This window comes from Gymnodraco acuticeps, unplaced genomic scaffold (genome assembly GCF_902827175.1).
Source record: "Gymnodraco acuticeps unplaced genomic scaffold, fGymAcu1.1, whole genome shotgun sequence".
In the NCBI taxonomy this organism is placed as follows: Eukaryota; Metazoa; Chordata; class Actinopteri; order Perciformes; family Bathydraconidae; genus Gymnodraco; species Gymnodraco acuticeps.
The window spans coordinates 596,436-705,172 of record NW_022990502.1 but is presented as its reverse complement, the minus strand read 5'-3'; the positions used below and the strand labels follow the sequence as shown (position 1 = coordinate 705,172).

General features: G+C 43.2%; 4 protein-coding genes across 4 annotated transcripts; all 4 read right to left on the bottom strand.

Annotated features, from left to right (window-relative positions):
• Nucleotides 1–9,010: 9,010 nt before the first annotated feature.
• LOC117553040 (collagenase 3-like) lies at nucleotides 9,011–13,478 on the bottom strand. Its single transcript, XM_034226793.1, has 10 exons — nucleotides 13,361–13,478; nucleotides 12,908–13,152; nucleotides 12,676–12,824; nucleotides 11,167–11,295; nucleotides 10,900–11,061; nucleotides 10,426–10,555; nucleotides 10,179–10,312; nucleotides 9,931–10,090; nucleotides 9,727–9,830; nucleotides 9,011–9,645 (listed from the first exon to the last, which is right to left on the bottom strand). The coding sequence occupies exons 1-10, from the start codon at nucleotides 13,457–13,459 to the stop codon at nucleotides 9,536–9,538; spliced, it is 1,422 nt and encodes a 473-aa protein (XP_034082684.1). The 5' UTR covers nucleotides 13,460–13,478; the 3' UTR covers nucleotides 9,011–9,535.
• A 36,618-nt stretch (nucleotides 13,479–50,096) lies between these two features.
• On the bottom strand, nucleotides 50,097–54,119 carry LOC117553038 (collagenase 3-like). The gene is made up of 10 exons (XM_034226792.1): nucleotides 53,894–54,119; nucleotides 53,459–53,697; nucleotides 53,227–53,375; nucleotides 52,859–52,987; nucleotides 52,592–52,753; nucleotides 52,110–52,239; nucleotides 51,863–51,996; nucleotides 51,615–51,774; nucleotides 51,411–51,514; nucleotides 50,097–51,333 (listed from the first exon to the last, which is right to left on the bottom strand). Exons 1-10 carry the CDS (start codon nucleotides 53,990–53,992, stop codon nucleotides 51,224–51,226), a joined length of 1,416 nt encoding a protein of 471 aa, XP_034082683.1. The 5' UTR covers nucleotides 53,993–54,119; the 3' UTR covers nucleotides 50,097–51,223.
• Nucleotides 54,120–59,011: 4,892 nt separating this feature from the next.
• Nucleotides 59,012–64,800, bottom strand: LOC117553082 (collagenase 3). Its single transcript, XM_034226862.1, has 9 exons — nucleotides 64,658–64,800; nucleotides 63,619–63,767; nucleotides 63,423–63,548; nucleotides 63,121–63,282; nucleotides 61,330–61,459; nucleotides 61,101–61,237; nucleotides 60,818–60,977; nucleotides 59,981–60,081; nucleotides 59,012–59,279 (listed from the first exon to the last, which is right to left on the bottom strand). Exons 1-9 carry the CDS (start codon nucleotides 64,798–64,800, stop codon nucleotides 59,143–59,145), a joined length of 1,245 nt encoding a protein of 414 aa, XP_034082753.1. The 3' UTR covers nucleotides 59,012–59,142.
• Nucleotides 64,801–78,181: 13,381 nt separating this feature from the next.
• acer3 (alkaline ceramidase 3) lies at nucleotides 78,182–90,734 on the bottom strand. Its single transcript, XM_034226849.1, has 11 exons — nucleotides 90,511–90,734; nucleotides 85,120–85,230; nucleotides 84,886–84,938; nucleotides 84,634–84,686; nucleotides 83,699–83,780; nucleotides 83,566–83,601; nucleotides 81,395–81,453; nucleotides 81,170–81,271; nucleotides 80,720–80,824; nucleotides 80,596–80,641; nucleotides 78,182–80,474 (listed from the first exon to the last, which is right to left on the bottom strand). The coding sequence occupies exons 1-11, from the start codon at nucleotides 90,611–90,613 to the stop codon at nucleotides 80,421–80,423; spliced, it is 804 nt and encodes a 267-aa protein (XP_034082740.1). The 5' UTR covers nucleotides 90,614–90,734; the 3' UTR covers nucleotides 78,182–80,420.
• Nucleotides 90,735–108,737: the final 18,003 nt, after the last annotated feature.

The following is a 108,737-nucleotide window of genomic DNA, read 5'->3' as shown; positions in this document are numbered from 1 at the left end:
TTAATATGGTGTTGTTTTACCGTCCTGCACAACACTCTGAACCAAGCCTGTCTGTGTAAAACATGTTATGATCAAACACAGCCAGCAGCTAACAATTTCATTTCATTTCATTTCATTTTTATTTGTCCCGCTCATGGTACGCAAAACCAAATGTACAATAATTTTCACAAAACATGACCATTGAGCAAAAAGGAGCAGGGAGAAGAATACAATCTTATGTGACCTGCCCCTTTCTAAAAAAACCGAATAAATACAAATAGATGGTCTGCCCTTCATAATAATAATTTTCACAGCCAAACATAACAGTATCTTAGGATACTAAGAGAAACACACAAAAAAAAAAAACGTATTTCCCACTTGACGGTTTACGGAAAGAAACAAAACACCAAAACATCACATGTATAAGGAAAATAAATGCTAACAGCGAAGACAATGCAAACAACAGCAACAGTGCAATGCTGTTGTTAGCAAAAACCGCCATATGACCTCAGTGTAGAGAAGAAGCCAAAAGCCAACCTCAGACACAGCACTTCATTCATTTTTTTATTAATTAATTAATTTATCACCTGTTTAAAACATACAGTAAACTCATTCGCAAGACATATTTCGATCATGTGAAATGGGACATCCCGATAAGATATACGAACCTTGAGAATAGAGGCCCAGACACTAAACATAAAGTATTTACTATAAATATGATTAGCTCATCTAGAACTGGAGAGTTCATATACAGAAACATTACAACTGAACGACACCTCACACTAACCAAATACCTTAAAATTAAACTAACCCTAACTACTAAATGTTCTAAAGCATTTATTTCATCAGTCTTAACATTGATTTAAAATAAGTAAGAAAAAAGACATATTTCAAGGGAAATAACGGCTAATATAAATCAATTTCAGAGTAAAGTTAACGTGATGTCTACAGCCATTTATCTGACCAATTTTTTAAACAAGTGCTGCTTCAAACACTTTTTAAAAATAGACACAAATTAAATATACCTAAATAGTATTATCAACCCCTTTACATACCTGAGGACCTCTGCAAACCAAACCTAATCTGGTCTCCTGCTCTCTCCCAAATGGAGCTTTTCCCTCTTCAAGCTACCTAACTTCACTCCTTCTACCTTTGAGTTCCATGCCGTCACAGTAACCCATCCTATACAGTTAACCATTGTTGTTCTCTACCGTCCACCAGGGGGACTTCTTGGAGGAATTAGATAATCTCCTCTCACTCATCCCTGAAACTGGTCCTCCCGCTGTACTTCTCGGAGACTTCAACCTCCAGACGGGGAAGATAGACGAACTAACATCTCTGTTAACCGCCTTTGCTTTCTCACTGTCTCCATCCCCACCGACTCATAAAGCTGGCAATGTCCTTGATCTCATATTCTCAAGGAACTGCGCTACTTCTAACCTCTCTGTAAACCCGCTCCACACATCCGATCACTTCTTCATTTCATTCTCTCTATCCCTTTCCAAACATAACAAACTAATCTCTTCCCATCCTACACTTGTCCGCCGTAACCTTTGCTCCCTCTCCCCCTCTACCTTTGCCTCGTCGGTGCTCTCAGCCCTCCCTTCCTCTGATTCGTTCCAACTCCTGCTTCCAAACTCTGCTGCAGAAACTCTCCTCTCTACTCTCTCATCCACTCTGGACTCGCTCTGTCCTCTCACATCTCGGCAGGCTCGTCAGTCCCCTCCTGCTCCCTGGCTAATTGATGCACTGCGTGCTAATAGAACCGTCCTTAGGGCAGCAGAGCGGAAATGGTGGAAATCCAAACACCGTGACGACCTCCTAACCTATCAAGCTCTCCTCTCCTCTTTCTCTGCTTCGATCTCTCAGGCAAAAAGCACTTTCTTTCAAGATAAGATCCAATCTTCCTATTCCAATCCTAAAAAACTATTTTCCATCTTCTCCACCCTCTTGGACCCTCCAAAAGCTCCTCCCCCCTCCTCACTTCTGTCAAGCGACTTTGTTACCCACAAAAAGGTTGATGATATTCGCTCTTCTTTTTCTGACTCACCTTTACTCACCGCTGGGTCACCAGACCCTCCTTCCACCAACACACTTACCTCCTTTTCCCCTCTCTCTCCAAGTGAGGTTCTTACCCTCATTACCTCTGCCCGCCCTACCACCTGTCCTCTGGACCCTATCCCTTCAAACCTCCTTCAGACTATCGCTCCTGATATTCTACCGTTTCTCACCCATTTCATCAACACTTCTCTAACTTCTGGTCACTTTCCAAACAGTCTCAAGGAGGCAAGAGTAAACCCTCTCCTAAAGAAACCCACTCTCAACCCGTCTGATGTTATAAACTACAGGCCTGTCTCTCTCCTCCCGTTCCTGTCTAAATCACTTGAACGCGCTGTCTTTAAACAACTCTCCTGTTATCTCAATCAGAACAACCTTCTGGATCCGCACCAGTCTGGTTTCAAGGCAGGTCACTCCGCCAGAAACTGCTCTCATTGCTGTCACGGAGGAACTGCACACTGCCAAAACTGCATCCCTCTCCTCTGTCATCATCCTTTTGGACCTGTCTGCTGCATTCGACACGGTGAATCATCAGATCCTCCTTCGCACTCTCCAAAAACTTGGAGTTTCAGGCTCTGCACTTTCCCTCCTCACCTCATACCTGAAAGACCGTACCTACAGGGTGACTTGGAGAGGGTCTGAGTCCGACTCTTGTCAATTAACTACGGGGGTCCCTCAGGGCTCTGTTCTTGGTCCCCTCCTCTTCTCCCTGTACACAAACTCGCTCGGATCAGTCATTAGCCCGCATGGTTTTTCTTACCACTGCTACGCTGACGACACCCAATTAATTCTGTCCTTTCCCCGCTCAGAGACCCAGGTCGTTGCACGCATCTCTGCTTGTCTAGCTGACATCTCTCAGTGGATGTCTGCTCACCACCTCAAGCTCAACCTTGACAAGACTGAGCTGCTCTTCCTCCCGGGAAAATATTGTCCCACTCTTGACCTAACAATCAACACCGGCACCTCAGTTGTTTCCCCGACTCAGACTGCAAGGAATCTGGGTGTGACCCTAGATAACAACCTGTCCTTCACTGCAAACATCGCTGCTACAACCCGTTGCTGCAGATACACGCTTTACAACATCAGGAAGATACGTCCCCAGCTGACTCAGAAAGCGACTCAGGTTCTGGTCCAGGCTCTCGTCATCTCACGCCTAGACTACTGCAACTCCCTCCTGGCTGGTCTACCTGCATGTGCCATCCGACCTCTGCAGCTCATCCAGAATGCAGCGGCTCGTCTGGTCTTCAACCTTCCTAAATTCTCCTACACCACTCCGCTCCTCCGCTCCCTTCACTGGCTTCCGGTAACTGCTAGAATCCACTTCAAGACACTGGTACTTGCTTACCGTGCTGCGAATGGATCTGGCCCTTCCTACATCCAGGACATGGTTAAACCGTACACCCCAGCGCGTGCACTACGCTCTGCATCAGCCAAACGACTCGTTGCGCCCTCGCTGCGAGGGGGACACAAGTTCCCATCGGCGAAAACACGTGGGTTTGTTGTCCTGGCTCCAAGATGGTGGAATGAGCTCCCCATTGACATTAGGACGGCAGATAGCTTGCACATCTTCCGGCGCAAACTGAAAACTCATCTCTTTCGACTCCACTTCGAGCGTTAGAACTATTAATGAAGCACTTTTATACTAATAAAGGACTGGCTTACCTAAAGCCAGTTGAGTAGCACTTGAAATGTTTGGCTCTATGAAACCTGATGTACTTATATGATTCTGTTTTCTTCAAGGTTGTGTCTTCCTGGTCGAATGTACTTATTGTAAGTCGCTTTGGATAAAAGCGTCAGCTAAATGCAATGTAATGTAATGTAATGTACAGTAAGTTTGCATTTTATACCCTTTGTAAAATCCGTTACCCTATATGTATGCAGGGCGAAAACATTGGGATAAGGTCACACTGTCTGACGTTGAGCTTATTAACTACATTAAACGTCATTTTAGGAGATATTCGCCGTACATCGTTCAACTTTAGGAGACTGACTCTAACATGAATACGTTTGTATTACAACACACATTTTGTTCATCTTTCAGACAAAAAATAACGGTTGGTTGCTAAATTAATGCTCTGAATTCTAAATGGAGAACCTTTAAATCTCTCCATATTGAGTGATTTTTGCTATGTTGGCATGAGTTTAGGGATGTTATTGTCTGTCGTTCAGTTTTTGGGTCCACTTTCCTCCAGACTGAAATATCTCAACTTTTTGGTTGGATTGCGGTTAGATTCAGAAGATAATATTCACTATCCACTGGGGATGCATTGTAATGACTGAAGTATCCCTATAAGTAATGCATATGGAAAGTGTTTATATCCACAGCCCACAGAAGGTGCTGCCATGTTGTTGGTGATTCCTTAACCTTTCCTTTAGCACAACCTGCAGGTCAAAATAGTCCCTTAAGTACGGTGGCCTTGAAGTGCAAGACACCACAGCATTTCAGAAAACACCACAGCATTTCAGAAAACACCACAGCATTTCAGAAAACACCACAGCATTTCAGAAAACACCACAGCATTTCAGAAAACGCCGCAGCATTTCACAAAACGCCACAGCATTTCAGACAGCATTTCAGAAAACACAACAGCACTTCAGAAAACGCCACAGCATTTCACAAAACGCCACAGCATTTCACATTGGACGGAAAAGGTATTCCTTTAGGGAGAACACTTCTTGTTTGTGATTGGACAGAGCCAGCCAGAGAAGCACTGCTGTGATTGGTTATTTTTGCTGCCAGTCAAGAAATGACGCTTCGTGATTGGTCAGCACCCGACAGCGCAATATGTCCCAACACGTCAGCCAGCACATACTAGAGGTTTCTCAATACTCTAATTTCCCCTCCTCGACTCCTATCCTAGAGACTTAGTCCCGCCCACAGGAGATGCGAGCGGAGGACTGAGGAGGGGAACCGAGGAGAGAGGAGGGGAAGCAGCAGGTGGTTAGAGAAATGAGAACTCCTCTCCTCTGAGCGGTCAATTTAAAGAGACATCCATTAATGATGACAGGAGGCACAGCAGCCCTCTGTCTGATGGACAGATGTGTTCATGATGACTTATATATTTACTTTTAATTCATTCACAGTGCGGTATAATGAGACAATAACAGGCTACAGATGCGGACATATACACACACATATATTTATATAAATATATACAATTTCAGAATCAAACAAGTATGAGAGCACTCATAATAACGTAACACAATCAGAGACTGGATATATCCCCCCCTCTCTCCGGTCGCTGAAATGGAGAATTGAAATTACGGGCCAAAAGTTGTATTTACAAGTATTAAAAGTAAGCATAGGACACCAAACCAACTGAGACCCGTCTGTCCGCCGCATCTACACACTGTACAACACACACACATCTACACACTGTACCACACACACCTGTACAGCTCCTAAAGCATAATCAGGCTACAGCCTTTGTGTATTTTATTATGTGAAGCACTAAATGGTCTTAGAAAAATATCGACTCTTTGTTTGTAGATATTGTAGTGCCGAGAGATAGGGAGTCGGAGGCGGTGCAATGAAGGTGCAAAAGGGTACTTTACTCAAGAGCTGCAAAGGACATGTTGTCGGGTCGCAGTCCGGGACGACAAGAGAAAGAGAAAAGCTGGAGGACATAGTATGTACCCCGGAGGTACAGTAAGCAATAGTGTCCGTGCAGAACAATACCCCCAGCCTGTAGTTGAATTATGTAAAACAGTGGTCACCACACAAGCCCCCCCAGAATTCAAACATGGCACAATCCTCGCGTCCGGGAGGAAGCACCACAGGGGCCGAGGAGGGTGGGGCCGCAGGCGAGGGCCGGGCCATGGAACGGGCCGTCGGAAGGGGGGCCGCAGGAGAGGGTAGGGGCCCTAACGAGGGCGAGGGCATCCCCACCGGGGGTGGGGGGCGGGCCGGAACGGGCCTTCGTAAGGGGGCCGCAGTAGGCGTCGTGGCGAACGAAGAACTCACCCGCCAGTCGGAGAAAGCTGGGTCGCTGAGCCGCGACGGGCGTGAATAACCCGGTGGTCCCCAGCAGGAAGGAGCGCTGCCCGGCCACAGGCGAGGGCACAGCGGCGGCGAGCACGAAGTCCTCGGGAGGATGGAATCGGGTTCTTCCCTACCCAGCAGGTCGTGCATCGTCTCCCTGTAGGCGGAAGGCTTGCCGTCCTCCAGTGCCGAGACGATGCGGGAATGGCGAGCGACATCCTCAGCCATTCCGCGGGGCCAAGCCCGCCTTAACCTGCCATCAGGCCCTGGGGCTGATAGTTTTTGTAGGCCCCCTATTTAAACAACAAATCAAAGTCATTTATAGCCTCGGCAGGCTCTGTGATCGCACTTCTCCACTCTGCTCTATGCGCGCCTGGTCCTCTCCTCCAGATGAGTGACGTATCGGGCCTCCCTCATGTATCTGTCCGGTTGCCGTTGGCTCCCCTCCACGTAGCAAGTCCTCGTCGTCCTCCCATCTCCTCCAACGGATAATGTCCCTCCTGTCTGTTTTTCCTCTCCCGCTACTCCATCGCTATCACAACCAGATGGCCTACTTGGCTCCGAGGCCCCGCGGCCAGCACCGCTACCGCTCGGTACAGAACTCATCTGTCCTTCCTCCTCATCCTGGCCTACAGGTTTAAAATAACCTGTAAGCTTCGGCATGTTTTGTAATAGCTGCTTGTCTCGAAACTCCTTTTCCCTCAAAAATTTCCTTTTCCGAGCGCCACTCTCAAACTTTTTCTTCTCCGACATTTTCTCCTAAACAACCTTCATCTGTCACGCAATCACTCACAATTTGAATAATCATATGTGAAAACATATTCTCATTCTGATTGGCTGGTAAGCCCACTGACTGTTTCGAAGTCATCATTTTTGAGAAAAATCTCTGGAATCCATCGATCTGATTGATTAGCGGAGCAAATGATCAAAATACTACGGAGGGAAGATATTTGCATTTGGATTACTGGTCTGGGGGAAGCTCACGAGTGTGTGTGTGTGTGTGTGTATACGTGTGTGTGTTTGTGTAATTTTGCGTTTGTGTGTATTGTGTTTGTTTCCCGGGGAAAACACTCACGAGAAACACTGGCTGTTGTTGTGCCTGCTGTGACGTCAAGTTACTCCGTTCTCCGCTTGTAATTATGCCGTTAAGCTTCTAAGTTGTATTTATCATCTGAATTTGCTGAAACAAGTTTAATATTCTGAAAGCCAAGACTTTGTTTATTTGAAATCAGAAGTTATCTTGCTAAACGAAAATCCTGCTTCGTATTATACCCCCCTGGGGCCTGTACTACGAATCAGGATTTTCGTTTAGCAAGCTAACTTCAGGGATTTCCGGTCCTACGAAGCTGGTTCACTTTTTAGCAAGCTAGATAATTTATGCTGAGCGGCTAGCCTGCTCCGGAGCAGGATAGGTTCCAGGATAAGAGATCAACTCAGTGAAAGCACCGCCTGCTGACCAATCAGAGCTCAGTGTGCGGAGTTTAAAGCGATCAAGTCATATTACAGGAGAAAGGAAATACAGAAAAACTGCCGTTGCAAGAAAGACGGTCGGCAAAAATCACAGACTGTGTGAACGTGAAAATGAATAGAATATCACCTCCCATCTTCAGAGCAATCTGACTATTATAACATTAAGCTTAATTAAATATCTGCCACAACATAAGTAACCGGATCAGAGTAACATTACGTAGCCTACAGTCCGTGGCACTGTGAGTGCAGATGTCAATGTATCCCATTATCATTCATATCACATCATATCATATCATATTGTATCATATATTTCCTTATCTGAGTCAGCTGAGCCGTATCTGGCTGTGCAACACTCACAGTGTCACATACTGTATGCAGAAGTATTATTTTAAGCAATACATTAAGTTGACGAAACTCTCGAGTCAAATGTAATTGAAGTCAGATCCACTCGTGTCTTCAAGTGCAGTGCTTCGGGGCAGTGATATCATAAACCTGTTAATGTACGCATTCAAACACTTTTTCTTTTACCAGCTGTATTCACCTTGCAGGTGAATGTTGCTATGTTGCTTTTATCCTGGATAAAGTGTTTAAGTCATGGATGTTTAAAGTTTAACTTCTTCATATGTCTAATATTATAGTTGACTTTTCATTCAGGAAGTATGACACGCTGCGCTGTCAGTACGCTTGTCCATGTTTGTGATTGGTCGAATGCTCCAAATACCACCCCTTTCATGTGCACCTAACTAGATAGGCTGGCTTGAGCGATCCACTTGATAACCCGCGTCGTAGTACCGTTTAGCGAGAGCGCGTATGTTTTGGATTAGGCCAACCGGCTAACTCAAACATATCCAGATTATGTTGAACCGGCTTCGTAGTACAGGCCTCTGGTCATGAAGTGTCATTTATTGACTGGCAGCAAAAACAACCAATCACAGCAGTGCTTCTCTGGCTGGCTCTGTCCAATCACAAACAAGAAGTGTTCTCCCTAAAGGAATACGCTTTCGGTCCAATGTGAAATGCTGTTGTGTTTTGTGAAATGCTGTGGTGTCTTGCACTTCAGGGCCACCGTACTTAAGCCTCAGGCACATTCACATCAGCCGTTGGTGCGGTTTGTTTGGGTTAGTGACGTATTCTCTTGTCACAGTGTGAGAAATCAGATCACACGCATCAAGAAAACCAATAAGTTGTGCAAGGAGCCAACTAGGTATTACCAATAATTTTCCACAAACGATCTTTGTTTACATATTTTGGAAAGCTTAAATTTTGCCTTTGTGAACGCAAACACGACCAGAATATTAAAACAATGTATCGTCCTCACATTGGTTGTATTCATGATCAAAACATGTAGGTGTGAACTCGCCCTAAATAGCAAGATTGTTGTTTATATACTGTCAGGTATGTTATTCTTAGTGTTATTAAGTAAATGCACATGCAACGGCAAACAGGATGTTTTGATCAGCATATCTGTAAAATAACAAAAAAAAATACTTAGAAATGTTTTTTTAAACACTTTTTATCTTCCAATTAATTTCTTTAGACCTTTTCACACTTGTCTTTTGAGATGTTACCATACTTGCATTCATATTTTGTTTCACAGTGGTGTACAAATGTGTGCATACATGTGCAAATGGAAATGACAATGTTTGAAAAGAAAGGGAAATTATAGTTCCACAGTTAAAATACATTTAATAAAAAAGTATAACAGCAACAATAGCAATAACTAATCAGTGCATAGGACATTCATATCCTGAGATAAATACAGATAAATAAGCAATGAGTTTAAAAAGTAATATTTCAACTGTTTTCTGAGGAAGAGTATTTATCCAGTATATACTGTACTCGGTAATGTGTAACATCAAATGTTTAAATTATAAAATATATTATTATAAATTATAGACATTTGGATCTTACCCTAACCCCAGTAGCAGGTGATTTAATGCTCTGAGTGGTGCTAAGAGTAGAAAAATGCTGGATAAAAGCAGTCCAATTAACTCTGTTTCCTTCATCCTCATTCAAGGTGGTCATATGAACAACATATAAAGTAGTTTAGAAGTTAGTGCAGCGCAGGAAGTAGCTGTTGTTCAGCACGCGGAACAGCCTCCCGGACCTCAGGCTGTACTCAAACATGTATTTTCCACTGTAGATGTAGGTAAAACCTGCAGAACAGAGACTCAATGTTAGTTTCTGTGTCCTGTTTTTCTTTTATTTCAGTAATCTTGACTAAGAATGCTTCTCACCTCTGTACTGGAAGGCTGCAGTCACCTGGCCGGTCAGTCCGGAGAAAGTCTCATCCACTCGCTTGGGGAATCCCTGGTCCATAGTTTTTCTGACCTCATCATAACTGAGGAAACACAGTCAGTCATTACACCGATTCACCATTTGAAAACCGTCATCACACCTTAATAATTCACCTGAATAAATGTCACATAATCTGAACTCACCTGTAGTAATCGCTGCCTACAAAGAACAGAGTCTTGCCAGTGTCCACGTCATGAAAGACTGCATCAATTTTCTCCACACTTTTGGCCAGACCAAAACTGGAAATTGGTTTAGGATAGCCGCCTACAAGATCATATCCACTGAAAGCCCAAACCATCTTTCCTGTATAGAGATAGAGAAAAGAAAAGAGTTTAGTTTATGCATGTAAAGATGAATCTTGAAAACTGTTTCAGGTAAGGAAAACACAAACCTTTAAAGAGATAGACTTTGTCTGAGCTTCGGCTTTCATAAGCAGCGTCAATGTTTGAGGGGGCATCGGGCCAGAAGTTTGTGATGAGACTCTGCTGAGGTGTGCTGCTCTGAGGGTAGCTCCGCCAGAAGAAGCTGAGAACACACAAGAACATGAATGAGTTCATAAGTCAGAACGTGAATGAAGAGAAAACAATGTCAATGGACTTCAGCATTTGGATATTTGAGCATTCTCCAGGATGTCTGACCTGTCCTTGAAGAAGAACATCTCTCCTCGCAGGGTGGCGACAGCATCCAAGACCATGGTTGAATCACAGGCATCAGGAGTGGTGGGGGGCAGTGGTTCCTCTCCAGAGGAATCCGTATCAGGGCTTGGGCCTGAAGGATAAACAAAATGAGTCACCAAGTATTCAGAAAGCCCAGCATCACATTGAAAAAGCCCAAACAGTTGGTGCATCCCCAAGAGATTGTCCGATAGCAAATACACTGAAAAACATTAACTTTAATTAAATGTATTATGTCAACAGATTTCAAATGACTCTATTAGGTTAGTTGAAAGCAATAATATTAAGTTGAACCTAATTTGTATTTAAACGTTATATCATTGCTTTCAACTAACCTAATACAGTTATGTGGAATCTGTTGGCATAATACATTTAATTCAAGTTAACATTTCAGTTATTCCAGTGTAGGCATTAATGGCTCAGCCGGTTAGGACTAACCATAGAGAGACTGGATGCCGTTGACATCGTCCCGGGGCAGGATGAAGGTGTCAGGATTTCTGTATGCGTACACAGGGTACATGAGAGCACCAGCATCATCAGAGTGAGACAAGCCCAGGGAGTGGCCAAACTCATGGGCAGCCACCATGAAGAGGATGTAGCCTACAGCAGAAAACATACTTACAGGTTAGCCTTACAAGATAGTATCATGTCAAAACTGACAGTAGTTAGCATGATCCATCATGGTGTACGTAATAACAAACTGACCTGTGTTTGAACGGAAAGTGAAGTCCTCATCCTCGTCAAAATGAGCATCTCCACCAATGCCAGGGGATGGGGCGAATGCATGGGCAAGAGTACCACCAGGGCCATCAAAGGGGTAATAATCACCATGTGCTGTTAACAAGAACATACTCAGGTCAGGTTTTGCCGAACAGAGGGACAATAAATACATGTAAAAAACAGAAAATCAGAAACAGGTTTTCCCAGTGATACGAATGACCATCTGTCCAATGTGGTTTAAGACTTGCATGAATTTAGGGTTAGGATTAGGCTTACGGCAAGGATGCTCTAGGGCAGCGGTTTTCAAAGTGTGAGGCGCGCCTCCCTGGGGGGACGCCAGAGAGCTTCAGGGGAGGCACAGCATGAGAAAAAAATTACGAGAAAAAGATGAGTAAAGTGTCACTTGCACACTTTTGGCTGTCTGTGGAGACCGAGTTCCCCCACCTCGCCAAAAAGGCTGTACAAGTGCTCATTCCCTTCATCTCCACCCAGGGGCGGACTGGCCATCTGTGTGTTCTGGAGAATCACAGAACGGCCGGTCGTCAGCGGGCCGTTGACAGCCGGCTCGGTTCGCTGATGGCCGGCACCGCCCTTTATTTTTTATGTTTTTAAACAGCATCATTTAAGTTGCGTTGACAGGCGACAGTTCAGCGGGCCGTTTCCACGCAGCGAGGCTCCCCCCCCCCGTTGACAGTTCACTAGTGTGCTCTACCAATTTGTGTGGGCTGGGCTGGGTGAGATTCCAAGGCTGATTTTTAATCCCAGTCCGCCCCTGCCTCCACCTGTGTGAGTGCGGGTTTTCCGCATTGACTTTGATCAAAAGCAGGTACCGGTCAAGGCTGCAGCCGGAGGATGATCTGCGTTTATTCCTGTCTACATTGCATCCCCAAAGACGCAGACTCATTGTTCCCACTAAAGTAGGGGTGAGTGTAATAAGGAGGCATAGTTGACGTTCAGTGTGTTGCCGGGAGCATATAAGGATTCATCCACAATGTTGAAAATGTAAAAAATGATTTAAAAAAATGTTTGAAACATAAAGATAAAAAGGTTTACAAAAGTTATTGTTTAATGTTTTAAGGAGGTGACGCTACTCAGCCAATCAAATCGGGGCAGTCAGTGAGTCAGCACGATAGATTCAAACACACACACAGACGAGACAAGAAGAGAGAAACAGTCAGTCATTTCAAATGGCGTGCTCAAAAAAGAGAAAGGTAGACAGCGAAAACAGAGCATTTAATGACATTTTCTCTTACTGGACCTCTTTGAAATGCAATTGAATACCCCTGCATTATAGCAACAACAACAATAATAATAATAATAGCAATAGCAATAATAAATGGGAGGGGGGGGGCGCGGCTGTTCTTATGTTCTCTGGGGGAGGCTCACCTTCCCACACTTTGAAAACCCTTGCTCTAGGGGAAGTGACAACCAATAACCTGAGCACAGAAATAGTATATAACTGGTGAAGACACAGTAAAAGTTCTCTGTACTCACATTGGCGGCCAAAGGAGATCATGATGTCAGCGGTGCCACTGTAGATTCTGGTGAATCTCAGAGGAGTGACTTTGGCCCAAACCTGCAGAGCTCTTTCTATAGAATCATCTACCTCTGACACAGACATGTCCGGAGTGTAGTTCTCTATCCTGTAGAACAAAAGTCAGGAATATTATAAGTTAGACCTACTAAAGAAACTCTTTCACACACATTCTCTCTTTAGATCAGTCACCTGTAGGTAAGGCTGTTTTTCTGCCACTTGTACTGTCCAAACGTGGAGAAACGGGCAAGATTTTCGTCTGGAACACCACAGCGAGGCTTCTTCATGATTGCCACGGTGTCAGCATCCAACGTCCCGGTGATCTCGAGACCAAAGAATCTCTGCATCTCACTCAGCTTCCTGCTCGCTGGGCTGACCCCCCTCCGGATAGTAGGACCGGTCTCCTCTGTTAGGTTGTAGAATTTCTTTAAGTAGTTCTGCAAGAAAGAGAACAAAAGTTTGAAATACTGCAGCTGTATAACGTATAAACTCTTGTCTTGGAAGAATACATCTGTATCTTAGTATGCAGAAAGCTATTGACAGCAGAAATACTTTTTCCTGTACAGCTAACACATTCAGAATTCTTAGAAGGGTAGAGTTCCCCATACAATATATGACAATAAAACATAAATCAAGCATACATACCTCCGCACGTTCCTCATCTTCCACAGTAACCTGTGATACTGGCATGCAGTAAGCTGTGAGTGCCAGGCTCAGCAGAGTGCACAGATTGAAAGTCTTCATGTCTTCGTTTCGTTCTCGAGTTTAATTTTTGTTACTGTGCAGAGGGCAGCTGTTTTATAGGCTGAGGACTTCAGAGCGACAGGGCGCGTTGAGCAACTACGTCCTTCAGTGAGTGACTCAATATTCCTTTTATGGTTAGGAGAGGAAGTTGTGCTTTGATTGCTCACCCCAAAACAAAAAAATCCCCAAACAATGCACCGTGAGTCTGATGAAATAACATTTGTATTTGGATGTTATTCATGGGAATTTTATTGGTGGGAAAATAATATTGTAACAATTACATAAACTTGCCATAAAACGTTATCTGTGTATGATCTCCAGATTCACTTGCAGATTTAGTTTCAAAATGTGTTATTTTTGTACACCTGTAAAGTTCATACTATACAGATTAAAAAAAATAAAGGTCCATCTCATCTTATCTTATAAACAATTTGAATTTGTATCTAAGAAAAAAAGTGTTCCTGGGGCCACTTGACAAAAACAACCAAAAATGATAACCCTATATAACATGATTTTAAAAACATATAATATTATGTTCTCAAAGGTTGAATAAAATGCTCAATTTATTATGTTGAGCGCGCCAACAACATGGATATGTTTTATAGCAGTGATTGCCATTCAGTATTTGATTGATGACCATTTATTTTTCATTAATAGTCATTCATTATGCTGTGCCGTTATGTTTATTCATTATTTTGGGCTTCAATATTGTTTCTACAGCAACTCCCATTGGGTTTATGAAAACATTAAAGTTTATTTAATAACATATAATTGAGTGTTGTATTGCAAAGAAAGCCTGAGGGTTTTTTCACTTAATGGAGGAACTTAGTCAGCTCCAGGGTATTTTCCATCCAGTTAGTTCTCTAATAATCAACACCCACTTTGTACACCAATGTTTGTTTAGCCAATATGAATCATATATGAAGGTTCCTTTTACAGCATTGCATTACAACACTGAATCAGAAGCTGATTCACCACTTTATTAGGACATTATTCTTCAGAAATCATGTGGTTATTGCCATGTCATGTATGTCACACACAGACACTGCTGCGGCCGCATGGCTACATTAGTAATATCTGACAGAAATGACCATATTTGGTTTCATATAATTCCAATCACATAATGCTAAGTCAGCATACATGACATGTGGGATTTATTTGTAAAAGCTAGCTTGTATGTGTTGAACATGTTAGCATGGGATAAAACGATAGTTACGTATGTAACTACGGTTCTATGAATCCTGGATGACCGCGGTGCTTAGCACTGAATATCTTCTGTCTCGCGCATGCGCAGGTCGAATATTTATATCAACAAAGTCACGTGTGACCTTGTATGACCCCGGAAGGCAAAAGTTCCGGTGTTGTCAACAAGTTCAGTCCTATGGAATCTTCTCGCGGAAGCACGAGATTCCGAGTGACCAAGAAATCTGGCGGTCATCTAGGATTCATAGAACCGTAGTTACATACGTAACTATCGTTCTATTTCATCCTTACTGACCGCCAGAGGTGGTGCTTAGCACTGGATGACTTATACCAACAGAGTCACGAGGAAGTCTGAATACTTACCCTATAGGGATGGCCTAGGTGGACTCTGCAGGAGGACCACACACAGCGGGTGAGGGGCGGCAACATTCACCCTATAGTATCTGGCGAATGTGCTCGGAGATGCCCATGTGGCCACGGCACATATGTCCTCCAGGGGCACACCTCTCAAGGTCGCCCATGACGTGGAGACACTCCTGGTAGAGTGGCACTTTACTCTGGATGGCAAGGGACAGTCATTCGCCTCGTATGCCTGGGCAATGACGTCCACGATCCAGTGGGACAAGCGCTGTTTTGAGAGCGCACAGCCCCTTTTAGGACCACCGTAACACAGAAAGAGCTGTTCAGACTGATGTATGCCTGCGGTAGTCTGGACATAAGCTCTAAGGGCCCGCACCGGGCATAGGAGTCTTGACCTCTCTTCCCCCTCTCCTGATGGGGGGTGCCAGCTGGATAGGCCGATTAAAATGAGAGCGTGCCAGCGCCTTAGGGAGGAACGCTGTGTTTGGCCATAATGTGACACCTGAGCCATCTGAGTTCCACCTCAGACACGAGCTGTTCACGGACAAGGCCTGAAGCTCGCTTACACGCTTTGCTGAGGTGATGGCAAGAAGGAAAGCAGTCTTAGCTTGGAGCCACCTCAGTTCTGCCTGTAACAAGAGTTCAAAGGGAGGCGAGCATAGGGCATCCAGCACCAAGGGCAGGTCCCATGTAGGAGCCCTTGGGATGTTCGGGGGGCGAAGCCTCAGAGCTCCCTTTTAAAAAGAGGGATACCAGCCTATGGCGTGTTGGGCTGATATAGCAGCCACATACACCCTGACGGTAGCGGGACACCGGCCGTCGTCCAGGAGGGACTGCAGGAACTCAAGGGTAGTAGGCACCGAGCAATGTACTGGGTCCTCATTTCGCCCTTGGCACCAGTCAGAAAACAGTTTCCACCTGTTTTCGTGCCTACGAGTAGATGGTGCCCTAGCATTGAGAATAGTACTCCTGACAGGCTCTATGCAGTTGCTCAGCAGTGGGTCGGGCCCACCAGTGGCCAGACCCACAGCTGGAGACGGCAGGGGTCGGGGTGCCACATCTGACCCTCCAGCTGAGACAAGAGGTCCTTCCTGTTGGGGAGACGCCAAGGTGTCCCGCAACAGAGTCTGTGCAGCAAGGAGAACCAAGTCCTGGCTGGCCAGAAGGGGGCCACCAGAAGAAGCCTGTGGCCCTGATGAAGCACTCTGAGGAGTGTTGGTAGGATCAGAGGAAGGGGTGGATAGGCATAGAGAAGACACCCTGGCCATGAATGAGCCAGGGCGTCCTGACCCAAAGGGCTGGTCTTCTCCGTCAAGGAGAACCATAGGGGGCAGTGGGTCGACATCTTCGAGGCAAAGAGATCTACCTCTGCCCTGCCGAGGAGACCCCAGATGCTGGCCACCACCTCTGGATGAAGCCGCCACTCCCCTGGTGGAAGTTTGTGACAGAAGAGGAAGTCGGTGACTTGGTTCTGCTCTCCGGGCAGATACATTGACCGTAGGCTGGCCAGGCAAGGAGCTGCCCAGGTCAGGAGAGTCTGGGACACCTCTAGCAAGCGTGCAGATTTGGTGCCCCCCTGGTGGTTTATGTGATACACCCAGGGCCGCCTTAATGCACGGGCTGACCTGGGCTGAAGCCCAGGGGCCTACGGAGATCGGGGGCCTATCATGAGCCAATTTTTTTTTTTAAAAAAGGTTTTTTATTTCAGATGTTTTAAAAAAAAAGTGAAATAAACAAAGTCTTGGCTTTCAGAATATGAAACTTTTATTTCCAAAGTCACACGATAAATACATTTTTGAAGCTAGTAAAGGGAAGAAGACAGCTCTCCCTCGCCACTCTGCTGTTCCCCTCCCTCCGCTGAAATTATGAATGTAAGCGTATAGTAATCATAGATAACACGGCAGGGTCCGTTACAGTTTGTTTTCATCTGATTTCAAATAAACAAAATGTCTTGGCTTTCAGAATATTAAACTTGTTTCGGCAAATTCAGATGATAAATACAACTTTGAAGCTTGTAACGGCATAATTACAAGCGGAGAACGGAGTAACTTGACATCACAGCAGGCATAACAACAGCCGGTGTTTCTCGTGAGTGTTTTCCCCGGGAAACAAACACAATACACATACACGCAAAAATACACAAACACGTATACACACCCACTCGTGAGCTTCCCCCAGACCAGTAATTCAAACGAAAATATCTTCCCTCCGTAGTATTTTGATCATTTGCTCCGCTAATCAATCAGATCGATGGATTCCATTTTTCTCAAAAATGATGACTCCGAAACAGTCAGTGGGCACCACTTCACAGCCAATCAGAATGAGAATATGTTTCACATGTGACTTATTCAAATTGCGAGCGATTGAGTGACAGATGAAGGTTGTTTAGGAGAAAAAGTTTGAGAAGAAAACATTTGAGAGTGGCGCTCGGAAAAGGAAATTGTTGAGGGAAAAGGAGTTTCGAGACAAGCAGCTATTACAAAAATGCCGAAGTCTACAGGTTATTTTTAAACCTGTAGGCCAGGATGAGGAGGAAGGACAGATGAGTTCTGTACGAGCGGTAGCGGTGCCGGCCGTGGGGCCTCAGATTCAAGTAGGCCGTCTGGTTCTGATAGCGATGGAGTAGCGGGAGAGGAAAAACAGACAGGAGGGACATTATCTGTTAGAGGAGATGGAGAGGACGACGAGGACTTGCTACGTGGAGGGGAGCCAACGGCAACCGAACAAATACATGAGGGAGGCCCGATACGTCACTCATCTGGAGGAGAGGACCAGGCGCGCGTAGAGCAGAGTGGAGAAGTGCGATCACAGAGCCTGCCGAGGCTATAAATGACTTTGATTTGTTGTTTAAATAGGGGGCCTACAAAACCGGGCCCATCAGCCCCAGGGCCTGATGGCAGGTTAAGGCGGGCTTGGATACACCGTTGTAGTGTTGTCCGAGCGGACAAGCACATGCCTCCCCCTCAGGTATGGTAGGAAGTGCCTGAGTGCTAGGTGCACAGCTCGCAGCTTTAGCAACACACGTTGATGTGTTCTGGGCATTCCTGAACAGACCACTGCCCCCGGGCTGTTTTGCCACACCGCACCCCATCCCGAGAGGCTGGCATCCGTCATAACGGTCTCTCTGCGGAAAGGGACGGAGCCCATGGCCACTTCCCTCAACTATACGACCTCTCCCTCCATGGGAATAGTGTGGACACCCTGATTTTTCTGTGCCTGTGCAACTTGGGGTGTAATTGGAGGCCGTTCAGCCATCTCTGCAGGGGGCGCAGTGACAACAAGCCCAAGGGAACGACAGTTGAGGCAGCTGTCAGCTTGCCCAAGAGGCGGATAAACAGGATATATGCCAGAGACCTGCCCCTTTTGAAGAGGGGAAGAAGCTGGAGGATGTCGCCCAGGCGCTGAGCAGATGGGCAGGCCCGCATAGTGACTGTGTCCAGAGCCACCCCAATGAAGGTTAGGCTCTGAGAGGGGTTAAAAGCCAACTCTGTGTCCTGTTCCGTTCAGCCGGGCGACATGAGAGAGAAGGAGAGCCGTGTCCTGGGTCGAATGCAACCGGGATGGTGCACAGATTAACCAGTCGTCTAAGTATGGCAGAATCTTCATACCCTGAGACTGCAGGGGCGAGAGGGCTGCCGCGACGCACCTGGTAAACACCCTTGGGGAGAGGGAGAGTCCGAATGGGAGCACCCTGAACTGGAAATGACGGCCTCTGAAGGCAAAGCGAAGAAACTGCCTGTGATGAGGCACATCGGACTCGCTCATCGCCATGGCTATCCGGGTGGACCAACGTCTAGCAGAGAGAGTGGAGAAAGCAGCTTCCACTCCACTGTTCGGACGGGAGTGACAGAGGGAACACTACGGTTGGCGGAGTAATACCCGGACTTCGTCTCCAGAGCGACCAGCGCCCCCTAGCGCCGCGGAGGAACGGATGCAGCTCGGAAGAGCCAAACTCACCCCGGAGGAGCGTCAGCGCCACCTACGGGAGCGGCTGTGTTTCTACTGCGGCCAGCAGGGTCATGTTCTGGCAGCCTGTCCGGCAAAAGATCAGGCTCATCAGCGGGAAGAGGGACGCTGGTGAGCCGAGGGACTTCTTTCAACCCTTCCTCGAGAAGACTGACTCAGGTACAAATGAAACTGAATGATAAAACTGTGACTCAGGATGCATTAATTGACTCTGGGGCTGATGAGAGCTTGTAGACTGGGAGCTGGCTAAAGAGTTGAACTTAAACATTGTCCTTTTAGATCAGCCATTAGAGGCTAGCGCGTTGGATGGCCACCTTTTATGTACAGTTACTCATCGCACGGAACCCATAGAAATTGTCATAGATCAGGAGCACCGTGAGCATATTAGCTTTCATTTATTTAACTCAGCTCAACAGCCTCTCATTTTGGGTTACCCTTGGCTTGTTAAACATAACCCTCACATGGACTGGCTTACAGGAAAGGTTAAGGGGTGGGGGAGTGAGTGCTCTCGTTCATGTTTAGCCTCTCATACAGTTTCGAGGGGACCGCACAGATCTGGGAGCTTTAAACAGGCGTCAGATAGGGACAGTGTCACTTCTTCTAAACATTCTGACTTTCCTGACTTATCCAAAGTGCAAGAGGGTTACCTTGACATTAAGGAGGTATTTAACAAGACACGAGCTACTTCCTTGCCTCCCCATAGACCGTATGATTGCCACATACTGTAGACCTTCTCTCGGGCTCTACTATCCCCAAAGGATGGTTGTATTCTCTCTCTGGTCCTGAAAGGGAGGCCATGGAAGAGTATATCGGATCATCTCTCAAAACTGGCTTGATTCGGCCATAATCATCCCCAGCAGCAGCAGGTTTATTTTTTGTAGGGAAAAAGGACGGTTCATTAAGGCCCTGTATTGATTACAGTCCACTTAATCAGATCACAGTTAAGAACATATATCCCCTTCCACTCATCTCTACGGCATTCAAACTGTTACAGGGAGCCAAGATATTTACCAAGCTTGACTTAAGGAATGCATATCATCTTGTGCGCATCCGGGAGGGGGATGAGTGGAAAACAGGTTTCAATACACCTACGGGACATTACGAATATTTGGTGATGCCTTTTGGACTTTGTAATTCACCTGCTGTTTTCCAAGCCCTCATTAATGATGTGTTAAGAGATTTCCTGAATGTTTTCTGTTTTGTGTATCTCTATGATATTCTCATCTTTTCTCCAGATAAGAAAACTCATCTTAACCATGTTCACCTTGTTCTTCAGAGACTCCTGGCTAACCATTTGTTTGTAAAAGCCGAAAAATGTGAGTTTCATGTGAACTCTGTGGCATTTTTGGGCTTTGTGATTTCCCCTAACAAGGTGGAAATGGACCCAGCTAAGGTCAGTGACGTGGCTAATTGGCCCACGCCAGACTCTAGAAAGAAAGTTCAGCAATTCTTGGGGCTTGCTAACTTTTACAGACAGTTCAAATGCAATTTCAGTGCTATTGCCTCTCCTCTCCATGCCCTTACCTCTCCCCATGTTCAGTTTGTGTGGAATCCACAGGCAGAGAAATCGTTCCTGGAACTGAAGAGGAGGTTCACCACAGCTCCCATCCTGACTGTACCTGATCGCCACCGACAGTTTTTGGTGGAAGTGGACGCCTCCAACGACGGCGTTGGAGCTATACTGTCCCAGAGGTCAGCGGGGGACAACAAGCTTCATCCGTGTGCATATCTCTCCCGTAAGCTATCTTCTGTTGAGAGGAATTACGACGTGGGAAATCGGGAACTGTTGGCGGTGAAGATTGCTTTGGAGGAGTGGCGGCACTGGTTGGAGGGAGCGGAGCAGGATTTCCTGGTCTGGACGGATCATAAAAACCTGCAATACATCAGGAAGGTCAAACGTCTGAACTCTAGGCAGGCCAGATGGGCTTTGTTCTTTAATAGATTTAGGTTCACTCTGTCATATCGACCTGGTTCGCAGAATGGAAAGCCTGATGCACTCTCCAGAATGTATGATCCTGAGCCAGTCCCCAAGAGTCCAGACCCCATTCTGCGGCCAGACTGAGTGATAGGGAGTGTGACCTGGCCCATTGAAGCCAAGGTTAAACAGGCAAACAGCGGAAATCCTGTCCCAAGAGGGTGTCCTCAGAATGGCTTGTTTGTGCCGGAGCAACTTCGATCTCAAGTTGTTCATTGGTCCCATACGTCTGTACTTACCTGTCATCCTGGAAACAAAAGAACCCTTTTCATGGTGAAACACAGATTCTGGTGGCCGGGGATGTGGAAGGATGTTGCAGAATATGTGGCAGCGTGCCCTGTGTGCGCCAGGAACAAAACTTCTCGGCAAGCTGCGGCAGGTCTTCTCCAACCTCTGCCCATTCCCAACAGGTCTGTCTCACATTGCGTTGGATTTTGTGACAGGATTACCAACATCGGCAGGTAATACCACCATACTCACTGTGGTGGATCGTTTTTCTAAAATGGCACACTTTGTCGCCATGCCCAAGTTACCTAATGCCAAAGAAACAGCAGAGGCCATGTTGTCCCATGTGTTCAGGATCCATGGTTTTCCCAGTGATGTCGTTTCAGACCGGCCCACAGTTCGTGTCACGTTTTTGGAAGGAGTTTTGTCCCCTAATCCAAGCCACTGTTAGTCTGACCTCCGGATACCACCCACAGTCGCATGGACAAGCGGAGAGGATGAATCAGGATTTGGAGACCTGTTTGAGATGTCTAGCGTCCGAGAAACCTACCACCTGGAGTAAGAGTCTGATTTGGGTGGAGTATGCGCCCAACACTTTACCCACATCAGCCACTGGTATCTCCCCGTTTCAATGTGTCCATGGGTACCAACCTCCATTGTTTCCGGAGCTTGAGAAGGAGGTCACCGTACCATCAGCCCATGCTCTGGTTCGCCGCTGCCGTCGGGTCTGGGCGGGAGTTCGCCATATGTTGCAGAGGAGTGCCATTCGCATGAAGGTATTGGCCGACCGGAAACGACATCCAGCCCCCAAGTACCAGGCCGGACAACGAGTGTGGCTATCTACCAAGGATCTTCCTCCCCATGTCGCCTCCAGGAAGCTGGCTCCCCGGTTCGTTGGTCCTTTTCCCATAGCCAAAGTGATTAACCCTGTTGCTGTCCGTTTATGTCTTCCAAAGTCCATCAAGGTCCACCCCACGTTTCATGTCAGCAAGTTGAAACCGGTCAAAGAGAGCAGACTGGTCCCCGCCTCCACGCCCCCTCCACCTCCCCGGATTGTCGACGGAGGTCAAGTGTACACTGTGGACAAAATACTGTCTGAAAGGAAGAGGGGCAGAGGTAGACAATTCCTGGTCGACTGGGTAGGGTATGGATTAGAGGAGTGGTGTTGGATCCCAGGCAGCTTCATTGTGGACAAAACCCTTATATTTGACTTCGATAGAGAACAGTCTCAGGCTTCAGGGACGTCTGGAGCCGTCCGTAAGAGGGGGGGTACTGTAAGGTTTCAGCGTTAGAGTCTGTGAGCTTATTGTTTTGTGTTTATTCTGGTGGCCTTGCAGTTTATGTTAATGTTGGTTCTGTCCTCTCGTTTCAGGTGTCATCACTTCCTGTCGTTGTGTGTCACTTGCCAGCTTGATTATGATCTCATGTTCTGGATTGTTTGCACCTGTGCCTCATTAACTGTTGTGTATATGTAGCCCTGTTCTCCTGTTGTCTTTTGTTGGTTCGTCTTGTCTACCAAGTCCATGTCTGTACTCTCTCATGCACACTTTGAGCTAGTCGAACCTAGTGAACTATTTAGTAGTCCTAGTAGATCCTAGAAACCCTTTTTGGATAATAAAAGGTATTTTTGAAATCAAGGAAGAATCGTGCATTTGAGTCTTTTTGAGTCCTTCGTGTCAGAGATGGGGCCCACAGGCTCGATTGCACCCTTGGCAAGGAAGACTGACAGCTCCTGGTTTAGGGCGACTTCTTTTGCCGGGTCGCTTATGGTGGTCATCTTGACCCGGCTGAAGGCTGGGGGCCGGTGTCGGAACTGAAGCTTGTACCCTTGGGTTAAGGTGGAAACCACCCAGGGGTCTGAAGCTTGAGCTACCCAGTAGTTGAGCTGCTGCTGGGAGAAATAACCAACAGCCGGCCCCAGACCCTCAGTACCTTGCCCCCCGGAGGCTCTGGGATGACGACGGTCAGGCACCGGATACCGAGGCTGCCTTGGGGGCGAGTTAACAGGACCGTAGCGGGCCGGCCCCCTCGTGGGACGCTGAGGCCCATGGCGGGCACCGGGATGACCGGTGGATGAGAGCGGCCTCGGGAGGCAGACGCGGAACCTCTAGGCCTACCGGTGGGGGGGGGCATGTCTCTGCGAAGAGCTGAGAACTGTTGCCTGGTCTGACTAGCTTGGACAGTCGGTTCGAGCACCTGTACGGCAGCTGAACCGAACAGCTCCCCCAGGCCAGCTCTACTGGGACAGCACGGAGAGTCCTCCTACATGCCTCTGATATGGATGACTGTGCCAGCCAAACCTGGCGACGAGTCTGGACGAGAGTGGACATCAGGTGCCCAAGCTCTCTAGACATCAGAGCAAATGCCTGTAATGAGGCGTCACTGAGGCTGGTAGAGGAAGCGATGAGAGCCTCCGGCTGCAGGGAAGCTGAGAGGGCGAGCATGAGGTGAGAGAGGGAATTGCCTATACGGCCCATGCGCGCCGCTGCATCGTAAGCCTGACGGCCCGTCCACACAGCGGCGTGCGTTGAAGCATCCAACGCTTCTGCCCATTCACTTTGAATGGGGTGACGTCACTTTCAGCCGAACTGCATTTTGGGAAGCGACGTGGAGCGTTGCTGGCGTTGCTGGCTTCAAAAGTTGAGCAATGTTCAACTTTTGACGCCTCGACGGAGGCGTCAGCCAATGAAATCCCGTTTATGCAAATCTGCCAGTACAAGCGCTAGCCAATCAAACCGCGTGTATGCTGGGAGAGACTACGCAGGTCATTTCCTCATATTCCAAAAAATTGAGGGAAAATTCATTATAGCGGTAGTGAATCACCCGGTGCTGTATGATCAGTCTCTGTTCATCTACCGGGATACAAACCGGAGGAGCGAGGCATGGAGGGAGGTGGCAGAGACAGTGGATGAAACTGGTAGGCTTTCGCCTGTTTGGGGATTTTATATCCAGTTTACTTCGTTTTAACATTGCTATTGCTTTGTATGTCGGAGGCGGGAGATTCATGTGATTGGTTGTTGGTCGCGTTGCTCGCAAAAAATCCCCAAGCTTCAGATACGCCCACCTCCAAGTGTCAACGCACGCCGCTGTGTGGACGGGCCGTTAGTGAGCAGGTCATCAGTGACCCGACATTGGAGTCGAGGGCACCTGGCCTCCGACCTCAGAGCTTCGTCAGGGGAAACTATGAGGGAAGCAATGGTAGGCTCAACAGCCGGCATGTGGTCAAGGCCGACTCTTGCCGCATCCTGCATGGCTGCCAGGGCTCGGCCATCAGACGTAAGACGGGAAAGAGCCTTAGTGTCCCTCCAGCATGCATGTAACTCCCTCAGATACTCACAAGAGGGAGGAACGGCAAAGGTGGCGGGTGCCAAAGTGCGCCTGAAGAACGCACTGGCAGGCGCTGTTTCGGGCTGCTGTAAATCCAGCTGCTGGTGAGCCAGTGCCATGCGGAGGACGGTACGCATGGAGCAGTCCTCTGCCCCCTCCGAGGATCCATGAGCTGAGGTACAGGAGCCAGGCCCAGAAGCATGGGATGGACCCTCCCCGTCATACTCATTAAATTGAGTGGCTAAAGCTGCCATTGAGACACATCGTCATCTGGAACCAGCTCAGCCATGAGCGGATCGGGTGCAGCGGCGTGCTCTGTACCGGCACCAGAATGGAGAGCCAAGAGGAGTGACTTCATCTGGGCTAGCTCAGTAGTGAGAAGATCCACCCTGGAGGACAGCCTATCAGGCTTAGTCCTCTTCCTGGGCGGTGCACCCGCAGCCTCTGCGGCCCGACGCCTAGGATGGGTAGGTTGGGCTGGAGTCGACTGTGCAGGGGGAAGGCCAACCTCGGCTAGTCTAGCAGCTCTTACCGCACGAGGCATGATGGTGCAATTCATGCACGGGTCCTCCGAAAGGCCCTCCCTCAGATGCTCGAGGCCAAGACAAGAGGGGCAAAGGTCCATACAGGTGTTACAGCCGTTAAACATAGCGACAGTACCAATGAAAAAACTCCAGACTAATTGCTGCTGGCAGCTTAAGTCAGTCTGAGGGAGAGCACTCAGCTGACTGTAAATAACTGGGCCAAGAACCAATATTCACAGTGGAGGGGAGTGAGCACAATAGTAGTTAGCGTGAGCATGAGCACTCTGCTAACTGGGGTGAGAAAAATTGAGTCAGTTAATGGTATATCTGCCGTAAGAGGAGAGCGGGAATACTCTCTCCACTAGCGCCGTAGCAAGTTAGCCTGAGCGAGAGCACTCTGCTAACTGAAGATGGAACGGTATTAAACCAACTGTGTGCAGTGAGAGGGGAGCGGAAACACTCTTCACTAGCGCTGTAGCAAGTTAACTTTGAGCGAGAGCACTCAGCTAACTGGAGGATGGGACAGGAACCAACTGTGTGCAGTGAGAGGGGAGCGGAAACACTCTCTTCACTAGTGCTGTAGCAAGTGTTTAGAGTCGGAGAGGTCCTGATAATTTATTCCGGTAAATTACTCTGACCTACTAATTGACCTGACCGAAGTTATTGAGTCTATGTAAGGTTGCTGCTTGGCTCAGATCCACCAACGTCAGCAAGATCTCACCTCTATTAACTTCCCGAAGAACCTAGGTTCAATTAACTGCTGTTTCAATTCAGACAACTCTTTTTTAATCTGTTTAAGGGATCCCGAAGAATTTTGATATCAGTAAATGGAGTGTGCTCCTACCTAAGTGTGTGTAGCAGGGTGCAATCTTACCTTTGAAGCAGGAGAGGAGGGCACAGGTGTCTTTTAAATTATCCCAGTCCAACAGGTGGGATTCAGTTTATTTGAAGAAAAATAGGTCCAAACTAATACAGGGTTTTTACCTTCTCTCTTTACAACATTATAATCATACTAAAAACCATGGTGCTGTGATCATGTTCAAATATGAAACTTTAATTCACAGTCTTACATTTATTACCAAAATGTTTAATTTCAACTGCCCAATTCAGTTGTGACATTTTTAAATTCTCCCGATAGAATTTAGAGGTATTTCCTCATAAAAAGACCGGTGACAATAAAAAGCGCATTCAATTTTTCATTCACCAAATCAATTCACATCAGTTTCATACCTTTTTTCCGACACAGACGGCGGGTATAACATTCAAAAACCCGTTCCTATCCGCATTAATTCGGAGGAAGATTCCTCACAGGTCGCGGGTTATAATATTCATACACTTTTTCCGACACAGACGGCGGATTTAACATTCAAAAACCCATTCCTATCCGCATTAATTCGGAGGGAGATCCTCACAGGTCGCGGGTTATAATATTCACAAACACATCTCTCATCAAATCATTCCACACAGCCAACAACCAAGAAATTCGAGAGATATTTACCCCGTCTGGGAGGACCTTACTGAGAGCTATTAACCCAGCTCTGAAGGACACAGCCTACCGGGAGAGAGTCTGCCAGGGGTTTCCCCCCCTCTCTCTAGCTCTCTCAAAAACCCAGTCTCTTTATACTCAAAAAACCGGATCCAAACCCCAAAAAAACAAACTCCTCCTCTACACCCAATTTGTGAAAAACTGCGCATGCCCTCTAATGTACAAGGCTGGACATGACTCGACATGTTCCATATCTTATGGCATAAGACACACCTTCCTATGTTAGTGTAAAAAGGACTTGACCCTTTTTTGAGGCCTCTGTGTTTCTCCTTAAGCCTGGAGCCCCCCTCCCTGTGAACTGCTGCCAGAGGAGAGGGAGAAAACGACCTACTCTCTTTATCAGAGACACCCATAAATCATAGACCTTACACACTCAACCTAAACAAACCACTTTGTTTTGTTTATACTGTAACTATAGAAAAACCTAAAATATGAAGTATTTTTCATTGTGGGTTATACAAAAATATAATTGATTATATTTGATTATAACTAACTTTCGTTTTAAGTATTAAACATACTATGAAAACTCACAACACCCTCTTTTCAAAACGCAAAGTTATCAAATAGCAACAGAAAAAATTGTAAGCATACATACATATTCAAAAACCGTCAAGAAGCATTCTCATTATGGGTTTATACAAGAATATGATTGATCATATTTGATTTATAATTAACTTTCGTTTTTAAGTATTCACTTCATACTATGATCTCAACACCCTCTCTTCAAAACGCAAAGTTATCAAATAGCAACAGATAAAATCGTAAAAACACATACATATTACATCCGTAAAACTCCAAGCATCAATATCATGAAAAGTTCTTCAGTATGTGTAATCAGGACGACCTTTTGATGAACCTGGTGTGAAAAAACACCGAAAACATGGTACCTCACTGGAATGTTCTCGAGCGAGGGGCCCATCTGTTGTTCCAGTGTAGACTCCTAAATCCATGTTGCTATCTGATGTAAATCCTTGACCCTGACCATGGAGGGGGTTGCAGTTTTTCGCTGGACGACATCTCCAAACGAAAGGCCAGATAACTCGGTCGACATTTGTTATGGATTTTTTAGACCTCGTCAATAATCGCTCATGACTTTGTGACAAGGTCAATGAGTCCTCACACAATGATAGCACAAATGAGGAACCAGAGGCATATGAAACAGCTTAGCTGGCACTCGCTCATGACATCCTGTGTGTGCAGTGTGAGATTAGGTGTATGTGGTGCCAGTGTGGTGCTGGTGGTACTTGTTGTCGTCTTCCGTTGGTGACTAGGGCACATCACTTGTTGTCGTCTGTTTCTACCGTCTCTCCTGGCCTGTGACTACGACTTTGCAGTGGCTGACATGGACCCACGTGGCTCTCTCGGTGACCTTGACCGCTGTCTGGTAGATGAGGAGCACCTGGTAGGGACCTTGCCAACGGTTGGATTTCCAGCTCTTTCTCCGGAAGTCCTTGACCAGCATGAAGTCGCCGGGTTGGAGATGGTGAAGTGGACCAGTGGCAGGGGGTAGGTAGGGCTGCTGCTACCTGGCGTCTGATATCTGACCATGCCGTTATCAGGTAGTCGTCATCCTTTCCTGGGACATCCACTGCGATCTGAGTGGCTCAGTGGGTAGAGATGCAGCCTGTCCCACAGAGCTGGAAGAAACTTCATCCTCCCCTAGCAGGGGTACAGGTGACTCAGCCGCTGATCCATGCTGCACAGGTTTCCTGGGTCCAGGACTTGGCTTTACTTGAGGCACTGTGACTGAAGTTTCCCCGCTAGGCAGGTTCAAATCCTCTTGGTAGATTGCTGAGGTATTAATCTCAACAATATAGCTAAAATCAAGTTTAAATCATTTCTCTGATTCATAAAAAGTTGTTTCAGTTAAAATAAAAACTTCCCCAAGGGTTTTCTCAAGGGGGTCATGTATTCCATATTGCTCTGGAATTTCTATATACAGCAAGGTGATTGTTTCTCCTTTTACTCAGTTGGCCTCTAATGGCAGAAAGCACTGGGCCATCATTTACTCTTATCAGTTTAATGACCTGACAGCCCTACACCTTCATGCTGTGTGAGAACCAGCAAAAAAGAAGGAGAGATGTGCTAAAAAAAAAAATCAAATTTAAATGAATACTATTTTAGGGTGTAAGCGTATAACAACCAAAAATAACTGAAAAGAAAACTTATAGTGTAAAGTTAAAAAACAATGAGAAAAATAATATAAAGGTTATTTTCCATTTCCTCTTTGATACTGAGGTATTCTCCATTCAAGCTCTAATGATCCATATGCTAATAGACAGAGTTTCGTCTTGCCATCTTTCTTTGCATAATTCACTATAGATTCTAACAGTTTCTACTGCTAAATCCTTTGCATTGGAGCTATTGCTTGTTACTCAGATTTAAATTCCCTCTTTTGCTCTATCGAATATCCCTTGGTACAGAATTTACCAAGACAAATTCTAACTTATTGCGGGAAGATCCCACAAAAAGTCATCCTCTCCTGTGGAAGAAAGCACATTAACTGCCACGTGTGTGTGCAAAACATGTCATGTGATGTGAGATTGATAGCATCAACAGTGGATGGGTAGGCCGCAGTCATATTCCTATCTGGATTCTAAACTCAGTTGGCTCGGGTGAACCGGTTCTCTCCTCTGGAGTGAAACTACTTTCCCAGAAATTGACTTCACTGTATCCAAACCTTCTGATTTAGTTTTAAGCTAACCCTTCTCTGGACTTTGCCCCTTTCTGGTCACCCATACACAATTTCTGAACTTAAACGGAAAAGGTGTGATAGTTAGATATGACCTGACCTTTGCCCTAGGTAGCTTTTCCATACATATAGGAATATATTCAGCTTTGTCAAATTGATTGGAATGTCCCAATTTGTTTTACAGTTTTTTATACTCCACTCTTTGGCTGCTCTAACGCCTGATACTTCTATGGTAAAGACCAGATAGGTGTGATTCCCTTTATCCTGCAAGGGTGACAAAACGTTCTCATTTTTAAAGTGAGTGACATTATCCATTCCTATTTTCTCAGTTTTAGGAAAAATACTTATATGTTCCGCCATTTTAGCAGACACTGTGTTCCAGTTGCTCTGGTCAGAGGATAAACATGTTTATGACTCCCTTAATTTTTCAAAGGTCACAAGGAAATACTTATTCCCACTGGGAGTGCAGGTCAGAAAAGGACCTGCTATGTCAGCACTAAAAATGGTTAGTGGTTCTTCCTCTATTATTTTAAGATGCTCAGGATGAACTTTTTTAAACCCAACCACCTCTACACATTGAAGACATGTTGACCATGTGTGTTGTAGGTGCAATCGCAGTTTCGGTAAGAGGATTTTATTGTGGAGACAATATTTTCTCATCTGAAATAGGCCCACATGGCCTAAACTGCTGTGTAATTCACGCACAACCTAAGGAGCTTCTTCAGGTGGTACGTGAATGCTTCCACCCTTTTTCCATATTCTAGGGAATATGGCAGTCAGGTGGTTAACTCGTCCCGTGCTTTAAGCAAGGTAAAACTTCTCTATTACCCTGATAGTCAAATTATATATTATCTGTATGGCTACGGACATGATTCCATTTTACATGCCTGCCTTTAACTCTGCAATAAGACCCTCAATAGATGGGCATGTGTCAGCGCTTCACCTTTCACATTTTTGAACTGCCTTTGTTCCCAATTATTAAGCTCTTCTTTACCCGCTTTTTAACAATGATCACTATCAGTAACAATACGGATGTGTGCTATTTTTCCTTTTTTAGCAAAAGGAAGTCCCTCAACAAATGGCCTTTTCCTCAGCAGTCTGTACCTGGTATTGCACCCTTTTGCTTGCAAAGTACTTCACCTGAATTTGTTTTCATTATAAAGGCCCAAGTGGCTGCTTGGTCACCTTTTCGCAAACTCCCCTCTGTCAACAGTGTTATCTTTGGAGCAGCGGTTTCCTGTAAAGGTGTCATTGTTTCCCTTTGTGGCTTACTTCCTGAGGTCCTTTACACTCCACATCTGGATCAGACATCATCATCTTCCATTTTCCCCATCTACTCATTATTGCTTTTGCTCCCTGAACAGTTTGTTTAGTAGCTTCAGATATTGAAAAATAAAGAGTGTATATGCACATGTTGGTACCTTGAGACATTTCCCTCAGGGCTGGATAACATTTGAATGCAAGTGCAAGATGCTTCTCTTCAGGAGATAATTCTTCCTCTGTTCCTGATCAAGTCATGGACATGAATAACACAGATTTTCTATCACCCTGGTTCCTTATCTCCACACCTCCTCGTAAATCATTCGTGGCTAGATGAACTTCCCAAGCTTTCTTCTTATCTCGCATTGTTAGTTTCTGAGTATTGGTCTCAACATACTATTTTGGTTTTTGATATTTTATATTATTGTTCTGGTGTTAAGATAATTTTTTGAATCTCCCTCTTTTCTTAACAACTGGAGCTATGGCTATTTTAGATCCGACTTGGTTAAGAGTTGATTTTTTCTTTGGTGAGAGGAACACTATTTCCCTTGTGCTGGGGTGGGGGATGGGTAGCTTGCTTTGGGAGAGTTCCTTAAAATCTCCAGATCTTCCTCTGTGCTGAGGCCATAAAACTTGTAATGGTCTTTCGTGGTCTGCTCAAATTTTCTTCCCCTCCAGAGGTCACGCCTGTCTCTGACCCCGTGTGCTGCGTGTTTCTGCAGCACCTCGGGAGCATAGAAAAGAGGAGACCTTTTTTCCAAAAGTGCAAGCTCCATTCATGAGCAAAATAGCACCACATTTAACTCTCCCTGACTTGTCTTTAAAGCGTTCTTTAAGGCTTGAATTGAGTTTTCTGTTGTGTAACGGAAAATCCCATTCCCAAAAAGGGGTCAAAAGCAAATAGTTTAGTTGATTTTGGTAAAGTATTTGAGCTTTAGCTTCGCACAAAACTTTCTCATATTAGTTTTGAAGATATTGTTGGGGCTTGATATCTGCTGATAGTTCCCACATAGGTTTTTTCTTAAAAGTACATGCAAAACAACCGGTATTTGTGGGTCATCTGATCACCACATTGCCTTCTGACAGTTTAATAGTCCTTATCATATTATCACACTGTGCTTGCATGCTAGGACCTATTCTCTTTTGCCAGAGCAAACAGACTTATTCTCCATCTTTATAAATGAACTAGGAAATGGGATAAACCCAGCACGGTTTCATTTATACGCCGATGATACAGTTGTTTACACAGTGGCTTCCTCTTTAACCCAGGCCATAGAGCTTCTACAGGATGCTTTTAATACACTGCAACACTCCTTGCTAAGGCTAAGACTGGTCCTTAATGCAAAAAAGACCAAGTACATGACCTTCTCTCGCTCTCGAGCTAATACAGCTGTCCCTCCGATTCTGACACTGGAAGGGACATGCCTTGACAAAGTAGCATCCTACAAATATCTGGGCATATGGATTGATGAAAAGATGGCCTTTGATGTTCATATTGGGAACCTACTGAGAAAACTTAGACCTAAACTGGGCTTTTTCTTCCGTTTAAAAGAAATGTTTCCCGTCTGAAGCCAGGAAGAGAATTGTGCAGAGTTCCTTTCTGTCTGTATTAGACTATGGCGATGTGATCTATATGCATGCTCCTTCCTCCCTGCTTAAAAAGCTGGATTCTGCGTACCATACTGCTATACGTTTTGTAACGGGTGCAGGCTCTCGCACCCACCACTGCACTTTGTATCAATCCCTAGGATGGTCCTCTCTGTACCAAAGAAGACAATCACACATGTTGATTTTTATCCTTAAGTCATTGCTAGGTAAGCTGCCCTTATATATCTCCAGACTTCTGTCCTTTTATACTTGCTTTTTTAATACCAGACGAGCAGCAAATGGTAAATGTTCCTTTGATGCAGTCAGAGCTTGGTAAAACTGCATTCTCCCACTATGCTCCCTTTTTATGGAATACGCTGCAAGTAAAACTTTGTCGAGAGGCACTTCCTACTGTAAATGCTTTTAAAGGTATGCTACGATTAGCCCTTCATGAAACATGTAACTGTTTTACCTGATGCTATTGCTGATGTGATTATGCTTCTTGCCACTGCACAAATGGCCTTCTGTATTTATATTTGAATTGTATGTTTTTTGTTTAATGCCCTTGTTTTATGTTGAAACTTGTTGTGTGCCGTGTTGGTCAGGACTCCCTGGAACAAGAGATCTTGTATATCAATGGGACATTCCTGGATAAATAAAGGATAAATAAAAATAAAAAAGAGCTGCTGCTATTTCTCCTGCATGTTTTAGCTTCCTATTAGCAGGGTTTATTAACATGGTTTGTTGATCCAGTATTAGGATTTTCAATATTATTATTTCCAACATTCCTTTTCCCTGAATATCATGTCTAACAATGTGTTTTCTTCTAGTAGTAGATGAGATACTCCTAAATGGCATTTTTGAGCTTTTATCCCTGTATGGTGGAGGTAGGGTCTCAGACATTATACCACCTGCTTGTTGCTCTCTGTCAAACGGTAGTCTGACAGGAAAGTATTTTGGTTGCGGTACGCCCGTGGGTCTGGGCTAAGCTGACCAGGGCGGGCAGAAGCTCCGGATTTTGCTTCTGTGTATCCCTCCCTGTGTGGTTGGCTCCGAGTCATTAAAAACTGCGTTCTAACCTCGTCCGCCATTTATTTATTTTTGTTTGTTTGTTTTTAAAAAACAAAAATGTATTTAAGGGTTTACGTTCACTCTTTATACACATGCAAGTTCCTAGGCTATTACTCCCGCCGGGTGATCAGTCCGACTATACCGTCACTTGGTTCTAGGTTACTCTTTCTGGATTCAGCTAGTACATGCGGATACCTCAGTTAAGAGTGTTATGTACCGAGCTTCGAGTTTTTTCAACAGCATAGGTACCTTTAGACCTATGTTTATCTTTATTAAATCTCCCATTAACTCTTCCCCACGTTATGTTTTAACGCAAAAGTTCAAACCGCAGCTCTTTGTCAAGTCCTACCTATAAGTTTCAAAGTAATTGGACAGGTACTAAGCAGTGCTCCTACGGCTGACTTCACTAAATAGCCACCAAAACCTGTGTTAAATGGACCACAGGGGCTTCTCAATTTGGCTAGGGAAAGAAGAACCTACTTTAGCTTCTTTAACAGACAGCAATATCCGATATAATATAACCCTCAGTCCGGTGCAATAGTATCAACTTAAATTACTACACTTTTAGGTTTAATTATATATTCTAGGATTTGGGGTAGGTATTTTAACAAGACTTTCAGCCTGTATTTCGCTGATTTGTACTCATCGACTTTTTTCACTAGGTCGTTTTGGTTCTTGTATTTTGACTCTGTAAAAGTATTACTTTTCACAGAGCCCCACGTTGGGCGCCATGTTTAGAGTCGGAGAGGTCCTGATAATTTATTCCGGTAAATTACTCTGACCTACTAATTGACCTGACCGAAGTTATTGAGTCTATGTAAGGTTGCTGCTTGGCTCAGATCCACCAACGTCAGCAAGATCTCACCTCTATTAACTTCCCGAAGAACCTAGGTTCAATTAACTGCTGTTTCAATTCAGACAACTCTTTTTTAATCTGTTTAAGGGATCCCGAAGGATTTTGATATCAGTAAATGGAGTGTGCTCCTACCTAAGTGTGTGTGGCAGGGTGCAATCTTACCTTTGAAGCAGGAGAGGAGGGCACAGGTGTCTTTTAAATTATCCCAGTCCAACAGGTGGGATTCAGTTTATTTGAAGAAAAATAGGTCCAAACTAATACAGGGTTTTTACCTTCTCTCTTTACAACATTATAATCATACTAAAAACCATGGTGCTGTGATCATGTTCAAATATGAAACTTTAATTCACAGTCTTACATTTATTACCAAAATGTTTAATTTCAACTGCCCAATTCAGTTGTGACATTTTAAATTCTCCCGATAGAATTTAGAGGTATTTCCTCATAAAAAGACCGGTGACAATAAAAAGCGCATTCAACTTTTCATTCACTAAATCAATTCACATCAGTTTCATACCTTTTTTCCGACACAGACGGCGGGTATAACATTCAAAAACCCGTTCCTATCCGCATTAATTCGGAGGAAGATTCCTCACAGGTCGCGGGTTATAATATTCATACACTTTTTCCGACACAGACGGCGGATTTAACATTCAAAAACCCATTCCTATCCGCATTAATTCGGAGGAAGATCCTCACAGGTCGCGGGTTATAATATTCACAAACACATCTCTCATCAAATCATTCCACTCAGCCAACAACCAAGAAATTCGAGAGATATTTACCCCGTCTGGGAGGACCTTACTGAGAGCTATTAACCCAGCTCTGAAGGACACAGCCTACCGGGAGAGAGTCTACCAGGGGTTTCCCCCCTCTCTCTCGCGCTCTCTCAAAAAAACCAGTCTTTTTATGCTCAAAAAAACTGGATCGAAACCCCAAAAAACAAACTCCTCCTCCACACCCAATTTGTGGAAAACTGTGCATGCCCTCTAATGTACAAGGCTGGACATGACTCGACATGTTCCATATCTTATGGCATAAGACACACCTTCCTATGTTAGTGTAAAAAGGACTTGACCCTTTTTTGAGGCCTCTGTGTTTCTCCTTAAGCCTGGAGCCCCCCTCCCTGTGAACTGCTGCCAGAGGAGAGGGAGAAAACGGCCTACTCTCTTTATCAGAGACACCCATAAATCATAGACCTTACACACTCAACCTAAACAAACCACTTTGTTTTGTTTATACTGTAACTATAGAAAAACCTAAAATATGAAGTATTTTTCATTGTGGGTTATACAAAAATATAATTGATTATATTTGATTATAACTAACTTTCGTTTTAAGTATTAAACATACTATGAAAACTCACAACACAAGTTAACTTTGAGCGAGAGCACTCAGCTAACTGGAGGATGGGACAGGAACCAACTGTGTGCAGTGCGAGGGGAGCGGAAACACTCACTTCACTAGCGCTGTAGCAAGTTAACTTTGAGCGAAAGCACTCAGCTAACTGGAGGATGGAACAGGAACCAATTGTGCGCCGTAAGAGGGGAGCAAAGACACTCTCTTAGCGGTAACGAATTGGCTTGAGCGAGAGCACTCAGCTAACTGGAGGATTTGAACAGGAACCAATGTGTGCCGTGAGAGGGGAGCGAAGACACTCTCTTCACTAGCGCCGTAACGGCTAGCTTGAGCGAGAGCACTCAGCTAACTGGAGGATGGAACAGGTAAGGAACCAAATGTGTGCAGTGAGAGGGGAGCGGAGACGCTCTCTTCACTAGTGCAGTAACAAATTAGCTTGAGCGAGAGCACTCGGCTAACTTGGACACAATTATCTCATTAGCTTGTGAATAGATAGCACAATCAGCAATAAATGGTAGCAATCTCACCGACTGACGTGCAGGAGCGTCCGCTCTTTACCGGTCCGGAGCTCCTGGGGTCCGAACGGTAAACACGGCGGTCCCCGTGACAGCTCGTCGCAGCCTTTGGAGGGTGAGCGTTTTTCTAGCCCGCAGCTCCGATCGAGACGATCACAAGGCTACAGGTAGCGATGAGCTAGAATCTAATTTTCAATAAACTAGCTTGGCTTCTACTCATAAAGTAGTAACCTGTGCAATGAGAAGATGAAAAAGAGCTGAACTCGTTGACAACACCGGAACTTATGCCTTCCGGGGTCATACGAGGTTACACGTGACTTTGTTGATTTAAATATTCGACCTGCGCATGCGCGAGACAGAAGATATTCAGTACTAAGCACCGCCTCTGGCGGTCAGTAAGGATGAAATAGAACTAGCAACAAACATCCATGTTTTCAAGTTACCTAAAATAATATTTATATTAAGAATAAAACCTTTTACATAACAGCTTTTAAAACCAAAAGCCTGATTATTATGTACAACACTCTGAACCAAGCCTGTCTGTGTAAAACATGTTATGATCAAGCACAGCTAACAGCTAACAATGCTAACAGCGAAGACAATGCAAACAACACCAACAGTGCAATGCTGTTGTCAGCAAAAACCGCCATATGACCTCAGTGTAGAGGAGAAGCCAATAGCCAACCTCAGACACAGCACTTCATTCATTCATTTATTCACAAGTTTAAAACAAGGGTTTAAAGCAAGACGTATTTGAATCATGTGAAATGGGACATACTGACAAGCTATAAGAACCTTGAGAATAGAGGCCCAGACACTAACAAGTATTTAAATAAATATAAATAATATAAATAAAGTATTTACTAAAAATATGATTAGCTCATCTAGAACTGGAAAGTTCATATACAGAAACATTACAACTGAACGACATCTCACACTAACCAAATACCTTAAAATGAAACTAACCCTAACTACTAAATGGTCTAAAGCAGGGGTTCTCAAAGTGCGGCCCGCGGGCCAATGGCGGCCCTCGGAAATGTTTCTGGCGGCCCGCGATAGTTAATGTGACACGCTGAAATGCATGCGTCATATTTGAATCCTCCATGGTTGTATCTAGTAAGAATTAGAATGAGTAGCTTTCCAGCGGTATCTCCTGTGAGACTGTAACCAGGGCACAGCAGCCAATATGGCCGCTCAAAGCAGCTTGACTTTACACTGTGTGGGATTGGTGGATTTGTGTGTCCGTCAAGGAAATCTCGGCCGGCAGCCATCATGGTCTGAAATGACCAATGGACATCGAGAAATCACTAAGGGCCTACCACCAAGTAACAAAAACATAAACCACGTGTCTCCCATCAGTTTACATCTGTGAGGAGAGAGAGAGAGACAGAGAAAATGGCTAAAAAAAACTTTACAGTTGCCGACTTCGCTAGAGATTTTTTTCGCTAGCAGCAGTGAAGATAGAGCCTCAGAACCTGAATTCTTCGACTCTTCTGAAGAAGAAGAATACAAAGACAACAACAAGGATCCATTTGGACATGGGTAACTGTAAATATTACAGTAATAGTGTACTGGCAATGTGTGGGGAATACCACGAAAATGAACAATAGGTTTATTGATATATTTTTTATCGATAGTCATGAACTTTTTATTGGAACAAAATAGACTCTCCATTAGCAAACATTTACTCTGTGTTAACGTTATTTTGGTGTGTAAAAGTGAGATTACATGTGTAGATGATTAAATTAATCATGTATTCGTCCCACAACGGAGACATTTACAGTAACATGTTTTTGCCATGGATTATTTTATCATACTGTTCTGTACAGATGAGACTTTGTCATAGATTTATTTATATGTGTGCCTGTTATTATTTTACCGTCCTGTACAGATGAGACTTTGTAATCAGATGTAGCCTATGTATATGTGTGTTTCTGTGATTTTATACTGAATGTAAAGTAACTGGAAATACCTGTGTGTGTGTGTGTGTGTGTGTGTGTATGTGTGTGTGTGTGTGTGTGTGTGTGTGTGTGTGTGTGTGTGTGTGTGTGTGTGTGTGTGTGTGTGTGTGTGTGTGTGTGAGAGAGAGAGATCGAGAGAGACTCCTTCTGCAACCTCCCAAACTTTATTTTTATGTGTGCATTGTTATTTTTGCTTGAGCAACATTTTACTTGAACTTTATTTCAATGAAATTAGTTGTAATTATTGTCCTACACAGGCGGCGTTTATCCAGCAGCCACAACATTCGTCTGTGCCGGCCCCCAGGTCAAGATCTACTGTGGCTCAAGGGCCTTCACCAGAGCCATCACCACCAAGGACCAGCAGACCAGCATCACCACAGCTGCCTCCACCTCCATCTGCGGCTGCCACCATGTCAAGATACACCTCAGCACAAAGGCTCCACCACAGCCATCACCTTCAACCCAGCCAGAAAGGAGGTCTTGTATAGCACTTGGACACCCCACCTACACAGCAGCCCATGCACCATCACCCCCATCTTCACAGCAGCCAGACCAACTGTCAGACAAAGACCTTGACACTGTCTTGACATTTATAATGAATAGTTGGTTGAAAGTTCTGATGTTCAATATTGTAAATAGTGAGATTTTCCAGTTTCTTATATTTATATAAATAGTTGGTTGAAAAAAAAAAGGTTGAATGCTCAATTTGTATTTGTACACATCACATGAACCTTGGTATGTAATATGAAGTTATTATTCAGTCCTGATGTGGGCTAGTGGTGGTCTAATGGATAGTGAGGTGGGGTGAAGATCGGAAGGTTGTGAGTTCAAATCCACTAGTGTGCCCTTGAGTAAGGCACTTAGCCCTTAGTTACTCCAGGGAGAATGTCCCTGTAATTGGTAATTGTAAGTCGCTTTGGATAAAAGCGTCAGCGAAATGTAATGTAATGTATCTCAGTCCCTGCTGTGGTGAAAGTAGAGTGATAAACACCTATTTTACTCAACATTTGAATTGAATGTTTTTCATTTTAGACATGAATAACACATTTATATACAGTGTAATTCAAATATTTCACTGCTTTTGTGATCCTAGGACTTTGGTAACCAAATCTAAAACACCAAAACAATTCGATCACATGAGTAAATTTGTGTTTTCACAAGAGTTTTGAAGATTTTCCAAATATCGGATTACACATTTTAAGCTTTTGAGCTACTTATCTCATCAAACAGTGCTCTAAGGTGAGCAATATGCATATATAGCAAGACCAGAGATTGTCCTGAACATTTTGATATGTGACACATGGGGTGCCATGTTAGAAGAAATACATTTAAAAGGTGATTTAAGAAAACATCTAAAAATCGAGAAAATACCCTTAGACTCCAGAGGGTTAAGAATGGTAAAACTGCGCCCCCTGGGTTGTCATTCCTAAATTATGAATGACAGCTTGTGGAAAGTTTGCTAGACTACTGGTTGCATGGCAACTAGGCATCTCGCGAGTTGCGGTAATTGGTTAGTACAATAAAGAAAGGATTTGTTTTGGAATTATTTTGTGTTCCGTTTTTTCTTGGGCGGCCCTCAATCCAATATTGGGTACCTAAATTGGCCCTCACTCATCAAAACTTTGAGAACCCCTGGTCTAAAGCATTTATTTCATCAGTCTTAACATTGATTTAAAATAATAAAGAAAAAAGACACATTTCAAGGGAAATAACAGCTAATATAAATCAATTTCAGAGTAAAGTTAACGTGAAATCTACAGCCATATATCTGACAAATGTTTTTAATAAGTGCTTTTTAAAAACAGACACACATTAAGACATTTAAATAGTATTATCAATCATTTTCCATACCTGAGGACCTCTGCAAACCATACCTAATCTGGTACATTCACAGTAAATTTGAATTGTATAGCCTTTGTAAAATATTTTTACCGATATGTATGCGAGGGCAAAAATATTGGGATAAGGTCACACAGTCCGTCGTTGAGTTTATTATTTACATTTGTCAGGGACCAAGCTGTAAGGCAACAGGACACAGGAGTTGGTATATAAACTGGGTTTTTATTCAAAAATCCAAAGAAAACATCATAAACCAAAGATCTCTAATAACTAGAAAAGCTTCTCAATACTCTAATTTCCCCTCCTCGACTCCTATCCTCGACTCCTATCCTCAAGACTTGGGTTGCGGTTGGATAATCCAAAAATCAGATCCTAACGTCTAACCCTATCGTCTATTCCTTGACCTCTGAGTGAAACGTCACGGGGTTAAGGGATAGTCGATAGGAGAATTCAAAAGGACTTAGGAGAAGAGACTGCGGTACTTTAGAGAATCCGAGTGCACTTTCACTATCCGACGTGTTTATGATGCACCAGCGGACGTCATAAATGTGCGTCTGCTGCTGTGGGGAAACTATGGAAACTACAGTTTTCTATACAGCGGACTACATGGATGTTTAATAAGAACGACGGACTACTGTAAACTCATCTAGAGACTCTGCACCGTGCTCTGATGCAACCCTGTTTCCTAAAAATTACGTTCCCACAGAACTAAACTGCATTCTCAATTACGTTTAGTTAGAAACATATTTTCTCCCACGTTACGTTTATTATGAACGTATCTTAAATACGTTTATTTTCTACATATCTTTGCCATTTATTGTCTTGCTTATAATAATGATAATAGTCATTTATAAATATCATTTTAGAGCACACATTTGAAATCGACGATCGGGCTCGATATCCTATGGTTAAATTAAAATCAGTAGGCGAGGCTGTAATTTCGCCAGCTGTTACTCTCATGAGTGAGGCAGAAAATAATAGTTTTAACATGCCAAAAAGCTGCTGTGTCGTTTATTGCACCTCAAACATTAAAACAAATCCAGAGTTACGTGTTTCTGTACTTCCTCTAATGGCGCGTTTCCACTGCAGGCCTCGCTCGGCCTCGCTCGGTTTGGTTAGGCCTTATTATGGCGCGTTTCCACTGCAGGCCTCGCTCGGCCTCGCTCGGTTTGGTTAGGCCTTATTAGGCCCGGCTCACTTTAATGCTATGCTTCCATTACAGTTTAGGAACTGGGGTAGTTACTATAGTAACGCAGTGTAGGCGGAGCCGTGACGTCATCTTCAATGAGCGCCCCAAAAAACAACACAGCCGTTAGCTCTTAGCACTCAGAGCTCACAGCTCCTCGTATCTGTTCAGAAACTAGACAAAAGTTAAACAAGTACAAACCACAGACTGCCTGTGTCATGGCGAATACAGTCGCTGGTTTATTTATGTCTGTATAGGCCGTTGTTGTGAGTGTGGACGGTCGGAGCGTATATAACGTTAGCTTAGCCAAGCTCCATTTAGAAAGCACGCATTTTAAAAGGATTTTTCGCCTGCCGTCTGTCTGCAGACTTGTCAAAGCATTAATTCATGGTTTTTACTAACCGGTATCAGTATGTTGTTACTTCGGCATCATTTTGAAACGTGTATTACAATTAAATCACGGTCAAATATGTTCATCTTGTTGTAGTTGTAGCCCCCTTGCCAGCGATTCTCTCTCTAGTTTAGCATACTCAGCCCGACTCAGCCTGGTTGTTCCTGGCCCTAGAACCACGATTTAGTCCGGCCAGAAAAAAGGTGAAAAAGTAGCCCCGGGCCAAAACTAGGCCAAGTGGAAACGCAACCAAAAACGGGCCCCGCACGGCTCGGCACGCTTAAAGCGAGCTACCCGCTGCAGTGGAAACGCGCCATTAGGCCCGGCTCACTTTAATGCTGCGCTTCCATTACAGTTTAGGAACTGGGGTAGTTACTATAGTAACGCAGTGTCGGCGGAGCCGTGACGTCATCTTCAATGAGCGCCCCAAAAAACAACACAGCCGTTAGCTCTTAGCACTCAGAGCTCACAGCTCTTCATATCTGTTCAGAAACTAGACAAAAGTTAAACAAGTACAAACCACAGACTGCCTGTGACATGGCGAATACAGTCGCTGGTTTATTTATGTCTGTATAGGCCGTTGTTGTGAGTGTGGACGGTCGGAGTATATATAATAACCCAGTCTCATGGCATTTTGTGTTCACCAACACGATTTTTAATCTATTGATTCGTGTTCACCAACACAATTTTCCCCTTTTTTTCGTGTTGCACAACACGATTTTAAAAGCAATGTATTTCTACTGGTAATGACGTTTTCGTTTGTGTCGGCTGCCCTTAAAGGCAATGTGAGCGTCCATTCTCATTGGATAACGGAGAATTGTACACCCGGAAGTAAGTATTCCCCTTACTGTCGATTGATTTTACAGTGATATCTGCACTACTCATCGACTAAAAAACACCAGATTATCCTTGTTAATTACACAACATTGTGTCCCCAGCTATCGTTTGGACTACACCATGTGTGCTCTGTTTGACAAACCCCGTTTTTTTCACCATTCATTCCAATGGCTGGCGTCTATGTCACGTGATCTTCAAATTTCCCCCTGCAGAAAAAGAAAACATGGCCGAACTAAGTTTTATTCTCGGTGGAAAATGCCTATTTTAAAGTTAGTTTGGCCATTAAAATGCGTTTTGATGTCATTTGATGCGAGAAATATGAGTTGTTATTTCAGATGTGTGCAGTGGATGTAGGCCTACATGATCTTTAGTTTGCTAGTTATTACGAAGATTACTTCAGGAAGTTTTCATTGTTACCAAGGTGGTTGCTAGGGACGCTGCTATCGATATTATTTCTGTTATGTTGTGTAACTGTTTAATGGTGTTATCTTTATTGCTTCCCCGTCAATGTTGGTGTTGGTCCACAGCGCAAACATATTAGTTTAACAAAATCCGCATCTAAAGATAGCCTACGTTATTTTCCCCTGTGCAATTCCAGTCTCACATCTCACAGCACATCGTCATTAACAAATACCGGAAACAGACCAAAAACATTAAAAAAAAAAAAAATAATACTTTATTCCGAGTGTGCTTGCTTTTCTCTTTGAAAGTCATCACATAACGGCATTGTAATACACGGTTCGGCTGCATTAAATATTACATATCTGCCGTAGTTCTGTATTTATAGAGCCCTGATGAGAAGACTTCTAGACAAACATGAGGAACTGAAAACGTGACGTGGGTCATAAATATATCAGCAATTAAACAACATCTTACATTTCTTTTCACACAATACGTCTCCTTGCAGTATCAACACTAATTCGGCTGACTTTTATATTTGATCCAATTGGTAGAGAGACTGTATTTACACCATAAAGGTGCACAGCTGATATAAAGGGACACCTAGTGGTTAAAGCATGTTATTGAATTTCATTATTTGTATTATTAGATATGAATAGGATCCCTATAAAGTATATTCATTACTCGTTATTCTCTACTAATAGTTAATTAAAGACTGTATATAATGACTATTTTACACATCCCTTTCAAGATTTCCTAAGGTTTATTGACATATCATATAGGCACACAAAACTATGGTGTAGTTATGCATGGAATGAAAAACTTGGGTCGCAGGTTCCTCAATAGTGCATTACAAGACATCTATCAATATTTGTGCATACCTCCAGCAATGTTAACTATGTTGAAGCATTTATTTTAACTGATATTATACATAATGTATTATACTCTTATAAGATGTATGTAGATATTTCATCTCCGGCCTTGTCCGGTATTGAACAATCAATAAATAAAGAACACAGAATTGTTAAATATAAAACACAGAATTTGTGTGATTATACTAAATGATTTACAAATAAACACCACTGCATACAACTGTTACACATGCTGATGTAACGCAAATGTTCCAACTTGGGATCAATAAAGTATATCTTAAGCTGATCGATGGCTACTGCCATATTTGCAAAATTTGCCTCTGAACCTTGACAAGTGCATGTTTCAGGCTTATCAAATGATGTAATGTTATCAATTAACAACATGGGTCACAAACATAAGACCAGCTGTTAAATAAAGCTCTTCTGACCTTAGCTGGCATGTGTGTATATATATTAATGCTGCCCATTATGGGCACAAGCAATTTTCACCCATTTATTAATTATATGTTTTACATTTGAATGTTTCCTACCCCCTAAACCTCCAGGGATGTACACAGTTTAATACTGGCAACTTCTTATTATGGGAAATACGAAAACGTCTTTTAAAACTACAACTCCCAGTAGAGACGTGCCATAGATAAAGAACATGTTGCGAAACAGAATAGCCAGCATGTGTAGTTCTGGGGACGGGGTGGGGGAGGGGGGGACGCGGTGGACCCGTTCAAATCCAGTTTTGGACAGTCTGCCGTGGTTCCATCCCATTTCAAGTGCTGTTCGAGGCTCGGTAACCCTCGGAGCACACTCTCCAATCACAGAGCTTGAGGAATATCACAGGGTTTGTCAAACAGAGCACATGGTGTAGTCCAAACGATAGCTGGGGATTCTGGGTAGTGTAGTGTCTTCTGCCATCCTTTACTCCGAAAAAATATGTGTTTCTCCGAATCGAAGGGGAAAAATACAAAAGCATTGCACACAATTTAAACCAATCAATGTTGTGTAATTAACAAGGATAATCTGGTGTTTTTGAGTCGATGAGTAGTGCAGATATCACTGTAAAATCAATCGACAGTAAGGGGAATACTTACTTCCGGATGTACAATTCTCCGTTATCCAATCCAGACTGGGTTGTATATAACGTTAGCTTAGCCAAGCTCCATTTAGAAAACACGCATTTTAAAAGGGTTTTTCGCCTGCCGTCTGTCTGCAGACTTGTCAAAGCATTAATTCATGGTTTTTACTAACCGGTATCAGTAAGTTGTTACTTCGGCATCATTTTGAAACGTGTCCATCCATCCATCCATCCATCTTCTCCCGCTTATCCGTGGTCGGGTCGCGTGGGTAGCAGTTCCAGCAGAGAGCCCCAAACTTTATTTTCCCTGGCCACATCAACCAGCTCTGACTGGGGGATCCCAAGGCGCTCCCAGGCCAGCGAAGAGATATAATCCCTCCACCTGGTCCTAGGTATACCCCTTGGTTTCTTCCCAGCTGGACGTGCCTGGAACGCCTCCATAGGGAGGCGCTCAGGTGGCATCCTAACTAGGTGCCCGAACCACCTCAACTGGCTCCTTTCGACGCGAAGGAGGAGCGGTTCAACTCCGAGTCTCTCCCGGATGACCGAACTTCTCACCTTATCCCTAAGGGAGACACCAGCCACCCTGCGGAGAAAACCCATCTCGGCCGCTTGTATCCGCGATCTCATTCTTTCGGTCATGACCCATCCTTCATGACCATAGGTGAGGGTAGGAATGAAAATGGCCCAGTAGACAGAGAGCTTTGCCTTCTGGCTCAGCTCCCTTTTCGTCACAACGGTGCGGTTAAGCGACTGCAGTACTGCTCCCCGCTTGCTCCGATTCTCCGGATTTTGAAACGTGTATTACAATTAAATCACGGTCAAATATGTTCATCTTGTTGTAGTTGTAGCCCCCTTGCCAGCGATTCTCTCTCTAGTTTAGCATACTCAGCCCGACTCAGACTGGTTGTTCCTGACCCTAGAACCACGATTTAGTCGGGCCAGAAAAAGGTGAAAAAGTAGCCCCGGGCCAAAACTAGGCCAAGTGGAAGCGCAACCAAAAACGGGCCCCGCACGGCTCGGCACGCTTAAAGCGAGCTACCCGCTGCAGTGGAAACGCGCCATAAGAAGAAAGGACAGTAACAGAAGAGCTCTGTGGCTTCAGGCTTGATCGCCGTTCAAATGACAGCGTTGGTTTCCCCAAAAGTGGGCGGGGTTAGGGTTAGCTGGGTTTTAATGCAGTTGGCTTTTCTTAATGGTTACAATATTGCTATGAGTTATATCTGAAGCAAATTATGTTTCTGAAGATGTGTAGTCAATTCCACCATTCAATGTAGCATAAATGTGAACTCTCATTACAGGATCAATACCGGAAACAGACGTAGGAAAGATCCTCCTCCTCATATAATTAAAATGGGCCCACTTTGAAATAAATAAAACATATAGCTGCACCCTAAAAAGAGTTAAAGGTAGGGTAGGTAGAATGGAGAAACCAGCTTGAGTCAGAGCCCTAGAGAGATAAGAGTTACGGCACTCCCATAGACCTCCGTTGTAAAAAATGGCGGCGCCTACTTCCGGGGTATGGACATCGAAATAGTTCCAAATATCGTCATTTGGGCGTTGGACCATGGTTGGACCTCATTCACTTACATTACGGCGCGTCGATTAGTTCCAGAGGTAAGTTGCTGAAATATCGAACTCTTTTGAATTGTCAACTGTCTATATTGTATCAGAGTATCAGAGTATGATGCTTATACTGGTCTTCATTTGTATATGCACAGCGTAATTATCTATATTTTATCTTGGTTGTTACAACCAATTTTGCTAGCATTGCCTGCTAGTTAGCTAGCGCGACTTCGTCAGCTTTGAAGGTAAGATTTCAGTAATGAATCGCTAGCAGCTTATATATCTATGATGCTGGGTAACTAACAAGCAGGATTTAGATTGATTATGTGTTTTTATTGTTATTTTGGTTTTTATCCGCTGCACCTGACCGTGTCAGCCATCCTTAGTCGGCTTTTTCTGGATGATATGACTTAACTGCTAGCACTAGTAGAAATGAGGTGGCGTTTGTGATAAATATTGTATTTAATATTTCATTGAATTTTGGGATATACTAACATTTCATTATGTGACATGTTGACTGTACTTAGTTTTTTTTTGTACTGTTCCGTGTTAACTCATCTGTACTGTACAACTAGCCTAGCGCTACTTTTTAATGCTAGGATATATTCCTTTGTATTGTAATATACACACTAGTTTAATGATTGTTCTTCAAAGGTATTATTCAGTCTTAAAAAAATAATAGCCTACTGAACAGGCTACTCTACAGCAGTGAATAAAGGATGAGCCTAAAACATGGTCATGCATCCAAAATGTTTATTTTTAACAAAATAAACACTTTAAAAAAAAAAAAAAGCACTTTTTTTATTCAGCCTCATATGTCAGCCATGGCTGTTGCTGCTGCTGCTGGCGGAGGCTGCTGCTGCTGAAGGAGGGTGCTGCTGCCGGAGGGTGCTGCTGCTGAAGGAGGCTGGTGCTCGCAACGGCTGCAGGTGATGACTGCTGAAAGAAGAGGAAGCTGGAGGCTGCTGACGGTGGACCGGGAATGGAGATGCCAAGTACATCGATTGCAACGAGTAAGGTGTTTGGCAGTGGCCTAGATGTTATGACCTTCGTGCAGAGGTCTGTTGGGTCTTCTTTGCCTTCTTACTCTGACTCTTGCTGCCAAGATACCCTTTATGTTTATCCTTCCTCTCAGCCCTGATGCACTTTGATGCAATCCTTAACCTCAGCCTGATGTATGTTGAGAGGATTTTTTTCTTCAGGTCATGGCATGAGGGAAGGTTGCTGTCCAGCAACATGGCTTCTTGTTCCAGCTGTGACACTGCATTTGAGGACTCCATGAGGGAATCGCTCGTCCTCGATCCTCCACGTGAGCCCGGTCACAACTGGCCCTTGGCAGTCTGGTCCCTGGAGCACCTGACCCAGGCAAACTGGCCTCTTCATAGCTGACCCCTGACTTACTGGCTCCTGGCACACTGATCTCTGGTAAGGTGGCCTCTTGATTGTCGGCCCCTGACATACTGGCCCCTAGCAGTCTGCTGACATCTGTCTCACTCTCTCTGTCTGTTATGTCCCTTTCATTCCCTTGGAACTCCACCTCAATATCTCCCTGAATCTCTGTAACAATAACAAGGCAATCTTGCTGTTATATGTGTATGCTGCCTTTACATGTGCACCTATTGTCATTTAAGGGTACACTACACTCCTATAGTGACATTCATCTAAGTTCGTCTATTGGCAATGTTAAAGTATGAAGAAATCTGTAGATTATCTACATGTGGTATAGGAGTCTTCAGAGAATCCCTGAACCCTGGTAGTTTTGAAGCTGTATAATCTGAAGGTTGCATTAGGAGTGTAGTCTATCCTTGAATTATATAACATGGGAAACATTGTTAGCTTCATATATCATACCAATGTTTGATGTGCCATAATAGGTGTGGTCATCATTCCTGACGTTAACAGCTGGAGGCATACTCCTTGACGTGGATTTCCTCCTTTTCGGCTTAGGCCGATGTAATACTGTTGGAACAGCATCAGCATTTCCTTCTTATTTTTGTCTAAGCTCAAGGGAGCCAGAGCAGAGGGCTTAAAGGGCCGCATGCGGCTCGAGGGCCATGGGTTGCCGACCCCTGGCCTATACAGACAGTGAGCATTGTGGCTAGCTGTAATTGGACTGATTTTATGTTTTTATTTGTTTTGTGTTTAGCTTTTTAATCTTATTTATTGATGTGTATCTTGTCATTTTGTATGTGATATGGACCTTGAGTCTGAAATAAAGATTGAATTGAATTGAATTGAATATCATCTAGAGAATTAGAACGGCACTTATCATGGCTGCCACTGAGGGACTTCCTGGTCATTTCACTCCGTTAGGAAGGTTCCTAAGCTAAATGGACTATTTGACTTCAGCCTCAGTGCCGCCCACAGGAGATGCGAGCGGAGGACTCGAGGAGGGGAAGCAGCAGGCGGTTAGAGAAATGAGAACTCCTCCTCTGAGCTGTCATTTTAAAGAGACGTCCATTAATGATGACAGGAGGCACAGCAGCCCTCTGTCTGATGGACAGATGTGTTCATGACGACTTATATATTTACTTTTAATTCATTGACAGTGCGGTATAATGAGACAATAACAGGCTACAGATGCGGACATCACACAAATATATGTATATAAATATATACAATTTAAAGTATGAGAGCACTCTCATAATAACGTAACACAATCAGAGACTGGATATATCCCCCCCTCTCCCTGGTCCCTGAAATGGGGAATTGAAATTACGGGCCAAAAGTTGTATTTACAAGTAAAAGTAAGCATAGGACACCAAACCAACTGAGACCCGTCTGTCCGCTGCATCTACGCACTGTACAACACACATACCTACACCTACACACTGTACCACACACACACCTACACACTGTACCACACAAACACCTACACACTGTACCACACACACACCTACACACTGTACAACACACATACCTACACCTACACACTGTACCACACACACACCTACACACTGTACCACACACACACCTACACACTGTACCACACACACCTGGAGCTCCTAAAGCATAATCAGGCTATAGCCGTTGTGTATTTTATTAAGTGAAGCACTAAATGGTCTTAGAAAAATATCGACTCTTTGTTTATATTTACTAAACTAAAGCATACAAATACAGAGAGTAATGTGGGCCTGTTATACTGAGTGATATATGTTTTACACACTACTCTGCTTTGCGTAGCGATGAAAGCAGTTACTAAAATAATATCCAGGGGATGCATGCAGAGCTGTCATTGGCTGAGATACGCCTCCATCGTTCCCGGAAATGCATCAGCGGAAGGGCTGTGGAGGAACCATCAGTGTATCCTCGGTTATAGCTCCTCCAGAGAGCCTCCTCGATGCTCGGTCCTCGATGTGCATTTAGAGAAATGAGATGTCCTTCAACATGGCGCGGTGAAATCCATTTCCGGGTCACTACCGGAGGACCGAGGAGTCGAGGAGGGGAAATTAGAGTATTGGGAAGCCTCTTAGGCCTATAAAAGAGGTCAACAGAAAATACCTCAAATAAACATGACATCGACTTAACATGTGTTAACTCAACAAACTGACCTGCTATAGTGGCTTGGCCAAACCAAGTTGAAACCAAGAGATAATCAATATTAACAGAATACAACAGGACACTGACACAACCCAAATCCTCCCTTTGACATGGAAGCAGGTGGTTTGTCCCAATCTGTCTCAATTGGCAGCGCTCAGCCACGAACCAGGAAGTAACCTCCCTCAATGGCCACGGTAACTCAAGAGACAAAGAAAGTAATTTATGCAACAAATACTTGTGTTAGCTAAAATGTTTGAAAATAAACAAAGTAATGTCAGATTACAAACAAATAAAGAGTTTACCATTTGAATCAAATATGTGGTATTAATAACTGGCATGTTTTACTACAGCTGAACTGAAGCAAAACTACTGAAGGTGAGGGTAGAGTGTAATTGTTTTACCCTGTGTTGATGTGGCCATCACAACATTAAACAGCATTGTCAGAGATATTACCTTCATTCAGCTTTAGGACACTGACTCTATCATGAATAAAATTGGCTTACAACACACATTTTGATGCTGAATTAATGCTCTGAATTTTAATCGAGAACCTGTTCATCTCTCCATATTGAATGTTTTTTGCCATGTTGGCATGACTTTAGAGATGGTATTGTCTGTTGGTCAGTTGTTGGGTCAACTTTCCTCCAGACTGAAATATCTCAACTTTTTGGTTGGATCGCAGTTAGATTCAGTAGAATATTCTTTGTCCCTTGGGGATGCATTGTAATGACTGAAGTATCCCAATAAGTAATGCATATGACATGTTTTCTTTACATCCAGGAGGGGCTCTGTAAGGAAGTGGCAGATTTTTTCCGGCTGTGTATTTTCAAATTCTAGCGCACTCGAGCTGGTTTCTCCAAAATTACCTACCCCACCTTTAAGTTTGTCTTTGTTAACGCCAGAATATTAAAACAATGTATCGTCCTCACATCGGTGGCATTCATGATCAAGACATTTAGGTGTGAAGTAGCATAATTGTTCTTTATATACTCTAACTTAGGTTATTCTCAGTGTTATTAAGTAAATGCACTTGCAATGGCAAACAGGATGTTTTGATCTGCTTATGTAAAATTACAACAAAATATACTTAGAAATGTTTTTTTTTAACTTTTTTTTTTCAATTAATTTCTATATACCTTTTCACACTTGTCTTTTGAGATGTTACCATACATGCATTCATATTTTGTTTCACAGTGGTGTACAAATGTGTGCATACATGTGCAAATGGAAATAACAATGTTTCAAAAGAAAGGGGAATTCAAGTTCCACAGTTAAAATACATTCAATAAAAAAGTATAACAGCAACAATAGCAATAATTAATCAGTGCATATGACATTCATATCCTGAGATGAATACAGATAAATAAGCAATGAGTTTAAAAAGTAATATTTCAGCTGTTTTCTGAGGAAGAGTATTTATCCAGTATATACTCTGTAATGTGTAACATCACATGTTTAAATTATAAAATATATTATTATAAATTATAGACATTTGGATCTTACCCTAACCCCAGTAGCAGGTGATTTAATGCTCTGAGTGGTGCTAAGAGTAGAAAAATGCTGGATAAAAGCAGTCCAATTAACTCTGTTTCCTTCATCCTCATTCAAGGTGGTCATATGAACAACATATAAAGTAGTTTAGAAGTTAGTGCAGCGCAGGAAGTAGCTGTTGTTCAGCACGCGGAACAGCCTCCCGGACCTCAGGCTGTACTCAAACATGTATTTTCCACTGTAGATGTAGGTAAAACCTGCAGAACAGAGACTCAATGTTAGTTTCTGTGTCCTGTTATTCTTTTATTTCAGTATGACTAAGAATGCTTCTCACCTTTGTACTGGAAGGCTGCAGTCACCTGGCCGGTCAGTCCGGAGAAAGTCTCATCCACTCGCTTGGGGAATCCCTGGTCCATAGTTTTTCTGACCTCATCATACCTGAGGAAACACAGTCAGTCATTACACCGATTCACCATTTGAAAACCGTCATCACACCTTAATAATTTACCTGAATAAATGTCACATAATCTGAACTCACCTGTAGTAATCGCTGCCTACAAAGAACAGAGTCTTGCCAGTGTCCACGTCATGAAAGACTGCATCAATTTTCTCCACACTTTTGGCCAGACCAAAACTGGAAATTGGTTTAGGATAGCCGCCTACAAGATCATATCCACTGAAAGCCCAAACCATCTTTCCTGTATAGAGATAGAGAAAAGAAAAGAGTTTAGTTTATGCATGTAAAGATGAATCTTGAAAACTGTTTCAGGTAAGGAAAACACAAACCTTTAAAGAGATAGACTTTGTCTGAGCTTCGGCTTTCATAAGCAGCGTCAATGTTTGAGGGGGCATCGGGCCAGAAGTTTGTGATGAGACTCTGCTGAGGTGTGCTGCTCTGAGGGTAGCTCCGCCAGAAGAAGCTGAGAACACACAAGAACATGAATGAGTTCATAAGTCAGAACGTGAATGAAGAGAAAACAATGTCAATGGACTTCAGCATTTGGATATTTGAGCATTCTCCAGGATGTCTGACCTGTCCTTGAAGAAGAACATCTCTCCTCGCAGGGTGGCGACAGCATCCAAGACCATGGTTGAATCACAGGCATCAGGAGTGGTGGGGGGCAGTGGTTCCTTTCCAGAGGAATCCGTATCAGGGCTTGGGCCTGAAGGATAAACAAAATGAGTCACCAAGTATTCAGAAAGCCCAGCATCACATTGAAAAAGCCCAAACAGTTGGTGCTTCCCCAAGAGATTGTCCGATAGCAAATACACTGAAAAACTGAAATATTTACTTTAGTTAAATGTATATTGTCAATAAATGTTTCACAACTCTATTAGGTTAGTTGAAAGCAATAATATTAAGTTGAACCTAATATTTGTATTTAAACGTTATATCATTGCTTTCAACTAACCTAATACAGTTATGTGGAATCTGTTGGCATAATACATTTAATTCAAGTTAACATTTCAGTTATTCCAGTGTAGGCATTAATGGCTCAGCCGGTTAGGACTAACCATAGAGAGACTGGATGCCGTTGACATCGTCCCGGGGTAGGATGAAGGTGTCAGGATTTCTGTATGTGTACACAGGGTACATGAGAGCACCAGCATCATCAGAGTGAGACAAGCCCAGGGAGTGGCCAAACTCATGGGCAGCCACCATGAAGAGGATGTAGCCTACAGCAGAAAACACACTTACAGGTTAGCCTTACAAGATAGTATCATGTCAAAACTGACAGTAGTTAGCATGATCCATCATGGTGTACGTAATAACAAACTGACCTGTGTTTGAACGGAAAGTGAAGTCCTCATCCTCGTCAAAATGAGCATCTCCACCAATGCCAGGGGATGGGGCGAATGCATGGGCAAGAGTACCGTCAGGGCCATCAAAGGGGTAATAATCACCATGTGCTGTTAACAAGAACATACTCAGGTCAGGTTTAGCTAAACAGAGGGACAATAAATATATATAAAAAACAGAAAATCAGAAACAGCTTACAATTAACCATCTGTCCAATGTGGTTCAAGACTTGCATGAATTTAGGGTTATGGTTAAGGCAAGGATGCTATAGGGGAAGTGACAACCAATAACCTGAGCACAGAAATAGTATATAACTGGTGAAGACACAGTAAAAGTTCTCTGTACTCACATTGGCGGCCAAAGGAGATCATGATGTCAGCGGTGCCACTGTAGATTCTGGTGAATCTCAGAGGAGTGACTTTGGCCCAAACCTGCAGAGCTCTTTCTATAGAATCATCTACCTCTGACACAGACATGTCCGGAGTGTAGTTCACTATCCTGAGGAACAAAAGTCAAGAATATTATTAGTTAGACCTACTAAATATACCTTTCCATACACATTCTCTGTTTAGATCAGTCACCTGTAGGTAAGGCTGTTTTTCTGCCACTTGTACTGTCCAAACGTGGAGAAACGGGCAAGATTTTCGTCTGGAACACCACAGCGAGGCTTCTTCATGATTGCCACGGTGTCAACATCCAACGTCCCGGTGATCTGGAGACCAAAGAATCTCTGCATCTCACTCAGCTTCCTGCTCACTGGGCTGACCCCCCGCCCGTTAGTAGTCTCCTCTGTTAGGTTGTAGAATTTCTTTAAGTAGTTCTGCAAGAAAGAGAACAAAAGTTTGATATACTGCAGCTGTATAACGTATAAACTCTTGTCTTGGAAGAATACATCTGTATCTTAGTATGCAGAAAGCTATTGACAGCAGAAATACTTTTTCCTGTACAGCTAACACATTCCCCATAGAGTTCCCCATACAATATATGACAATAAAAGATAAATCAAGCATACATACCTCTGCACGTTCCTCATCTTCCACAGTAACCTGTGATACTGGCATGCAGTAAGCTGTGAGTGCCAGGCTCAGCAGAGTGCACAGATTGAAAGTCTTCATGTCTTCGTTTCGTTCTCGAGTTTAATTTTTGTTACTGTGCAGAGGGCAGCTGTTTTATAGGCTGAGGACTTCAGAGCGACAGGGCGCGTTGAGCAACTACGTCCTTCAGTGATTGACTCAATATTCCTTTTATGGTTAGGAGAGGTAGTTGTGCTTTGATTGCTAAACAATGCACTGTGAGTCTGATGAAATAACATTTGTATTTGGATGTTATTTATGGGAATTTTATTGGTGGGAAAATAATATTATAACTATCACATAAACTTGCCATACAACTTTATCTGTGTATGTTCTCCAGATTCACTTGTAGATTTAGTTTTAAAATGTGTTTTATTTTGCATCATTTTGTTTTTGCATGTAAAGTTCAACAAACAGATTTATACTCCTGAATTTCCCCACGGGGAACAAAGTTAAGGTCAATTTTATCTTATCTTATAAACAATTATTTTTTTCCTGGAGCCACTTGACAAAAACAACCAAAAATGATAACCCTATATAACATGCTTCTAAAAACATATAATATTATGTTCTCAAAGGTTGAATAAAATGCTGAATTAATTGTTTTTAGGGTGCCAACAACATGGATATGTTTTACAGCAGTGATTGCCATTCAGTATTTGACTGATGACGATTTATTTTTCATTAAGAGTCATTCATTATGTTGTGCTGTTATGTTTATTCATTATTTTAGCCTTAAACATTATTCCTAGTACCCATTGGGTTTATGAATACATTCACGTTTATTTAATAACACATAATTGAGTGTTCTATTGCAAAGAAAGCCTGAGGGTTTTTTCACTTAATAGAGGAACGTTTTGAGTCAGCTCCATGTAGTTATTTTCCATCCAGATAATTCTCTAATAATCGTCACCCACTTTGTACACCAATGTTAGTGGGAAGCTACATTTTTGTAACTCTTATGAAATAGTGGACAAGGAGGAGCAGTAATGTCTCTCACAATGTTTTTCTCAGGCAAATCGATCAACACCAGTATAGGAAGTCACATTTAGAGAGAATGAAAAGGTTGAAAAAAAAACATGTCACAATGAAGCAGAAGGTAGAAATGCAGAAAACATTTAATTATTCGTGGTTTATCTTTAAAAGAAATGTATCATCCATCACATATGGAGTATAACATAAAAACAAAGGCATGCAGTTGCAGCAATACAATAATAATATCAACAATAAAATCAAACACAACAGGGGCCTTTACATACCTTTCTTTGAAAAAATATGACCTCCTGTTGTAACTCTGTAACAGCATCAAAGGACAAATGTGGATCAAATGTTGGACTGATACCTGTTGGAAACAGAAATAAACAGTTTAGGTACATTCTTATCAGAACAAATAAGACCCTGGTCTTAAAAATGTATCCAGCTTTTTTTCCTATTTAATCAAATGTTCTTGGTGTAACTATCAGAAAATTATTGTTATAAACACAAGTTAGGTAAAGTTAGTTGAAAGCAATCTTTAGATTTTTGCTTTTGCTTTGCGCTCAGGGGCGCACCTTGCGAACAGGCAAGGCAGGCAACTGCTTGGGGCCCCGGACCAGAAGGGGGCCCCCAAAGAAGGTAGATTAAGAAGGTCCACAGCAGGCACGTGCACACATAGACATCAAAGTGGGCTTGATCCCCTGCCCTTTTTTAAAAATCTTTATAAATGAATATATATCTACTGCTGTTCGCGCACAGTTTCCCTTTCCAACAATATATTGATTGAATACAAAATTAAAATATCAGATCGGGAGATTAGAATGTGAAGTTCCGATGCTCTCCCTCCCTCCACGTCTCCTGCACAGCGGTGCAGACATCGGCAGTCCCTTCAGACAGACAGGTAGCAGCACCTCCCACTTTACTGTGCCATGTTATGCCGGCTTTTCTTGGCTTATTTTGAAGGTGAGTGGTGATGAACAAATTACTAAACTGCCAGTGCCTCGAGTTTACAGCTAATTAGCTAAAAGATACTAACAAATATAGTTAACTAAGGTAGGCTACTAGCTAATAGATAAGTTAGCTCAAGGTTTAGCTAAGGCAATGTATCATGGGCTGGGCATACAGGCTAATGTACTGTAGGCCTACTTAAGGGGAGACACTTAAAGTGAATACAGTAAAATGTGTATCTAATAACGTCATCACAATCGCCACATTGATATGCAAATTAGGCGTTAACTAGGCTTAATTAAAATGCGCTAATTTGCATGCAGTTACCAAGGCATTGCAGGTGAAAAGGATAGAACAAAAAAACTAGGGCTGTCAAACGATTACAATTTTTAATCAGATTAATCACAGCTTAAAAATTAATTAATCATGATTAATCACCATTCAAACTATGTCCAAAATATGCCATTTCTTTATGTATATTGTTGTGGGAATGGAAAGATAAATGAAAGAAGGCGGGTATATCCATTTAACATACAGTATGTGTTTATTATAAATAGGGCTGTCAGTCGATTAAAATAGTTTATCGCGATTAATCGCAAATTAATCGCACATTTTTCATCTGTTCTAAATGTTCCTTAGAGGGATATTTTTCAAGTTTTTAATAGGCTACTCTTATCAAAATATGAGTGGACAAATATGCTTTATGCAAATGTTTGTTTATTATCATTTGATCTATGACAAATATTCTCATGAATATTAAACATAACAACCTCTGAACATTACAAAGATCCGCCTCAATTCAACCTGGAACCTCTCTCATACAATAATACAATACTGTGTGTGTGTGTGTGTGTGTGTGTGTGTGTGTGTGTGTGTGTGTGTGTGTGTGTGTGTGTGTGTGTGTGTGTGTGTGTGTGTGTGTGTGTGTGTGTGTGTGTGTGTGTGTGTGTGTGTGTGTGTGTGTGTGTGTGTGTGTGTGTGTGTGTGTGTGTGTGTGTGTGTGTGTGTGTGTGTGTGTGTGTGTGTGTGTGTGTGTGTGTGGAGAGACACTGTGATGGATCGTTGGAGCTATGTGCAATTCAAGGCATATGCTCGAACGGGAGCTGCCTGGACGCTGCACTCATGTTGCACTATCCGTGCTGAGTGTGCTGACTTTTCGTACAATGTCCCACTGTCTGGCTTCCTGCATAAAGTCAAGTGCTCGGCGCAGTTGTCGGCGAATTGTCGCTCCTCTGTTTTCATTGAAACAGCTCCTTATATCCGTTAGCGCAGCTAGCTAGCACCAGATGCTAACAACAACAATACACGTAAGGTCTCTCCCGGTCCTCCCAATAGCCAGTCGGTGCCTGCCGGTGAGCGTGGAAGTGTGGTCTGCCGCAAGCGGACGGCAGGAGCGGGGCTGTCAGCATCAGCTTGTAGATGGTATTTTAAACTCGATGCGCTCTGAAACTACGGGGCGGCCGAGGACAAAAAATACACATGCGTTAATCGCCTTAAAATAATTAGTGGCGTTAATTGTCTTTTGCGTTAACACATTAACACAGCCCTAAAAAAAAACACATCACCTCACAACATCCCCATATAGTTACTTACGTCAAGTCAGTATTTTCCCCGAAAATGTTACGTTTAAATGCAGATTAGCTTTAAATCTAGAGATGAATTCAGACATGGTATTAAAACGAACACCATTTATATGTGTTTCTTGGAAGTTTTATTTCCATTAGAGTGAAAGAAAACATGGAAGCAAAATAGACCAAAATAACAAGTAGGCCTACATGACAAAACGATATTTTTGCCTAAAATGTCTTTAAACAGTAACTTCATCATTTTGATTGTTGTCTGCTCATTTAATAACTATTAATTGTACAAGTTTGTTGTCTGCTCTTGTGCATTGTGAATACTAAAGAAGACCATTGTCTCTGTGTTAGCTGATTATTTTTGTAGAATTCTGTTGAGTATTAAACAATTGCGTGAGTGTGAGGGTATTAAAATAAATTGGTCAGTAAGTCAGAGATGTGCAACTATATTTAACTTTTAGTTTTAATTTTTTTTTTTATAAATGATTATGGGAAGTGCCCTTTTTCTCACTTGAGCACCCGCCCCCCAAAATGTCTGTGCACGTCCCTGGTCCACAGCAACGACAACATGAAACACCCTTTAATTTACTGCAACGACATGTCGGGTAACCCCCTCAAGCCAGCCAGTGCAAACCCCAGTGGGAGCGCTGGGTCTAACTTGTGTAACGACAGCAACAGTTAGTGTGCTGATCGGGCCAGAGTCAGGCCAGACCAAGATCAGACCTCCTACGCTGGGTCTGTCTCTGACTTAACTTAATACAAGTAAAAAGTTATATGCAAGAATACTAATTCAGAATGATGTACTGTATCATCTGCAAATAATCAATTTCAAGAAAGAATGAAAGAATAATCAAATATTTCATATAGCAAAACCTTGACAGAAGCCAGTTAAAGCTCCCTATCAAGATTGAATTCTTCCCGAGTGGCTGTTGTGAGCTCAATCGCAAGAAATGTATATGCAAGCTTTCATATGAAATCTGTCTTATGTAATATATTGCATATGATAACGTGATGTAACCATTATGCAATGATGTTATAATGCTAGTGTCTGATGTATTTATGAGTTTATAAGTCACTTTTAGACTGTGAAGAAACTGCTCAGCTATGCATAAAAAAAGGAAACAATACAGTCAGAATATGACAGCAGAGAAAATCTAAGACTGTGAGAAGTTGGTTGTGAAAATGAAGCGTTGACACTAACCATTATTTCAAGATTTACTGTTATTGAAGACATTTCTAAAGACTGATGATGAAACATAACATTTCTCAGGAAAATTGATCAACACCAGTATAGGAAGTCACATTTAGAGAGAATTAAAAGGTTGCAAAAAAAATATGTCACAATGAAGCAGAAGGTAGAAACGCAGAAAACATTTAATGATTTGCGGTGTATCTTTAAAAGAAATGTATCATCCATCACATATGGAGTATAACATAAAAACAAAGGCATCCAGTTGCAGCAATACGATAATAATATCAACAATAAAATCAAACACAACACAAGAAAAGTGTACTTTGATACAAATGACATTATTACTCACCCGTGTAACACGATGAGGTACTGTAATACTTTTAACCACTGCCTTGAATCATCCATCACTTCCCTATTTGGTATTAGGTACATTGTGGTTATTGCTGATTATAAATGTTTTGTAACACTGGTGTTTTCACACACAGCAAATACAAATGCAATCATCTCCTCTTTTTCAGTATTTCATTGTCGTCATTCTTCTTGCAGTCCAGCATGTCCTTGGCAGGGCTGGTGGTCACATATTTGGAGTTAGGGTCAAATTTGTAGTGGACGTTTCCTTTGAAGAAGTGCACAAGTCCTGTTGGGGAATGAAATGGTTACATGTCAATTTTTTAGCCTAGTGCTTGAAGTACATGGCACCAGCATCTGTACAAATATTTCTGAATGCAGCATATCAGCCTGTGGTTTCCACAAATAAAGTTATGTACACTGAAAACACTGAAACGTTGACTTTAATTAAATGTAATATATCAAAACAAATCACATAACTGTATTAGGTTAGTTAAAAGCAATAATATACGTTGAACCTCTAAACTTAATATTATTGCTTTCATCTAATCTAATACAGTTATGTGAAATATTTTCATATAATAATAACACACACTCACACACCAATTGTTTTTTAAGAAATGCGGACAGGAGAAACTTAGTCTCCTCTGAATCAGAGAAAATTATTCATGCCTGTTTCCTTCAGATTTAGAGTTTGGTCTGCAGTCACACTGTTAACTTCAACAAAATAAGAGAAATCACACATCCTAAGAATAAGCATATTTATGTTGGTTTGCAGAATGAATTCTAAGATGTTATCCACTACTTTCAACATATCTTCTTTTTCTGCAAACAGAGGTGCCTATCAGTCCCATTCCTTGCAAAAAATCTTGCTCACTTTATTTACTCGATACTTTTTGTGACACAAAATCATGTATCAAATGACGAATATTCCCCAATGTTGTCCATGTTAAATTGGAAACAGATTGAATAAGAAGGTGTTGTAACTACCCTCTAAGAAGACAGCTGCATCTATGGGAGTTGGAATCCCCGGCCACTGGTGCTCTATAAGTGTCGGTAATCCCTCCATCGTCTTCTGCTGCTCATTGTACCTATATAAAGTTCACAAAGATGACGTTGTACAGCATTGTCTCCGCATTTGAGTGCTAGCAGGTTACAATGTTGCAGAGTAAACCACAGTGCCTCCTGTGTCTGACATGAGCAAACTTACCATGACTAATTAGCTTAAAACCCAAGTAAGAAATAGCAAAGCAATTGACGGGAAGCCATTTGTAAGCTTGTATCACCAACATCTTTTTGGCATCAAAAATGTTGATAAGTACAGTATGATCAAAGCAATGACTAGTCAAAAGCCAGCATAAAAATGATTTCTAAATTTGGGAGTAGATCATTCTGTGACATCTGTTTTACTGCATATGAAAGTTTGTCATAGTGCTAATGCAACGTGATATTTTTTATTAGGATCAGAAAATAAATGTGGGATTATGATTATGGTAAATGAACCATTAAGCACATTACATTTATTTGGTCTTGGACCTTGTGATTTTTTCAAAAGCAATGTCTGGTTGCAAAATTGTACTTAATATTTACTGAAAACAGATTTCAGTCTGATCAAAGTCACCAATAACTTAAAAGCTCCTTCTACACAGACTGCAAATCTGCTTTTCTTCAAAGTTATCACACATCATTTTTAACCAAATTACTGATAACCCTGCACCATTCAAGAGTCAACAAATTATTTTACACAAGTGTATACACAGTCATTATAGTTGGGAAACTATAGTTATAGTTATAGCTATAGTTGGGAAACTGTGGGATATTTAATACCTCCAACACTCATGGCCAGTGAAGAATATAGTGTAGCTGCCTAGTCGGAAGTGAAGAGCGGCATCTACAGATTTGATTCTGGAGGGGAAGCCCAAGTCTGAGATGTTTCTTGGGAATCCCTCCTCAAGTTTTAGTTGCCTCATTACCCAGTATTGATGACCTGAAACAGAAAACTGATGTCTCACATTGAAAGATACAGTATATTTATATCCACTACACATTGATATACATGTTTTTTTTAATAAAAAAAGTCAATCAAAGGGCCCAGGAAACTTTATTTAACCTTTGAAAAACACATTAACACTCCTCTCCATGTTCTCATAGACAGCATCCAAGTAGTTGGGTACACTGTCTGACCAAAGACTGCCAATCAGGGTGATTCTTGTGTCATCAAACTGAGGATGTCTGCGCCACATAAATCTGAAAATACAAGGTACCAGGTAAAAAACAGGTCCCTCTGTCACCCTTTATGTTTATGATGTCAACATACTTTGACAGGGACTTTTACATACCTATCTTTGAAAAATATGACCTCCTGTTGTAACTCTGTAACAGCGTCAAAGGACAAATGTGGATCACATTTGTCAGGTGTTCTTGGAGGCGGTCTTTTTGAGAACAGTGAAGCAAATTTTGGACTGATACCTGTTGGAAACAGAAATAAACAGTTTAGGTACATTCTTATCAGAACAAATAAGACCCTGGTCTTAAAAATGTATCCAGCTTTTTTTTTCCTATTTAATAAAATGTTCTTGGTGTAACTATCAGAAAATTATCGTTATAAACACAAGTTAGGTAAAGTTAGTTGCCCTTGCCTTGAATCACTCTTGGCTAGTTGAAAGCAATCTTTAGATATACAAACAGGCAAGGCAGGCAACTGCTTGGGGCCCCGGACCAGAAGGGGCCCCCAAAGAAGGTAGATTAAGAAGGTCCACAGCAACGACAACATGAAACACCCTTTAATTTACTGCAAGGACATGTCGGGTAACCCCCTCAAGGGGGCCCCATGCATAGCGCGCCGTCAAAAGCTCAAAATGTCCCTTCGGTTCGAGGGGCCCCCAGTGAATGTTTGCCTAGGGCCCCCACAGACTCTAGAATCACCACTGTTTGCACTATAACATTTATGTGTTGACTTAAATCAACACCGTTACACTGTAATACACCAACAAGCTAGCCAATTTAGTCTATCAGTCAGATCCCAAAGAGTCTATGACTTTAAGTGAACTCTAAACAGTATTTTTTGATAAGTAAGCTAGCTAGCGATTTGTCTACGTTGCCATCAAGCGTCTTCGAATAACATTATTCAACTCAAACCACCATATCACAATCTTTTTTGTTGTTGAACCTCTTAGTAAAATATGGCAGCTATATTAGCTTGGAAAATATTGATATGGAGAACTGAATTTAATAAATGTACTGTTTATTAGACCAATAATGAGATACGATGATCTTGCTAGAACGCCATACAGTCCCTCTCTCCCTGCAACTGAGACTGCTCAGCTGTGAGGAGAAAGGGGGGTGCTTCGGAGATAGACCAGTGCCTGTATCAACTCAAGCCAGCCAGTGCAAACCCCTGTATCATCTGCAAATAATCAATTTCAAGAAAGAATAATCAAATATTTCATATAGCAAAACCTTGACAGAAGCCAGTTAAAGCTCCCCATCAAGATTGAATTCTTCCCGAGTGGCTGTTGTGAGCTCAATCGCAAGAAGTGTATATGCAAGCTTTCATATGAAATCTGTCTTATGTAATATATTGCATATGATAACGTGATGTAACCATTATGCAATGATGTTATAATGCTAGTGTCTGATGTATTTATGAGTTTATAAGTCACTTTTAGACTGTGAAGAAACTGCTCAGCTATGCATAAAAAAAGGAAACAATACAGTCAGAATATGACAGCAGAGAAAATCTAAGACTGTGAGAAGTTGGTTGTGAAATGAAGCGTTGACACTAACCATTATTTCAAGATTTACTGTTATTGAAGACATTTCTAAAGACTGATGATGAAACATAAAAAACAGGATGTTATGGTTTTTAGCTTTCAACACCACTGTAAACTTTGGAAACCAAAACATTGAAATACTATCTCGAACAAAATACAGTTTGATTACATAAGACTCATCGTGTGTTTCTACTTCTTTGGTGCATGTTATTAAAGCACATGTTATTATTTCATATGCACACTCTATCTGATATATATTTATCCTTCTTTACAATTTGTATAGAGAGGTACCAGCCATTTTTAGGCCTCAAAGCAGTGAAATGAGGCCTTTTTTTTTTACAATCCAGCTGAACTCACCATACAGGTGTTGGACATCTGTGACGTCGCGGAAGGAGAGCCAAATTTCATTCTTAGGGGCAAAATTGTATGATGGGTACATGATTGCTCCGGGATCATCAGAGTGGGAAAGGCCAAGCGCATGGCCAAATTCATGGACTGCTACAGCAAAAAGGTTGAAACCTAGAGCAGGAACATCACAACAGAAAGGTCATGTAGTTATACTTAATAGTTATATAAATGTCAGTGAGAGTAAAATGTCCAACCAGTCCTTAAGTCAACCTAATGTACTTTGTGTGAGAGTTCCAACTCTGGTGCTGTACCCGTAGAATTTAGACTCCAGTCTTCCTCTGCATCAAAGTGTACGTCTCCACCAATACCAACCCCAGGCAGGAAGGCATGCGCCAGGATTCCTCCTGTGCCATCAAAAGGTGAGCCATCTTCATGATCTGCAACAAACAATGCAATGATCTGATACACTTAGGTTTCCTTGATGCCATGTCTCTCTTTAAATCTAACCTCCATTGTGGAATGAGATGACGATATCAGCCTCTTTCCTGTTCCGCTTGCGAAATTTCATCGCTGCAGCGTTGGACCAGAGCTTCCACGCCGCCCTGAAGACTTTCTGAACCTTTGAGGTTGAGAAGGGAAGGTTGTAGCCAGCGATCCTGAGGAGAGAAGATATGATTTTACAACTACCTAATTTAATTATTCTTTACTAATCTGCATATTTAGTGCTATTTGTCTTTTTAATTGTGTTCCCATCTGTTACAGGGTTATTCTTTTGTCATACATGGCTCCATGGATGGCAATGTCCATTTGTTGGTCAACAAGTCCCCACTCTGAAATATCTCAGCAATGCTTGGATGGATTGCTAGGTGTTGTCAGACTTCATGTTCTCCTGAGGATAAATCCTACTGAATATGGTGGTTCTCCCTGCTTTTTCCTTTACCTCAGGTTTGTCAGGTTCACAATGGTTTTAAGTGAAATGCCGACAACTTGGATGGATTGCCATGCAACCTGGTGTACACATTTATCACCAACAAGCTGCCATCATATGGTCAACATTTGAATGCATCCAATACTTTTTCATTGACCAAATACCTGCTAAAATTACATTACATGTCATTTGTTAGAAGCTTTTATCCAAAGCGACTTACATACTCAATACTGTGGACAATCCCCACAGGAGCAATTTGGGGTGAAGTGTCTCAGGGACACAATGAGATGCTGACTGCAGTGGGACTCGAACTTGCAACCCCCTGATTCAAAGTCCAGCACTCTATCCACTTAGCCACAGCCCCCCAAAAACCTTGACACTTCTTCAGGCTTCAGCCTTAATTTTTGTTTAGTGGAAATTAGTTCATTTGAACTACTTAGATGGTGAACATGGTAAACATAAACTATGCTAAACATTTGCATAAAGTATAAGCATTGTTATTGTGTTCATGTGGCCATGCTTGCATTAGCATTTAGCTGAATGGTGTGCTTGAAAACCACTGTTATTTAGCCTGATGGTTGCTTGTCAGTAAAAATAACACCAGCTGCATTCTCTTACCTGTAGCTGAGGGTTCTCTTCTTCCAGCGAATTGTCTCCCCAAATCGCTCCACATCGGACAGACCGCAGCGTGGCCTCTTCATCACTGCCAGAGTCTCATTGGTCAGCTCTCCACTTGGCGGCAACCCAAAGAAGCGCTGCATCTTCTGGATCTTATCACAGAGTCCGGTCCTCCAGTCAGCATCTTCTCCTGTGTCTGTAGTCCTCTTCTGTCTCTCAGACTTGGGCTTGTAGCCATAGAAGTGCCGTAGATATTCCTGAGGATAAGTCGGTATTCAAAAGTGTGCATTACTGCGATCAACGAAAAGTTAAGTATGGTTGGCTGTTGTACACCATTGATAGGCTGATACAGTGTCTTATCTATGTCTTCTTTTATTCCCACAGTGTATGGAAATCTATCTGGAAAGCAGTGAAGAATACCCTATTGGTAAAAGTACTTGTAAGTCTCATTAAATGACAAACGGTAAAGAGCAGAAACCAGGCAAAACATCTGAATGCTGTCAATGTAAACGTCCGTATTAAGACAATAGGGGCTAAAATAACCTTAAGCATATATAAAATAACGAAATACTTTTGTCCCATCAGCACTTAGAAATATAGATCTGAAAACTGGTATTCTGAATTACAATAAATGCTAACTCAGAATCAATAGTGTACTGTTCGACTCAGAATGCTGAGTCATCAATGATATTGGGTCACATCACTTCTCATAGCAGAGTAAATAAGACTGATTCATATTTTAGCTTGTGATAAGAGGTTCACACAAAACAGCAAAGCCTTCAGTTATATATGTGTGTAATAACAATGCTAACATTTGAAAATTAATAGTAAGTATAATGTGTGCAGGAATATTCTCAACATTAAGGTTCACAAAGTCTCATTTCGTATTGTTGTATGCAACATTCAAGTTATTCCCTGGAAACAATAATATAGTATCATGTTTTATATTCATATCCTTGATGTCCAGTAGGTCACACATTCTTATAAATATAATGTAAATACATAATGAGACCTGTCAATAATCAAACACAACATATGTCTAAAGCCACAACACCTTTAAACACAAGTGAAAATGATACAGTATGCATGCACCAAGCTATATAAAGAAATGCAAACATTTAATAAACATTCAGATGCATGCATGCAAACGATGATATTATATTACTGCATGCTGTGAAATGATTTGATGATGATAAGGAACATGACCTCACAAGCTAAAAATGTAAATAACGTTTATTCTTCTCCAATTCTTTTAGACCTTTAAACTGGCCCCCTGTTAGTAAAGAAATACTACAACAGGTTTATAAGAAACTGCATGGGTTAGAGATTGATTAATGTCTTGGCTCCCTGTCCAACAGAAACATGGAGATATTCAGAATCTCATCAACTCCAACGTTCTTACTTTTTTAAATCACAGCCTAAAACTGTCCTGTTTGCAGTTGCATTTTACGTTGAACTTGGGTCTACTTGTTTAGAGCTTACACTGCGCTGTAAAACATTTCTATGGCCTGATCTCGTATTCTACTCTAGTTTATTTGTATCCGCTTTATTACTTTGATTTACTCTTTCAATATCCTATGTTTTGTGGCCTTGTGGTTCTATATTATGATCTCTTGCCTTTCTGCCTCAGATAATGCACTTTGAATTGCCCTATTGTTTCAGGTGATGTGCAGTAGTTACCCTAACTTGGCCTTACAGTCTTAACAGAAAACATTCCAAACATTTTGTTAAACCCTTAATAATAATACTCAAAAGTCGCCGTACAGTACTGTAATTGTAGGTGTCAACAACAGCGTGGACCAATGACACTGCAGCCTCTGTCTACACTGCAGCTCTGTTATGTTATTCTTTTTGTACGTCATAAAAAGGTTTAATGCAGAATGAACAAGTACAGCAACAAGAGAGTATAAATACTTATTGAGATAATGCATTATTATTAAAAGTCCATTTAAAGACACTGTCAACATACACTGACAAAACTGAAACATTGACTTTAATTAAATATATGTCAACAGATTTCACATAACTGTATTACAAGTAGGTTAGTTGAAAGCAATAATATTGAGTTCAAATTAGTAATATTAGGTTCAACCTAATATTATTGATTTCATCTAACCTAATACAGTTATGTGAAATTTGTTGACATGATACATTTAATTAAAGTCAACATTTCAATTTTGTAAGGGTGTTTTTTTACACAATTATCTTCTTTGAATCTGATACCAATAGACAACATGTAGTAAATATAATTTGACTATTTCGGGGCCAATATAAAAATGTAATTAATTAAGAGCCAGCACTAGGTATTATTATTGGTATCTATACAGTATGATAGCTTATTTTGGGAAATGTTTGACCCCTTTTTTTCATTATATACAATTTGCAGTTTTGAAATAGTTTCACTGGGCAAACGTTCTATCCAACAGTCAGTGACTCTGTGTGTGGCTGCGGTTGCTCATATCATTTATAATAATAATAATAATAATAATAATCCTTATATTTATTATAGCGCTTTATCAATGACTCTCAAAGCGCTTTACAGATACACATTACACATACAGATCATACATACATGTAATGGTCATCTACTGTGGACAATACCCACAGGAGCAAATTCGGGTGAAGTGTCTTGCCCAAGGACACAACGGCCTGACGCAGTGGGGCGGGAGCGGGTTTCGAACTGGAGTTCACCAACGCCCCCTTGATCTGATGATCAAATGCACAGACCACTGCGCCACCCGTTATCTGCTGTTATTCACTGAATGTATTACCTGTCACCACAAGATAAGGCTTGTAGACAGCACACCTTACTGAGAGCCTTGTCACACTGATATGGAGCCAGGTTGCAGACTCTCAGAGGGAGGTATAACCAGTGCATCTCAGTGAATCAGCTACACAGGGGCAAAGTTGGTCTGATTGAGTAAAGAGATTAAATATTTGACATGTAATTGCATAATTATAAGAAAATCAAAGTATAAGACAAAACAACAATTAAGCTTACAATAAGTCTCCCAGCTTCCTAAAGAACAAGCCTCACTCTGACACATGGAGTCCAGGGTTCCAATCCTGCCTCAGGGCCTCTTACATGTCATCACTCTCTCCATACTTTATTCTTTATTGTATAAGTTTCTACAAAGGCAAAAAGGCCAAAAACATAAATAATTGTAAAAAAATTGTTAGCTGACAATAGAACGAAATACACACAGCCAGTAAAGAGATGTGTAGATTAAAACATTTAAATCCATGAGTATATGCTGCTCCTATTTTAGTGCGTAATGTGATTGCATCATAAAAAAAGAAAAGAAAATCTCTATAATCACTTTTGGGTACTTAATGTATCGCTGTTTTCCTACTTTACACGGTTGCATTTTGTGTGAAAAATGTTTAAAAAACCTTTTTAGGAAATAAAGAAATTCTTTTAAATTAAAAAGTAGGATATGCACTATTCATTTATCTAAGAAACAACAAATAAAATAGTTTACATAGATTTATCTATTGCAATATTATTTTTAACATACAATCCTACATAAATCATTCTACATTTTTATGTTGACATAGATTCCGCTGCTGCTGCGTCTGTAAAGCCGTTGTGTCCTTGGGCAAGACACTTCACCTGAACTTGCTCCTGTGGGTATTGTCCACAGTGGTGACCATTGCATGTGTAATGTGTATTTGTAAAGCGCTTTGAGCATCTGGAAAAGCGCTATAATAAATGTAAGGAATTATTATTTATTATTATTATTATTATTCATGAAAGTATCATCATTCCTATCAGTAGGTAAAAAGGTCAATTTAAAACTTTGAAGGAAATCCAGAAATGACTCATCTAACAAATCTCAACCCTACCTGAGCAAAGCTCCTCAGGTGGAGGTCCTGGGGTTATATAGCAGTCCAGAATGATCCCTGCACACTCACCTGCACACCTGACAGGGCTCCATGCACACATTGGTAAATACCTCTGCAAACTCCTGGTCAGCTTCAGCGGGGGGGTGTGAGGGCTGTTCAGGGGTTCGGAGAGGCGAGGTCGTGACGAGAGTCAGAAGACCGAGCCAGAGCATCTTCATGACAGGCAGAGTCCCAGAAAGTCAGCCTGTCTCTGCGCTGTGCAGCTGTGTGGGCCACCTGTTAATTATGAGTGAGCGCTCCTGTCCCGACAAGAACAGCAAGGGTCTTCTTTAATGTCTCTTCAAAGAAACACCAGAGTATGAAAACAGTCCTACAGTACCTGGCCCAAAATTCAAAAACTTGTTGCCAATACTCGATAACACACCGCTGCTAAGAAAAAGAATGACCGTTGCTAAGGAGGATCAAGGAAGAGAAGAAAATAAATGTCTCCTTTTATACTATTTCTAGGCATATATTATAGGTCTCAGGTATATACAAAAACATGTCTCTGAAGTGTTTTGCTCAAAATACCAAACGGATCACCCATTTCCGCCATGCCTCATACCCCTCTATTTCAGCCCTGTTAACGATGTGCTGATTCTGGATCCATAGCTTTGGGGGAAAAAAGGAGAAAAAGGAAAGAGAAAACAGGCAGGTGAATTCTACCCAGATACTCAGCTAAATGCTGCTGTGATTAAACGCCATATTATGTTCCAAACCACATCAAGGATTATTTCTGAAACAGTATGGAGCTCAAAGGCTAACGCAGTCCGATAGTCAATAAAAAAATGTTTCAATTCATATTGTGGGTAAAATTGTTGGTTTGTTTGTATGTGGCCGTGTTATAAGCTGTATAATGTGCAATGAGGTGGTCCCAGTTGAGCCCCATGCCCCCGGTACCGGGGGCAAAGCGCAACATCTTGCAATACACAACGTCCTGCACGGGTCTGAACATTTAACAAAAAAAGCGTTTCTTAACATTTAACAAACTATGAATGTGTCATACCCACTTAACGGGAAGAAACTCAGCTATCAGACAATATTAACCATTTTAGCTAAACGAAACACAAGGGTAACTAGAAAATCCATTTCCTGCTGAAAATGCATGTGAATGCTGTAAACTGTGTACATTTGTTGCTGAATTTAGCTGAAAATGCAGAAATAGCTGAATAAGTTAATAGTTGAATGGTGTATAGCTGAAAGTAGGCTGAAGGAGTTAAATATTAAATATAAGTAGTAGGGAATGAATGTGTATTAAGAAGAGAAAAGAAAGTAAAAACGCTTTGAAAAGCATCAGAATATTTTAACTGCAAACTTTTGAACTAAAACCAAACGTCACCAATAATGTATAAAATATGTGGAACGTGTTGAAGTCAGTATGAAGTCTCCATCAGACAGAAAATAATAGACTGAGACCAGTGACGTGCGGTGAGGTTCATGGCTGGTAAGGCACTGACTCTTTCAGAGTCAGATTTACAAATATTATATTTTGATTATATTATTGATTATTATAAATATTCGGTTATTTTCAAAAGCTTTTTTAGTCTGATGCTTCGATTCATTTCAAACAGACCGTTCAACAAAAGGATACCCAAAATCTAAATATTGGATTGTTCTTTCTTAGTAAGATCCCATTTTCATTACAATTGGGGTCTTACCTTGACTTGAAGATGAAGTCCATGCTATCCTTCTGGACAACAATCTCTATTACTTTTTTGTAAAAGTCCTCCTTATCTTCCTCTAGTTTCAAAAGTCTAGTTTGTTGTTTGCATCTACCGTCTCTGTGTAGAATAACAGTAGCAACAAGAACCTGTGGGCTCACTTGCGCCCCCTTCAGTGCGGCAGAGATTATGGCTGCCTGCCCTGGTGCTTTTTTCATTGCCGTGTTTTTTTTCTTCACGAAACTGTGTCTCGCAATTAGCACAGAACTCAAGGTAAAATACCCTTATTACTTATCAAATCTGCATAAATAAGATATCGATTAGCAAGCTGAGATTCCACAGATTCCAGACATATAAGAATCATCACTGAGCAATCCGAACTCGTGACAGGGGAAGCAAAAACAGACATCACAACACGGAGCTTCAAGGAGGAAACACGGGATCAATTCTTACCTATGCTGTTGTTCTGATCAAAAGTTTTGTTCAATGGCATTAAAACGATAAAAACGCTGCTGAAGGTTAATCCATAGGTTAATCCAATGTATCTGTGTCACTTGAAATGATTACTGATAATCCATCATTCCATTTTTGTCAATAACGGAGTTTTCATATCAAGCTGCTATGAGAGCTATGAGAGCTACAACCCAGCTTCCGGTTCCGGGGCATTCTGGCTATGCATCTCTCATTCACCAATGGGTAATGTTTGGATGGATTTTAGGAACTTCCCCTCGATTCTATTGCTCTAACGGTTAAAAAGAGGTGTCAATCATCCAAATCGACGAGGGGGGCCAGAGATATGGAAATTCCACCCAAATGACCCCAGAAGTGGGTTTTATTTTGCTAAACCTCTCTAAAAAGGTTAAATGTCACTTGTTTTGCATCAATCTTGATACAGGGTACTTATTATATGTTATAGTTTGGATTCCTAAATCTTTTACTATCCCATCATTCAAGGGTGGTTTTCACTGTAAGTAATGTTTTTTCTTTGGACGGACACTATCATTTACATTTTTTTACTATGTTCAATCTGAATTTACTTTAAAATAAAAAATATTCTATATTGATTCTGACTTTTCTACATCCAACTTACAGGTTTATCATTGCTTTGAGAAAAAAGATTATTAATTTACCCCTTTTAGAAGTGAAGAGTCAATTCTTCTGGGAATGTCATTTTCAAGCCTGAGGCTCGGAAGCTTAACTGGTTAATGAAAAAAGAACACCCTTCTGGGGGGTTATTGTTAGGGTGAGTGAAGCAGGCAGGACCCAAATGCAGAATAAACAGAAACATATACCTTTATTTCAAGGATTTTAAGGAACAAAACAGAACACTACCTCGTGAACACAGTCAACGACAAATAATGAACCAACAATGACAGACAAAAAAACGTCCAGCAGGGTGGGTGGAGGGGGACCGGAAGAGGGACACAAAACTAGGGCCACCAGGGTGGGTGGAGGGGGTCTGGAGGACGAGTTTGGACTGAACGCCCAGGAGCACAGCGGAGAACCCGGAAGGGATCTTTGGTGGACGGCCCGGGGGCAAGGCAGAGTTCGCGGTGGGGGTCTCAGGCGGACGGCCCGGGGGCAAGGCAGAGTTCACAAATGGGCGAAGGCCACAGCGGGCGAACTCAGGGGGCCGGGCATGAGGGCGAAGGCAGAGGCTGGAAGAGTCAGGGGGCCGGGCCCGAGGGTGAGGACCGCGGCCGGGAAAGTCAGGGGGCCGGGCTCGAGGGCGAAGACCACGGCCGGGAAAGTCAGGGGGCCGGGCTCGAGGGCGAAGACCGCGGCCGGAAGAGTCAGGGGGCCAGGCTCGAGGACGGGCAGGAGCTGGTGGAACCCCTGGCGGGTCAGACGTAGAAGAGACCCTGGATGGAACCTGGGCTGGTGTCGGTGGGACCCGAAACAGGACAGGACACGGTGTTGGCAGGAAACCCGGCGGAGCAGGCATCGGCGGGACCCCCAACGGGACAGGACATGGAGTTGGCAGGACCCCCGGCAGAGGAGTAGTCGGCGGGGCCTCCAACGGCACAGGACACAGGGTTGGCAGGACCCCCGGCAGAAGAGTAGTCGGCGGGACCCCCAACGGGACAGGACATGGAGTTGGCAGGACCCCCGGCAGAAGAGTCGGCGGCAGGACCCCCAACGGGACAGGACATTGAGTTGGCAGGACCCCCGGCAGAAGAGTAGTCGGCGGGGCCTCCAACGGCAAAGGACACAGGATTGGCAGGACCCCCGGCAGAAGAGCAGTCGGCGGGACCCCCAACGGGACAGGACATAGGGTTGGCAGGACCCCCGGCAGAAGAGTAGTCGGCGGGACCCCCAACGGGACAGGACATAGGGTTGGCAGGACCCCCGGCAGAAGAGTAGTCGGCGGGACCCCCAACGGGACAGGACATGGAATTGGCAGGACTCCCAACGGAACCCCCAACGGAACAGAACATGGGGTTGGCAGGACCCCCGGCAGAAGAGTCGTCGGCGGGATCCCCAACGGGACAGGACATGGAGTTGGCAGGACCCCCGGCAGAAGAGTAGTCGGCGGGGCCTCCAACGGCAGAAGAGCAGTCGGCGGGACTCCCAACGGGACAGGACATAGGGTTGGCAGGACCCCCGGCAGAAGAGTAGTCGGCGGGACCCCCGACGGGACAGGACATGGAGTTGGCAGGAACCCCAGCGGAACCTCCAACGGCACAGGACATAGGGTTGGCAGGACCCCCGGCAGAAGAGCAGTCGGCGGGACCCCCAACGGGACAGGACACAGGGTTGGCAGGACCCCCGGCAGAAGAGTAGTCGGCGGGACCCCACACGGGACAGGACATAGGGTTGGCAGGACCCCCGGGCAGGAGAGTAGTCGGCGGGACCCCCAACGGCACAGGACACAGGGTTGGCAGGACCCCCGGCAGAAGAGTAGTCGGTGGGACCCCCAACGGGACAGGACATAGGGTTGGCAGGACCCCCGGCAGAAGAGTAGTCGGCGGGACCCCCAACGGGACAGGACACAGGGTTGGCAGGACCCCCGGCAGAAGAGTAGTCGGCGGGACCCCACACGGGACAGGACATAGGGTTGGCAGGACCCCCGGCAGGAGAGTAGTCGGCGGGACCCCCAACGGCACAGGACATAGGGTTGGCAGGACCCCCGGCAGAAGAGTAGTCGGTGGGACCCCCAACGGGACAGGACATAGGGTTGGCAGGACCCCCGGCAGAAGAGTAGTCGGCGGGACCCCCAACGGGACAGGACATAGAGTTGGCAGGACCCCCAGCGGAACCTCCAACGGCACAGGACATAGGGTTGGCAGGACCCCCGGCAGGAGAGTAGACAGAAATGTAATTATTATTATTAACAACAATTTGTTGTTATTATGTTTTTGTTTTTTAATAACAGATGTATTTTGTATGTCAGATGTAAAAAGATAGTCTTTAATATTTGTAAGTCAATAATATTGAGTTTATCAATTTAATACTGCTTACATTTCTACAGTATCATAATTCTCTTGTTTCATTTCATTATTAATATAATTTTTTGTATTATTGTATTACACGTTCGTCCACAAGACAAGGGACATGGAGGAAATCAGGGAGCAATGGCTAGAGACCAACCAGAGGGGCCACAGACTGCTGCAGCCCGTCCCCTCTGGAGGGGCCTGAGGTGTGTGGAGGGCCAGGGGGACAGAACAGACTTCCCAACAGTTATATGGACTGAAATGAACTCCGCTAGACAACAATTTCTGTAAAAGGTCGAAGGAGAGGTATAGGTTCCTGTTTAGGGACAAAGCTGTTACAATACGTGCCAGAACATGTTCGTGAGGAATGAAGAGAGATGCAGGTCATGTTGATGGAGAATAGGCAAATACAGATAATCAGCGGGTTTGCCCCCCATGTTTAAGTTGTCTTACTGGGGACAAATAAGCTCCTTTCCTCCTTCTGGAAGAAACTCAAGGAAGAAAATCCAAATGATTTCAAACTAACCATTCAATAAACAAGTTAATGACATCAGGGGATTTTACAAATTGGTCACTAGATCTAAAAGGTTTCTTCCTCCATTTCTCAATAAACCAATGCCAGGTTGGAATGTGTGTGTGTGTGTGTGTGTGTGTTTTGCAGAACCTCTAAAAGGTTTCAGAGCTATGTTCTTGGTAATGGCACTTTATGATCTCTGTGAAGTTCAGACGTCTTATCTCCACTTCTCTGACCGTCTGTGTGTGTGTATTCTACTTTTTCATGCAATTCCTGACTGAGGTGTGTGTAGCAAAACAACATTATCTGGATCAATGATTGACAGCTCTGTTTCTAATCCTGTTGTAAGGGTGCGTTTTTTTCATTTAGTACGTGGCAAGGTGAACACATATGGAACATTCAGTATCAACTGCTTTACATAACAACATTTATGATAGTTAGAGAGGAATGTGCTGTGGCCTATGAATGTCGGAAGTAGACTTTAAACTTGTTCTTCTTACAGTACATGGATGTTAGGAAACCCTGTAAAAAACATACAGTGCACACTGGGTAATATCACCGGCTTATCTTGTGCATGAAGGAAACTATACATTTTGAAAGAGTCTTGACCCCAGTTGACCCCCTTTAGCAATGGGCAGAAGAATTACATCACAGAATAGATTGTAATCTAAAACTATTTATTTTTGCAGACTTGTCCAGACATATTTTACAAGTAGACTACTTGCATGAGTTTCTTTTTAAACCTTTTTTTCTTCTTTATTTTCCTCTTTTTAATTTATTTTCTTTGTTTTGGTAGCGTTTTATTATTTCCGACCTTGTTTAAATCTTACCTCAAAACCTGAAGTATTTGTGTGCATGTGTACATACATATGTGTATGTGTGTGTGTGTGTATATGTATAGAAGTTTGCGGGTCTGTATGAAAAAGAATGTATTTAAATGTATTTGTTAAAATGCCATAATATGTGGTTCCCTGACCAAAACGTAGACGTTGGATGACTCACGGGGTTTTCCCTGTAAACTTTGGTTTCTGCCAAAAATCAAAGCTTGTTTTTTGGTTCCTTGGTTGTCTGTAAAAATATCGAATTTAATTAGTAGTAGCTTATCGATATTATCTGCTACTAAATATGAGCCTTATGATCATATTTCATTGTAATTAATATCATGTTAAACAGGTATACTGTATGGCACTAAATATCAAAAACTAAACTACACCACAGAGAAAAGTTACACCTAAAATATTCTAATAACAAATCAGCAGATGTCATCATCATAAAGGAGTCTGAGAGATGTCTGTGCTTTTGCATAAAGGGTCTGCTTTTAAAGTGCATAGTAGTTTTATTACAGTGTATTATTGTCATTACAACCAGCCCTTGAGACATGTTTACAGGCTGTCTCTGTCCCAACATGCCCCAGTCTGCTCACACACATGTATACCTGTGGGCAGTTCTTAGTGACAGAGCCAAGTGACTAAAGGAATTAATCAGTAACTGAATCCTTATGTGACGCATATTTTGAGCTGTGTCCAACTCAAGCAACCTTCTACGTGATGTGGTTTATGGTCTGCAGCGATGAATAACACTTCCTCAAGGTGCAGTCCCTCATCTTCTGCAGGATAAGGGGGCAGAACTGGTTAGTGAGTGGCTGTGTGACTGTAAAAAGTGTAGACGTAGGTTTGGTCACACATGAAGCTCTGTCATTTTAAGAGCCTTAATTTTAGCGGTGGAATGTCACTAAGTAAATTTGCTCAAGTGCTGTCCTTAAGTAAAAAATAGGTATAGAGTATTTTAACATCATGCTACTTCATACTTTTACTCCACATTCTGAAGGCAAATGTTGTACTTTGTAGTCCTCTATCTATTTGAGGTTTAGTTACAAGCGACTCTGGTATCAAAGGTATCAAATAAGTCCTTATCATATATTATTATTTATTACATTGCATTTTATATTTATTATAAGTTAAGCAACCCAGTAGTCTATAAAGTGCTTCAAATAAACCCCACCTTTACCAAGTGGAACATTGGAAGTGATGAACACATTATTGCATCAATAATGAATAATACAAAATGTTTTATTATATTATTGTATATACATATATGGTGCTTAAATGGGCCATACTGCATAATGAGTACTTTTGGTACTTAAAGTATATTTTGATGCTAATACTTGCAGGACTTGTAACTGAGTATGTTTACACAGTCGTAATGCTACTTTTACCTAAGTTAATATTCAGAGTACTTCTTCCACCTCTGATTAATTAACAAGTATGATCCTGCACCTTTAGAGAAAATATCTTCATACACTCTGAAAATGGCAGCTCATGCAGGGGAAGAGCAAACCCCCCCTAGAGTCAGGGGAGTGCTACAGAAACATGAGTTATATTAGGGACATTGTGTATGCAAATACTGCTGTTGTGGTGCTGCCTGATGTTTCTGTGCTCTGAAGGTGACCAACAGATGAGAAAGTACTTAGCAGTTGTTTTTTTTTTAAAGGTAAACATTTAGGATGGTAACTGCAAATAATATAAATGTATTGAAATAAGTGGGATATATAAAAAGTAGATGTTTTGCACACTGTAATTTAGCAGAGCAGGTAAACAGAAGCTGGCTTATGCTACCCTCTATTGGCTGAACGCTGATACAGGACAAAGGTTAGTAAACTGCTCACTCAGTTCATACAATAGTCACACAGAAGCTACCTTGAACAAATATGTTCTAATGCCACCAGAATAATGAATATAACACGCATGTCCTAGCTTAACAGTATATCTAGGCCAGAGTCATACAACCAGGCATGTTGAGACTGTTATGACTGTACTCTTGTCCTTCAGCTGTGTGTGTGTGTGTGTGTGTGTGTGTGTGTGTGTGTGTGTGTGTGTGTGTGTGTGTGTGCGTGTGTGTGTGTGTGTGTGTGTGCTATCATGTCAGCACCAGCTGGCTGGATGACACCTGCTGGTTTTCAGTGTCCATGACCCTGGAATGGGATATTTTGTCCTTCGTGCAGCGATGACCTCTGACCTGTAATATTTGTTCTGAAGCTGGTGGTCTCTTCTGGCATGAGCATCTCTGTGGCTGACCAACTGGGACTGAAGCTGCTGATGCATGCTGGGTAGCATTGACCATGACGACGGCTCATAAGCAGTTGGGCTGGTGATCTGAAGCTGTCAATGGAGGTGTTGAAAAGGACACTTAAGGGTCTTTTTGATCACACACACGCTCGTGAACTGTCAGCGGGGGGGGGCAGGGGTGCGTGAACTGTTACCGCCAGAGCCTCGCTGCTGTGGAGCGCATAATTGCGCTGCATTTGCGCATAAGATGAGGCCCCCTGCGTAAAATGAGGCCCCACGCACTCTGCATCATCTGCGTGTAGGGAGGGGCGGCCCTGCTCAGCGGGATCATTGCTTTTCGGATAGTGCAGACTGATGGTTATATGGGTAAACCCCAGTGTGCTGGCAATGTTTTCAAACTCTCCATTTATACTGAGGGCCATTATCAGACTTAACAGCCTCTGGTATGTCTGGCCAAGGATGCTTTCAGGGTTTGTATCACAGCAGAGGCTGTTGTGATATTCGTTTGGTAAGCTTGAGATGTCTGCTGTAACCGTCTACTGTGACTACATGTTCTCATTGTTCCATGTGAACAGAACTCTTTTCCATGTCCTGTCTGGGATCTTGTGGGTTATCATGGGATCTTTAGTGTTAAAAGCTCTTTGTTCGTACACTTTCCAATGGTCTGCAGTGTCTGAGCTTTTCTCTCCAACCCAAAGGAGTTGGTCGCTGCCTTTTTTAATCTTTAGGGTTTTACTTTGTTCAGAAAAAATCTGATCCACATGAAGTTTAATTTTGGGCCATGCTTTTGGATGCTCGCATCCATATGAAATTAAATAGTAAAATGTTACTATTTCCATGGTCATAGGGACTGCAGCCCTCTACAATTATTCACATCATGTTTCATAAGTGGCCAGTCTGGGCACAATTGTGCTTCCAAAAAAAGTGAAATGCAGTGTATGGTTTCAAAAAGACAAAAGACAAAGTTAATTTCTTCTGTAGACATTTAGTCTGCATGTCTTTTTATCATAAAGACTGACCAAAGTTAAACATAACTGGTGGCAGAGTTTACTCTTCTGGCCTGAACAGATACAGAACGTTATTCACCTACAGACACAGTTAATATCATTGGAACGGACTGTAACCAAAATGTTGGACACATGAAATGAATGGGAGGCCAAAGAACCAGGCACAAACTTTGCACGAGAAAGAGATATGGGCACGCTGCACAACACAGGGACAGTAGAATGGTTATTTGATCACAAACATCAAGGCAACTTGGATTACTTGCAAGGTAACAATAAGGCACCCTCTTTGACAACTGCTCTACTGATGAGCAGGAATGCCAAGATAATAACACACAATGAACATTCCACTCAGACATTTGAACAGTTAATACTTATCTTTCATACATTGTGCTTATGAATATTTGTAACACTGGGTTCACACTAGTGTTAAACCCAAGCGTTTCAGATTTAGTGATATAGCATGTACTGTATGCATACACTGAAAAAACTGAAACCTAGTATGAACTAACATAACTATAATATAAACTGACTTGAACCTAATACAGTTATGTGAAATTCGTTGACATAATACACTTATTGAAAGTCAATGTTTCAGTTTTTTCAATGTTGTGGAAAATGAATGTATGAGTTGGTAGATAGCATCTCCTCCATTCACAGAGGCATGTTTGGCAATGTCTGATAAAAGGGCAATGTGTCGAGTGGTTGTATAATGAACTGTTTCGCCAAGATATGTGCCATTAGACTCTCCACCTCCATGCAATGGTGTAAAAACATGAAACAAACAATGCATTATTATCATGATTAAAAAGTAGTGAATGTTACGTCTTCAAAATCAAGGTTGATGCTTACTTAGATAAAGTATTTTTCTAATAATTAGGGAGAAAACTCAAATACTATTTCTGTGTTTTAGCGTGAAGACAGGTATAAAGGAGGAATAACTGTCTGTGTGTTGAATCCCAACCCTACGGCTTATGGGGATGCAAATATTTAGACATGTTCTATGTGTTCACTTGTTCATTTGGCTATACGTTAACATTTACAGTTATATTAACAGACTGGCTTTTATAAATGAGTTTTAACTACAGCATTTAACTCCATCTTCCCTTCAAGCTAGCTGCAAACATTAGCTGATGATCTCCACTGATGTTTCTGCATGTTTGCATTATTTGTGGCTGATCAGATTAGCAAGATTCTGGTCACAGGCAAACAAACAGGTTTCTCAACATAACACACCCTGAGGGAGAGTCAATGTAATTCTGATCACCAAAAGTCAAAATGTATGGATTTGAGGGGTGGCAGTACAACTTTAGTCCTGCAAAGAGCACAAATGTGTGTGCAGTATCTCTTTAAAGACGGCGTGTGTTTATCCAGGAACTTGAGCTGTCCAAAGTTGTTCAACTTGTTTTGTGTACATGGAAAAATCTTAGCTCTGTCCCGAACAGAATAACAATTCTCTAATGGTGTGTTATAATGACGTAAAATACAAATGATGGTTGACTGTTTTAAACCCAGAACAACTTTGGCAATGAAAAAAAAAGAAAATTAACAATCCAGTCATGGCATGTTTTCATAGGAACATTTGTAAAATGGCTTAGTTCTGAATTACAATAACACATTACTACTTTCACATTCTAGTAGGCAGTTTCTATCCCATATACAATAAAGTGAGCACATCCAAAAGCAATACGCCTTGAAAAAGGATGTGACAACACTGTGTTATGAGTTGAGCACCCTCAGCTGGTTCTAAAACTGCACAAACGCTAGGTAAACCTGTTATAGGTATAATAATTAGGGACTCATTTGAATATTTTTAGACTTAGGAGATTCAAACATACAACAATAAATATGCTAATGAAATTCTGAATATTTTTCAATTTTTCCAAAACCCTAATTAAGATAACACCCCGTCCCCTTCGACATGTATCACTTCAGAAGACTACACATCATATTTGCATTAAAACTTCAATAAGATCTAATAAACACTAGTCTAATAAATATTTGTGATTAAACAAAATCTTAAAACTGGACTCAGTGTTGCCACAGTGCAGAACTAAAGGGTTCCTAGGATAGTGCCTTGGGGTACACCTGCCCCCTAGCTGTTGGCGGAGGTCCCAGCAGTGAGCATTGGCAGCTCCCTGCTCCCATGGTGTCTGGATATGGCAGTCACCATCCTTCAGTTGGTCACTAACCCTTTATTTCAGCTCGTCTTCTGTGGTTCAATGTGCAATGTGGGCCAAACTCCACAAACAAACTGAACAAAGACAGGAAAATAATAATAATAGACTTTGAATAATAATTCAATGACTGAATTAATACAATCATGCAATAAAATAAAAGCTATGATAATTACAAAGGCTTGGGGCTAAACCTACCTTTATATTTGGTCTGTGCTTGAGGTAGGTTGACCTGATCTGCAGGCTAAAAGAAGATGAATGTTAGATTTTAAATAAATAAATGAACTAGCTCACTCCAATAAAACTCACAGCTGGAGCTTACCTTAGAAGTATGTGCAGGTAGGATCCAAGGCCAGTGAAGATGTGCCACCAGGCATGGAACTGTGTTGCTACTCCAACACCGGAGGGAAGTTTTTCTCTACTGGCTCTGAGAGACAGAAAAAAACATGAATTCTATCTCCAACTGTATGGGATTCTTCTAAAGAGGGTGCTAATAAGTTGTCTTTATAAAAGTATTTTTATTGATTGTACTTTATCAATCAAAAATCTAAACATGCATTCTGCATTTTGGATAAGAAAATACAGTTCAATTTAAGATTCTTATTTCACAGTAAATAATCTGAGAGATATTCCTGTCCTTGATTAATGTAACGGACTGTTTATGTAAACATTTGCAACCAGTATTATTAAAACTGCTGTCCGAATTCCAAAAAATAAGCAAATGCTTCAATAATAAGAGGAACCTTACTATTGTTCCATGTCTAATACTCACCTTAATGTGTTGCAGAAGATATTGTCGATGTTCCACAGTAGGAACCCTAACAAAAAGACTCCTAAGGAGGTGTAACACAGCGGTCTGAGCCATGGGTACACCCTAACATTGAAACAGAAACCACAAAGAAACCCATTAGCAAGTTATTTCTTACACAGAAGATTGATGAACAATAATTCCTTTGATATATAAATGTTTAACAATGAACGCTCTTGAAAAACATACCATGTAACAATGAAGAGAGATCGCATCACTAGGCAAGCTACTAGAGCTCCATACATGACCTGGGAAAAGACACATTTCATTATGTTTGGCCTTGAAACATGGCAACGTCAAATTAACATTCTGTCTCCCAACTATTTATACATTTTGTTGGACGGTAGTGATGTTACGTATTGCGCCGAGGCTTCGGAGCGTGTGTCGAGTAATCCCCGAAGCTTTTTTGTGAAGTTTGTATCGAGGCTTGTATCGTTTTGGGCCAGTGACGTCACCGATGACAAAAGAAGCCTCGCTGCCTGTCGATACCACGTGACTGCTTCAGAAAGTGCTTCAGATCGGTTGAACCCTATGGTTGAACCACAATGCTCATAATATCCATGGATGTATAATAACAACCATATGACCCCTCCTGTACCCGGGCCCGGTGACACGATGGAATTAAAAGAGCTCAGACCCTCACTTATATAGAGGTCGGAACATGTCATAAGTATAAATCAATAAAAGCATAAATAAATGTAGGAATAAAAACATGAATGAATAAATAAATGAATAAATACAGGAATAAATAGTATGCAGTGTTTTCAGGTAGATTCAGTGTGTGTGCTGTGGCTCAGCTGGAAAGCAGTTGACTCATAACTGGTCAATACGTCTTTTTGTTTGTTTATAAAAGCTACAGCTAAATGAGATAATGTAGTTAATAAATGTATTCTTTGATATGGTTTAGCCTTTCTCCGGCTACAACATGGTTACATTTACAAATCCCTCTTTGCAATGTTTACCAGCCTCCTTAGGCTTTTCAATCACAATCATTAAACTGGAACACTTTTCAAACTAAAACAGGAAAACAAAGACAGATCTAGACAGGACAAAATAAAACAGACAGATCGTGACACATTTTATATGACTGAGCTCTGGTGGGAACCCATTGCTGAATTCCAGGCAGCCAATGTACATTGATATTATTGATAACATAAACTTTGAACACAGTCCTCTAGCATAACCCTTTCAGATAGAGCGCTGCAGTAATGATATATTTCTGTAGGCCGACACGGTGGTAAGCATCACAAGGGCTCCCTTAAAAAATGTTTTTCCATTGATGTAAAAAGATAACGTTAGGCTTTAAACTAACTATATCACGGTCACATGACTTTATGTCACCACCACCAAGCTAAAAGCGGCTGATATTAGCTGTGATGGCTTTAGTAGTCTCATTTAGCCACTTGTTAGCAACCGCCGTTTTTTAACACAGGACAGTTTAGATGTTCACCAGTGGAGTCCTTACTGACATATGCGTATGTTGTAGAATAAAATATGAGAATCTCTTAAGCTTGTGTTAACCACAGGTCTAACCAAAAACACTCTCAAAAACCGTTAACTTCGAGACGAGGGAACCGGATGTGGAAAAATACTAACCCATTTTCCAAATTTGAGGACTCATTCCTGCACCTCTCTATACAAGCATTGTTGTCTCTCAAATGTGGTTCAGCCAAACAGTTTTGTTTCCTTGAGTGTAATGAGCATATACAGCCAGTCATCAGTCAGAGCCCTTATTGGAGCTATTAATTTTTTTGACACATATCCACATACATGAGAAAACCATTCCAAAATAAGTACATGCAGTCAGCACAATCTATATTTAAAGGAAGTAGGAAGCTAAAGTCCCCATTATCAGTCGGGCTCTAAACCACCATAAAGCAGTGTGATTCGTAAACAAAGGCTGCTCTGTCACATTGTCCTTTAACAGACATGGCTTTGTGTTGAGTTTAGGGCATTGTATTTGGGTTAATAGCTACACCCTAACTGTAAAAAGATAAATACAGGGTTTCTTCTGAGCCTAGGTACACTCCCAACCATGGAGTATTAGATGTTTTTTTATTTTTAAGTGTAAGAAGACAAAGAAAAGTGTAAAAAGTGTTAACACTTTAAAATATATATTTGAGTTTTAGGTGCAAACTCCATTTAAAATCCTGTATGTTGTATTTTGAATCGTTTTGCATAATGTCTTTGGTATGAAATGCTACTTTGTGTTTAACATCCAACATGCACTAAGTGTTTTTGTGCTGAGTTAGCAAGCCCAATGTTTAGTTAAGGTTGACTTGACTTCAGGCCCGCTGCGCCCAAACAGCAAACAATGAGCGATCTGATACAGTTGAGCAAGAAACAAAGTAAAACCTTACCTGGTGAAAGACTGGCTCCTTCCACTGTAAGTACACCTGCAGGAGGAAATACTCAAAATAAATGATGGACATTGTGTTTTATGTACATTATGGTTCAAACTTAATCAGTGTAAAAGTGAAAGTGGATACTCACCAATGTGACTGAGACACTGAAGATTATTAATAATGCTATGGGAAATAAACTGATGGTGTTTTCTTGTTTGAAACACTCGTATCTAAAAAAAAAGAAAAAGGTGTTTATTTTACATGTTCAGCTTTAGGAACAATAAAGGGAAAAAAAGATACAATGAAAGGATGCATGTGTAACACATTATTCTAAGTGGAGATATATCTCCACACTCTAAAATCAATTAATTGATCAATTTATTTGCCACATGAAGTCCCAACTTCAGTGAAATTAATCATCTGCTCTGGCAGATCAGCACACAGAAAAAGAAAGCTGAACGGCAGCATCCATTGAAATCAACAATAATCGCAGTGCCTGATATCTCCAAAAGAGACACAGCCACCAACGCCATCCAGCCTGTTATCTAACAGCAACACATTGCCTGAAAGGATTCAAGGCCGGTGTCCAAATCCTTCGCACTATTTTTAGATTTTGAAGGCACACAGTTAAAAAAGGGGGATTTTCAGTCTATATAGAGTAGACTATCTGCTGTTAAAGGAGGGCAAGGTGAGTTGCCCTGAAGAAAATGTTTAGCTTTGCTAAAGCAGTAGGCAATCCTCTACATTCTCTGGGTGCAGCTTCCATTGTCCAGGTAGGACTCCCCCTCTGGATGTCTGACTATTTCCTTCCGTTTAATCAATTAACATAGAAACCTTAACATCTACTGGATATCTTTAGTCAGGGTCAGGCCCTAACAGATCTAGAATCAGTTAAGAATCATGTGTCCTTTACAATATAGAATGCCTCACAGTCACTTGAAAAAGACACCCTGTACTTTCTTGTAGTGGATCAAGTGATGGATGAGTGATTCACTAGTTCACTTTACAATCACAACAAATATTTTCTCAGTCAACGTCGTTAGTAATTAAACAGCAATTCATCTAAAAGGTTGAGCCACTTACAGGCAGTAGACAAAGACGCATGTACTGTAGATCATTGGCAACTCATCCAGTAACTGCAAATCAGAACACAAAGAAAACACATACTGTATCAGTACATTTATAAGATTGCAGTCTTTCATTAAGACATTGCAATAGGCAGCAAATATTTCCATTTCATTGCGAGTCTGATTCATGCATGTTCGTCAAATTGAGATAATTGTATGTAGTTTTGCTGATAATATATTAACAATTTAATGTTTTACTGTAGCCCACCTGCATCTCATATAGCAGCGTCATGTGGAAGCACCAGGAACCAACGCCAACAGCTGGATAATGGACAGACAACCCCATAAAACATTAAAACTGAAAGTCAAGACATTCTTAAACAATGTGATTAATGAGATCAGAAGAACACCCGGACAGTCTGTTCTCAATAGCTACGATATGTAAACAAGAGGTTTGTTTGATAATGCAGAGCCGGGTAATTTGTGGTTTCAACAGACTTACCTGCCAGTCCGAGGAAAGAGCAGACGTAGCGAAATTCGAGGCCGTCTCGAAACGTCTGGATGGCCCCGTAAATGGGAGGAAGGATCATAATCAGGTTGCTGACAGTGTTCCCTGTTCAATAAGACACCAGAGACAAGTTAGATCCAGGCGACACAACCCTGTATACGACATTTGAACACCTCTGAATGACCTCTGATGGGTGATTGGGTGACATGAGGGACCTGAGAGGGAGACAGGCTGGGTTACATGTAGTGATCATTATAACACCAGCATGAACGGGGTTTGCAAACTGTAACTACGATTGCTGTCATTTTCTATTATTTAGGTTTGCATTGTTTAAGTAATTAGTCATGTAAAAAATTTAAATATTTTTTGTTAAACAGATGTTACAAAGTGCTTCACAAGACAATAATAGCAGAACAATTAAGTAAAAGTATATTAAATAATGTAACTATTAAATAAAAACATCACAGACCATATCAATAATAAAAGTTATTTGGAGTTATTTAAAACAAATATAATCTTTTACATACAAAAGAAAGTTATAATAAAGGTTGTATATATTGTTCGCTGTCAAAACATAAATACAAATAACAACAAAATAAATGAAAAACAAATCATCAGTATCGACTATCAGCCTCTTTGTTATTTTTAACGGCCCATTTTACAACTGGTGTACCATTACTTACAATAGTTGATTTTTGAGGTTTGTATAGGTGAGCACAGGTCTTCATGATTTAATATAACCCCCATCATTCTAGCTATTGTTTGACATAGAAAGCGTTTCACAAATCTTAAATTGCTATTTTTCATGGCCTAAGTACATTAAATAGTTTTGGGGGGTTGGCATCAATCAATCAATCAATCAATCAATGTTTATTTATATAGCCCAATATCACAAATGTTACATTTGTCTCAGTGGACTTTACAGTTTGTACAAAATATCAGTATGACAATACGACACCCTCTGTCCTTAGACCCTCACATCGTACAAGGAAAAACTTCCGAAGAAAAACCACAGTTTAAAGAGAAAAATGGGAGAAACCTCAGGGAGAGCAACAGAGGAGGGATCCCTCTCCCAGGACGGACAGACGTGCAATAGATGCCGTGTGTAAATTGAAAAGATAATACATTTGCAACATAGGTAGTCCAAATGTTTGGAAATGCATGTGTGTATAATAGGAAGATGAATCCACGAGGATATCCATCCAGGACCTATGATCCAGGACCACAGCCACGACTCAAGATCCAGGACAGGGAAGCGCAGGATCATCCATGACTCCGGATCCCGGCGTATACAGACACCAAAAAGAAAGACATTTGGGGAAGCTGGGTTAATCGGAACATGAGAGTACACAGGTATAGACAGAGAGAAGGAAGAAGTAAGATGTCCCCCGACAAACTAAGCCTATATCAGCAAAACTAGGGGCTGAATCTAATCAGCCCTAACTATAAGCTTTATCAAAAAGGAAGGTCTTAAGCGCACTCTTAAAAACGGATAGGGTGTCTGCCGCCCGAACACAAACTGGAAGCTGATTCCACAAATGTGGAGCTTGACAAGAAAAGGCTCTGGCTCCCATTGTACTTTTAGAGACTCTAGGAACAACCAACAACCCTGCATTCTTGGAACGCAATGCCCTAGTAGGACAGTAGGGTATAATGAGTTCTTTAAGGTGTTCTGTTATCGCCCATACAGTATGTGCTATATTTAGCCCTACTCCTTAGGCTGGTTTTTCCTTGTTTTCTATTATTCGTCATTCACTGTTTTATATTTATACCCACACTGACTCCCACCGTAATTAACCTGTTCTTTTTTAAATTGTAAGTTTGAGTCTTACAGCCTCAAAGAAAGAAGGTTCTGGGTGGTAACTCACCAATGCACTTTGGCCTTTCTAGGAGAGGGGTGTGGGTTTTCTCTTGGTGCTCTTAGATTTGAATTTGGAATTGAATGACTGTCGGTGTGTTTCAGCCCTGTGATTGAATGGTGACCTGTCAATGCTTCCCCTGCCTCTCCGGATGGATGGATGGATGGATGAATATTATTGGTGGACTGGGACATTGGGTTGGAAAACATTTGATGAAGTAACCTTGGGCTCTCGGACATTGTGATTTTTCCTTGTTGAATTTGCTCCAAGTTTTACAGACTTAGCAATAAATAAATAAGGGTGAAAACAATTGGCATACAAATCATTAATCAACAATTGTTAGTTGTGTCTCTTATTGTTTTACAATGTGTATGCACTCTGTGTATTGCATTGTTGAACAGAGTATTAATTAGGCCCATTTGTGTCTGAGTGTGACAGGTTTATCAGCTTATTATACAGCTGATAAGCCTGGGGCGGGGAGTGAAAAAGGCTTCAAGGACGTTGTTGGAAACTGTACTGTGATTGTGTGAGCAAATCTCATCACGCCAGGCCCTTGCTGTGTTTTTACTAAACTATGAGCAGGGCTGCACATAACTGGTGCGCACCTCCGCCAAAAAAAGAGCACTGTGTCATTTGAAAAAAGGCGCATTTGCGTACCAACATTGAGAGAGAGAGAGGGAGAGAGAGAAGAGAGAGAAGGGAGAAGAGAAAAGAGAAAAGAGAGAAGAGAGGAGAATGGAGAGAGAAGAGAGAAGAGAGAGAGAAATATATTTGCGAGTTGCATATGACCCTATGATAATGAACTCAGGGCCAGCCCGTAGCACTGGCATAATAGATGTTCGCCTAGGGCGCCAGATCCGGGGAGGCGCTGCGCTGGCAGCTCTGGGAGGGAAGAAAACATTTTTGACCGTTGGGGCTCATCCTAATTTTCGGCCTTGATGTAACAACATTCATAATTAAGTAAATGTAACACCCTTTTCACCCCGGTTACACGTTTCATTTGCCCTGTACGATGGGCGCTGTAAGTGATGAAAATGGGGGATGTTGGCTTATCTGGCGCCCGCAGCTCACAGCCAAAGTGCGAGTGAGCGAGGGAGAGAGGGAGGGTGCACCGGTTCCGGCGCTGTTGTTATTAGCATCTGGTGCTAGCTGCTCTAACGGATATAAGAAGAAGATGTTTCAACAATAATGTGGAGAGAGAGTCCTCTCCAGTCAGACTGAGAGGCTGATAACTACAGCTCAGTGAGGTAAAGGACTCTTGAGTGTTTAGATAGTTCACTTTAGTCTAAGTTCAAACGGTTTGGTCACAATTTATGTAAACACATATTTCCAAGGCACTCCTTTATAATTATTGGGATAAACAGGTTTGAAATCATTCCAATGTATACTATAGGACAGGAACCAAAAATATCCTTTAAAACTGGAGATAAAAAAAATGCATTAATAAATAAATGTTAAGGTAAAATAAGATATGAATGAACAACATAAATAAAATAAGTTACATTCATTTGTTATTGGCTATGGTAGGTTATTGGTTATGTTCACATACTTATTTGATTACATCCACTTGTCTAAGATGATAACAGAGACTTTCGACCCAAACCCAGCTGTTGACTTGTGGATGCAAGCAGCTAATCGCAGACTCAACCAGAGAGAAAGAAGTAGGCCTACATCATCAGCTACCATGTCTGACAGAGAGGAAGACAGTGAGGAGAACAGTCAGGAGGGTAGTGATGACAGCTTGTAGGATTACTGGTCGTGCTAATGTTGTCTTGTGTTCACCTCTGCATGTGTGTTCTGTGTTCACCTCAGCATGTGTGTTCAGTGCCATGTGTCTGGCAAATCAAGTCAAGACCCCTCAAAAGTTACGGTTTATTTCATTTTAAGGATGAGCACCAAGCAACATCTCCAGGTGCTCCTTTGAGAACCAGGGCAAAAAAGTTATGTGCACCCCTGACTATGAGTACTTATCAGGCCCACAGAGAACCTGATAAAAAAAATGGTCAACATTGATCTTCCTGATGTTGCTCTATTGGGTGTGGCGATATATAAACTAAGGTGTGCAAAACAATCAGGCCTACCAGGACATAAAGTCATTTGAAAACTAATACTGAATGTCCTGGTATTTTGACACTTTTGCTTAGTCTGTGTCTGATAAAGGCCGAGACCTTGGAGGGGCTGTTAAAAAATGTGTGGACTTTGTTTACTGATAGTTAATGAAAACATGCCAAGAATACTACAGCATGTGAATGTTTTCTTTTTCTTATTCCAATGAAAACTACAAACATCTGATAATGCTGAGATGACTGTCCCCTGAGAGACTCTTTTCCCGTCATCATGCCCTATTGTTTCAATGTTTTTTCTTTGTAACCTGAATCAACGTTTAAATGCCAAACAATACCTAGCAACGGGAACAACTATCTAGCGAGGCAGCGTGTCTTTAGTGCTAACAAAATCTTCAACTGTCAGTATCCTTAACATGTGACATTTACATCAGCGCCAATGTTAAAAAATATTTCAATGATATTAATTTGTAAAGTATGCTGAATGCTGTAAGGCTACTCTACTACCAGACTAATGCCTCCAAGTAGCACTTGTATTACTAATAAATGAAGTGTCTACAAACGAAGGTCTCTTGCTGTGGACAACTACACTGAAGATGAGACATTCAATGATATGACTCAACTCTGACCCACTTTGCTTCAGTTTACCTTGGACTATCTGTTGCATCAGTAGTAGGCTACCTTTAACCTCATTGATAATAAGATAATAATAACTGGAAGGTCCCTAACACACAGTAAAAAGGGATCACAAAAAGAGAATAATAGGAATGCCTAGTTCACTTCCAAGACTAGAAATTGTCTGCACAATAGAGAGTATATGTTTCAGTAGGAGTATTTGTCCAATGTAGTTTGGTTAATGCTTTTGAAATAAATCATGCTAGAAAAATCTATGTGTCAAAAATCCAGCTGACATGGTGTGTTTTTTAACAGTGTTACAATAACAACGTTTAAATCTCAGATAACGGATCCTGCAGAACCAGTTTAAGCCCTGATAGCATTGGGGGAATATGTTATCACGTTTCATTTGTTGCATTGTGAATTCACTGTAAAGGGAAACGTTCAAGAGCACGCTCAATACTGGACTGAAATACTACAAATCACTCCAAGCGTGGAATATAGTGAAACTGTGGTGTCTGTGTCATACCGTTTGCTTGAACACTCACGTACAGTAAAGCTGTGCCAAACAGCTCCACTCAGAACAGTTGGACTGTATATCGGCGACGGAAGCTTTTATTTTTCCTCATTAAGTTTTATAATGCCATAAGAGCTAGCTAACATTTAGCTTAAACTAATATCCGCCGAGCTTACACCATAACACCAGCCGCTGCTCCCGCTTCTTGTTTACGTTATCGAGGGGAGACTGTACGTACACCACACATGATGGCCGTCCTTCACCAAAGACTCTTTAAACGAACCCTAACAATCACAAATTTCAGTAATATGACGCATTTCTTTTTACTTACAGAATTCCGCAATGTAAAAGGTGGCGACATAATTTTCTTCGCACCAGTCCAGCGTTGAGGTCGGCTGCCCCCAGTATCCGTGCCTGTCTGCGGAGGGAGCCATGATGGAAGAGGAGGAGGCTGCAGTGCGCTGCTAACGGATCTGTGGTGTCATCACAGCCGGCCCGGAGCCCAGCCACCCTGCCCCGGCCCGGCGATGGAGGGCAGATAACAGTCCAGCAGCGTGTTACAGATAACAGCAGAGGCAACCTTTACATCGTCACCTACTACTGCCTGTAGTATCTGCCAGCTCATAGTCCTATTGTGACCCCGGCAATGTTGATTACCTCTATGTTTAAATGCAGTAGGCTACGGGAAAGTAACAAAGTACATTCACTCAAGTAGGCTACTGTACTCAGGAACACATTTCGACGTCCTTTAGTATTTCCATTGAATGCTAATACTTTACTCCACTACATTTAGAAGGGAATAGGCCTAATGTAATTTTACTACATTTATTAAGGAGCTTTAGTCAAACTTTTACCATAATGCATTTCTAAAAATCAAACTACTGGACTTAAAGGTGGGGTACGTAAATTTGAGAAACTGGCTCGAGATACACTTTTTGTGATATTCCATGGAATGCTCTTAACATCCCGATAGCAATGAATATCTTAACTTAAGTGCTTTGACAAAACATCTATAACAAAAACGTCATCTGTGGAAGCCGTAGATCTGTGCACAAATGTATCTCGTGCCCTCATTGGTCATGTGCGCGTTCGTGTGTTGGAGGAGGGGCTCTGTAAGGAAGTCTAAAGGAAATCTGAAGGAAGAGGCACATTTTTTCCGGTTGTGCACTTTCAAATTCGAGCGCACGAGCTGGTTTCTCCAAAATTACCAGGGTTGGGAGGGTTACTTTGTAAATGTAATCAGTTACTGATTACTGATTACATGGCTCTGAAAGTAATCCGAATACAGTTACAGTTACGTGTCTTAAAAAAGTAACGTAATCAGATTACTTTTAGATTACTTTTGGATTACTTTCTTTTTCCATCACAGATGGGTATGTTTTGGTGTACAGGAGACACAAAAAGCAAAAGGAATGTGTTTTTACTGTTTTAATGGCTTATCAAGAGCACAACTGAAACACAACATCTGAAACGATGTAACAACATAATTAACTTTTTGGGGATGCAGCTTGGGATGTGAGGAGTGAGGGACACGGCTTAGAACGAGCGTGTCGCCTTCTGTCCTGCCAGTGTTGGCAGGACATGAATTCAAATGTCAAACTCGGACTTCATTTTAAGGACATTACGGCCAGGGGTGTAGAGCTATATTTGTTTAAGCACCGGATTGGCAAAACAGGAGAGTGTGTGCACCAGTCTGCCTTGATCTATGAATTCATGTCCGTGACTCTCACAGTATCTGCTGCCCACAGCTGTTTTATAGAAGGAACACCTCCTTCACTTCATGAAATCTCTGCAGCACCAGGAGGCAGCGGGAGGGTTAACTCAGCCTCTGAGAAGACGAGCACGCAGTGCCTTTCACGCACCGCCTTCACTGTGTTTACCTTCAGAAATAATCATTAGTAAGGCTAAAGAAAGAGCGACCGCAGGCTGATGTGTTTTAACCACACACACGCGATTTAAACGCAGACTTGTGTTCCTCCATGTTTCGCTGTTATTGTTTCACTGAGCGGACCCGCGATTTTTTTTCAAACGCTTTTTTGGTCCATCTGCGGCGGTAATAGGTTTTGTGGGCTGTGATGATTCGGCTGTACCTTTAGTAATGAATATTGAATGTTGTGAGGAAATCTTTCCACCAATAATTCCAATAAGTAATCCAAAATGTATTCACTTCAGGTTTACGAAAGTAACTGTAATCAGATTACTCGTTTTTCAAATGTAACGCGAGCTGAATACAGTTACTTGATTTTTGTATTCTGATTACGTAACGCCGTTACATGTATTCCGTTACAACCCAACCCTGAAAATTACATACCCCACCTTTAAGGTAGGCCTACTTGTAGAATTATACAATAGGCCTACAGTATATGGGCCATTCTACCGAATTGGTGCAAAGTCAGGTTGGAACAGTTTAGAAATGTTGTATGTTTTTTCCCCAAAACGTTGTCCATTTGGTCTGCAGAGTCAAAAACCCTCAGAGTAGGCCTACACCCTGTAGCGAGTAAAACTCTAACACAGAAAATACCTGTCTATGCTGCCCCAAAATGCCTCGTTGGAGATTTCTCATTTTCCATTGTTTGCTTCCTGGGTTCTGTGACATGTGAACACCCAAATCAACAACAAATGACCGGATTGGCCCAAATGGACGAATCCGCGGAGCACCTCACACACCAGAGGCCTGTAGCCTACTACGGAGCAGGATTTTCGCTTAGCGGGCTAACTTCAGGGAAAACTCGGGGTTTCCGGTCCTACGACACTGGTTCTCTTTTTAGCGGGCTAGATCATGGTAACTTATGCTGAGCTGCTAACCTGCTCCAGAGCAGGTTAGGTTGCAGGCTAAGAGATCAACTCAGTGAAAGCACTGCCTGCTGACCAATCAGAGCTCAGTGTGCGGAGTTTAAAGCGATCAAGTTATATTACAGGAGAAAGGAAATACAGTTTAAACTGCCGTTGCAGGAAAGACGGCCGGCAAAAATCAACTGACTGTGTGAACGTGAACATTAATAGAATATCACCTCCCATCTTCAGAGCAATCTGACTATTATAACATTAGCGTTAAGAAAGCTTAATTACCTACAGTCCGTGGCACTGAGTGCAGACGTCAATGTGTCCCATTATCATTCATATCACATCACAATGTATAATTTCATTATCTGAGTCAGCTTATTGAGCCGTATCTGGCCGTGCAACACTCAGAGTGTCACATACTGTATGCAGAAGTATTATTTTAAGCAACACATTAAGTTGACGAAACACTTGAGTCAAATGTAATTAAAGTCAGATCGTGTCTTAGACGGGCAGTGACATCATAAACCTGTTACGGCCCGTCCACACAGCGGCGTGCGTTGAAGCTTCCAACGCTTCTGCCGATTCACTTTGAATGGGGTGACGTCACTTTTAGCCGAACTGCATTTTGGGAAGCGACGTGGAGCGTTGCTGGCGTTGCTGGCTTCAAAAGTTGAGCAATGTTCAACTTTTGACGCCTCAACGGAGGCGTCAGCCAATGAAATCCCGTTTATGCAAATCTGCCAGTACAAGCGCTAGCCAATCAAACCACGTGTATGCTGGGAGAGACTACGCAGGTCATTTCCTAATATTCCAAAAAATGGAGGGAAAATTCATTATAGCGGTAGTGAATCACCCGGTGCTTTATGATCAGTCTCTGTTCATCTACCGGGATACAAACCGGAGGAGCGAGGCATGGAGGGAGGTGGCAGAGACAGTGGATGAAACTGGTAGGTTTTCGCCTGTTTGGGGATTTTATATCCAGTTTACTTCGTTTTAACATTGCTATTGCTTTGTATGTCGGGGGCGGGAGATTCATGTGATTGGTTGTTGGTCGCGTTGCTCGCAAAAAATCTCCAAGCTTCAGATACGCCCACCTCCAAGCGTCAACGCACGCTGTTGTGTGGACGCTCCGTGAATGTACGCATTCAAACGCTTTTTCTTTTACCAGCTGTGCTTGCAGGTGCAGCTATGTGGCTTTTATCCTGGATAAAGTGTTTAAGTCATGGATTTTTAAAGTTTAACTTCTTCATATGTCTAATATTATAGTTGACTTTTCATTCAGGAAGTGTGACACGCTGCGCTGTCAGTATGCTTGTCCATGTTTGTGATTGGTCGAATGCTCTAAATACTACCCCTTTCATGTGAACGCGCACCTAACTATAGGACACGGCTGGCTTGAGCGATCCACTTGATAACCAGCGTCGTAGGACCGCTTAGCGAGAGCGCGTATGTTTTGGATTAGGCCAACCGGCTAACTCAAACATATCCAGGTTATGTTGAACCGGCTTCGTAGTACAGGCATCTGGATCCCTTGGCTAACTAACAGGGAGTCCCCAATGACGTGCATAGAGCTCCCTGAATGCTGGTAATAGACGAGTTGGGATCGCGGAGAAATGCTCTCCGCAGACCCATTCTCCAAGCATTATAAGCCTTTTTCTTACTCAATATCAAGCCACACTTATTGTTTTTACTTCGGCTGTGAGTGTTTGTGTGTGCTCAAGATGAGTTTCGCTTGTTCTCGCTGTATCGCCGACCCGGAAACCTGTCCGCTCCTCGCAGCAGCAGCTCGCAGTCACAACGAGCCTCGCAACGAGCCTCGCAACGAGCCTTGCAACGTCCCGACCAATCAGAGCACACTAGGCTCACAGGGAGTGGGGGGGGGGGGGGGGGGGCAAGAGCTCCAACAAGCCGTTTAGGACAGAGAGTGAATACCTGGTCAATACACATACTATACAGAGATGCTGTATGAGGAACCAATGTTATTATGGAAAATTGCACAATTTAAATCTATTCTAGTAGACCTCAACAATGGAAATATGATCAGTAGAAATGGCCATGACATGGGATCTTTAAAACAGTTTGGGGACCCCCCACAAAGAAACAAATATATGTACACATGTAAGGTCATTATCATAACAGTTTTTTATGGAGCCAGAATTGGGTCAATATTCTAGCGCGCAAAACAAGCTACCCTGGCGCGCAGATTAAACCCCCGCGAGCGGCTATGTGTCATTGTGGGGTATTTCTATATTACTTTGTAAGGGTAAACCCCAGCTCGGTTCAATAACCAGAACCCAGTGAACAAAGATAACAGTACTCATGTTTCAAGTTTACTTGCTGCAAGGAGAATCAGCGAGTGACATGTCATGTCAACTCCTTAACCAACTCCCCTCGCCTTCTCCCAGTGCATTCTTTTTATTTCAACAATACAGTAACATGACAATCATGTGGTGTTGACCAACGCCTTATTTGTTAGTGTGAATCTTGTGACTCTCAGTCATGTGGGTGTGTGTGTGTGTGTGTGTGTGTGTATGGTCCACGGAACAGACTATTCTCTGTTCCTCCATAATGCTCCTTGTAACACAGCAATGAGAATATATTATGAAAACACAGTTATGAAAACACATTATGAAAACACTTTTATCCTTCAATAAACTCTAACATTCCCTCCTGTTTTTCATAATTACTAGCTGGTTACAGTGTCTTTATTGTCATTAGCGTCAGACCCAGCAGGGTCACTACACACAACACCTTTCCCAACATAGTCTATTTGTGATAGTGGTTCTGTTGTTTTCTTCACCGGGGTTGAGACCAGTATTTCCTAATGAAACACCGCCCTTTGTAGCCGGACTTCCACCACTTATCCGTCGTTAAGTTGGAGAGGTATTATCTTTTTGCAGTGGCTCTGATGTATCCACGTAGTTCTTTCGGCGATTTTTAGTGCAGTCGGTGTTGTCAGCAGTACCATGTAGGGACCGTCCCACCGTGGACAGTGCCAATGCTTCCTCTTAATCACCTTCACGAGGACCTGGTCACCAGTCTGCACTCGAGTATCCTGTAAGGGAGTAGAAATGTCTGGCAAGTTATTTGTTCGAGCTATCTCATTGCTTCTGAAGAGTCTGCTCATCCATTCAGTTAATGTAGTCTCTGCCTCAGCATCATCCTCCTCCCTCACCTCGTCTGTGATTGGTAGTCTGAATTGCCTTCCTGTTATGATCTCAAAGGGAGACAACCCTTTTGCCGTGGGCGTGATTATCATGCATGTTTCTACTAGAGACACACATTCCACCCATGGTCTTCCTGTTTCTTCCATTGTTTTCCTTAGTCTTAACTTTACTGTTCCGTTTGTTCTTTCCACTAAGCCTGCACTCTGTGGATGATATGCACAATGGTTTTTTAATGTTATCCATATGTTCGGACAGTTTGGTAATAACCTGATTTACAAAATGGGATCCATTATCACTGTACAGTTTCTCTGGAATACCTCTGTTTGGTATTATTGTCTTGCATATGGCTTTTGCTACGGTAATAGCGTCTGCATGTTTTGCTGTGAATATTTCAACCCACTTTGAAAACGGACATATCATAACAGTATTTGTACCCTTGGCATGGTGTTAGTTCGATGAAGTCCATATGCATGTGTTGAAACGGGTATGTTGGTGGAGGGAACTTTCCTCTCTGTGGTCGCTCATTGCCTTGAGCATTGTGTCTGCAACATACTACACAGGCTCTACAAAAGTTCTTAGAAAATGTAATGTAGTTGTATGTATGGAAGTGTTCATTTATTATTGTCACCATTGTTATGGAAATCTAAAAACCCCAATACTGTAGAGTACAAGTCAGAAAACAAATAAATGGTGAATCCAACAGAGTTGTCTTTCTGGTGATGTTTATTCGAGGCCTCAAACAAACATCAGATACAATAAAATATAGACACAGGTCTCACAGAGTATAGGATAGTCTGCGCGAGTGTGCGCAGTTTAATATAATAGCAAAGCAATATAAAGGGAGGACGGCCCGGGGGCAAGGCAGAGTCCAAAATGGGGGTTATGGAGGGGCGAAGGCCACCGCGGGCGAACTCAGGGGGCCGAGTATGAGGGCGAGGACTGCGGCCGGAAAAGTCAGGGGGCCGGGCCCGAGGGCGAGGACCGCGGCAGGAAGAGTCAGGGGGCCGGGCTCGAGGGCGAAGACCGCGGCTCTCAGGGGGCCGGGCTCGAGGGTGAAGACTGCGGCTCACAGAGGGCCGGGATCGAGGGCGAAGACCGCGGCTCACAGAGGGCCGGGCTTGAGGGCGAAGACCAGAGAGCTCCGGAGGCCGGGCAGGAAGGCGCTGACGGGACAGTGCCGGAGACCGGGCAGGACCCGGTGTCGGAGCTGGTGGGACAGGCCTCGGCAGGATCCCCCACGGAAGAGGACCAGGACACGGGATTTGCAGGATCCCCGGCAGGAGAGCAGTCGGCGGGGCCTCCAACGGCACAGTACATAGGATTGGCAGGACCCCCGGCAGGAGAGTAGTCGGCGGGACCTCCAACAGCACAGGACAAAGGGTTGGCAGGACCCCCGGCAGGAGAGTAGTCGGAGGGGCCTTCAACGGCACAGGACATAGGATTCGCAGGACCCCCGGCAGGAGAATAGACGGCGGGCCCTCCAACGGGACAGGACAAAGGGTTGGCAGGACCCCCGGCAGGAGAGTAGTCGGCAGGACCCCCGGCAGGAGATTAGTCGGCGGGGCCTCCAACGGCACAGGACATAGGATTGGCAGGACCCCCGGCAGGAGAGTAGTCGGCGGGGCCTCCAACGGCACAGGACAAAGGGTTGGCAGGACCCCCGGCAGGAGAGTAGTCGGCGGGACCTCCAACGAGACAGGACAAGGAGCTGGCGTCGTCTGGGGAGCCAGCAGGAGACGAGGTGCTGGAGTCGGCCGGTACGCCGACAAGACTCGGGGAGCTGGCATCGGCTGGGGAGCCAGCAGAAGACGAGGTGCTGGAGTCGGCCGGTACACCGACAAGACTCGGGGAGCTGGCGTCGGCTGGGGAGCCAGCAGAAGACGAGGTGCTGGAGTCGGCCGGTACGCCGACAAGACTCGGGGAGCTGGCGTCGGCTGAGGAGCCATCCCTGTAGCCGAAACTGGAGTCGAGCCCATGGCTTCCGGGGACGGTACTGAAGCCGGAACCATGGCTGCTGGGGCCGGAACCATGGCTGCGGGGGTCGGAATGGAAGCCAGAATCATGGCTGTAAGGTCCTGTTCTGGAGCCGGAAACATGGCTGTAAGGTCCAGTTCTGGAGCCGGAATCATGGCTGTAAGGTCCTGTTCTAGAGCCGGAAACATGGCTGAATGGGCCGGCTCTGGAGCCGGAAACATGGCTGTAAGGTCCGGTTCTGGAGCCGGAATCATGGCTGTAAGGTCCTGTTCTAGAGCAGGAAACATGGCTGTAAGGTCCGGTTCTGAAGCCGGAAACATGGCTGTAAGGTCCGGTTCTGGAGCCGGAAACATGGCTGTAAAGTCCGGAGCTGAAGCCTGGATCATTGCTGTGTGGGCCGGTACTGAAGCCGGAACCTCCAACGGCACTTCAGTAGGGACTGGAGAGGGAACTTGAGATGGGACTAGAGTTGGGATTTGAGAAGGGACTAGGGAAGGGACTAAAGGAGGGACTGGAGATGGGACTAGAGATGGGACTAGAGGAGAGACTTGAGAAAGGACTTGAGAAAGGACTAGAGAAGGGACTAGAGAAGTGACCTGAGGAGGGACTTGGGAAGGGACTAGAGAAGGGACTTGAGATGGGACTATGGCAGCTGGGGCAAGAGCTGGGTCTGGAACCATGGCCGCTGAGGCCAGAACTGGGACCGGAATCATGGCTCTTGGGGCTCGGGCTGCTAGCCTGGACTTGCGACTCCTTCTCCTAGTAGCCGCCTGAAGGCTCCGTGGACCTCCAAAAGCCAGACGAGTTCCAGAAAACAACTCCTGGACAGGAGCAGGAACTGGGGCAGAAGCACTGGTTGACTCCAGACGGAACACACAGAGACGGTTGTATTCAGCAGGCTGGAAATCACACACCCAGAGGAAGTCCAAAATCCAGCCAGGTAAGAACTTCACCAAGTCTGGTTTCTCCATAGCCAACCGGTGCGCCTCTACCAGGAGGGCCTCCCTCTGCCGAACACTGGACGCTCCCTTCCACCAATCATAGCAGCAAGCCAAATAAAAGGAAAAATGTTGTAGTTCCACCTCAAATGGATCATCTGCTGGGTCCATTTCTTGGTCGGTTCGTTCTGTCACGGTAGAGCGAAGGAAGCAGGACCCAAATGCAGATAAACTGATAATACCTTTATTTCAAGGATAGTGAAATATAACTTGGACAGACAGAACACTCACCGGTGAACACAGTCAACAACAAAAGACGAACCGACAAAGACAGACAGAAAAACCAGAACTTAAATACACACAAGACTAATCACACAAACAAGACACAGGTGAGGAGGGAGGAGAAAACACAGAGGCACCAGGTGAACACAATCGGGTAATCAGGGAGGGAAAACAGACAGAAAGCAACAGGCAGGAAACGGGGGTGAACAATTTACAAAATAAAACAGGAAACCCAAAGATAGAAAAAGACAAGACAAAACAACAACACAGACAGATCGTGACAATATTTCCATATATCTCATGTCCCCTGTAGCGGCAGGCTTACTCCCATTGGACCCCATGATTCTAGCTTGGTGTTCCTACTGGACAACGTGCCGGTCAGAACCTAATTCCTAATTCACCACTAGTGTACTTCAACAGACCACAGAGTTTGTGTTATCACCGTTAGGTTTCCACTCTGTGCGCTGATTACACTGGTGACACCTTTACACACTGCTTTCACTCAATCACTCATAAGTGTACCCAAAGGCACGTCGATCCTCCTCCTAGGCGGAGTAGCCTTTCTCTATCAACGTTTTATCAACCTCCTTAATGGCGGAGTAGCCTTTCTCTATCAACGTTTTATCAACCTCCTTAATGGCGGAGTAGCCTTTCTCTATCAACGTTTTATCAACCTCCTTAATGGCGGAGTAGCCTTTCTCTATCAACGTTTTATCAACCTCCTTAATGGCGGAGTAGCCTTTCTCTATCAACGTTTTATCAACCTCCTTAATGGCGGAGTAACCGTGTATATCAACTTTTTATCAACCTCCTTAAATGGCGGAGTAACCGTGTATATCAACTTTTTATCTTACCCGTTATCTGTGGTCACTGGTCCGGTTGGATTCCGTCAATCGTGCCTAGGATGAGGGAGGTTGGACATATAAGCACCGGCCCGGCCACGAATTCTGCGTGCCGGGTCTTTCTCGGGGTCGGCTGATGATCCCGGCTGTCGACAGACTTGCGGCGTGTCTTTTCCCTCCTCCATCCCGTCACGATGTATTGGATTCCGGCTCGAAGGACCAATTAATGTGAGGTATCTATATTACTTTGTAAGAGTAAACCCCAGCTCGTTCAATAACCAGAACCCAGTGAACAGAGATAACAGTACTCATGTTTCAAGTTTACTTGCTGCAAGGAGAATCAGCGAGTGACATGTCATGTCAACTCCTTAACCAACTCCCTCGCCTTCTCCCAGTGCATTCTTTTATTTCAACAATACAGTAACATGACAATCATGTGGTGTTGACCAACGCCTTATTTGTTAGTGTGAATCTTGTGACTCTCAGTCATGTGGGTGTGTGTGTGTGTGTGTGTGTGTGTATGGTCCACGGAACAGACTATTCTCTGTTCCTCCATAATGCTCCTTGTAACACAGCAATGAGAATACATTATGAAAACACAGTTATGAAAACACATTATGAAAACACTTTTATCCTTCAATAAACTCTAACAGTCATGATCTTAGTTTTATGTCACGGTTGTAGTTTGGTCTGTCTTGTCATGGTTTTATTTTGCAATTCTGTTCTCCCTGTGTCTTGTCTTCCTCCCTGTCGTTAGTTTCCCTGGTGTGTCTGATTGTGTTCACCTGTTGCCCTCGTGTTTTTCCTTCCCTGCCCGGCGGTTTCTCGTCTCGTGATTACCCCTCCCTGTATTTAGTCTTGTCTCTTCCTGTGTTCGGTGTTGGTTCATTGTTTGTCTTTCATGTCTCCCTTCATGTTGGTCACATTTAGTTTAGATGCTACCTCGTGCTACAGTACCTGTTCATGGATTCATGTTTTTTCAGCTTTTGTAAATAAAGCTCGCCTTTTGTTTCATTTTGAAACCTGCTTCCCTCCTCAATCTGCATTTGGGTCCTATTTTTCCCCAACCCTGACAGAATGAACCCAGCAGATGATCCATTTGAAGTGGAGTTGTATGCATTTACCTACTTGCTGGCTTGCAGCTATGGTAAATGGAGGGGAGCAACCAGTGCGGAGCAAAAGAGGGCTGCCCTGGCAGAGGCGTACCAGAAAGCAACAGAGAAACCAGGGTTAGTGAAGTTCTTACCTGGCTGGATTATGGACTTCCTCCAGACATGCGTTTCTCGGCCTGCTAGCCCCAGGCATGCTAGCACCAGGTATGCTAGCCCCAGGCATGCTAGCCCCCTGCCTGCCACAGTTCCCAACATAGCTTCTTTCGAGAACGCTTTTGATGGGTCTCGTCTGGCTTTTGGAGGTCCCCGGAGCCTCCAAAAGGCTCCTAAGAGAAGGAGACCCAGGTCCAGGCTACCAGCCTGAGCCCCAGCAGCCATGGTTCCGGCTCCAGTACCGGCCCACACAGCCATGGTTCCGTGCTCCAGTGCCGGCCCACACAGCCATGGTACCGTGCTCCAGTACCATCCCACACAGCCATGGTTCCGTGTTCCGGTTCCGTGCCCAGCAGCCATGGTACCTGCTACAGTACCGGCCCACACAGCCATGGTTCCGGCTCCAGAACCGGCCCACACAGCCATGGTTCCAGCATCAGTTCTGGCCCCAGCAGCCATGGTTTCGGCTCCAGAACCGGCCCACAAGGCCATGGATCCGTTCACCAGTACCGGCCCACACTGCCATGCCTCCGAGCTCCATTACCCGGCTCACACAGCCAGGGTCCAGGCATCTGTTCCGTGCCCAGCAGCCATGGTTCCGGCTCCAGTACCGGCCCACACAGCCATGGTTCCGTGTTCCGGTTCCGTGCCCAGCAGCCATGGTACCTGCTACAGTACCGGCCCACACAGCCATGGTTCCGGCTCCAGAACCGGCCCACACAGCCATGGTTCCAGCATCAGTTCTGGCCCCAGCAGCCATGGTTTCGGCTCCAGAACCGGCCCACAAGGCCATGGATCCGTTCACCAGTACCGGCCCACACTGCCATGCCTCCGTGCTCCATTACCCGGCTCACACAGCCAGGGTCCAGGCATCTGTTCCGTGCCCAACAGCCATGGTTCCGGCTCCAGAACCGGCCCCAGCAGCCATGGTTCCGGCTTCAGTACCGGCCCCAGTAGCCTTGGTCCAGACTCCAGTTTCGGCTCCAGTACTGGCTCTCCGGCCGATGCCAGCTCCCGCGTCCTGACGGCGTACCGGCCGACTCCAGCCCCTCGTCTCCTGTTGGCTCTCCGGCCGACGCCAGCTCCCCGTGTCCCCCTGTGTTCTGTCGGCGAACCGACCGTCTCAAGTCCTCTCTCGAGTCCCTTCTCGAGTTACCTCTCGAGTCACCTCTCGAGTCTCCTCTCGAGTCACCTCTCGAGTTCCATCTCGAGTTCCATCTCGAGTCCCCTCTCCAGTCCCCTCTCCCTACTCAAGTCCCTACTCCATGTCCTGTCCCGTTGGGGGTCCCACCGACAACTCTTCTGCCGGGGGTCCTGCCAACCCTATGTCCTGTCCCGTTGGGGGTCCCGTCGACTACTCTTCTGCCGGGGGTCCTGCCAACCCTATTTCCTGTCCCGTTAGGTGTCCCGCCGACAACTCTTCTGCCGGGGGTCCTGCCAACCCTATGTCCTGTCCCGTTGGGGGTCCCGCCGACTACTCTTCTGCCGGGGGTCCTGCCAACCCTATGTCCTGTCCCGTTGGGGGTCCCGCCGACTACTCTCCTGCCGGGGGTCCTGCCAACCCTATGTCCTGTGCCGTTGGAGGTTCCGCCGGGGGTCCTGCCAACCCTATATCCTGTCCCGTTGGGGGTCCCGCCGACTACTCTTCTGCCGGGGGTCCTGCCAACCCTATGTCCTGTGCCGTTGGAGGCCCCGCCGACTACTGTTCTGCCGAGGGTCCTGCCAACCCTATGTCCTGTGGATGGACAACGGAGCAGAATGTTTTGCCTCCCAAGACTTTACCCATTTCCTCTTTGCTTTTCGTTCGGGTTCACCTTGCGCTTTATCAGTTGAATCACTTTGAACATTTGTTTGAGATGTTGACGGGTTGGCCGAACTTTTTACCCGTCAAACAACTTAATTTGTTACGCCATTTTTTTATAAAACAAACACACGGCGCACGCAAGTAAACATGCATTGCGTTCTGGCTCCGTAATCACACCAATGCACGTGCAAAAATCGTGCAAGTCAGGTTCCGACTGGTCACAACAATAATTAAATATCACTCTTAATACAACAAATAATTAACATTTATCATTTAGACAAAAGTTAAACAAGTACAAACCACAGACTTTCTGTGTCATGGCGAATACAGTCGCTGGTTTATTTATGTCTGTATAGGCCGTTGTTGTGAGTGTGGACGGTCGGAGCATATACAACGTTAGCTTAGCCAATCTCCATTCAGAAAACACGCATTTTAAAAGGTTTTTCGCTTGTCGTCTTTTCTGCAGACTTGTCAAAGCATTAATTCATGGTTTTTACTAACCGGTATCAGTATGTTGTTACTTCGGCATCATTTTGAAACGTGTATTACAATTAAATCACGGTAAAATATGTTCATTTTGTTGTAGTATTGTTAGCATACTCAGCCCGGTTGTTGGCCCGGAAAGAACCTCGATTTTGGAGAGCCAAACAACTGTGAAACAGTACCCTCTAGCCCAGGCATGGGCAAACTAAGGCCCGCGGGCCACATACGGCCCGTTGGACCTTTTAATCCAGCCCGCGGAATATTGGTACAAAATTGTCCAAATTATAGTAATGACCGCATTAATTTTGCATTTTTCCTGCAATTCCCGTAATTTCAGTTTATTCCACTAGATGGCGCACTCTAGACACAATTGACCACTCGGCAACCCGGGAAGATCTAAGAACCGCATATGTCACCCTTACAATGGAGGGGGTCGAGATTAACCTGAGCAATCATGGCGAGTACAGCGAATACAAGTTGTAACAAGTAGTAGCGCTGAGCAAAGCGACTAAAACGCGACCACACACTTATAAAAAACACTTATATAAAATCAGGCAACACTAACCAGCTTAGTGTGATTCTGTTTATTTTACCTTACTTTAATGACCATCCGTTCGCCGTTATTGACCATTGTGAAGAGGCAGATGTTTTCCTGTTGTTTTGTATTATTGCAGCTATCGGATGGAATCAATGGGCTACATGTGGCCATCACAAGTAAAATCATAACGAAAACTACGCCGGTAAAATTTGCCGGCTTATGCCACAATATGATAACAAGTAGTCAATATAGTCTGATTAGCTTCGGTTGCTATGCTAACATCACCTGTAGAATGCCAGAGAAACTTTCATAACAGCGTTGTGATGCCAAACAGCGTCAATTCAGACTGACACACATTCACTGATGGGGATGGTGAATATTTATCAGCTGCTTGTGTGACAGTCAGACAGTGAACACTTTCCAGCGGCCGCTGCTGGGAGTTAACGGGAGAATAATCTCCGGTGGACGAGCCGCGCTCCAGCGGGCGGTAATGCCACTGAAACACATTAATAAACAATGCACCACGGCACTCTGGAGAAAGGTATACGGCTGGAGAAGTAGTTATTTAATTTAATCTGGCTTCGTAGGATTAAAAACAACCCAACGCAGTCCTCTATTGATGTTATTAGCGGTGTTGCGGAGAAAATCAACCACGTAAAATGCAGTGTGGGTCTTAAGAACTTCGAAGGCACGTTATGTCATGACGCAAACGATGACGCAATAATTCACCTTTGAACCTAATTCACATTTGAACCTGCATTTAACAATGAGTGGACCAAAGAAAAGAAAAGTCGACAATGAGTGCCGAGTGTTTAAAGAGGAGTGGACAGCGAAATATTTTTTCACTGAAGTGCGATCAAAGGCTGTATGTCTTATTTGCCAAGAAACCGTCGCGGTATTCAAAGAATACAACATCAGCCGCCACTTTTCCACCAAGCATGCTAACTATGCTAGCAAACATTCAACGCAAGAACGGGCGGCTACTGCTCAGAGGTTGGCAGCCAATTTAAAGACTCAGCAAAATATTTTTCTCCAACAAACTTCTATTCAAGAGTCAAGTACCAAGGCAAGTTATTTGCTAGCATTCAAATTAGCAAAGGCCAGCAAACCTTTCTCCGAAGGGGAGTTTTTGAAAGAATGCATGGTAGAGCAGGTGTCTTGTGTCCAGAGAACAAAAACAAATTTGAAAAAATGACTTTCTCACGCAGGACAGTGACTCGCCGTGTAGAACTAATTGACGAAGATTTGGCCAGCGAGTTAAACAAAACAGCTGAGTCATTTAAGTTATATTCGTTAGCACTGGACGAAAGTACCGACGTAAAAGACACCGCTCAGCTCTTAATTTTTATCAGAGGGATTAATGACAATTTTGAGATAACGGAGGAGTTTTTGACCATGGAATCTCTAAAGGGGACAACACGGGGAGAGGACTTGTATGGCAGTGTGTCTGGTGTCATCGAGAGGCTGAAGCTACCTTGGTGTAAACTTGCCAATGTCACCACAGATGGATCGCCAAACTTAACAGGAAAAAAAGTCGGGCTGCTGAAAAGAATCCAGGATAAGGTGAAAGAGGAAAACCCTGAGCTGGATGTCATTTTCCTGCACTGCATAATCCATCAGGAAGCCCTGTGTAAATCTGTATTGCAACTTGATCATGTTGTGAAGCCAGTCGTAAAACTCGTTAACTGTATACGAGCGAGGGGACTTCAGCATCGTCAATTTATTAAGTTCCTTGAGGAAACGGATGCTGATCACCAGGACTTACTTTATCACTCTCATGTCCGCTGGTTAAGTTTGAGGGAAGTATGTCAACGAGTGTGGTAGCTCAAAGGGGAGATTAGCTCATTTTTGGAGTTAATCGGGAAAGCTGACGATTTTCCAGAGCTGAGCGACGCAGATTGGCTTTGTGATTTCGCTTTTGCTGTGGACATACTGACACACATGAATGAGCTGAACACGAAGCTATAAGGAAAAGATCAATTTGTGCACGAAATGTACACAAATGTGAGAGCCTTCAAAGCCAAGTTGACTTTATTCTCAAGACAAATGTCAAACAAATCATTCGCTCATTTCCCCACACTAGCAACACTGAAAGAGGCCCCTCGACGTGTGAAGAAATACAGCAAATCGCTGGACGACCTGCAAGGAGAATTCTGCCGTCGCTTTTCTGATTTTGAAAAAATCGAAAAGTCACTTCAGCTGGTGTCATGTCCCCTGTCACAAGACTGTGAAACAGCGCCGCAGGAGTTGCAATTGGAACTGATTGATCTTCAATGTGACTCCGTCTTAAAGGAGAAGTTCAACTCCCTCAAACTGGAGGAGTTTTATGCTTCACTAAGCGAAGCCAAGTCTCCAAACATTAGGAGGATAGCACAGAGGATGCTGGTGTTGTTTGGCTTTACCTACGTGTGTGAGCAGACGTTCAGCGTGATGAACATCAACAAATCACGCCACAGATCCCAGTTAACTGATGAACACCTCAGATCTGTCCTGAGAATTGCCACAACCAAACTGACACCAAACTTTGATGCACTGGCAAAAAAGGGTGACCAACAACACTGTTCCCACTAATGGCTTTTACTTGTAATTTGTATTTGTTCACACAAACACTCTCCATCCATCTGCTACTGTACCGGCCCGTCTGTCAAATTTGAAAACTCATGGTGGCCCCCGAGCCTAAAAGTTTTCCCACCCCTGCTCTAGCCGGAACTACGCCTAGTGGAAACGCAACCAAAAACGGGCCGGGCACGGCACGCTTAAACAGCGCTCCGCGCTGTAGTGGAAATGCACCATTGGTCTCTCTCCGTTGGTGCGCTGGGCTAATGCTAATAATGCTAATGCCAGCAAATACAATGGTGGCTTCACAACACTTTTCAGAGTTTTACAGGGCGTGGTTTGCAATTCGCCCAGCCATTGGAACTTTTTTTCTCCCCAGGAAAGTACATGCTCTCAGCAGGAAAAGGGGGGAAACGTTTTCATGAACTAAGTTCTCTTTGTGATGTGAACGCAAAATCCCAGGAACTATCGGAACTAAAAGGGAAAAGTACGGGGAAAAGTACTCCGGTGTGAAAGCGCCTCTTGTGTTTCGGTAGTGACATGAAAGCTGGGGACATGATTTTTTGAGTATAGTTTTTTTGTTAAAAAATTAAACCCACAATAAATCTAAATATTCCAACTTCTGTTTGAATCATAAAGATCTTCTACATACACCATTGAACAAAATGTACCGAAATTTAGATGTCAGGGTTGGGGACAGCTACTTCCCAATAGAATGTACCCTATAAATGATGTTTTTGTATATATTAAAGGTGGGGTAGGTAAGTTTGAGAAACCGGCTCGAGATACACTTTTTGTTATATTCCATGGAATGCTCTTAACATCCCGATAGCAATGAATATCTTAAGTGCTTTGACAAAAAATCCATTAAAAAAATCCATCTGTGGAAGCCGTAATACTGTAAAAAGCACGACCAATCATTTTAGCCAGGCCGGCTAAAATAACTGGATAGGCCATCCAGTTATTTTAGCTGGCCTGGCTAAAATGATTGGTGACAGATACATTTTTTTAATGCCTGTCAGCCTTCCATCTGTGCACAAATTTATCTCGTGCCCTCATTGGTCATGTGTGCGTTCGTGTGTGTTGGAGGAGGGGCTCTGTAAGTGTTAATTAAAATCAATGTTGATATGACGTAATTTGAATTAAATACACTATATTTAATTTATATCTCCTTTATTCTAAAAATCGAAAATTACGGTTTTCCGCTAGTGAATTTCGTCACTTCCGGTTAGCATTAGCATGTGGCGAAATGCTACGTTTTCAAACCGTGAATTGAAGGTGAAATGACGTGATGTTGTACCCTAAACACACTGGGTTTAACACTCATTTATTGACGCTGAAATTACGTTTATTAGGGAATGTTTAAATAACCACAGACACCATAATGATGTAATTTAGCAACAGAAAAAGGCAGGATTTGCATTGGACCCGCCCCCCCAACGACGCCGTGGTTCGCACAATTATGCTTCTGTTTTTCACTTTTTGGTGTCCATTGTTCAGTCACTGTACAGTGCTTCTCAAAGTGTGGTCCGCGGACCACTGGTGGTCCGTGAGCGCCCCCTAGTGGTCCGTGAGTATATTGGTAAAATGTCACATTTGAAATAAATTAATTAATTTAAGTTTTCCGCATTCTCGCGGGAATATCTCCGCAATGGAGCGAGCTTAAGTTTCACTTTCGATTGCATGATATAGCCCAGCGCAACACCTTCATCACACATGTGGCCACTTGTTTGTACCATTTTCAGGCGATTTGTAAAAAACAATGTGTTTTTGGATATTTGTGGAGTTAGGTGGTCCGCGAGTATTTTTTTATTGGTTAAGTGGTTCTTGGTATGAAAAAGTTTGAGAAACACTGCTGTATTGGTAAGAAACCATTTGTTTTGGCCAAAATGTGTTATTCACACTCCTGACTCCAGTTTGATGTG

What these genes read in the sequence shown, in the direction of transcription:
- LOC117553040 (XM_034226793.1), bottom strand. Translation starts at nt 13,459, where the DNA reads ATGAAGACTTTCAATCTGTGCACTCTGCTGAGCCTGGCACTCACAGCT. An exon ending in AAAAACAGCCTTACCTACAG is followed by an intron (nt 12,825 to 12,907) that starts GTGACTGATCTA and finishes TTTGTTCTACAG; the next exon opens with GATAGAGAACTACACTCCGG. An exon ending in GATCTCCTTTGGCCGCCAAT is followed by an intron (nt 11,296 to 12,675) that starts GTGAGTACAGAG and finishes TCTTGTTAACAG; the next exon opens with CACATGGTGATTATTACCCC.
- LOC117553038 (XM_034226792.1), bottom strand. Translation starts at nt 53,992, where the DNA reads ATGAAGACTTTCAATCTGTGCACTCTGCTGAGCCTGGCACTCACAGCT. An exon ending in AAGATGAGGAACGTGCAGAG is followed by an intron (nt 53,698 to 53,893) that starts GTATGTATGCTT and finishes TCTTTCTTGCAG; the next exon opens with AACTACTTAAAGAAATTCTA. An exon ending in TGCAGCCTTCCAGTACAAAG is followed by an intron (nt 51,334 to 51,410) that starts GTGAGAAGCATT and finishes TCTGTTCTGCAG; the next exon opens with GTTTTACCTACATCTACAGT.
- LOC117553082 (XM_034226862.1), bottom strand. Translation starts at nt 64,800, where the DNA reads ATGCAGCGCTTCTTTGGGTTGCCGCCAAGTGGAGAGCTGACCAATGAG. An exon ending in CATCTCATTCCACAATGGAG is followed by an intron (nt 63,549 to 63,618) that starts GTTAGATTTAAA and finishes TGTTTGTTGCAG; the next exon opens with ATCATGAAGATGGCTCACCT. An exon ending in ACTGGCCATGAGTGTTGGAG is followed by an intron (nt 60,082 to 60,817) that starts GTATTAAATATC and finishes AACTTTATATAG; the next exon opens with GTACAATGAGCAGCAGAAGA.
- acer3 (XM_034226849.1), bottom strand. Translation starts at nt 90,613, where the DNA reads ATGGCTCCCTCCGCAGACAGGCACGGATACTGGGGGCAGCCGACCTCA. An exon ending in CTCTTTCCTCGGACTGGCAG is followed by an intron (nt 84,939 to 85,119) that starts GTAAGTCTGTTG and finishes TCCATTATCCAG; the next exon opens with CTGTTGGCGTTGGTTCCTGG. An exon ending in AGCACAGACCAAATATAAAG is followed by an intron (nt 80,475 to 80,595) that starts GTAGGTTTAGCC and finishes GTCTTTGTTCAG; the next exon opens with TTTGTTTGTGGAGTTTGGCC.